The 123,925-nt window shown below is 37.6% G+C and overlaps 3 protein-coding genes across 5 annotated transcripts; 2 read left to right on the forward strand and 1 right to left on the reverse strand.

The window, feature by feature from the left end:
- The first annotated feature begins 44,713 nt into the window (after positions 1–44,713).
- Positions 44,714–67,242, forward strand: LOC105947355 (chitin synthase chs-2-like). 2 transcript variants are annotated; one of them, XM_031902944.1, is made up of 19 exons: positions 44,714–44,789; positions 48,808–48,949; positions 51,452–51,634; positions 53,372–54,414; positions 55,114–55,203; positions 55,550–55,714; positions 55,828–56,008; positions 56,237–56,347; positions 57,287–57,428; positions 57,941–58,141; positions 58,961–59,245; positions 60,402–60,581; positions 61,142–61,529; positions 62,812–62,864; positions 62,998–63,062; positions 63,879–63,989; positions 64,882–65,099; positions 65,821–65,881; positions 66,469–67,242. In XM_031902944.1, the coding sequence occupies exons 1-19, from the start codon at positions 44,749–44,751 to the stop codon at positions 66,559–66,561; spliced, it is 3,753 nt and encodes a 1,250-aa protein (XP_031758804.1). In that variant the 5' UTR covers positions 44,714–44,748; the 3' UTR covers positions 66,562–67,242. The 2 variants fall into 2 exon arrangements, with proteins under 2 accessions (XP_031758804.1, XP_031758805.1); XM_031902945.1 differs by lacking the exon at positions 44,714–44,789 and adding an exon at positions 46,609–46,698.
- Positions 67,243–82,342: 15,100 nt separating this feature from the next.
- Positions 82,343–92,327, reverse strand: mpc1 (mitochondrial pyruvate carrier 1). Of its 2 annotated transcripts, NM_001006892.2 has the most exons (5): positions 92,153–92,294; positions 88,633–88,636; positions 87,099–87,195; positions 85,256–85,388; positions 82,343–82,723 (listed from the first exon to the last, which is right to left on the reverse strand). In NM_001006892.2, the coding sequence occupies exons 1-5, from the start codon at positions 92,221–92,223 to the stop codon at positions 82,693–82,695; spliced, it is 336 nt and encodes a 111-aa protein (NP_001006893.1). In that variant the 5' UTR covers positions 92,224–92,294; the 3' UTR covers positions 82,343–82,692. The 2 variants fall into 2 exon arrangements, with proteins under 2 accessions (NP_001006893.1, XP_012818357.1); XM_012962903.3 differs by lacking the exon at positions 82,343–82,723 and having other exon boundaries at positions 85,252–85,388; positions 92,153–92,327.
- A 15,598-nt stretch (positions 92,328–107,925) lies between these two features.
- On the forward strand, positions 107,926–121,174 carry trim50 (tripartite motif containing 50). Its single transcript, XM_018094261.2, has 7 exons — positions 107,926–110,549; positions 113,766–114,179; positions 115,460–115,555; positions 118,390–118,620; positions 119,669–119,691; positions 119,779–119,903; positions 120,622–121,174. Exons 2-7 carry the CDS (start codon positions 113,781–113,783, stop codon positions 121,167–121,169), a joined length of 1,422 nt encoding a protein of 473 aa, XP_017949750.1. The 5' UTR covers positions 107,926–110,549; positions 113,766–113,780; the 3' UTR covers positions 121,170–121,174.
- Positions 121,175–123,925: the final 2,751 nt, after the last annotated feature.

Raw genomic sequence — 123,925 nt, forward strand, 5'->3', positions numbered from 1 at the left:
CACTAGCAGCTACAATCATAACCCTGGCATAAGCCAGCTCACTAGTATAACCACCCTAGCAACAGCTAGCAGACCAGAAAATCCTCAACAGAAAGTGACAACAACCTGGATACATTAACCTACTAGTGCTACAGCTATGTACCTATCTCTAAGCAGGGCCGGATTTGATAACCCGGCACCCCAAGGCTGCCCCCCTTTCTCCAACCCCCAACCTGACCATAAGCACCAGACTGTGGCCCTAGATATTAAAGTTTAGCACCTGCAAGCATCTACCCCAGCTCAATGGTAGCAGCTCTCAGCAGTGTAAACACGAAACAAACCATAACCAAGCCTGCTACAGTGCATGCCAAGCAGTGATCTTCGGCCTAACAGACTTTAACTACAGTCGTGCCCCTTTGCTTGCCAGAACTCCTCGCCTTGTTCCCCTCGTTAAGTCCAGGTGGCATCTGAGTAGCTGAGGGCTCCTCCCGAAGCCAAAGGCGGTCACAATACTGGTGAAGCCGAGACCAGGGAACTTGGCATCGGTTCTGGTTTAGGGTGCCGACCGTGACACTACTGATGGGCAAGCCAACTTCAGAGCACACAAAACCACCAGAGAGAAAGAAAGCTAGCACACAAGCCATAGCACCAAATCAACCATCCATTGCCGAATGCCAGTCCACATAGAAACCAGATACTATATACACAACTCAGGGCCAACCACCCACTGGCATGTGAACCAACTCTGCTGCATCCCAGCTGCAAAGCAGCCATGCGAACCAAAGGCTATAACAAAAAGCACAGTGTATACTGAGGAATCATACTCACCATATTCAGGCTTAACTGACACTAACCTATATCTATATCCATGGCCCTTTTGTCCAAATCATTTCACAGAGCCTGGATAAATCTGGGAGTGAGAATACAAAATGACATAATTAGAAGAGAACATATAACACAGCCTGACGCCACAAAATAATTCCTTAGTATTTTTTAATGTGCAAATTTATACTGATATACATGAGTCTATTAACAATCTATATTTAATATATTTAATGTTGGCACCTTATCTTTCACAGAACGATGGCTGTTACATACGATCAAAGCAGGTATACTTGCATTTAAGAAGCGCCATTCCATGGGTTCCCAGTGATGGGTGGTTGTTACTGACTGATGTTGATTTATAGATTACTCTGCCACTCTTCTGCTCTCAGGAATATAATATGACCTACTAAAGAAAGCATAGAATATATTCTTCCTTTGTTTACCATGAGGTATATGGTATAGTTAAATTTTTCATGATAATGACAGGTGAAATCAGATATGAAACTATGTATTCAACATTGCCTTAGCATTACTAAGAATAACTTGATTTCCTTCCCTATCCTGATTTACTTTAGTTAATTTGCTTTATTTCCTCTCTTTCAGAATTGGCTGTTTATTGCTCCCCATGACATGCAGTGTAGTTATAATTCTGCTTAGTATCTGCTAAGCTCTATCTGGTTAGTCTCTGCTATCTCTGTAACTTGCTAAGTACACTTGGCAGGCAGTAAGTACAGGGCCCCAATGCGGGCTGCGTCTCCTGTTGATGCGTACCTTGCGCCTCTGAATGACATGCAGGGTACGGGGCAGGAGAAAGTGACGCCTACATGCCTCCCCTGTCTGCCCTGCACTAATACAGCATTATCTAACAAAATCAGTGCTGTATAAATAAAAGGAGGTGCAGGTCTGTGGTCTAAGTGTGAAAAAATGGATGGCTTCTTTTGTACTTTGCTCACAGCATTTAGGTTCACTTTTTAAAGGTGTTATTCACCTTAAAAATAACTTTTAGTAAGATATAGAGAGTGATATTCTAAGGTAACTTTCAACTGGTCTTGATTATTTATTATTTGTGGTTATTGAATTTTTTAGCTTTTTGAGCAGCACTTTTTCAATTTGGAATTTTAGCACCTATCTGGTTGCTATGGTCTAAATTACCCTAGTAACCAGGCAGTGGTTTGAACGAGAGACTGGAATATGAATAGGAGAGGGCATGAATAGAAAGATAAGGAATAAAAAGTAACAATAACAATAAAACTGTAGCCTCACAGTGCAATAGTTTTGAAAGCTGAAAAAAAATTTGGCAAATAATTAAAAAACTATACATAATAAAAAATGAAGACCAAAGAAAAAGTTGCTAAGAATTGGACATTCTATAACATACGAAAAGTTAACTTAAAGATGAACTACCTCTTTGAGCTTTTTGAAAAGTAAACACAATTTCAAGCAACTCTGCAAAATACATCAATTAAAAAACATGCAGCCTTTTCATTATTTTTAATGTAATAATATGGTTTGGAACAGTTATCTAAGCCTAGCACCCTGTCCTCCTGCTGATCTGGCTAATTACTTTGAGGAAAATGTAACCATAATCAACTGTCCTCAGCCTGCCCTCAGCCTGCATCCTCTGCACACATGATATCAATAAGGAAAGGAACATCACAGTGCAGTGCATTGTGGGTTATGTCCTACATGCTGTCCGTAAGCTGTGGAGAAGTTGTTACAATTTGTAACATCAATGTTTTAGTCCCTCCTCCTTTGCCATGATTTCAAATGGTACAGAAAGAAAAGAACTGTTTTGCAGCTGGATTTCAGCATATAAAAATGGTATTTATTGCTTCTTTTTAAAGGAACAGATTGGAGTGATAGGTATAGTAGGAATTTCTGTGTTGTGTGGTACTCATTAACAAATTATGGTTTGGAAGCCGATATTCCCCTTTAATTATCCTGTTGACATTTTTCAATTTTTCAGTTTGCCACAGTTTACAAATGACTAGGCAACTTAACATGGAAATGATCCATAAGTTATATATAACCAGGGATATTAACTTTACTGTTACCATCATTTCTTCAATCCCTGGTTAGATTTTGACTTGTTGGGGGTAAACAAAATTCTCATTGATAGATAACAACTAGTAATATGTACACTCAGTATACAGTATACTCAGTATATACTCAGAATATACTCAGTGCTTTACTAATACATTACTAGCAGATTTGCATTCCTTGGCCAATGCTACTTTTAATGGCTCACTGGCACAAGTCAGTCAACATTTAGCAGTGACCCTATGTTTTGGAGGTACTTTAGAAGTAACAACTGATTTGCATATTTTTTCATATGACTTTGAGCGGAAGAGTTTTAACTGTTCTCAGCAAGTTACAGAGGTAACAGAGCCTTGGTTACACATTAAAGATAATAAAAAAAATTATAGCTGCACTGCATGTCATGGGCACAATAAACAGCTGATTCTGAAAGAGAGGAAACAAAGCAAATTAGTCACTAAAGTAAATCAGGAGAAGGAAGGAAACTAAGCTAAACATATAGTATCTGTAGCATTCTACCAAATTTTGGCAGGAAAAATATAAAAATAAAATGTTTGTAAAAAATATAAAAATAACTTTTTTCTAGGAAATTTACAGTGATGAACTCTAATTAAACACTTTAAACAAATCTGCCCCTCAGCATATCAACAAAACATGGGAAATTATTATTTTTTTTGGTTGGTGAGTTGTACTTGATGAAGTGCTTGCTGAACTATCTGCACTATCTTTCCTACAAATCTTTCCTAGCGTCTTGGCACTACTCGACAATTACTTATGTTATCTAAAATTGCATTTTGTTTTTCCAACAAAGAAATATGCTGTTCCTTGACCTTTAAGTCATGCTCATGCATCTTTAACAGAGCTGCCTCGTATGAGGCTTGTTGCCCCTGACTCTTGTTGTAAAATGTTGTGGCGATACACAGATCAAGGTGAAAAACATGCATTTTTTACATAAGAGATTTTTGATAATCTATAAGAGACTTATGGAAATTATTTTTTCTGGTTCAAGTATTTTTGGTGTAACAGTACTATTTGTAAATTTGACCTTACGTTTATGAAGTGCTTGTTGTGGGCATTCTGAGGGGTTAGCATTATTATTATTACCAGCCTCATTGGCATCATCAGAAAATATAGCATAATCACTTAAATTTTCAGGACACGGTCTTGCATTATCATCAACAATAAACCTTCTGTTTTCCATTTCAGGAGATTGTTGGGGTTCTCTAAGGAGCTGTCTTGCTGACTTTCCAATAGAGTCACCTCTTGGACCTTTATCTAAAAAAAGGATATATTTTTTTCAATGTTCTTCATGAACATGAAACATGATGGAGAATAATGTTATTCTGTTATTTTGAGCATTGCAAAGTTCATGTCAAAAATGCATTTGTGGACATCATTCAAAATAAGCAAAAAAGGTACAATCTTTAGTCATACACACTGCAAGGCAAAAAAAAAAAGGTTGAAAGATTGACCAATCCACTGCAGTTCTCTCATTTAAACAGCTGCATTATACATGGACACAACACTCATGCCGTTGAAGAAGCCTGACACAAACCACATCTCCTCAAACTTAGTAAACAATATTACCTGAAATGCCAGAAAGTGATGATTGTCTGCCTTTGCTTCTGATAGCTGGTAATGATGAATCTGTTTCGAAAAAAATTTGATTCAATTAATAATGATCTTATCTGCAAGTGAAAATGCACTTCTGTTAATGTCATTGGACCTACCTTTGCTGAAAAACACCAGTGACACCAGTCACACAGTCTGCATGAATAAGAGGCATCAACTTTCTTCAGAAACGGTGAAGAAAATCTTTTTAGAGGGCCCACCTCCAGTTCCAGACCTAAACAAAATATATTAATGCTTTTATTGTGTTGTCTACAATAAGCAATCCCATAACAATGTTGTCACTTTTTGTTACTCATTCTTGCCCAAATGAATCCCTTTCTTTCAACTATAACAAGTAAAATACTAAGGCATGCTCTGACACTAACCCTACTAAACTACTGTACCTTGCTACTAACTGGCCTCACTAACTCCCATGGCTCTCTCTTATATTCTGTATTAAACAATGCTTCCAGAATTATCCCCCTTCATAAAGGACAGAACAGGGTATTAACATTTTTTGGGAATTTTATTGTAATGACCCCCCTATTTACTGTATTAATTTGTTGTACTCAACAGCCTTTGGTACATAAGTAGCGCAGATAAAGATATGCATATGTACGTACGTACATAACTACATAAGACTAAAGAAAGCAGTAAAGAAGAAAAAGAAAGGAAGGCAAAAAGTAAAAGCAGATTCATCAGAAAAGCAGATGAGCTTGTGTTAAATAGAAATCTCTGTATGATGTGTACCTATATTTGGATTCAACAGAAAGTTTTTTCTTGAGGACCCTTTTTATGTCTTGGTATCTTTTCTTGCAATGCTGCACGCTTCTTGGACATACACCAATACTGTTCACATAGTCAGATATGTCCTTCGAGTATTTAGTTTTCAGGGCAGTAGCAGTTTTAGCAGAATATTTGCCAATTATTCTGTCAAACAATGGCACTAATGTTTTCTTGGTTTGTTTGGGCGAGGAGGGTGTGTCAATTTTCTCACTTTCACTAGTTCACTTTGATCCTCAGGAAGATAATCTTTATCTGTAAGTTCAATATCAGATAAATCTTCTGGGCTGTTGATGTAGTGTGGCCTCTCTTCCTCAATGTCATTGTTAGAAAAATCAGAATTTGCACAAGTTAGTTTCTGTTCTGTCATATCTGCTAACACCTGAACTCTCACTGCTCTCATTAAGGTGAATAGGTATTTAAATTTTTCCTTCAAATTAACTAAGACTTCCATATTTGGTGGTTTGGACCAAATCTCTGATATAGAAATTGCTTTCTTTCTTCATGCTTCCAATTCTGACTTTTCTGTATTCTGGCCTCTGCTGCTGTTTTCTACTCTCTTCTTTCCTTTTTGGCGTTGTGTTTGCTTTAGTGTTGTGTAAACACTCATGCCTCCATCTACTGTCACCTCTATCATGCCCCAGCATACCACGCCTACCTTGCTCATCTTTCATTTTTTTTTTAGTTTTTTATTGCCACCTCTGTGACCGGAATCGCTGTTGCCTCTCCTCTCCGGTATTTGGTTGGCAAACGGGTTCCTTTTAAGCGCTTCAGGTGGTGATAATTGCGCACCTGCATTATCCTTCATTGTCCTCCATCTTGCAACTCACAGCAGAAATGGCGATAATGGCGGATATGATATGTGACGCGTAACAGGTGGGTAATAGTGCACGATAATATTGTGTGCTATTAAATAACGCATAAACATATTGCATGCTTTAAAATATCGCTTAAAAATATATCATCGCAACATAAATAACGACGATAAAACCGCTTCTTAATTCAGACGTGTCCTTTTTGTGAATCGATCGTTAATTGTAAAAATATAAGAAGTGATAATTTTTTAGCATTTTTTGAATCAGCCCCTAAATCTCTTATTTCAGTGCAAGTGACCAGATGCCTTGTGTTAAAACAATCCAGTCAGTGAAATTGCAGTGCAAACACTCTGGGGAGATTGCCTACTCACCAGATGTAGAAAGTATTTGTGTCAAACATATACAGGAGCACTGGATATTAAAGTATAGTCACAACATAATATACTCACAAACATAAGATGACAAGCATGATTGCGCATGTGCCAGTGTGATGACGTATGCGCCAATGTGATGACGTCATCAACACACCAACACCACTATGTTAACAAGTAACAGAACACTAAGAATCTCCCTCACAGCCCAAGACCTAATCGAACAAATCAGCAGGCACAGACTCATAGATTCCTTTGTGTGCACACTGTTAATAAACACATTTATGGAAATATAAATGTGTATATAAAAAAAAACACTGAGGGCTTAAGACCTAATCACACGCATCACCGGCCAAATTAAAGATATAAATGGGCAACCAACACTTAAACAAAAAATGAGTACATGAGGGTGTGCATGATCAAAAACATAAATGCAGTCAGGAAGAAAGAAAGAGCAAAACACTACACCACCCACAGCTGTATCAATTTGTAGACTAGGACCAAATTAAAACTTAACCTTTGATTAACCATTAAAATATATAAAAAAAACTAAAAGTAAGGGGTACGGCTCGGTGACACACAATAGCACTATATGCCTGGTTTAAGGAGAGCAAGTGGGGAGAAAAGTAAGTGCGGGGTTAACTCTACCTGTGCTGGTTTGTATCACACATTATACCAACGACCAACATCGTACAGGACCACCACGCACCCTTTACCAAACCATATCCTCTTCTACCTCTCCCACACCATCAACACCCATGGCGCTTCAACAACTGCCTACCTAGCTAGGTTAAAATAAGTGCCAGACACATGTTTCGCACGGCAAGCCCGAGATTTTTTTTTAATGCCTTAAGGCATTAAGGTCAGGCAGATCATGGGGAAAATTAAATAGACAAAGGACCGCCCCCCCTAGTTCGAACAGACCAATCATGCATGCCACCGGGAACCAACCCCAGGAAGCATCATACCCAGTGCCACACCCCCTTTCCACTCTTCATGCGTATACTGAGAAGCATCTCCAGGGAGACGTTTAAAACAGGTGCAGCACTACAGGGTTTCCAGCCTCACGTCTCCCTAGCAACGCCTCTTCCAGCACGAGCACTAAGCCCTTCTCAAGCAAGAGCGCCGCTACAGGAGATCTAGCTTCGTGTCTCCATGGCAGCGCCTCTCCCTATGCAAGTGTTCTGCTCCCAATATACACTTGGGGGTATTTTATAAATACTTTAGATAAATCTGGAATGAAAAAGATGGTCTATATGGGATCATGGTATTGAGATAACCTTTCCTCTATTTTCAATATGAGTGTCATAAATTACAGGGAGTGCTATAGGGAAATATATCACAATGGGGTAGTGAGGCATAAGGGATTTAAATCTAAATCAAACGGATATAGTATTTCCTAGGCGCATTTCAGATAAAAACATTGAGGGTAAGGCTCTCATTTAAGCCCCCAGATCCACGTGTGTTCATGAGAAAGATCCACTCACTCTCCTTTCTCAACAAAGCTGTTTCTAAATCTCCGCCTCTAATCCCCATGGAAATATGTGATAAACCCATAGCTCCCAATTCTATACTGCGACCATGATGGCATTCGTAAAAGTGTCTACTGACAGGTGGTAGTTTTTATGTGCCTTTGCCAAATTAGAGGCATTGTCAATACTAGAAATATGTTCCATTACTCTCTGTTTAAAAGCCTGATATGTCTTTCCTATATATATATCTTATCACATGGGCACCTGAGCATATAAATGACTCCTTCAGTCCTACATATAAGGTGTTGTTTAATTTTATGTACGTACAGCACCAAATCTATCTGTTAACTGGCATAGATTAAACATGTATTTGCAGGCCCTACATTTGCCACAAGCATGTGTCCCATTCGGGGTCAAGTTAGTCGATGGCTTGTTCCTACCCAAATGACCCCTGACTAATTTGTCACGCAAATTGGGTGAACGTCGACAGCAATTTTTCGGGTATTGGCCAATGGCAGGAACTAGAGCTGGATCAGTCTGCAATACGTGCCAGTGTCGCCTGAGTATCTGTTGTATCGAATGCTATTGATTGTTGAAAGTTCCAATAAAGCATATTGTAGGAGTGGATTGACCTTTGTTCTTAGTCTGTAGCAGATAAGTACAGGGTGCACAGGAATATGCCCTATTGATCACATTATGGCTATAGCCTCTATCAACAACCAAGCTTTCAATTCACCTTCTCTCTGTTTGAATATATTGTGATCCGAGCCATTCTGGCGCAACTTTATAAATTCCCCAATAGGGATTCCTCTTTTTGTAGCTATGGGGTGGTAACAGTCAAAATTTAAAATCAAGTTGGTGGCTGTACTTTTACAAAAAAGATCTGTACTGATATATCCGTCAGAATTGGCAGAAATAGTGACATCCAAAAAATCAATCCTATGCTGACTTGCTACATGTGTTAGACGTATATTAAGATCATTGTCATTAAGTGCAGAAAAGAATTTGTTAAGTAGATCCATACTGCCTGTCCTAAAGAATATCAAATCGTCTATATAGCGATACCAAAATGGTATATATGATCTCCAAACACCCAGTTCGCCTCCCACCATCCCATAAAGAGATTGGCATATGTGGGTGCAAGGGCCGCACCAATCGCCAACCCCACCCCCCTTGTTGTAGGTAGAATTTATCATGAAATGTAAAGCATTGTGACTGAGATAGAATTCTGTAAGATCTGTTAGGAAATCAATATACTGCCCATCCCTGTCACTTTCCTATATATAGGAAAGACCTATCAGGCTTTTAAACAGAGAGTACTGGGGCATATTTCTAGTATTGACAATGCCTCTGATTTGGTAAAGGCACATAAAAACTACCACCTGTCAGTAGACACTTTTACGAATGCCATCATGGTCGCAGTATGGAATTGAGAGCTATGGGGTTATCACATATTTCCATGGGGATTAGAGGCAGAGATTTAGAAACAGCTTTGTTGAGAAAGGCGAGTGAGTGGATCTTTCTCATGAACGCACGTGGATCTGGGGCTTAAATGAGAGCATTACTCTCAATGTTTTTATCTGAAACGTGTGCCTAGGAAATACTATATCTGTTTGATTTTAATCCCTCATGCCTCACTACCCCATTGTGATATATTTTCCTATAGTACTCCCTGTAATTTATGATACTCATATTGAAATATAGAGTAATGGTTATCTCAATACCATGATCCCATATAGACCATCTTTTTAATTCCTATATCGAAGTAATGCCGTGTCCAGATTTATCTAAAGTATTTATAAAATACCCCCAAGTGTATATTGGGAGCAGAACACTTGTATGGGGAGAGGTGCTGCCATGGAGATGCGAAGCTAGATCTCCTGTAGCGGTGCGCTTGCTTGAGAGGGGCTTTGTGCTCGCGCTGGGAAGAGGCGTTGCTAGGGAGATGTGAGGTTGGAAACCCTGTAGTGCCGCACCTTTTTTAAACATCTCCCTGGAGATGCTTCTCATTATACGGATGCAGAGTGGAAAGGGGGTGGGGAGTGTGGCACTGGGTATGGTGCTTCCTGGGGTGGGTTCCCGGGGGCATGCATGATTGGTCTGTTCGAACTGGGGGGGCCTTTGAAAAATCTCAGGCCTTCCGAGCGAAACATGCGTCAGGCACTTATTTTAACCTACCTGGGTAGGCAGGTGTTGAAGCGTCGTGAGTGTTGATGGTGTGGTAGAGGGGAAGAGAAAATGGTTTAGTAAAGGGTGTGTGATACAAACCAGCACAGGTAGAGTTAACCCCGCACTTACTTTTCTCCCCACCTGCTCTCCTTAAACCAGGCATAGAGTACTATTGTGGACACCTCAGTGTGTCACCGAGCCGTACCCCTTACTTTTAGTTTTTTTGATATATTTTAATGTTTAATTAAAGGTTAAGTTTTAATTTGGTCCTAGTCTACAAATTGATACAGCCGTGGGTGGTGCAGTGTATTGATCTTTCTTTCTTCCTGATTGCATGCGCATCACTGATAGGAAACGAATCAACAGGCACAGACTCCTAGATTCCTCTGTGTGCAAACTGTTTACCCGTTACTATTGCAAAAAATAAGGCTAAGACTTTGCCCTCTATCTATTTATTACCACAAGATACATAATATACATAAAAATGCTAAATAAGAGTTTGGTGGAGAAATAAGGGGGAAGACACACAGAGCTACTTAGGAGCAGCTACTTGTCATAGCTACTAAACGCCAGAAACTACTCTGCCATAGACAATACTGAGAATTGCCTCTGCTAAAACACACGTAGAGACAATTATCAGTAAATGATCAGCATTGTCTATTTTTGTAGCCGTGACAAGTAGCTGCTACTAGTGGCTCCATGTGTCTTCACCCTAAGATAATTCAGAATCATTTTAACATCAGAGGCACCTATAAATGTGAGCGTAAAAAAATGTGGAGCCTGTCAATTTGTTCTTCCCAAAAAATAGGTGCATAGTGATATTTCTTTGTTTTACAAACTGTGCCTCCATTTATATCAGTTATTTGTTGATTTGCCCATGTAGCAAGTTTTATGTAGAGAGGACTAAAAGATCAGTTGGGTGTAGAGTTGTCAAACACATTTGACAACAGATCTCTTGTAGCGGTGCACTTGCTTTAGAGGGGCTTAGCGCTCGTGCTGGGAGAGGCATTGCTGGGGAGACGTGAGGCTGGAAACCCTGTAGTGCCGCACCTGTTTTAATCGTCTCCCTGGAGATGCTTCTCAGTATACGCATGCAGAGTGGGGAGTGTGGCACTGGGTATGATACTTCCTGGGGTGGGTTCCCGGGGGCATGCATGATTGGTCTGTTTGAACTGGGGGGGCGGTCCTTTAATTTTCCCCATGATCCACCTGATCTTAATGCCTTTAAAAAATCTCGGGCTTGCCGAGTAAACCGTGTGTCAGGCACTTTTTTTAACCTACCTGGGTAGGCAGGTGTTGAAGCGCCATGAGTGTTGATGGTGTGGGAAAGGGGAAGAGGGTATGGTTTGGTAAAGGGTGTGTGATACATACCAGCACAGGTAGAGTTAACCCTGCACTTACTTTTCTCTCCACCTGCTCTCCTTAAACCAGGCATAGAGTGCTATTGTGGACACCTCAGTGTGTCACCGAGCCGTACCCCTTAATTTTAGTTTTTTAATATATTTTAATGGTTAATTAAAGGTTACGTTTTAATTTGGTCCTAGACTACAAATTTATACAGCTGTAGGTGGTGCAGTGTATTGATCTTTCTTTCTTCCTGATTGCATGCGCATCACTGCTAGGAAACAAATCAGCAGGCACAGACTCATAGATTCCTCTGTGCTAAGACTTTGCCCTCTATCTATCAGACGCGGCGAGTCTTTTTCGACGATTTCCGGAAATCGCCCCGCCGCGTCTGTCATCCCGCCGGCGACTTACATGTTCGCCGGTGGGATGGCAGGGGTAGGCAACTCGGGGAGATTAGTCGCCCGCGAACAGGGAGTTTTATCGCGGGCGACTAATCTCCCCCGTGTGCCAGAGCCCTAAGAGAATTCAGAATCATTTTAACATCAGAGGCACCTATAAATGTGAGCGTAAAAAATGTGGAGCCTGTCAATTTGTTCTTCACAAAAAATAGGTGCATAGTGATATTTCTTTAGTAGAGTGTTTTACAAACTGTGCCTCCATTTATATCAGTTATTTGTTGATTTGTCCATGTAGCAAGTTTTATGTAGGGAGGACTAAAGGATCAGTTGGGTGTAGAGTTGCAAACACATTCGGAACAATAAAGCTAAGAAAACTAACCACAGTGTCCTATGTCATTATTGTGACCAACATAAAGGGGATCCAACGGGCACCACTTTTGTATGTCTGGAACATATACCAGCAACATAAAGAGGTGGTGTCTGTTTACTTAAGGTAAGACAGAGAGAAAAATACTGGGTCTTCAAACTGGACTAAATATTGACTTAAATCTTGCTGCATTTTAATTTTGTTGGACAATTTTATGGTATTTTTAAATCTAATATATAAGTATTTATTGAAATTTAGCATTTTTATGTATATTATGTATCTTGTGGTAATAGATAGATAGAGGGCATAGTCTTAGCCTTAACTGTTGCCATAGTAACAGTTAAACAGTTTGCACACAAAGGAATCTATGAGTCTGTGCCTGCTGATTTATTTCCTTGCAGTGATGCACATGATTGGGTCTTGCCCTGTGAGGTAGAAGCTTAGGAGCATATTTATTATGCTGTGTAAACAACGGCGAGAAAATTTGCCACACATTGCCCCTATGTGTTTTATATGTGCTTGATGTGCTTGATAATGTTGTGACGTCAGCACATACATGATCACGCTGGCATGCCTGCGATCACATATTATGTTTGTGCTCCTGTTTTATTCCAAAGGTTTTGATTCCACCAGGAAAATTATTTTGCAATTTCCCACAGAGTTTACATTTAAGTTCATGGATATCTTATTTTACTCAAATTAGCTTTAAAACGTTAGTGATTAAAATGAAACCTTTAAACTGTGGCCAAGAGCTACTGTATTTTCCGGCGTATAAGACAACTTTTTAACCCCGAAAAATCCATGCCAAAGTCAGGGGTCGTCTTATAAGCCGGGTACTTACCTGCACCTTGCTTCCTGGTGCGGCCTGCACAATCGCATTTTCGTTGCCACAGCAATGGGAGATGCGCTACGCCAGGAGACGCGCTACTGGAGACGTGGTGGGGGGCGGGGATACACTTTCTTCTGCAGCTCCGGGTATCTCCACAGGCCCGGATTTGTGGAAAGGCCACAAAGGCCCGGGCCTAGGGCGGCACAAGTTTAGGCACAAGTTTAGGGGCGGCATGCCGCCCTGCCGCAACAGAATTTTTAAATTTGGCTCCCATACGGAGCAATCGGGACCTCTCCCCACTGCTCCGTATGGGAGTTTAAATGTGCGATTGCGCATGCGCATTGATCGTGCATGCGCACTCGGGGGGAGAGGGCGCCGCGCGTTTGCGCATGCGCACTCGGGGCGGGGGCGGCCTCGGGGCGTCGAGAGCTTAAATCCGGCCCTGTATCTCCAGACAAGTACGTAGTAGAGATTGACCTAAAAATGCCTGCTTTTGCGTTTTTCTGGTCGATCCAGGTTCTGTGTTCCCGAACTCAGGCGGAAGCTGTACTCATCAGTGCAGAAACCAGGAGCTGGGGAAACGAGTGCATCCACTTTTCTCCAGCAGAGCCAACTCTTTGTGTGCCCATGCCATAAAGGGCTGGGGTGGCCTTGGGCTCGAAAAAAAGTTCAAGGTGGTATATTTCTAACCTAACTGACTGAGTTTAGTTCTCCTTTAATATCTATGAGCACTACAGTTCATGCTATTTGCAGAGAGCACCACATTTTCTTATCCCCTATAGAACAGTAATCAAACTGATATCCTACAAACTGCATTATACTAATGTCTGCGTGGATACCCAATGGTGTTATTGTCTTGAAAGTGTTGCGCATTCATCTAGCCAACAGAATTTACCAACGTTTGTAAAGGTCTGACCAGAAGCCATTGATTAATGCACCACTAAATGAACTGCACCCATCAGCTGAGAGTTACAGGGCTTGTGATTTAACAGAAAAGATACTCGGCACACTAACATCTACCGTATTTTCTGGCGTATAAGACGACTTTTTAACCCCAAAAAATCCGTGCCAAAGTCTGGGGTCGTCTTATACGCCCAGTCATCTTATACGCCGGAAAATACGGTATCTAATTTAATCTATTGGTCCAGGCCACCCCCAGACTAGCAATAGCATGTCATTATATATAATATGCAACTACAGGAAGCAGGAGAAAACATGCATTTTGTTAATAATTTTGTTGCAGGACAGAATTTTGATTCCTCTTAAACAAGTTGCATGGAAATGACTGGAGAAGAGGTGTTTTTTTCAGTCAGCCATTCTGACTAGTGATGGGCGAAATGTTTCGCCAGGTATGGATTCGCGGCGAATTTCCGCGTTTCGCCATTGGCGGATTGTTTCACGAAACGGATGAAAAAATTTGCCGCGGAAAAATTTGCCGCACGTAAAAAAAGAATTGTCGCGGGCGTCAAAAGAATAGCCGCGCGACGAAATAATAGCCGCGTGCGACGAAACAATAGCCGCGCGACAAAATAATAGCCGCGGGCGACGAAACAATAGCCGTGCGACAAAATAATAGCCGCGGGCGACGAAACAATAGCCGCGCGACGAAACAATAGCCGCGCAACAAAATAATAGCCGCGGGTGACGAAACAATAGCCGCGTGCGACGAAACAATAGCCGCGCGACAAAATAATAGCTGTGGGCGACGAAACAATAGCCGCGCGACAAAATAATAGCCGCGGGCGACAAATTTTTTTTGTCGCACAACATTTTCGGCGTTTCGCAAATTTTTCGCCGTTTCGCGGATCTTTTTAAAGATTCGCGAATTTTCCGGCGAAGCGAAACGGAATAGATTCGCTCATCACTAATTCTGACAATGCATACTCCCAAGTGCTACCATATTTACAAATAAGTAGCATCCAAATAGCATTTTGATGTGGACAGTTTCTTGAAAATATAAAAACAGAATGGTCCAAAACACTTGTCAAGAAATAACATTATGTAAATTGACTAAATCAGACTCTTCACCCACTGCTTAACTTATTAAAAGGCCAAGTCTACAGGGCTGATTCATCAAAGTACGAGTTCGAATCCCGAAATGGGTAAAATTCAGATACAATAATTTCTGACGATTGGAAATGTCCCGAAAATGCTGAAGAAAAAATCGTATCACGATAATATTCTGACTTTGATCCTTCTGTGCATGTTTTTGGAAGCCTACCATAGGACTCAATGGCACTCTGCAGCTCCAACCTGGCCCAAGGAAAGTCACGATACCGAAGCTTGAATGAATCGGAAACTTTTGTACTCGGCGCGACAAATACGATTTTGTCTCACAAATTGTCGTGCTTTTTGTTGCAAAGTACAAAAAAGTTGCGCAAATTGATGAAAAAGTCGCAAAAAATACGTGCAGTAAGAAAACTTCGAAAAAATAAGTTTTTTTTGTATTCGGATAAATGGGCCCCTATGTGTGTGCAGCTTCTACTGACAAACTGCATGGAGGAATGCAGGGAAGCTTCACCAGTACACACAGGTTGTATCTGTAACAGCATGAATGTTTGCTTGAGTATTTTAAACTTATCGTAACTCGCTCTGTTGCACAAAAAGTAGAGTGCAAGTGACCCTGCTGATTACCAACAGCAGTTGGCTCAAAACAATAGGCACTGAGCACCAGTAGTTACCTGTCTTGCGATTTAGCTGAAGTAATAAATATAGCATGTGTTAAGGGTCGCCAAAAAAGCATGATAAACAATAATTGAGGTGAGTTTGTGGGTATGATATGCATTAGACAAACATAATAAAATCACAAAACATGTGAAAATTGTTAATAAATAATTTATTGGCATATATTATATCACCTGTATGGTAAAATGGTTTTGTACAAATAAAAATCAGATTAAACTATTACTTACCTTAAAACGCTGTAAAAAAGAAAAAAGAAAAATAAATATACTTATGGAATCACAAAGTTGCGGCCCATCCTGAGTCACGATTCTTTCCCTCTGAGATGTTGCATAACTAACACTATGCTTTGACATGCAAGTCATGTATGCACCATTTCTTACAACCAGCCAGTTCACAGTAATGATTGCTACATATTTTTCTTACATGAGATATGAATCTAAGTAAACAAACAGTTGGTACAAATTACGAGTCAGCCCAGTATAATCTCAAAGTAGGCAATAGGGTGTTTACTAGATTTTTTAATAATTCTTTCTTTTCTTCTCTTTCCAAATTTTTAGCGATTTAGATTTTAATTTATAACAAATAAAGTTGATATTTTATGAGTTCAAGCAGGTGTGCCAGGATCTCATGTGTCTTTAAAACTTTAACCTATATTTCAATATACACATTGTGCCCCTGTAGTAAGGCTGTAGTGCGAGGTTCTTCCTACTTATATATTTTTTCCAGGAGGTCTGTCTATCACTGCCCCATGAGCATCAGAAAGGGAGTGTTTTATTCAATAACATTATGAGCAGAAAGAGGTGTTTTGACCACTGTTGTTCCCACTGGGTGGCAGGATTTATGGTATATTTATAAGGTATTAGTAAGTTTTACTGAGACACAGCTGGAATGAAAACAACTGTCCAAATACATTTTTTCCAGGGCCCTATTGCTGCCACTGACTCTCAGGAGAATGCTGCTTACAGTCAAGTGTTTTCCATGACATGTCCCTTTCATATAAAACATAATTTGCAACATTTTTTTTTTAAATATTTTACATATATAAATTTTAATCTTCAATGTTTTTATTTGGCTGACCTTAGTTCCTCATTGATTAATTTGATTGGACTTTGTGACTAAAATCTATGATCTTGACATTTAATGAGCTTGATCATTAGTCACTAACAACTACGTGTGCAAGTGCGTAAAAAGAATATAACTAATAGATAGTCATATTTAAGAAATGCAAAGGATCTAAAACTTGCCCACAGGGCTTTACCATCAGTGAGTGCTTTAGGGACATTCTCACAGGCTGAGGATGGGTTAAAAAAAAGTACAAAAGGTACAGTTATGAACAAGTACAACAAAAACAAAGTCCCACTGGGAGATTGATATTTAGGATTTAGTGGGACAGCACTGCCATAAGTACCTCTGATTCCCCCTTGGAGTTCGGTCCCTTTAATTAAATTATATACTGTTTTGTTTGCCAATCAAAATACACCTTTGTTCAAATTTTAATAAGTATCTAAATTATCTTCCCTTTCCTCCTACATATCATTGTTTCCCCGCAATAGCAGCCACCTTAGTGACCCCCCCACCCATGCATCTTCCTTTGGTGTTTATAGAGTGCTAAGCCTTTTTCTTGTTTAAGCAAGTGCCTGTTCAGATTAATCATCTTTTTTATTCTATTACTATCTCTAGTATATTCTAGTATACTGGAAACTTCACTATAATCATTCCCCTCTACTGTGTTTTTGGGAATCAACAGCTGTTATTTCTATCCTATTTTCCGCCCTATCCCTGGCTTTTCTAACTTGAACTGGTTTAAAGCAAGATTCAAGCTCAAAATTCCCCTTTAAATAAGTGAAGCTTCCTGCTATGCAGCTTTTATAATTGTGTGTATTTATTTTTATCATATGAGCAGAAGCATTCACTTTGGCAGATTTTCATGTAGAAATATAAATCAAGAAAGACTGATTGTGGCTTAGTGCCTATTGTGGCTTAGTGCTCATGCTTTTCATGGTGACTGCCTTATAAAACAAGTAAAATGATGAGTTAAACAAATCTGTGCCAGGGAAATTGAATGAAAACTTGTGGAATTTAAACAAAATTTTCGCAATAAATTCCGAAATGTTCTAAAATTCTAGAACAATTCTAATGTTCTAAATACAAATTTATCTCAAATTGTTTAGTAAATGGACCCCTTAGTGTTCTGTTGCATGGCAACATTTGTGATGTCAGCATGTACGTGATGACGCCGGCACGCCTGCGATCACATATTATGTTTGTGCTCCTGTTTTATTCCAAAGGTTTTGATTCACTGTTTTGTAAAATTCTGCACCAGGAAAATTATTTAGCAATTTCTCACAGAGTTTACATTTAAGTTCATGCATATCTTATTATTTGATTCAAATTAGTTCTCTGGGTTATACTATTACAGAAAACGTGCTTTCTTCAGGACACCTTCTTGAAAACGGTAGTGATTAAAACAAAACCTCTGTGCCCAAGAGCTATCAATTCAATCTATTGGTCCAGGCCACCCCCAGACTAGCAATAGCATGTCATTATACATAATAAGCAACTACAGGAAGCAGGAGAAAACATGCATTTTGTTAATAATTTTGTTGCAGGACAGAATTTTGTTCCCTCTTAAACAAGCTGTGTGTGAATGACTGGAAAAGAGGTGTTTTTTTTTAATTAGTCATTCTGACAATGCATATTCCAAGTTCTACCATATCTACAAATAAGCAGCATCCAAATAGCATTTTGATTAAAACAAAACCTTTAAACTGTACCCAAGAGCTATCAATTCAATCTATTGGTCCAGGCCACCCCTTGAGTAGCAATAGCATGTCATTATACATAATAAGCAACTACAGGAAGCAGGAGAAAACATGCATTTTGTTAATAATTTTGTTGCAGGACAGAATTTTGTTCCCTCTTAAACAAGCTGTGTCTGAATGACTGGAAAAAGAGGTGTTTTTTTCAATCAGTCATTCTGACAATGCATATTCCAAGTTCTACCATATCTACAAATAAGCAGAAAACAAATAGCATTTTGATTTGTACTGTTTCTTGAGAATATAAAAACGGAATGGCCCAAAACACTTGTCGAGAAATAACATTATGTAAATTGACTAAATCAGACTCTTCACTCACTACATAACTTAAAGGACCAAGTCTGTGTGTGTGCGGCTGTATGGGAAGCTTCACCAGTACACACAAATTGTATCTATAACAGTATGAATGTTTGCTTGAGTAGTTTTGCCAGGAGGTCTGTCTATCACAGCCCCATGATTATCATTCAATAACATTATGAGCAGAAAGGGGTGTTTTGACCACCGTTGTTCCCACTGGGTGGATGGATTTAATGCCAATATATAACCTGCCTAACTTCTAGTTGATCCAGAGGAAGGCAAAAAAAACCAAATGAAGCCTCTCTAATTTGCCGCAGAGGGGATAAAATTCCTTCCTGACTCCAAGATGGCAATCGGACCAGTCCCTGGATCAACTTGTACTAAGAGCTATCTCCCATAACCCTGTATTCCCTCACTTGCTAAGAATCCATCCAGCCCCTTCTTAAAGTTATATATATATCCTTTCCGAAAAACCTCCCTTCTTCTAAATGGAGTGGGTGCCCTTGTGTCCATTGGAAGGTCCTACTGGTAAATAAAGCATTTGAGAGGTTATTATATGATCCCTTTATATATTTATACATAGTTATCATGTCACCTCTTAAGCTCCTCTTCTCCAGTGTAAACAGACCCAACTTGGCCAGTCTTTCTTCATAACTGAGTCTTTCCATACCCTATCCAGCTTAGTTGCCCTTTTCTGGACCCTCTCTAACTCAATAATGTCCCGTTTCAGAACTGGAGACCAAAACTGAACAGCATATTCTAGATGGGGCCTTACCAGCGCTCTGTAAAGGGGAAGAATAACCCCCTCCTCCCGTGAATCTATACCCCTTTTAATACAGCTCAAAACCCTGTTTGCCCTTGCAGCTGCTGCCTGGCATTGCTTGCTACAGCCAAGTTTATTATCTACAAGGACTCCAAGTTCCTTCCCCTTTATGGATTTGCCTAGTGCAGTCCCATTAAGGGTATAAGTGGCTTGCATAGTTTTACATCCCAGGTGCATGACCTTACATTTATCCACATTAAATCTCACCTGCCACTTAGCTGCCCAGATTGCCAGGATGAGATCTTACTCCCTTTTTAAATATAGGAATGACATTCGCCTTCTTCCAATCTGTAGGTACCATACCTGATAAAAGTGAGTCTGAGAATATCAGAAACAAAGGCCACTGTAAATCTGACCCTAGCTCTCTCAGTACCCGAGGGTGTATTCCTTCTGGCCCAGGTGCCTTGTTCACATTTATCTTGTGTAACCCTTTAAGCGCCATATCCTGTGTCAACCACTGCGTAGTTGGAGCTGAGGCAACAGTTCAGCTATTGGGTGGGACTTGGCCCTCTGGCTCCTCTACTGTATACACAGAAGAAAAGAACTGGTTTAGCACATCTGCCTTTTCTGTATCTGCTGTAACCATATATTCATTAAATACAGCTACTGTCCCCTCTCACTTATATTTCTTAAAAGCTTTCCTTTTCCTCAGAGTTAAGCCACATAGGGTGATTCTTAACACTTCTACTTTTTCTTATTAATGGAATAAATCTAGAGCCGTAATGATTTAATATCATTTTAAATGACAACCATTTCTGCTCTGTGTTTTTATCAGAAAACATAATGCCCCAATCTATGCCCTGAAGCACTGCCCTTAAGGATATAAAATTTGCTTTTCTAAAATTCAGTAGGGTTGATTCACTAAAGTGCGATAAGCGTTATCGAACGTGTTGTTTTGCGTTAAAATTGACGCAAAAAAATGTGTGATTCGTTAAAGTATTATCGCATGCGCAAAGTCGCATATTGCGTGTGTTAAATAGCGTGCAACCGAATGCGTTAATTTTACAGCGCAGAAATAATACTAATGCATGATTCACAAACACTTAGACGCGCTAAATATCGCATTAGTCGATGCGAAAATTAACACCTACTTTGAGCAGGGGGTAATTATAGAAAAGTACAGTTCATGAGCTTTTGGCAACACAATAAGGACTTTGCAGTGGGATTTATTCAAGTATGTGTTGGCCCTAGAGTGATGTAGCCTCCAGTTTGCAGGGAAATGGTCATTTTCAAAACAGTAGTTTTCCGAAAGTAATGGCGTGTATGGCTAATATGGCATGCGTTTTTTTGCACGCGGCGACAATTAGTGCGTGCTGCATTAATTAGCGCGCGTTGCATCAAATACCGCACGAAAATTGTCTTAGCCACTTAAATAACGCAAACAGCATTGCTTTTAAATTAACGCAAGTATCCTTTTAGTGAATCGTGCGTTAAGACATGAAAAATAAGATGCATGCTATAAATGGCGCACGTTTTAACGCACCTTAGTGAATCAACCCTAGTGTCTTTGTTGCCCCAGTGTAAATTTGTTTCCTACACCAAACATCAAATGAAATAACATTATGGTCACTATTACCCAAGGGTTCAACCACTTGCACATTTGCTGTACGTTCTGGGTCATTAGAGATCACTAGATCCAATATAGCATGGTTCCTGGTTGGCTCCTCAACAACCTGTGACATAAAGTTGTCATGCAGTAAGTTTATAAACTTGTTCCCATTTACTGTCCTTGCAGTACTATGGCTCCAGTCAATATCAGGATAATTGAAATCCCCCATTATTATCACTTGCCCCAAACTAGGTGCCTTTTCTGTTTGTAACAGGAGCTGAGCCTCCTTCTCTTCGCTTACATTAGGGGGTCTATACTATTCATTTGGTAGATTCTTTACTATCTGTGAGAAGCTCAATCCATAAGGATTCAGCTTCCTCTGCTACCCCCATCACTTCCTCCTTAATATTTGCTTTTAATTCCTGCTTAACGAACAATCACACTCCTCCTCCTTTTCTATTGCCCCTGTCCCTCCGAAACAATTTGTAACCCCCAATATTAACTGCCCTCATGCAACTCATTCAACCACTGGGACCAGTGTGGGAATGTTGCGTAAACAACTTATGATCCTCCCTGCCATTATTAATAACCTGAAGCAAGTCTCCTCCCCCATTTTCCCTTACTATGCCCACTACCTCATCTATCCTGTCTACCACAGAATTACCCGCTGCACCCAATCTCCCCACTTCTAGTTTAAAATCTCCTCCAACCCTCTAGCCTCATTGAGGTGCAATGAGCCTGGCAAAGAGCCTGCAGCCGATTGAGAAATCAGACAGTTCTCCAGAAACCCAAAGCCTCCCTAAGCTCCCGCTGCCTTCTTAACGTTGCTCGTGGCACAGGTAATATCTCTGAGAAAATTGCCTTGGAAGTCCTCGCCCTCAACTTATTGCCTAGTTTTTTAAAATCGTTCTTGAGGACTTCCCCCCCTCCTCTAACTTTGTCATTGGTAACTATGTGTACCAAGACCGCTGGGTCTTCCCCAGCCCCTCCCAACAATTTGTCCACTCATTCCACCACATGCCGAACCCTAGCACCAGGCAAGCAACACACAGTTTGGCATGTAGGGTCCTTGCGACAAATTACCCTATGCACCTTTCTAATAATTGAATCCCCTACAACTATAGCCTGCCTTCCCTTCCTAGCACTACTCCCCCCACCTGTATTAGAGGTGCCGGCTCCCAGGGTGCTCTGAGAGTCAGCCTGCTCCATACATGCCAGCTCAGAGCTGCCTTCCCCAGCATCTTCACCTAAAGCAGCAAATCTGTTGGCTTGTACAAGCTGTGAACCAGCCCCCCTATGCTTCCGTCCCCTACTGCCCCTCTTAACTGTCACAAACTTGTCTCCCTCATTAACCTCCCTTCTCCACCCCCCACTACATCGGCCCCTGCCAGTGGTTGCTCAGTGAGCCTCCTGTTCTCCCCCATGTTTGCAGCTGCCCTCAGTGCTGCCAGTTCCTTACTTAGATTCTGCACCTCAGATTCCAAAAGGAAAACCCACCTGCATCTCTCACAAATAAATGCTGCATGGAACTGCTGCTCCAGGATCACATACATGCGGCAAGATCCACAATGAGTAACACTACTTGCCACCGGGTACTTACTGTACATTTTCCCACGTGCAATTCCTCGTATAGTGCCTTTTTAGATTTGAAATGCCTTTTTATTTTTAACGCAGGACTGCTGCACGGAGGACCCTATAAGCGATCCCTGCTTCCATCCTGCCTCAGAAGAGTGTCAATTGTTTGCACTTACACACACCTACATACATTTATATGCATTTATACATACATAAAGCACACAATTTAGCAGAATTTTGTTTTTTTTGCACACTTAAGAACACTAATAGACACTCATACACACACTCACACACCATCACACAACTTTTAGATATGTACGCACATGTATACACAAATACTCACAAACAATTTTTTTTTACTTATTTATTTTATCCCTTTGTCTTTTGTTTTTCCCATAAAAACTGTTAATTTTGATAATATTGGATCAGATATTCTGACTACTAGTTATACTGTCATGTGTTATTTCATTGATTTGCACACTTTTTGTGGTTTTATTGCATTTTTATCCCTGTATTAGTGTTCCTGATCTGATTTTTAGCATAGCTATGCCATGTGGTACTTTGCTGTAGAAAAATATCTTTATCTATATTGAATTAATCAGAATGTGTACTTTCCAAAAATATATGGTTTTATGGGGGTCTCTGTACTGTTATTACAGCACATAATACGCTGTCTGGGGGCTCTGTATACAAAAGCTGAGTAGGCAGGCGAGAAATCCATATGCGCTATTTTAATTTTGGGGTCATTTTATACCACAGACTTTGGGGTGATTTGCCTTTGTCTGCAAGAAATTGTGTGAGATAAATGTGGCAAATTACTACATTTACATTTTTGCAATTTTCAGAAATGTCATATAAACCACTAATTTTAGGAAAGCTCTGCAGATTGGTACTTTGGTGTAGAAAGGACTCTTTACCCATGTTGGATTTGTCAGAATGTGTACTTTCCAAAAATATATGGTTTTATGGGATCGCTGTACATTTACGGGGTCTTAAGACACATAATGCATAACATTATTTGCAGATGCTGAATTAGCAGCTGAGAAAATTCAAATGCACTTATTTTCATTTAGGGTCCATGTATATCACATACTTTGGTAAATCTTTGCATATTGGGCATCAATCTGATCAGTAGACCTCTGGCGTTCATATTTAAGGTGATGTATCATTGTATGTAAGAAATTTTGTAAGATAAATGTGGCAAATTGCAACAGAAAAAGTCATAAAGACTGGATTTGTCAGAATGTGTACTTTCCAAAAATATATGGATTTCAGGGGTCAGCCTACATTTCTGCAGCTTTTACCCCACATAAAACTGCCATTTGTTTACAAATTAGGTAAGGTAAGCAATTAAATTAGTGTGCACAGGGTATATTTTGGGGTCTCTGAGTCCCATGTGCTTTGATAAACCTATGTATAGTTGGCATCAAACTGTTCAGCAGAGCTCATGGGGTTCAAATTTATAGTGTTTTATATGGTTATCTAATGACCTGTAGAAAATAAGATGCTGCATAGTGGAAGTTTTGAGGTGATTTTTGGAATTTTCATTTTTTAGACATTTAGAACCCTTATCCAGAAATCAATTATCCAGAAAGTTCTGAATTACGGAAAGGGGATCTCCCTTAGACTCTTGCCTTTTAGCAGACTTAAGTTATGGAGATCCTAATTACGGAAAGATCCCTTATCTGGAAAACCCCTGGCCCCGAGCATTCTGGATAACAGGTCCCATACCTGTATTTTGTTACAGAATTGGAATTACACAAAAACCCTAGCATATTTTGAAAGCTTAGGTTGTCCTGAAAAAAAATTATATATTGATTTCCTGATTAAACTAAAAGTCCCCCCGAGGAAAGGCCCCTAAAGTAAAATGTTCAAAAACTGTCTGGCAGTACAAGTTCCGCTTTGACCAAAACGGCTGGCAGTGAAAGGGTTAATGAGTTTACTCATTTGTCACTAGCAACTACGTGTGCAAGTGCGTAATAAAGAATATAACTAGTACATAGTCATATTTAAGAAATGCAAAGGATCTAGAACCTGCTCACAGGGCTTTACCATAAGTGAGTGTTTTAGGGACATTCACACAGGCTGAGAATGGGTTGAAAAAACTACAAAAGGTACAATTATAAACAAGTACAACAAAAACAAAGTCCCACTGGGAGATTGATATTTAGGGTTTAGTGGGACAGCACTGCCATCTTACCTTTCCTCCTACATTCCTCATTTTTTCCCCGCAATGGCAGCCACCTTAGTGACCCCCCCATGCATCTTCCGATGGTGCTAAGCCTTTGTCTAAGTGCCAGTTCTTTTTTATTCTGTTACTATCTCTAGTATATTCTAGTATACTGGAAACTTCACTATAATCATCCTCCTCTTCTGTGTTTTTGGGAATCAACAGCTGTTATTTCTATCCTATTTTCTGCCCTATTGCTGGCTTTTCTAACTTGATCTGGTTTAAAGCAAGATTCAAGCTCACAATTCCTCTTTAAATAAATGAAACTTCCTGCTATGCAGCTTTTATAATTGTGTGTATTCATTTTTATCATATTATACATATTTTCATGTAGAATTATAAATCAGGAAAGACTGAAAGCCTATTGTGGTTTAGTGCTCATGCTTTTCATGGGGACTGCCTTATAAACCTGGTAAAATGATAACTTAAACAAATCTGTGCCAATTTCAGTTGTTGTACACCATGCACTGGTTCACAGAGTTTATAGCAGCATTCAGCACTACCATTTCACCCCAGTTGTCTTAGTGCCCGTTGGTAGCTGTAACAGAAACCCGTTATCCAGAAAGTTCTGAATTACAGAGAGATCAACTCCATTATAAGCAAATAATTCTAATTTTTAAAAATGATTTCCTTTTTTCTCTGTAATTATAAAACATAATCTTTTACTTGATCGCAACTAAGATGTAATTAATCCTTATTGGAGGCAAAACAAGCCTATTGGGTTTATTCAATATTTAAATGATTTTTAGCTTAAGTTATGGAGATCCAAATTACAGAAAGATCCCTTATCCGGAATACCCTAGGTCCCAAGCATTCTGGATAACAGGTCCCATACCTATATATAATAAAATCTCCTTTACCGATAATAAGGGCTATATCATGGAATTCACAGAAATGTTTCATGACTAATATGGCTCTTTACCAAGCCTTTAACACCACAATTAAATTGTCTTTCCCCACGGATAAACCTATCTTTTTGCCTTGGCCGTTGATAAGCTTATTTTCTTGTCCAACTGATGTACAGCTCATTTTAAAAGCTATAGCAAGTTGCAGGAATGTCACACAATCTACTGTTTGTAGATTATTTTGTGGGATTTAGCAGCCCTATGATAAGCCTCTCGCTGTACACCGTTTGTAACAATCGCTCCATCAGAGAGACAAAAATCTGAACAATTCCATTTCAAGCGTATGAATTCACCAAAGGGGATGGTTCTTTTGTGGAAATAAGGTGGTGGCTGCCATAATGAAGGAATGAATTGGTGGCAGTAGGTTTCCTATATATGTGACTGTGATCAGATTGCCCTTGGATGAAATGCAGAGATGATATCCAAGAAAATCAATCTTGTCTTTACTGAGAACAAGTTAGCCTGATATTAAGACCATTGCTATTGAGGACAGACAGAAACTCCTCCAATGACTTAGTGGTTATTATTAGTGATGAGCGAATTTTTTTACCAGGCATGGATTCGCATTGAATTTCCGCATTTTGCCATTGGTGAATAGTTTCAAAAAGCTTTGACGGAAATTCACAGCAGAAAAATTTGCGTGTGTCAAAAAAAAAGGTTGCAGTTGCATCAAAAATAGGCACAGTCGCATAAAAAAAGATACGTAACAAAAAAAGACGTGGTTGACAAAGTAATCATGCGACAAACGTGTTCTGTGGGTTTTTCGCCATTTCACAAATTTTCCTGTTGTTTTGCAAATTTTTCTGCGAAGTGAAACGGGACAGATTCACTCATTACTAGTTATTATGTATTTTGTGTACTGTACTGTTTCTTCAGTGAAAAACCAATTAGCCTCCCACCATCCCAGAGACAAGTTTGCATCTGTGGGAGCAAAGGCAGCCACCATGAAAACCTCTCTCTGTTGAAGCTAGAACTTATTGAATATAAAGAAATTATGTGTGAGACAAAATTGGATGATTGAAATAATGAAATTGATGCATTGAGGATCCTAATCACTCTCCGTTTACAGAAAGTATCCCACTGCTCTTAAACCATACTTGTGCTGAATACTGATGTAAAGAAATTCCATTTCACAGAAAATTAAAATTGTTCCAACTGAACTGGTAGTTTGATCTCAGAAATCTTTGACACAGGTCATCTGTATCACGTTCATAGGATGGTATGTTACAGACAAATGGGCGCAGCTTCCTATCAATGTAAATACTGGCTTTTTTACAAACGTTGCCATTTCCAGAGATGATTGGTCTTCCTGGAGGTTTGGCAATGATTTTGTGTACTTTGGGAAGCATATAGCATATTGAGGTTCTGGAATACACATTAATTAGAGCCCTACGTTTAGTTTTTATCAGTAGGCCAGTCTGATAGCCATCGTCATTGATTGTATTATATTCCTCCCAAAACACTCAGATTATGATGTAACTTGCTGTAACATCTCTCATCAGCAAGTTGTTTTAGTGCCTTAGTAATGTATGAAATCTTTGGCCATAGCACAACATTCCCTTCCTTATCAGAGGGTTTGATCACCACATTGTCCCAATTTTGAATCTGTTTGATGGCCAGATATTCATTATAACTCAAACTGGAGGGACCTCTATACGGTAATATGAGAAAATCCCTCATCACCAGTTCCCCAAAAATCATAACCGCCAAACTGGTGTTTTTTGGAGGCATAAAAGTACTTTTTGGTTTGGCAACAGAGGTTGCATCAGGATTTTTAATTAGTAATTCATTTAGATCACTGAGGGTCTGTTTAAAAGTAATATCTGTGTCTGAACACATAAGATCAAAAGGGTAACTCATCCGGAATTACCAACAAAGGATTACTAGTTTTGCTCAAAGGTTCCTCTATGTCTGTATCAAAATGTTTTTTAAGTAACAGCTTGCCACAAAAGAAAAATAAATCCTTGTATAGTTGAAACTTGGATACATTATGACTTGGATTAATGGATAAGCCATTCAGTAACACCTTTATTTGATCATCTGTGAGAACATAATCACTTAAATTTTTGCGACCTCCCCCACCCACTTATCCGCCATCTGGATCATTTGTTTAGCTGATCCTTGACTGGCTGTAATTTCTCCTCTATCGATTTAAAGGAGTGGTTCACTTTTAGTACTTTATAGAATGGCCAATTCTAAGCAACTTTTCAATAAGCCTTCATTATTTATTATTTATAGTTTTATCATTATTTGCTTTCTTCTTCTGACTCTTTCTGGCTTTAAAAAAGGGATCAGAGACCCCAGCAGCCAAAAACTATTGCTCTGTGAGGCAACAATTTAATTATTACGCTTTATACCTTATTCTTCAACTTCAGTCCTCTCCTGTTTATATAACAGTGTCTCATTCAAACCTTTTCCTGGTTGTTAAGGTAATTTGGTTCCTAGCAACTAGATAGCTGTTGAAACTCCAAACTGGAGTTTTTTTTCACAAAAAGTGAAATAACTAAAATACTACAAATAATAAAAAATAAAGACCAATTGCAAATTGTAGCAGAATATTACTCTCTATATCATACTAAAAGCTAACTGAAAGGTGGGCAACCCCCTCAATTTGATCAGTTAATTCTGGCACTTACTGCTTCTCATGTTCATCCAAGAGATGCATTAACTGTAGAGAGCATTGATGTAATACTTGCTCCCAGGGCTGAGCTGTGCTTCCTGATGCTGCTGTCTTCGTAAAGAGGTGATAGGTCTATATATGTATTCAAATAATTGAATGGGAGCCCCAGTCAATGGCTCCATGTAATATTTCTTTAGCATAAAATGACATGCTAATCTGCTTGTAATTTTCTGGCTAGGATACCAGAGCTCATAGTTTATATTTAATAAATCACATGAAATACTGTCATTTTATATACTACTTGAAAGATCAGGCAATTGACGATACATAGACAGTTGCATTTATGTTACAGTCCTCTTGTTAAGTTTGTGCACTAAACAGAAACTTCCCTGGCAACCAAAGCAACCTATGGGCAACATGTAAATAGTCAATCAGTGAAACTTTTTTATTTTTCTTCCTGAAGAACAACAATAATGCTACATGTATACACGTAATGTCCTTATCGGCAATGTTAGCACATTTTTACAATACACAGCATCACTACACAAGGAAATGTGTCTATATTTGCACATAGCAGAGCCTGTCTGTGCAAAAGAGTAATAAATGCAGTGTATATGAGTTCCTATGTGTTTATATATATAAACAGAGAGAGAGAAAGAAAATAACCAAAAGTAAATGGAGCACCCATGAGAAAAATAAACAAAGGTTTATTTAGTGGACGTATTAGTTCCTTGTGGAAATCTTTCTCTTTTGTTTGTCTTGAGGGACCAAAGCAAAATATTTTGCACACTGTGACCCAATTCCTTTATACCTTGCCCTTTTTTTGAAGCCATGTGAGTGCAGTACTTTATTCAGTATTTAGTAGAAAAGAAATTCAAATATTGTATTTTATATACATTTTTAGTCCCTTTATTTTTAAACAGTAAACCAATACATACTACCTGCTGATTGGTTTCTTGTTCTCAATTTTGCATCTTTTATAACATTACTTCCTAATCTGTTTTTCACACAATCGGTGATTTTTGCCTATTTTTTTTCCAGGATTGTTTACTCTAGTTGTTGTGCTTATTTAGCTAGGGGTTGTACACAATGGCATACAAATAAAGGTAGCAAACCTAGGAGGTTGCAGGGATGAGCAGGGGCGGGCCAAGCCGACCTAGGCAACCCGGTTGTTCACCTCGGCCCTTCCCCCTCCAACTTGTGTTTTGGCGTGCATGCGCATTCGGGGGGGGGGAGGGTGCGACGCGATAATTCATTGCCCCCACCATGTATTCACAAGCGGCGGGGGCAATGACAAAGGAACTAGGGGTAGGCAGGAGAGGTTCCTGTCTGGCACCCCCCAATCGTTGCACCCCAGGCAGCTGCCTCTTCTGCCTACCCCTAGTTCTGGCCCTGGGGATGAGATTAATAGTAAGGACCCAGAACAAAAACCTTAAATTGCAGTATTATTTTGCACCACCAATTTTCCTATCTGTTTTAACAAGATTCCCAATTCCTGCTAATGTAAAGTAACCCCACAGTATGATGATATTCCTATTATACTTTACTGTAGGTAGTCATACTTATACCAACACAGCCTTATCGAGAGCTTCAGTCTGTATAGGTGTACGGCCTAAAAGAGGATATATATATAAAAACACATCTGCAGTTTGCCAAAAAGGCACAAATCTAACACTACTCAACCCTGGTAACTTTAGTGGTTTGCACTAGCAAGGTGACCCTTTCTCACCCTCTAGGAGCGCAAAAAGGTAAAGAGTGGAGAATGAGGGAAGTGGCATCTGGAAGGCAATCTCAGGGCAGCACAGGGGTTACATTGACTAAACATTGTACAAGATTTTAGATGTGAGACTGACTCACAGATACAGAATCCAGTGACCTTATTGGGAAGAAAAAGGAGAGAAACCAATACATGTGAAAAATGAGGCAGGGCTGGACTAACCCACAGAGATACCTGTGGGCCCTGCCATCTGCCCACAACATCAGAAATTTCAGGAAGATTAAAGCAGAATTAAAGTAGAATGTGCGCCCATCTTTAAATATTTTCCCCTGGATGTGCGGCCTAATTGACTGAGCTCTCTGAAAAAGAGACACAAGCTACTGAGTTTCTGCCCCATCCTTTTAATACTGGCCTAAATAAATCAATGGGGTGAAGCACTAACCCTATTTGTCCCTCTTTAAGTCAAGTGAGGAAAGTGCGGGAGTGCTTCAGAGTCAGCAGAAGACCCAGAATACCCATTACATTTCAAGTACAAAAAACCAAACAGGCATAATGCAAAGGATTGTTTTTGGTAGCCTAAAGTAAAGTTGGGAGGAACACGGGTCAAAAAAATTTCATTACAGTAATGATGCTTCATTGTTATTTGTATATGACAATAAACTTGAAACTGAAACTAAACTAAAGTAGCCTTTGACATTTCAGATTGACTGTCTAGTTCTGATTACCTATTCTTTTACAACTTTTTATGTGAGGGTAATACAAAAGGTATGCAACAATAATGTTTATAGATACCTGCAATCTTGTTTGTTACTTTGGTTTGGTTAATGGACGAGGCCTGATGCTACGTTACTCATAGGGGAAAGAAACTGGACTTTCCTATCCAGTCACGTAGAACTCTTGGATATCTGCAAATCTGTTCTGGACTAAAGTTGTAAAAATCTTTGGCATTATTGGCATTCATTAGAAACAATCATTTGTGGACAGGGACTGACTCAGGCCCTATTAGTTTTGTCTCTTTAGACAGCCACTTCCTCAGAGGCCAGATCTGTGTCCAGAATCTGGACCTCCTGTCTGCTTAGCTAAAAATGGATTCTACTTTACCAAGAATTTTTACATAAACCCTAATAGGAAGAAGTGTAGGAGCAAAAGACACAGCTCTGTCCATTCCCTGGCTCATGTGACCTAGCATGTATGTGTGCCTTTGGTTTGTGTGTATAGTGCTATAGTATAGTAGAGTATAGTAGAGTATAGTGCTTCATGCAAGCCAGATGGACACTTTAGTACTTAAAAGGGATCTAAAATAAACTGATTTTGATTAGAGTGTTCCTTTTGCATTTCTACATTAACTTCCTGTTTTTAGTGGTTTCTGAGATATTACCAGTTTTGGACTGCTGATACTAGGGTTTTGGTTGAATAGATCAAACAGTAAACAACCCTAACTATGCACTTCCTGTATTCATTTTTGTGGGGTTTAGATCCCCTTAAAAATGTCAGTTTTGCAGTATGGGATTAACCAATGGGCCTTATTTTTAGAAAAATATATTATTTATGGATATGATTTATTTATAGTAAACAGTGTTCTACATACAAACTGTTTTATGCAATATATTTATGTTAAAGCTATATGATAGGGACCCTTAGCAAGTCTTTAAATTGTTTACATGTCTACTGAGCACCCTTATACCCTAATACCTTGACTGGTCCGTGGGTTACAGTTTATCTTCTCTCCCTGTAACCCACAAACCCAGTATCCAGGTACTTCTTGGCTGTACCTGACCCATCCCTCTCCTCGTCCAGCACAGGCTGTGCCCCCAATTGTCCTCCTACTCCAATGTTTCTATGATTTCAAGTTGTAAATCTGTGCTTTTCAATGTCATGGTTAAGTTTTTGCAGGTGAGTAGATGTAGTGTGGTTATAGTACAGCTTAAAGCAGTACAGTCTCTTCTTAGGTCTTTCCAGCATGAATTGGTATTATCATTATTTACATAAGTGTTACAAAATTGGTAAAAAGTGGCAAAAGCGGTAAATGTACAATTGATAAAATCTGTGCAAAGATTTTACATTCAAACATTTAATTGATTGTGTTACTATTAAAAATCATTTGGACATACCTTTGTCATTCACATTACACTGCACAATTTATTTCAGAGTATCAGCACCAGTTATAATTGGGTTTAGCTTGTTATTTTAGGTACAGGTACCTGTGACAGAAAAGTCAGAAAGGATTTTTCCTATCCTCTACAGACTGAAAACAGGGTTTTTGTTCACCTCATCCCTTACCTTTAGTGGCTTGGGGCTGGTGGATCAATGTGTCAGAGCATGAGTGCTGTGCTGATCTCTGTCCTCCATTGGTCACATGATCAGAGGCAGATTGTCTGTATAAATGCAGCCTATAGAACTCTTTCTGTACCTCGGCTGTTGCTCGTAAGGCTATACAGTAATAGAGTAATTTTAGTGGGGTGTAAAAATTACTGTTTTAAAACCCTGCTAACTGTATGTCTCATAAAATTGCCATTGAAAAGCATATCCTGATTTATCCTCACAAATTGATAAAGGAGTAATGACACATTATTGCATGTTTAAAAGCAAAGCAATTTACCCTAATCTCCATTGCATGTTTGAAGCTTCTGTTTTCACTGCCTTTGGGGTTAATTTGTGGCCCAATGTCAAACTGAGCAGCTTGATTCACTGATTTATAGTTTGGCATAGGGAACTACATAAGAAAATAATTACCTGGGCTACCTTCTTTTAGCTGTCCCATGTTTGGCAGCATGCCATTTGGCTTTATTTTTAACATGTATTTGTGTGAGCATGTGTTCTGCTGACTTTTGTATTTGTAATTAACCAGGATTAATAAATGTTTGCCCTTGAGTTGCCTAAGAGTTTACACTCTTCAGTGTCTGACTAAGGTGTTCAGTTTAAATCAGAGGCCTATAAAAAAAAGTCAATGGGGGTTATAAACAATGGGCTAACATGCACCTGGGCAGTTACCCATCAAGTGTTTGCTTTGATTTTTTTGTGTTTTGATTGTTCTAGCTGTCTGAAAAAGTGGTTGTTATGCGTTACTACCCAGATGCAAATTTGCCTTCTGTTTAAGTCATTTTCAAATGCTGATGCTGAGATGAAATACATGGGTAAAATTCCCTTTTTCTCTTAGTTATTGTTTTGTGAAAAAATTTGCAAAACCACTGAGAAGTTTGTGAAATTTTGCTAAAATGCATTGGAGGCAATGGGAAAGAGAAATTATATTGCATTTAAGGTGTTTTTTGTTGGGTGGTCTGGTGTGGCAGACAGCAATGAAATGCGCATGTTGGGTGTGCAGATCTTGCTGCAGGGATGTCAGGTGAGCCATCTTGAGACAGGAATGTGGCAGGGGATCAATCTTGATGCAGGATGTTTTTTTTCCAGCAAATAACCACATAGTAACACATCATAGCTCAAATTCACATAAAATCACAGCTGCCAATATGCCTAATTTCATTGCAAATCTGTACCAGGTAAAAAAGTTCACTCAAATGGTACCTAATTGGTAATAGAACAACTTACTTTACTTACTCAGCTATCTGATTGGCTTATGACACATGGTGCATTTTCACCATGACTGTCCTATCAGACAGGGTTGCGGCAAGATTTATTAAAAGTGTGAAATTAAAACTCACCATTGTAAAATTCAATCGCTCTCTATTTCTATGGGACTTTTAGAGGCATATTTATCAAATCCAACTTTCACCCATTGATAAAAAGAACTCTAAAAATCCTATAGAAATAATTAGAGAGCAGGAGAATTTTACTGTGGTGAGCTCTAATTGGCCAGTCACCATCTTCCAAAGACAGATTCTTTCCCATATATTTCTATAACAGTAATAGGGCTCCCTGAGAGCACTATGGTAGTCAAAAGAAACTCATCATATGCCACAGCCCTAAAATATGTGGCTAGCTATTTTTATGAACATGAAAGTTGTTTTTTCCCCATGGTTATATAATTGCTTTTCAGCCCAATCACTACAGCAACTGCACAACTAAAACCTTCATTTCCTTCTCAAGTGACTGGAAGGTTATAAGAACAATTTTGGTCACTTTTCTGCTATCTAAAATATGCTGGTGGAGAAAAGTACCCATGTGACATCAGTCTAAATCCCGTATATTAAGATGTTGTGGGGAAGATTATATAATCGCTGAGATTACTTGCTTTTCCTGTCTCTTGGTATTCTCTATGTTACAAAGGTATAAAAATTCTTACTGTTGCTTCCTCAATTATTCTTCTTTTTCTAAATTCCATAATTGTTACATAAATCACTGTGCCACAAAAATGCAAACTTTTGTCACAGAAAAAAACCCATAATTTTCTCTGGTATATGCACAGTATGCCAATCTCTACCACTTCCCCATAGAATGCCCTCTAAGCCTACTGTGCAATAGACGGTACACCTTCTGTCTATGCAAGCAAAACAGTTACAGTGGGGAATATATAAGCTATTGAGGCTACTCTAGTAACTAAATGTTTTCACAGTCTCATACCTGATATGATGTAGAATTCCCTAAATATATAATGAATCGATAACTTGAGAAATTCCCTGATAAAATGTGCAATAACTTTATTTATGATTATAAAAGAAAAACTTTAATGGCAAAAAACATATCCCTAAAAGATCCCAATGCAGTAATGTGATATGGTGGCTTGGCAACTTTGTGACCATAAACCTAACATTTTTTGAAAATATTTGCTCTTGGAAAGTATGTTTTTGTACAGTTATTTGGTTTTCTTCCAGGCTGTTATCCTTACCAAAGCCATAAAGTTTGGTTATCCTCTATTGGTAAATTCTGTGAGCAAGCAGACATTGATATACTTAAAGGACGATATACACTATCTGTCCAAATGTGTCTGGACACCTATCTGTGCAAATTCTTATTCTAAAACCAAGAGTATGAATATACTTTGCTGGGGATTTGTTTGCTGGGGATTTGTTTCCAATCAGCCATAGTTCAGCAGGGCTATATTCATGGGAGGCAGGCAACAGGAGGCATCTAGACATCACTAATTACACCCCCTAACTTTCACTTTATCCAAATTAGTAAGGGCATGCCAGAGGGCAGAGGCCTGAGACAGGCAGTAAGGACAGGGCTACCCTATGCCCACCTTGTGCACCTCGCCCCAAATTGGACAAAAACTGCTGTCAGAACAACTGACTTAAGCCGTGTCAATTTTTACAATTATTTTGCTTTGCATAATGGTGTTAACATGCTTCTGTACACATTTTTAACAGAATTTCATGGTTCAGCTGCTCTGAAAATAGCAATTCCTGGGATCTGCAAGGTAAAGGTATTTTCTGCCATATTGTCACTATTAGGAAGCATGATGTCCCTTGAGTAAAAAACACTACATGGGACTCACATTGTAACTAATTGTATCTAATCTATGTTGTAGGCTTAATGACACGTATAAGTTTAAGATGAATTTTAAGGTGCAACAAGTCAAAATTGACTCATACAGCACTGGAACTGTTCATGTGCCTCCAGGCACCTAAATAATGTTGAGTAAGCCCATTTCTATTGTACAAGTCTTGTACCACTACTGTAATAAACCTACATAAAACAAAGTCACAGATGCTATATAGCAGGAATGTCCAATTAGAGGCCCTTGGGTGAGATGTGACCTTTCAAAAGATTTTTATATCATTTTGCTAAAAGATGCCATAGACATCACTGTATAACATCATCATTTTAATTTAATCCAGCCCTTCAACATGCTATATAGCAAATAATCTACCCATTACATGTAACAAGTTGGACAGCACTGCTATACTGGATGTAAACATTTAGACAGTTACAAAAAACATTTACACAAAATCAAATAAATTGTTAAAAAAGCTGTATAAAATACCAAGTGGAACTAGAAAGGGAAGTTTGAGAACAAACTTCATGTTGGTTTGAAAAACATATGAAGTCACTGATATGAAATCTGATTGGCTGTTGTTGGCTTCACTCAGTTTTATTAACCTTGGACCACAGACATATAGGGGCCGATTCACTAAAGGTCGATAAAACGAGCGCTATTTATAGCATGTACTAAAAATTTTATCACTTCTTATTTTTTGCGATAATGCTCAATTCACTTAAAAGCCACTTGTCATAATTAAGAAGCGATGTTCTTTGCATTATTTATCTCGCGATGAGTGATTTTACGCAATATTTTAACACATACACGAAAATTTCCGCCACATGTGAAAAATTGCACGCCATATTAGCCATACATGTCATATTAGACCATGCTATTACGCATGTAGCAGTTACTTTCTGAAAACTACTGTTCAGAAAATGACCATTTCCCTGAAAACTGGAGGATACATCACTCTAGGGCCAACACATACTTGAAAAAATTCCACTGCAAAGTCCATACTGTGTTGCCAAAACCTCACGAACTGCAATTTTCTTTAAGTACCGCCTGCCTAAGTAGGTGTTAATATTCACACAGATTAATGTGATATTTTGCGTGTTTAATGCTTCATATGCTTTTGTGAATCATGCGTTAGTACTATTTCTATTCGCTAATTAATGCAATGCATCAGAAATAACACTTAGCGATGATGTGTTTTTTTGCGCATGCGATATGCGGATTAACACATGCGAAATGACTTTGATGAATTGGTACTTATTTATATGTTATCAACCTTTAGTGAATCGGCCCCATAGTAAGAAAACCCTGGTTTTAATAGTGTCAGAATGGCAGCAATTTAAATTTCTCCACTGAAAGTCAATAAGTGACATCTCATTGGTGGTTGGTGGCTCTGCCCACTTTTTCTGACCTTGAATTGCAGTTACCCAGTGACTAACTTTGCAAAGTTTAGGGACCCTGGCATAACGGAAAATTTTTACCATACTTACCGTAATTTTCGTTTCCTGGTTACTATGGGCAGCATTCACACCTCTGGGTAATTCCCCGCCCTCGCTTAATGATAGGACAGAAATTAATTAATTCAATTAACCACTCTATAAGGTTCCCCCCCCTACCTCAGCCCCTTGTCTTTATGTCCGAGCTAACTCAGGGGAGGGTTCGGTGTGAATGCTGCCCATAGTAACCAGGAAACGAAAATTACGGTAAGTATGGTAAAAATTTTCCGTTTTCCCCGGTTACTATGGCAGCCTTCACACCTCTGGGTTTGTACCCTAGCAATTAGAAGGGATGGGAATAATTAACCACAATCATGCTTAATATTTTTATTCTTTAGCGCATTGCACCGCTTCCAAAATTTTTCTCCCAAAATTAACGTCTTTTGAGGAGACAAGGTTAACATGATAATGTTTCAAAAATGTTTTAGCTGAGCTCCACGAAGCCGATTTGCACACCTGGTCTAGTGTGACATCTGCCTGAAACGCCCAAGAAGCACTCAACGCCCTTGTGGAATGTGCCTTAACCCCCTTTGGAATTTGGTGTCCTTCTGTCTTGTAAGCTATCTGGATGCATCTCACAATCCATCTGCTTATTGTGGATACTGAGGCTGCCTGGCCTCTCTTATTACCTTCTGGGATAATAAACAATCTGTCAGACTTTCTCCATTCTTTGGATCTTGCCAAATAGGTTGAGAGACACCTGACAAGATCTAGAGTATGCCAAGCCCTTTCTACCTCCGATGTAGGTTCAGGGAAAAAAGCTGGCAACACTGATTCATGATTCATGTGCAGAGCCGAGACCACCTTTGGAAGGTATCCTGGTACTGGCCTTAGTAAGACCTGATGCGGTTGGATAACCATAAACGGGGCCTCTGATGAGAGCGCCTGCAGATCACTGACTCGTCTGGAAGATGTGACGGCTGTCAGGAAAACCGCTTTTAATGATAACATCATATCTGAAATACTTTCAATAGGTTCAAAAGGTTTCTTTGTAAGCGCCTGCAAAACCACTGGCAAGTCCCATGTAGCTGAGAGTGCCCTCTCTGGAGGTTTGAGATGTAATACTCCTGTCATAAATTTTGACACATTCTGGTTTTCTGCCCAGCGTATGCCTGTTAGCGCTGAGATTGCTGAGACCTGGAGTTTTAAAGTTCTTAAACTTAGTCCTTTGTCCAGGCCTGCTTGCAAGAAATCTAAGACCTGAGCCACAGAGGGATGATCTACATTTATCTGCTTTGCAGCACACCATTCTGAAAAGATCTTTCCAATTCTAGTATATGTGTTATTCGTAGAATTCTTTCTGGCCGATAGCATAGTTTCAATTACTGCTTCCGACAATCCTTCCTTATTCAGTCTGTTCCTCTCAGCCTCCAAGCAAAGAGGCAAAATATTTGTGGACTGGGATGTTTCACCGGCCCCTGTTTCAACACATCTTCCCTGTAACTCAGGGCTAACGGTTTCTGAATGGTCATCCGCCTCAAAAGAGGATACCAACTTCTCCTTGGCCAATTCGGAATAATTGCTATGACGTTGGCCCTGTCCTTCTTGATTTTCCTCAGAACTCGAGGTATTAGGGGTATTGGAGGAAAGATGTAAAGGAGTCCCTGACTCCAATCCTGCTGAAGGGCATCCACTGCTAGTGCTTGGGAACAATAAAACTGGGAAAAGAATCTCTTCACCTTCCGATTGCTTGGGGTTGCCATTAGATCCACCTCTGGAAGACCCCATTTTCTCACAATTTCCGCAAATATTTCTGAATTCAGTTCCCACTCGTTTTTCCCTATCAAGGTTCGACTTAGAAAATCTGCCAGCACATTCTCCTTCCCTGGTAGATGCAGTGCGGAAATCCCCTGTAGATACTTCTCCGCCCAACTCAGAATTGGGTGTAACTCTGTCATTAAATTCTGACTGTGCGTTCCGCCCTGTTTCTTTATGTAGGCAATTGCTGCTTTGTTGTCCATCTTCACCAACAATGATGAACCTCTCAGATGATCTTTGAAAGCCTGAATCGCTTTCCAAACTGCTCTTAATTCCAATATATTGGCTGGAAGACTCTGTTCTTCCTCCGTCCACAGCCCCTGACAATACTGTCTTCTTAGATGGGCTCCCCATCCCATAGGACTTGAATCTGTCGTTAGAGTTACCCATGTTGTCTCCGTCAAGGAATGACCCTTCATCAGATTCTCCTCCAGAAACCACCACCTCAATTCTTTCCTGACATGTTCCTCCATGAATATCTTCTGATTCCAGTCTTGCACTGTTGGATTCCATTGCTGTAGAAACATTCTCTGCAAAGGCCTGGCATGCCACCTTGCCCATTTTAACATCGGAAAAGTTGAATTGAGGAGACCTAGTACACTGGCCACTTGTCTCGCTGTACTGTAAGTCCTGTTCCTCAAAGCTTTTAGAGCTAACTTTAACTTGTCTTTCTTTTCTTCTGGAAGAGTCACCAGGTTCTGATTCGTCATAAATCTGGCTCCCAGATAAATTAGATCCTGTGAAGGCACCATTTGACTCTTCTCTACGTTCAAAATCCATCCATGTTCTGAAAGGATCCGGATAACCCGATCTCTGTGCCGAATCAAAAGCTTCTGATCTTGCGCTATCAACAGGATATCGTCCAGATAATGATATATCTGAATCCCCAACTTCCTGATTTCTGCTATCAACGTCTGAAGAATCTTCGAAAATACTCGAGGTGACGTTGCTAATCCGAACGGAAGGCAGGTGAACTGAAAATGCAGATCTTGACTTATCGCAAACCTCAAAAATCTTTGATGAGATGGAGTTATAGGTACATGGAAATAGGCATCTTTTAAATCTAAAGACAGGAGCCAGTCTCCTTCCTGGACGATCTCTACTATTGAAAATATCGATTCCATCTTGAATCTTTTTATGTGCAGAAACGTGTTCACTGGCCTTAAGTCCAGGACTGGCCGGAAATCTCCTGACTTTTTCTTTAACATAAAGAGAATCGAATAAATTCCTAGTCTCCGAAATCTTTGAGGCACTGGTATAATCGCCCCATCCACCTAAAGCTGTTGGACGTAATTGACCACAATCTTCCTGTGTTCTATTCGATAAGGGATGTTTGAGATTACAAAATGATTGTGACTCGGAGTCTTCATGAACTCCAACGAGTAGCCTTGCCTTAATGTCTGCAATACCCACTGATCTGTAATTGACCTTGTCCAGACTTCTATGAAGTGTGTTAACCTCCCGGGTATCTTTGAAGTCTGAACTGCCCAGCATTCAGAACTTCCTAAATGGCCTTCCTGCCGCTCCTCTGCTTCTTGAGCTCTTGAATAGCGTATTCTGACCTCCTCTCCATTGAGTTGGCTGATTATATTGTCTCGAAGGTCTAAACTGTCTGTGCTCAGCAGATGTAGTTTTATTCCGAAAGGAAGATCTGTCTGTATTGGAACCCGATGCTCTAACTGGTTTCTTCTCTTGAGGCAGAAAAACACTTTTACCTCCCGTTACTCTTTTAATAATGTCGTCTAGCTTTTCTCCAAAGAGCATTCTACCTTCAAAAGGCAAATTACACAGATTCATCTTGGACGCTTTATCAGCATCCCATGCTCTCAGCCACAGGGCTCTTCTTGCTGCCACCGAAAGAGCCATTGCTCTAGAGGAAGAGCGAACCAAATCCACCGAGGCCTCTGTAACAAAATCCGTGGCTAACTTTAATTCCGCTAATGCATCAATGATGTTCCTCCTATCTACACCTTCTCTTAATGCTGTCTCCACATTTTGCATCCACATTTGCATAGCTCTGGAAATAGAGGTAAGTGCTAAAGCCGGCCTACACGTTGCTCCCAACGCTAAATGTGCCTTCTTCAATGACGCTTCCATTTTCCTATCCATAGGATTAAGAAACGAAACCACATCATCCACTGGCAAGAGAGTCTTTCTGGATAATCTGGAAACTGCCGCATCAACTTTCGGTGGCTTATCCCAAACTAATTCTTCTTCTTTCAGAAAAGGATAACATCTCTGCACCCTAGGAGGAATCGGATACTTAGCATCAGTTTTCTCCCATTCTCTAACCACAATCTCTTTAATCACTTCATGCAAGGGAAAAGTAGCTCTTTCCTTCTTTAAGTATTTAAATGGATTAGAAGACGATGTCTGTTGCTCTGATTTCTCTGGTAACTCCAACTGAGTTCTCACCGCCTTAATTAACGGTTCAATAAGTGTCTCGTCAAAAGATGAAGCAATCTCTTCCTGAAAGCCTTCTTCTTCCTCTGAATCTGCCATAGAATACGGTTCTGGTGACCTATTCCTATTAGCACTGAAGTCTTCAAATCTTTGAGTCTGTGCCGAACGCTTTGTCGCCAAGTTAACACCTTCTGCCACCGCATCTCTAATCCACCTCATAACATCAGCAGTATCCGCTGCAGCATCTCCTGCTAGTCTTCTAGTACATTTTCCACACAACTTTGAATGCTTTTGGGCTGGATTATCACAGGTCACACAATTCTTATGTTTTTCTTTAGAAGCAGACTTTTTCGGGGTAGGCACACTGAAACAACATACATAGAACTTTAATAATATTGCACTCTTTTGTAAGAACCCAACACAAACCTTACCTAACAGCGGCTCACCTCCTAACATCACTGGCAGCATTTTCTGGGCTACTAGGCACATCAAGATTAGAAGTCATCTAAAACAGAAAGAAAACCAATTGCAACCTATCCCTGCAAACACAAAAAACTTGCGTTTACCAAAACATCACTTAGCCTACCTTAGCAGAAGCGCAGAAAGTCAGGGGAGACACAGGCACTCCGTGCTCCAAGGGAAGCAGCAGGGGACACGAGTCTGGAGGCAGTCTAGTCAAGGCGCTACAGAGAGGGGACGCCACGGGCAATTCCCCTGTTTAAAAAGCCCGTGTTCGCGCCGTTCTCGGCGTTCCGCGGACCCGGAAGTGACGTCAGACCCGGAAGCGACTATGCATTCCAAGCTGGAACGCATCGCGTCCCGGCTCGGCACTTCCGGACCCGCAGAACGACGCTGCGCTGAAAAAAAGAGAGCAGGTAAGGCGAGGAGAAAGATTAAAAGTTTTAAAACTTTAAGAAACTAACAGTGCCGCCCAATAGCTTGGTCTGAGACACAAGCATATAAAATCGCTCCAACTGAGTGACTCAGACGCGGAGCTGCAAGGAAGAACCCCGGGCTGCCTAATAACGGGGTTGGCCAGCTGACCTCCTCTGAGAGGAAATACAAGTGCATGGCCCTACCAGGAAGAGAGGCTAACTCCCCGGGTATGGGATCCCAAAATTGGGTCCATGTGAGCCACAAAATAAAAATATTGTATCAAAAAAATCCTAAAGCGAGGACAGAAAAAAGACAAGGGGCTGAGGTAGGGGGGGGAACCTTATAGAGTGGTTAATTGAATTAATTAATTTCTGTCCTATCATTAAGCGAGGGCGGGGAATTACCCAGAGGTGTGAAGGCTGCCATAGTAACCGGGGAAAAATATTTAAAGAATGGCAGCAGGTTAAATTTAAACCAGTAACAAGTCAAGAGGTGAATTGTGATTGGCGGTTGGTGGGTGTGCCTACTTTTTCTAACCTTGAATTGTAGTCATCCAGGGATGAACTATGCAAAGTTTGGCGACACTGGCATTAATATTTAATCAAATTCAATAGGTGAAATCTAATTGGCAACTCCACCCACCTTGGCATAAATCATATGAGAATGGCAGCATTTTAAATTTTAACATTTGTAACATTGGCAGCAGTTTAAATTTCCCTCCTCACACTTTGGGTCATTCAACAAATGTCACTGTTTCATTCAGGGCGACCCCATGATTATGTTATTCAAGTTTAAGGAGTGTAGCTTCAAAGCTGTAAGAGTGGCAGCAGTTTGAAAAATTGGGGGGTTCGGAGTGGGGCCACAAAAAGACAGGGGGCGGGATCGCTTAGAAAAGCACAAGCAACCTGCTCCGCTATAGGGCGAAGAAGTGTGGGGAGTTTGGGTGTTGTACCCCTAAAACTGTAGTACAAGAAGTGTTTAGAAACTTGGGGGCACTAAGAATAAGAAGAAAAAAAAAAGAAAAAACAAAGCAGAAAGAATAAGCTGAAGTTGAAGAACAGTATGTTGGTTTTTCAAACCACCATAAATAATTTGAAGCACAAGATAAATTGAGCCCCTTCATGCCAAAGGCTACCTTTTCTCCACTCTTCTGCATACCATGTTATTGTGTGTGCGTGTAAGGGGCTGATTTACTAACCCACGAATCCGACCCGAATTGGAAAAGTTCCGACTTGAAAACGAACATTTTGCGACTTTTTCGTATGTTTTGCGATTTTTTCGGATTCTGTACGAATTTTTCGTTACCAATACGATTTTTGCGTAAAAACGCGAGTTTTTCGTATCCATTACGAAAGTTGCGTAAAAAGTTGCGCATTTTTCGTAGCGTTAAAACTTACGCGAAAAGTTGCGCATTTTTCGTAGCGTTAAAACTTAACGCTACGAAAAATGCGCAACTTTTCGCGTAAGTTTTAACGCTACGCAAAATGCGCAACTTTTTACGCAACTTTCGAAATGGATAGGAAAACTCGCGTTTTTACGCAAAAATCGTATTGGATCCGAAAAATTCGTAAAGAATCCGAAAAAATCGCAAAGTACCGATCATTACGAAAAAAACGCAATCGGACTCCATTCGACCCGTTCGTGGGTAAGTAAATCAGCCCCTAAGTGTGTAATATGAATATTAGACTGCAAGCTCCACTGGACTAGTGAATAATGAGCAATCTCAAAAGTTCTGCCGTGGATAACATGCTGCCTTGCATCAATGGGTTCCTAGCTTTGATTCAAGCCAAAGCACTAGCTGTTTGTATGTTTGGGGTAATCCATTTTCCTCCCATGGTCCAAAAAAATGCATATGATAGGGGCTTAGATTGTAAACTCTGTAGTGTTTCCTGCAGGATTTTTTTTAATTAATCAAATTAGCCTAACGGTTCATTTAAAGTGATATATTGATAGGTTAATTTAATCAAAATTATTATTATTATCTGTAATCTTTCATCCTACTTGTTATGGAAAAATTGTTTTCATAATAAGTAGTAAATTATTATTGTTATGGATAGATTAATCCGTGATAAAATTATCAACAAAATATATTGGCAAAGCTGCTTCTTATTTATTGATTGATTGGGTTCTTTATAACTTTAAGTATGGCCAGCATGGGGGACTATGCTGTTTCCATCTAGTACCGCTGCTACTGACTACAGTGACTATTAAAGAGCAATTAGCACAAGTAGTTGACACTGCCTGGGATAATCTGTATCTTGTTTCTGATATTTCCTTGAGGAGTGATTGAGAATCATGTTAGGTATCTTATGAAATGCATTATGTGCTCAATCTATTGGTACTGTAAATGTTCAGGGACTTATTTCTTCTCTTATTTCCTTATGCCTATTTATTCTAATCTTCTTCCTGCTTCTCAAGTCAAATATATTTATCCCAACAACAATTTCACTGGTTAAGGTATTTATACAACAAGATCATAAAGAAAGGGGTGTTCCCTTTAGTTCATAACTTGAGGCACATACAGTAGCAGTGACATTACTGCAACAGAAGCAGAGGAAAAATCATTTCTCATATGGACTGCATATTCTGCACATGCAAAAATGAATGGAAATTCTGAAACATCCCAGAATAAAAGACATAGGTATGGAATGGTGCAGTTTTTTTTATTCCAGCCAATCAAGAGAATGTATTTTACAATTTTGTTAAGTTTGTATAACTATATTATTTTGTGTTTTTTCTGCAATAGGAAGGGAAACTAACAAGATAACCATAGAGGATATCTGGTTTATTTCTCTAGCTTTAATGTTTGAATGAATGTTAATGCTTAAACATGTGGTATAGAACATACATGGTCACATTGTGTGAATTGTGATGATTTTATAATCTACAAAGTTTGCAGTAAGTGGTTTAGAAATATAGAAATAGGCATGATGTAAAAAAAAAGAAGAGCAATTTTTTTCGGGCTTAGTAAACCCAAGGCCCATACAGCTAGTAGGTAGAATTTACCTGAATCTCAGGCAGAGTAAGTGCTAAAAACCCTAACAGAGAATATTGAGACAGACACACTCCCCTGCACAGATCTTTAAAACAAGGTTAATAATACAACTTTCAAAATCAGCAGGCTCATTTCTTGGCTTCTTGAAGATGAGATATTTCAGGCATGTGCAAACTTTAGGTGGCATTACCTTTTATATAAATAGGTTATTACACTTTAAATATTTAAGGAATTGCTCACCTGAAGATGACAAATTACGTATATTACACTTTTTAAAGGACAAAATAAAAAAGGGAAGAAAGATGTTAAAATCTAAACATTTTCAAATCAGATTCTGTTCACATCGTGTGGGTTTTTAACTTGTGTTATAAGCAAATTTTATGTTGCTCTGTTGTTGGTATTATATGTTTACTATTATTTTATTTCTGTAAGCTGGGGAAGTTAGAATGCAGTTTGGTTTAAGGTGAATGGTGTGAAATACATTACCAATGATAATCAACAATATAACATCTCTTAGAAATGTTCCAGTGAGAAGGTCTCAATGGTGCAAAATTTATATTTTCACAAGCTACAGACAGAGCAGCTTCTATTACGCAATTCGGGTGTTACACTGTACTAATGACAAGACTGCAGTCAGCCAGTAAAAAAAATCACCACAACCTGCCCAATAACACCAGGTAGTGGTGGACATTGATTTGATTGTGGGGTCAAGGTAGCAGAGCTCTGTTAAAGAATAAATCTTTGAATAAAGATTTTGTTACTGATAAGTGAAGTTTTAACAACATTTATTAGGTGGGAGCGCAGTTACAAAGTATGATCAGAAATACTGTTCTGTTCTGATTCTGTTAATGCCTTTAAGAGGGGCCTGGATGAGTTCTTGAACAAGCAGAATATCCAAGGCTATTGTGATACTAATATCTACAGTTAGTATTAATGTTTGTATATATAGTTATGAATGTGTTGGTATAGATTGGTAAGTATAGTTTGTGTGTGTGCTGGGTTTTCTTGGAAGGGTTGAACTTGATGGACTCTGGTCTTTTTTCAACCCTATGTAACTATGTACTTTAAATAACCTAGGTAATAACTGTGTTTATTTTTGCTGAGTACAACAAGGGTATAGTAGCAAGGCTACCAGTGATGAGCAAGTCTGTCCTATTTCACTTTGCTGAAAGATTTGTGGATTAGCAGAAAAATGAATTGAAACAGCGAAAAATTTGCAAAATGTATTAAAGTAAATGAGGGTTTTTTTTCCACAGTTTTTTTCCCTACAAAATACAATACAAGTCAAATATATTTATTTCACTGGTCAATGTATTTAGGCAGCAAGATCATAAAGAAAGGGGTGGTCCCTTTATTTATGGCCTCGCTGTCTAAATACATTGACCAGAAAGGGGCGGTCCCTTTATTTCATAATCTATAAATGAGGCGCGTACAGTAGCAGTGACATTACTGGAATAAAAGAAGCAGAGGAAAAATCATTTCTCAGATGAACTGCATATTCTGCACATGCAAAAATGAATGGAAACTCTGAAACATCCCAGAATAAAAGATATAGGTATGGAATAGTTTTAAAATCTTTAAAGTAGATGCAGTTTTTTTATTCCAGCCAATCAAGAGAATGTATTTTACAATTTTGTTAAGTTTGTGTAACAATATTATTTTGTGTTTTTTCTGCAATAGGAAGGGAAACTAACAAGATAACCATAGAGGATATTTGGTGCATTGCTTTTGCTTTAATGTTTAAATGAATGTTTATGCTTAAACATGTAGTATAGAACATACATGGTTACATTATGTGAATTGTGATGATTTTATAATCTACAAAGTTTGCAGTAAGTGATTTAGAAATCTAGAAAGAGGCATGATGTAAAAAAGGAGAGCAATTTTTTTGGGCTCAGTAAACCCAAACAGCTAGAAGGTAGAATTTACTTGAATCTCAGGCAGAGTAAGTGCTGAAACATTAACTGAGACTACTGAGACTGACACACTCCCCTGCTAAGCCTCTTGTGAGAATAGAACAAGTGACTGTAATCCATCACAGATCTTTACAACAAGGTTAATAATACAACTCTCAAAATCAGCAGGCTCATTTCTTGGCATCTTGAAGATGAGATATTTCAGGCATGTGTATACATTTCTAGCGCTTATTTATGTAAATATTTTCCTTAGATGAATGTGTATGTGCCTTGTAAATGAATACAATACAATATATACAATTTTAATAGAAAAGGTGCAAACTTTAGCTGGCATTACCTTTTATATAAATAGGTTATTACACTTTAAATATTTAAGGAATTGCTCACCTGAAGATGACAAATTACATATATTACACATTTTCAAATCAGCTTCTGAATACATCCTGTGGGTATTTAACTTGTATTATAAGCAAATTTTATGTTGCTATGTTGTTGGTATTATATGTTTATTATTATTTTATTTCTGTAAGCTGCACGGGGGAAGTTAGAATGCAGTTTGGTTTAAGGTGAATGGTGTGAAATACATTACCAATGATAATCAACAATATAACATCTCTTAGAAATGTTCCAGTGAAATGGTCTCAATGGTGCAAAATTGATACTTGCATAAGATACAGACAGAGCAGCTTCTATTACGCAATTCGGGTGTTACACTGTACTAATGACAAGACTGCAGTCAGCCAGTTATAAAAAATCACCACAACCTGCCCAATAACCCCAGGTAGTGGTGGACATTGATTTGATTGTGGGGTCAAGGTAGCAGAGCTTTGTTAAAGAATAAATCATTGAATAAAGATTTTGTTACTGATAAGTGAAGTTTTAACAACATTAATTAGGTGGGAGCGCAGTTACAAAGTATGATCAGAAATACTGTTCTGTTCCTGTTAATGCCTTTAAGAGGGGCTTAGTAGCATAGTATCCAAGGCTATTGTGATACTAATATCTACAGTTAGTACTGATGTTGGTATATATAGTTATGTATGTGAGTGTATAGATTGGTAAGTATAGTTTGTGTGTGTGCTGGGTTTACTTGGAAGGGTTGAACTTGATGGACTCTGGTAATAACTGTTTATTTTTGCTGAGTACAACAAGGGTATAGTAGCAATGCTACCAGTGATGAGCAAGTCTGTCCTATTTCACTTTGCTGAAAGATTTGTGGATTAGCAGAAAAATTAATAAACAGCGAAAAATTAGCAAAATGTATTAAAGTAAATGAGGGTTTTGTTCACAGTTTTTTTTCCCTACAAAATACATGGCTTTTGTTTGCTGTGTTTTTTTTCACGCAAAATGCATTAAAGTGAATGTGCATTTTTCGCAGGCATTTTTTTTTCTTCATGTGAAAAATTTTACTGCGGTTCTGCTCTTCACTAAAGGTTACTACAGTTTTTTTATTCCAATGTAGTTTACCAAACATTTATAAAAATAAAGTATAAATTGTGTAACTGTAGCTTGTGTTGCCCTAGGTGGCTGTAAAATTGGGTTTTCCCTATGATATTTTCTGTCTTAATATTTTAACCCAGTCCAGCCCTGCAAGCCCAACTTGACCTTACAAGATTTACAATTATAAACTGGGTTAATAATAATCATCCATCAAAATGGATTTATTCTGCGAAAGAAAATATAAAAACTAAAATCCAGTCATAATGTCAGACATTATAAAAGTCATCACATTCTGAATGTTTAAACAGGTTAAAGAAAAGTTGGGATCCTTTCCTTGTAACACCAGTGTGCGAGGAAGAAGAGAAGACTGGGCGATGTGTTCTTATCTTCAGCATGGTCGTCTGGGCCTTGGCTGGACTTCTCGTTCTCGCATCGGGATTTTTTAGTAAAGTATGTTCCATTATTTTGTTTTCCTATAAATGATAATTCCTTGAAGATATTGATTAGTGATTTACTTACCTTACATGGCTCTTGGTGATCTTTTTCAATGATTTTCTCCTCCTGTGTAACAATAAAACAGTAGCTTGTACTTGACTGTAACAAAGCTGAATAATTGAATGTAGGTGGCAAAACAATCTTTTTTTTTTATTTTAAATGTTTTAAATAGCCTTGAGTTATGGCACTCTATATGACAGAGAGACCCCTTACCTAGAAACCCCTAGGTCTAAATCATTCCAAATAATAGATCCAATACATGCAATATTATTATCAGCAAAGTATTACACTATACTTCACAGGGAATATTTAACCACCTACCTGCCAGTGATGTTTAATTCTAAGGATCTGGCTGTCATAAAAGTGACTGCCAACACCATAAAATTTATTTACTTCTTTGATATATTTGTTAACTGACATTTGTCACCATAAGATCTAAGAACATCAGCTAAAATATGACTCTTTATTCACACCACCCCTTCCCCAATGCAGCATGCAATATAATTTGTCTACTGTGGGCACACAGACAGCTGTAAAAACATCTGTGACTAATGTTCAGTATTTGTGTACAAATACTGTACATAGGGAAACATAATATTCCATTCCAAAGCAAAAGCGTACAAAGGCATAACTAGTAACATTCAAAGTTTTATTCAACTACAAATTTTACACTGTGTAAACTACAGTACAAACAAACTTCATGCACTACAAGATATAAGTGTTCAGAAGCAGGAAAAGTGCTGCCATTCTAAGTAGTTGGAGCATAACAGAAAGAAATCAAGCAGAAATGACCTCTGGACACAAGGAAATCCTATTTTTCTATGTTTGTCATTGGTTAATCCTTCCACATAATTGCACATCTGAAATGTGATGACAAAAGTTTTACTCAAGGTACATTTCAGAAGTCTTTTTATATGTTTTTTATATGCTTTTAGAATATAAGCTCTTGTGAGCAGGGCCCTCCTCCTAGTGTCTCCAATCCTCATCCAATGTAACTGCAAACCATTTTTGTGTATTATTTATATGTACAGTACATGTTAACTGTTCTGTCTTTTGTACCCCTCTATTCTGTAAAGTGCTGCGTAAATTGATGGTGCTATATAAATAATAATAATAATATGTTAGCTAAAGTTTTTAAAGTTTTTAAACTTCATAAAGTTTTGTTCTGGAATGCGTTATTAAGACATGTAGCTCTAATACATTTAGGCAAAAGAAGCACAAACAAGTGTATTTGAACTGTCAATCAAAATCTGACTCCAACTCCTGATTTAGAATTTTGTTACATTTTAACATTACATGGAGGGCAAAGATGACTGTTGCATCATGTGTACAATAACCAAAACAGTTTCTTACAATTATATAAAAATGTTACATTTAGCTCCACTTTCCATTTACATCACGAATCAGGTGGAAGTATTTTTAAAAGCACTTGGCAATAACTAAAATAGTTTTTGTGCACATAAAATTTCTAAAGATGGTTTATGGCAGGTATAAAGCAAAATTTCCTTTTGTTATAAACTGTAATAAACTGTACATCACGTACCAGCTTTCTTTTCATTTCTGCTCCTTTGCCACTCCTCTACTCTTACATTTTATTTTCCCTTCCTTAGATTTTAAAAAAGAGACAAGGATACCCCAAATTGCACCACTATGCTGCAACTAAATGGGGTGGGCGGGAGAATAATTTTTTAACCTGCCTGGTAAATATCTGTCCATATTGCAATATCTGGTACTACATTGGAAAGGCCCCACTCATGGTCCGTTTTGTTCTAAATGAGCTGAGTCAGCCATTTATACTGACCTGTGTGTGTATTGGCAGCTTTAAGTATGTTTAGCATTACTTATCTGAATTACTAATTATTGTCTTAAAGTCTATGAAGTTAAAAAATAATTAAGAAATAATGTATTTATAAGCGATGGTTTGTTTTCTAATCTCCCCACTTTTCCTGCAAAAACAAATCATTAGCAAGACTAAATTTGTGGGAAGGCCTGGGCCTATAGTGGCGGAACTTTAGGCTGTATCTGAATTTGTTCTGGAGCAATGGGATACACAATAATTTTTATAGTTCTTTAAGTCCCCAGCACTCCCCAGTTAATGATCAGAAATATATGCATACAAACAGGGTTGTTCAAGGAGTGGGAACTGGGCTGTCTGAAAAAACAGACATCCGGGACTGATTATAAGGCTCCAGAGAGAGTTAGCTAGATTTACACGTATATGATTACCTCCTTTATCTATTTTATTGTAGAAATATGAACAATGATTCAGTCAGCACAATCACAGTCCAAACTGCAAATGTAATTGAAGCAGTGAAAGTTCAGTACATGTTTCAGGCTTAGCCCTTTCTTATGACACTTGAGAAAGATCTAGCTTGTGATTAGTACCTCTCTAATAGTAGAAATAATACCAGCTGTTCTGTGGAACTATTTTATATTTTTTAATTCATTTTTATCTAGGTATCTCTCTTGTTTGTGGTGGCCATGACAAATGAAGACTCACTGAATCTTTCAAACAAACCATTTGGCACCCTTATTATTGGTATTATGCTGGTGATACCAAGCATTCTCACGTTTATAAAGAGCATGTGGAAGTTGATCTTCACACATTCCCCCAGTCCCCATAAATGTGATGTGTTTACGGTAAGTATATAAAAACTGCAAATCTTTGCATAATTTAGTTTCAACAATTTGTTTTTTTTACTATTTATTACAACCCCAATGTTCACGTAGCAACACATGACAAGGATCAAAGAGCCAACTGCCAGCATAAACACACTTAAAATATACTGTTGTCACAATACAATGTGTTAACATTTGCTTGAAAAATTGTTTACTCTGCTGCTGGAAAAGTTACTGGCACTATTTAAGCTTGCTTACAGGACTTCATTAAAGACAATCATATTTACAACACAGTTGTTTGTGTTTACGTCTGTGGCTTATAAACAAAAAAGCTGGTTATACACTTACTGTGTCGCCAAATAAGTGGTTCTCTATTGATTTGCCCAATCATGTGCTGGGCCAAATCGTACTGATATGATCATTGGCCCCGGTGCCAAAGATTGGATCATACAGAAGGTCTACAGAGAAGGAGCATATCAATGCATACATGTTTGAATAGGTACTCACTGCACAGCCTGGGCAAGCTCAGTGCATCAACCCCAATCAATAGAGCCACACTCTTATGATACGTAAGTAATCACATCAGTTAGGATGAGCACCAACCACACACATTGCTTGTGAAATAGCTTTATTACAGGACATATAAACCCTCCTTAATAGTAAGGCTGCATCATCCCCTTAATCACTTGGGATGCCTTCTCCTCCTCTAACCCACTTAACCCCTCCCTTAGGAACTGACTTTGGCTCTTGGCTATATGAGCATGCTCGGTTCTTCAACTCAGGTTACCAAACACACCCTCCAGCCTAGCTGCCAATAAAGATATGGCACTGCTGGTTTCAATAGAAACTCTGCTCTAGCTGTGCACGCAGCTGGAGAAACATGTTTTTCTCCTAACTCCCTCTCATGAGCTCAGTTTAACCATTACAGGGCACAATCAAAGGAGAACTTTATCAAGTTCTGCCTGTGTAAGCCTGTATTCTTCCTTGCATGAACTTTAAAGCACACATATGCTGTTTGCAGAAGTAAATATCACTGAAGATGTGTGAAAGGGAAAATGGCCACAGGAAGAAAGCTGCTATTTGTATTAGGAAAATGTGAGGATGCTGATGAATGGAGGGGATATATGCAATACAAATAGTGTCCAACTTATATACATGGTTTACATGTGCTTTAAAGTGTTTTATCAAGCAGTATGTGCACTCTGTGCTGTGATGTGCACTCTGCTGGAGAAACATGTTTGTTCTATTAACCTTCCCTGCAGTTTAACTATTAAAGTGTAGGATTACAAGCAGCATTTTTTATTAAAGTAAGTTCTGCCTGTGTAAGCCTGCATTCTTCATTGCATGAACATTAAATGTGTGACAGGGAAAATGGCAGCCAGGTGAAAGCTGCTATTTGTTTTAGGAAAATGTGATGGTGCTGGCAAATGGAGGTGATATATGCAGTACAAATGGTGTGGTTGGGATGGGGGAGATGTATCCAACTTATAAACATGGTATAGAAAAAGAGAGCTTACATGTCCTTTAAAGTGCTTGATGAAGATGTTTGTGTTCCCCCTAACTGATGTAGATTAATGCAGCGATGTGGTCCTTTAGCAAGTTAGGAAGTCAGTCTATTACATTCTGTCACTTTCAGGTTGTCAAACAAGAATTTACCCATATAACACATAGTAATAATATTAACAGAATCATAGCTTTATTGCAGTTTTATAATTATACCAACAGATCTAAATAATGAGAGATTTTTTCTTTAAACAGGTTTGCATTATTGAAGCCCTTGTTGCACTTGGATCTGCAATGCTCGTTGTGGTGGCCATGCCTCATTTCAACATTATCAGCAATCTCATGATACTGAGCAGTGTTTACACAATACCCTCGGCAGTGCAAATTATTAATCGGGCTAGATCTCCAAATTGGAAAATGTCAATTCCGATAATTTCTCTTGTTTTACTCATAATCGGCCATATATTGTTCTGCATGGGGTACCTTTTGGAGACAGGTTACAGTTTACAAATATACGTCAGCATTGCCATAGTGGCAACCATTTTAGTGTCATTAACCTGGTTTGAAAATTTACTTCTCCTTCTTCAAAAAACAACATTTCATCATGTAGAACCAGAACATGATACAAGAAATGTCCTTTACATATGCAGTAGTGTTGTTAGAATTGCAGTGACAGCAGCTGTAGTAGGAAGTTGTGTTCCTCTGTCACGGCATGACTGGACTCAGCTAAAGTCCATTGCTCCTAAAGATCTGCAGTTGTTGCTGATCCTGCTAGCTATACAGGCTGTGACTTCTGCAACCTGCCACTGGTTTGGGGTTATTGCATGCAAAATGCATTATGTTAAACGAGGTTTTGCTGGGCCTTTAATTATGACCACACCTGCAGTTTGCATTGCCTTGTTTATTGTTTTTATAGATCAGTATAGGGTAGCTGCAGAGAACTTTGGAAACTCAGGGGATTTTAACATAACCATTTTTTGTCAGAATCTCAAACTTAGCGACAAGAACAGTATGGTCCAAAATCTACTTTTGGAGGTTGGCCAGAGTATGTGTAAAACATTAATGGAATTAAACACCCCAAATATTGTTATGTTATTCATATCTGGGATAGCCTGGTACTTGGGGTTTGTCCTGTGCACATTGTATGTTTGGAAATTGAAGGTGCAGCGGATAGAAAGAACAACCCAGCTGTTTGTTCGGCGCCTTTACGAAGCTGCTTATATTGATCAGTCAATGCTGCTAAATACACGATATAAGTTAGAGAGTAAAGAAAAGTTCGAGAGTAAAGAAAATCAAAGGTAAGAACTCATAATAGCAATGTATTGCATATACTTTTCCTATACTTTAAGGATCTCGCATACTTTAATAATTTTGCATTATTTATGTTAAATTTAGTAAAAGGGCATTGCAACAAAAAATGTAGTCTTTATTCTATACTTCTATTCTATAATCCATACTATATATGGAAACATAGCTATATTGATAGGACTCATTTTTTTCTGGCTTCCCAGGATACCTGTCTTATCATTCTCCTTCATGGCTGCCACAAATGTGCCCCTTAGTTGGGATCAAGTATAAGGCACTGTTTTATTATTACAGAGAAAAATGCAATTATTTTTAAAAATGAGAATTATTTGCTTATAATTGAGTCTATGGGATAAGGCCTTCCCGTAATTTGGAACTTTCTGGATAGCAGGTTTACCAATAACAGATCCCATACCTGTATAAGTAAAGATATGAATTAAAAGGACAACAGTTACAAATTTGGATCATTGTTAGTATAGTCTACAATAAATATTGCCATTTCTACAGTCTGGTGCTTTGACCACCAACACCTTTTAAGGCATTAAAAATATTATCTGCTGTCGGTCACTTTCTCACTGACATTAATAAGAAGGGTCACTGGCCTCTCTGGCATGAAAATGTGCAAAGTTGCTTAGAGTAAAGCTTTTAAATGGCATTTATTGCATCTCTCCTTTCTCTTTTATGTCTTACAGTTCAGCTGACAAGGTCATGGTGTATTTATGTGCTACAATGTGGCATGAGACCTTCGATGAAATGCTAAAAATTCTCACGTCGCTATTCAGGTAATGTGAGAATAATGCAAAAAATACATGTTAAAAATGTATCAATTGAATAATCATTTTACCAAATATATACAAATTATAGGACTTAATCTAAATTAAGTGTGAATTTTCTCTTAAATATTGTTACATAAACTTCTAATAACTTTATACTCAGTACAATATACTTTATACAAAATTTCTTTATTCATAAATTCCAACAAACTTTTATGTTGCCTGGCCCATATTTATCAAAATAAGTGGTTTTTTTTTAAAGGTTGCCCCTACATGTTTCTAAACAATTATTATCTTTGGCTTGTAGATTTCATCTTATTCTATTTCTATTCTTGTTTACACTTATTTACCTCAGATTAGACAAATACAAATCAAATAAGAAGGATACTCTGAACTTGGAAGCACATATTTTTTTTGATGATGCGTTTACTGAGGATATAGACACCCAAACTGGCAAAAAGAAAAGACATGTCAACGTGTATGTGGAATATTTAATCTCTGCATTTGAAGAAGTCCACAGGTAAGAAATGGTTAAGGACAGCTTTATGGCAACATAATTATTTCATGTTGCATGAATCATAATGTTTAACTCAGGATTGTGAGAATTTGCATCATATTCTTTTGAATCTTTAGGGTTTTTGCATGCAACAGGACAGACGTGTTTTCAGGAAATAATATCTCTGGCTGCACACAGCAAAAGATTATGATGACTCCTTATGGTGGAAGACTTTGCTACATCCTTCCACATGGGAATCTCCTTTATGTACATCTGAAGGATAAACAAAGAATTCGGCATAAGAAGAGATGGTCTCAGGTACAGTAAGGGTCATTTGAGACTCTATAAAAAGACTTTTAACACTAAAGTTGCAAAATTACGCAACAACATATTTTAGTTCCTTTGAAATGTATTTCAGGCTTTCCAATATAAAAGATTTTACCTTGCAAAGATTTTTAGCAAATAGTTCTACACCTATTGATTATTCTGAACAGAGTTTTGCCACTGTCAAAAAGAACAGTTATATGTTCATTTTTCTACTTTCAGATTATGTACATGTTCTATCTACTGGGATGGAAACTATATCGTAAATATGATAATTTAGCTGAGAAAGCCCTGAACCCCATTGAGAAAGAGCAAGTCTATAAGGAACTCGAGGTACAATTTTAAGCCAATGTTAACATTATTCCAGATGCACTCTATATATTTAAATTGTCTAACTAAAGTAAATTACTATCTACCATTTACTTGTTGTTTCACAACCTTTATCTAGCAGTAATCTATATGGGCTTCAGCTTTAATCCATCTAGCTTTCAAAGCAACTATCAAGTGATTACTTTCCTGTCAATTAATATAACGTAGAAAAGGTTTGACACAAAAATAGGACAACAGACTGAAGTGGCAAGTAGTGATGAGAGAATGTGTCCCGTTTTGGTTTGGCAAAAAATCACGCCGAAAATGTTGCGAGTCAAAAAAATGTCGTGCTCATAATTCTTTTTACGTGCGTGAAGCTCATCATTGTTTTTTTCCACTGCAAATTTTGTCCCCAATGCGGAAATTTGCGGCAAATCCATGCCTGGCGAAAAATTTCACCCATCACTAGTGGCAAGCAAATATGGCAGGTGAGAGAGGCAGGAGTGATGGTGTAAACAATGAACTAAGTAAGGGTTTTCAATATTAAAAACTGGCCCTGATATGATGGGGGAGTTCTGTTTCTTTTTGTTTGTATTTTGCATTAGGCAAGGTCAGAAGCTGTAATCAGGCAGTAATTAGCCATCGCCTTTTCTGCAGAGAGTACAATTGTGCTTTATTCTCTAGAAATGTTCCCCCTGGGTAGTTTACATGCAAGATTGTAAGAAGCTCCCTTAAACTAGTATCTCAAATGTAAAATGTATGCTATTCTTATACAGTCTAAATTATTCAGACACCCCTTTTAGGGGCCCCTAATTCCAGGCTTAAAACTACATTCCTGACAATTTCCTGCTTGGAAATTTGTGGAAGGTCCTGTGTAGTTTCAGCATAATAATGTCCCTGCACAAAGTATCTTTATTACAAATGTACCATAAGACTTTTATGTATATTACTTTTTAATTCTAGAAAGAGAAACATAATACTTATGTATTAGCTCTGGATGGAGACACTGATTTTCAACCATCATCCTTACTGTTACTTGTGGATCGTCTTAAAAGGTATCCTGGTGTTGGAGCTGCCTGTGGAAGAATACATCCAACTGGAATGGGTACAGCCAGAATCTCTCTCTTTCTCTCTCCATCCCTCTGCTATATATAAAGACAATGCAAATAACATATGGCAGTTTTTAGTGGTTTGAAAAAAAAAATATTACAGAGAACATGTTTTTTTGCTCCAAAGCCAGCAAAGGGATAATCACTTTCTTTTTATACCTATACTCATGTCAACTTGTCTTTGGCACCAATTTATTACAATTTATTACATTTTTAGGCACAGCTTCAGTGGCCCCTTTATGTCTTGTTTCAATCAGTGTTTGTATGTAATCTGTATGTTTGCTGTAGGCATCCTTATATTGTACAGCACTATGGAACACAGCTTAAAAATTAATAATAGCAGTAAAATGTATGGTCTATAGCAAATAAATTGTCTAATAAAGAAATATAAAACCATTAGCAAAGGTAGCATTATGTATAGAATTCATATGGTTTTTGATAACTACATAAGTACTTTAATTGGACCGGAGACATTAGTTGTCTAATCTTTGTCTTTCTTTCTTATTAGGACCTATGGTTTGGTACCAGAAATTTGAGTACGCTGTTGGACACTGGCTTCAAAAGTCCTCAGAACATGTCTTTGGTTGTGTCCTTTGTAGTCCAGGATGCTTTAGTTTATTCAGAGCATCTGCATTAATGGATGATAATGTACTAAAAAAGTACAGTACAAAAGCCGCAGAAGCTGCACATTATGTTCAATATGACCAAGGTACTTCTTCATGTCTATACCTCTTTTATAGAGGAACTTAATGTTAATCACCATAATCCTCTTGAGAGCCAAGTGTGTGTATGCCTTGAACCTGGTTCCTTAGCATTTGTGTAGTAGGGTGTGAAATTGATGAAAAACATCTGAGGACCTTAAGCTTTTATGGCTTGATGGATAATATTAATTCTAGCAAACTAATGGTATTCTGCCTCACATATTGTGAAGGTGCTGGTCCCACTGTCCATGAAGGGATCCATAGTCATAATTATTAAAAATTATCACAAATTGTAGTTGTTTTTAATAAAACAATCATTTTTAGTTTTTGATATTATAGGTTTCTAGTATTTGATATTTTATGGGGGCTTCAGAATCTTTGGTAAGATGTGATTTAAGGCATGAGCTTGCAAAATCACAATGTGTGTGTGCCAGACTTGTCACTCCCATACACAATAAAGCTTATGTTCTGATGTACGCTCTTGCACTTTAGCCTGTTTAGAAACAGCAGCTAACCTATATAAATTGTTTATCCAATTTCTTGTAAGCCTGGTGTTTGTGAGCTGGTCCTCTTGAATGTTTATATATTAATTTACCCTGCACCCATATTTGTATATTTGGGGTTGAGTGCCGACTCTTTGGTATATGTTATATATAAAATTAATCCAAATTGTTACCAAATTAGGCTATCACTCACACACAACAGATTTTTACTTTAAAATGTAAAAGTCTTCTTTGAAATTACTCCACTGTATTTATTAAGGACATACTGCTTTCTTGCTACTAATAAGCATCAATTCAGAAAACCCTTCATGTATTTTTTTAAAGGAGAGGATCGATGGCTCTGTACATTGCTCTTACAGCAAGGCTGGCGTGTGGAATATAATGCTGCGTCAGATGCTTACACAAATGCTCCACAAGAGTTTGTGGAATTCTACAATCAACGAAGAAGATGGGGACCCTCTACCATGGCAAATACCTTGGACCTACTACATACTGGAGTGCAAACAGCCAAGAAAAATCCATCTCTCTCACTCCTGTATATCCTGTACCAGACATTATTTATGGGAGCATCAATATTAAGTCCTGCAACAGTTTGTTTGATGATTGCAGGTATTTTTTTAATTTATTTCTATGATATGGCAATCTGACAATGCCTTTATGTTATACATCACAACAACCTATGCATACAAAGTAGCCTGTGCCAGTATAACTCTAGACAATATATTTTATTTGTTAATTAATTACATTTGAAAGGCCAATTATTGCATTTGATACTTAATTTATCAATTTTAAAGGGGCAGTATGCATCTTTTATTAGCATTAATGCAATAAATAGGGCTTGTGCCAAACATATTTTTTGGCAATTGTTTTAATTAGGAAATATGTATGGTCTGATAAATATAATAAAGTCACATTCGCTCTGCACTGATCGCTGTGTAAAAAATCGAGAGCTCAGTTCTAAGGGCAGTGTCAGGAGGCACTTTGGAAGCCTCTGTATAATGAGCCACTCCTTATCCGAGAGCCTAAAAGGCAGCTGGGGCAAAAGGTGGGCATGATTATACAGAGGGCTTCCCAGTGGACTGTGGTTTTGTTTTTGCTTGTAGAAACCGAAAGCAGTATGTGCAAGAAATAAAAAAATATATATATTTCTTATTTTACAAAATTAGGAAAAAAATATGTGTAGCACAAGCCCTATTCATTGATCTTATTGTAATAAGGGGAGTATATTTCCCCTATAAGCAGATATATCCAACCAAAATATAATGGCAAGTAATTTTATGAGAAATGACTGATTGTCAAGCCCAATTCTTTAGGATTTTTTTCTTTAATATTACAGCATTGCTGTTTGTAAGATTTAAACCTTACTCCCAGTTTGAAAATACAGACATTTATCCCCATGCTCCCAATATGTCTAGGCCTTAGCTCACTACAACCATGCATTTCTGATCTTTCCTTTCTTGACTCTTTTTATATATCATACTCCTATGCAAGATAAGCACAGGGACATTTCCAGGAATAAAAGTTCACTGGGACTCTCCCTGAAAGTTTTTTCTACATGGTTATGTCACTTCAGGAAATAGTTGATGTACCTAAGGTATATGAGCTGATATGGTATATGAGCTGATAAAGTGTCTATAGCACTATAATTAGCTGCCATATAATACATTAGTATTGGGATTTTATAATACATAACTTTGTCTAACAATTAACTGACCATGTGCTGCTTAATAAATTATACTAATAATGCATTGTTCATTCTTTTTAGGGGCATTCTCTTTTGTCTTTGGACTTGGTACAAACTTAAGTTTATTTTTAGCAGTTTTGCCACCGGCTATATATATTTTAATTTGTTTTGTGACGAAGCCCAATACACAAATAACAGTTGCTGCATTTCTCAGTGTTGGATATGCATTCTTAATGACAGCTACTTTCCTAAGCATTATAGGTAAGTATACCAAAGATGAATTTTGTTCATTTTAAAACAATGACTGGTTTGTTCAGCAAGGCTAATTAAAAGTTATGTTTGTAAAATGTGTGTCCATGTTTGCTTGAAAGAAAAGGCAATTAACCTCAAAATTCTTCAAAAAATAACCCCAAAACCTATCAAATTAAAACTTTAGGCCAATAAGTTTTTCTGTCTCTAAAGACATATATCAATAAGACAAAGGTTTTTCATATAATATCATACGGTAACTAATACATGTATAACCATTAATCTAATTTTATGATCTGCCTGCTGATCCCAAACACAGTGTAAGGAATTCTGGCCCAGGCCAGAATGAACTTTAACATAACAAACAAGTGCCACAAATTTTCCACTATTGCCTAATATACCTTAGTAAGTATCTGCAGTCCAAAAAGAATTCAACAATGTTAAAAATTGAAAAAACATATAATTACAGAATCTTGTAACTTTATTATTTTACAATAATTACATAGCCTTGCTATGTTTATGTTCATATTAATAGCTTGCATTAACAAATGAAATGTATGGTTTATTTGCAGGTGGAATAGTCGAAAACAATACAATCCTGACACCCACAGGCATATTCCTTGTATCCATGGGCCTAATATACATCATCACAGCTTTGCTGCATCCAAAAGAATTCTCCCTGCTCATCTATGGGCTTCTCTATATTATTTGTGTTCCTAGCGGCTACCTTTTGTTAACGATATACTCTCTCGTTAACATGCACATAGTGTCTTGGGGTACAAGAGAGTCAGCAGCCCCAAAAACTGAAAAGAAAGAAGACAATAAAAAGGTTAAATATCAAAAGACATGTAATTGCTTTTGTTGCGTTGTTGAAGTACAAGTCCATGAGAAGAAGAGTACAGATTCTGAAAAGACAGAGAATAAAGAAAGTGATGATTCGTCACTGATGGCTGCACAAAGGTAACTTATGTTCCACACCTCCAATTTTTTTTTACGTAATACACAGCTTTCAGTGAGCCATGTGACACAAATTATGGTATTAACAAACAATTACAACTGATGACATCACTATGCACGGTTTATAAGGATATAATATACTAAGCATATAATACACAAAAGCCATGAATAACTTAAAAATTATTTATAAACATTGCTTAGTGATATCATCACTTATAATCAGTGCTTAGTGGTGTTATTTGTGCTCTATTCTAAAAACAATGTACTCCTATTTGTAAAATATGAGGATATTAGAAGTCATTGAACTCCTCGGAAACTTCTAATACTCTTTATATTTTACAATAGAAGTACATTATCCTCTATATAATCTACAGTTTGGGCATTTATCTGTGGTGAAAGCTGTAAATTATTTTGCAGGTATGGGATCTGTTATCTGGAAGCCTGTTATCCAGAAAGCTCCAAATTATGTAAAGGCTGTCTCCCATAGAATCTTATTGGGTTTAATCAATGTTTAAGTATATTTTTAGCAGACAAAGTATGAAGATCCAAATTAGGAAAAGATCTTTTATCCGGAAAACACTAGGTCCCGAGGATTCTGGATAACAGGATAACATACCTGTATTATAAATGCTACGTTTTGATGTCATCATGCGCCATTTATAACTTAAAAACACACAGGCTATACTGCAGGTCTCTTTTAGTGTTCACACCAATCAGCCCAACTTTCTTTCTGTACTCCTGCTACTGGATAAACTGCTCCACACAACTGCAGCCAGACTGCCTACTGCCTCCTGCCATACCAAACATTCCATATATATTTTACAGGATATTTATGCCATTTGTTACATTCATTGTATTCACTGATACATTCTTTACATTCATTAATTTTGTTACATTCTTTATGTGATATTCATGCCTTTTTTTTAAAAACATTTTACAGAGCTTTATGAATCTTACCTATGTTCTTCCTTTGTAAGAAATAACATTGATAAAAAAAGATATTTAGCTATGTTTGGTATTACATAAAAATGATTACAAATGAATGAAAATAAACAGTCATTCTGGCTTACTGCTTTATGTATTGTTTACTCAAATACAATCCGCTTTTTACCAAAAATTCTGTCCTTTACTCGGTTTGGGAGTACTTTAACGCGTCCTGTTGTACCTCAATGATAAAAAGCAGTAGATATGTATTAATATCTGGTCAGGTGCTTTCATTTTTTCTGAGGTGCCTGTAAAATAAGATCATATTTACTTTATTTATAATTTATTTTTGTATTTGCAGTCAAGAAAATAAAAGTTTGATGACAAAGCAAGAAGAGTTTGTCTATGAAGAAGGTAAGTATTACAAGTGTTTTGTACAGGAGTCCCCTTGCCCATCATGTTTCTTACCTCTGTGTGTTTCTAGTCATCTAAGCTCATGTTTTTCAAAAATGCATGATTGTTTTCAACTAGATTTCTTTCCATTCAGGTTGGATTACACAACTGCAGGAGAAATCAAGCTACAATGTGCTGCAAAAAGAGGACCTACCAGAGGTAAGCACACTGTAACTACTAGAGAGTGATTGTTAACACAACAGTCAGCACTTCCAGCAAATAGCCCAAAACAAGATGTAATGATGATATATAATAAAAAATGGATAGCCTTCTAAACTTCAAAAGTCTGAGGCAGCATGATGGTGTCAGTAGTCACAACTACCATGTAGCTCTAGAACAACTCCAGAGTTATAAAATGTTTTTAAACCCCCTATGGTATGAAAATAAGTATAATGGATCTAATTTCTGCTTTATTTCTCAGCAATATTAAGCCTGGTTTATATACTCTTGTGTAGTTTTTACCCCTTCATTGCCCCCAAACTTATGTTGAGCTATCTAAAATCTAGATCAAAATGTATTAATGTAACTTGTGCTTTACTTTATATTTATACAATTAAAAGAAACATTAAGAAACTATGGAAGCTGCTTTTCTTATACACATAGAAATTCCCATGCACAGGTTCTACTTCACTTACACTTTTATAGATTTCACATTGTGTTGTGACTTCTAGGGCTAAACATAAATAAAATCTGTCCTGTCTGACTTTCAGTGTGATGGCCTCATCATACATTATACTTTTTGTGTGGGTGCCAGATTTTATCACAATTATTGTGTCTATGGAGTCTCTGAGAAATCTGGGGGCCATACAAATCTTAGGGGCCGATTTGATCAATGGGCCTCTTCCTGGCTCATTACACATGAATCAACAAGTTCTGTTTTAAAGTTGCAAACTATAGAAAATAATAGCATGACATAGCATAAAGCATAAAATACATTTAAATAATGCAAGCACATTCTGTAATGTTAACTTTTAGGAGGAAATTCCGTTTTGGGAAGATGTTATAAAAAGTTACTTGGAGCCACTCAAGGAAGACAAACACAAACAGGATGAAATCGAGAGAGACCTAAAATCATTGAGAAGCAAAGTAAGATTACAGCAATGCAATATGTATTTAATTTTGCATGTGCTTGTGTTTAAATGTGTTTCTCTGGTGTAAAGACTTTTGTGGATGAACATTCTCTGTAAAGTGGTAGGTAATGATGTAATATAAATGAAGACTAGGTATAGAATTACTTTGCCAGTGTAGGCAGAGGAGGCAGGGTGTTTCAGCTCAGACAGTGCTTCCTGTACAAAGTTCATTGAGCTGCATATAAGCACAGGCATATAAGCACAGGCATATAAGCACAGGCATATAAGCACAGGCTGACAATCCGCCCGTATGCTTGAAAAATCTTCTAATTCGAAGCACTGAATCCTACTGGGTGCAGGCACACTCAGCTAAAATCCACCACCAAACGCAAAACTTTTCTCTTGTTGGCGAATATCGGCAGAGTGTGCCTGCCCCCAAGCAGATTCAGTGCTTCCAATTAGAAGATTTTTCAAGTGTACGGGCGGATTGTCAGCCTGTGCTTATATGCCTTGTGGGGCCTTACCCTTAGATTTGATTCTGCATCTACTGGAGGCTAATAAGGATTTATAATGCATATTGCACTATTTATGAAGTACACTCTCAACTGCTTTGGCAATAAGAAGATAATCCTCAGAAAGTAAACACAGCAATAAAATCAGCCTAGCGGAGAACCAAACTTAGGGGCAGAAAAACTCACCCACTTTCTATTCTTTTCTGTGTGATTTTTAGAAATGTATTTTAAGAAGTTTCACCAACTGATAAATACATAGGAATGAATAGAAAGTGGGTGAATTTAATGGTGAGCTCTAATCTTACACTTTAATAAATCTGCCCCTTACTGTATGACATGTCCAAACAGATCTTGTGTATCTGACTACATTTCCTTTTTTATTGTTTTTTTTCCCAGGTTACATTTGTTTTCTTCATGATTAATTTGCTGTGGATTGTTGCAACATTCTTCCTTCAGCTCATTGGATCCACTGTCAGCATTCATTACCCAAAAGTTTATTACAATGGGACTGTTTCAACCACTGAATTCTTCATGGTGGAACCAGTTGGATTAATGTTTTTGCTGTCATTTGCCATGTTGCTTATACTACAGTTTCTGGGACTTATATACCACAGGTAAATAGGTATACAAGTTTTTGCTGTGATTCGGTAATAAAATGTTTGATAATTTTGAGATTTGTAAAAGTAATTGCTACTAAAAGCAGTTTCTCTCTATCACTTAGAATTCCTCAGACTCTTTTTCCTGACTACTACCATTGCAATATTGTATCAGTAATTAGCTCTCCTGTAATCAAGACTCAAATTCCCACAATGCATGGCATATTGTCTATGATCAAGAGACCTGCCAATAAGGAGAATAACATTATACGTTATTGTAGGAGGAGAGATGATTTCTGATATGTTGCTTCTGTAGTCTGGCAAACTAAGAAGGTGATAGCAAATGAGTAACAAATTCTCATGTAAACTTTTCATAACTAAAATAATTGAAAATGATTTAGTGGTTTAGTATTACATATTGTTTTTTATTCAAAGAAAAAACATAACATGCAATTTATTGCATGCTAACACCTCCTTAATGCAGAAATTAATTCCATGGATCCCTTGTATCCGTGCAGCCTGTACTTAATTCAGAAAAGGTGCATGTATAGAGGAGCCTCTCTAGATAAAAGTACAGTACCTTTACGAATAGCATTTAAATGTGAGCAACTGTGCAATTTATAGTTGCCGACTCGTTCCTAAATGAGCTCTAGATAAATATTATGCCAGCTAATAACTATATATGTGTTTTTGCAAACAGTTTATTGGCTTATTTCAATTATTATTTTTCATTTTGCAGGATCTACACCCTGATTCACTTCATTGCCTACACAGAAACAGAAAAGCATGTAAAACACAAGGTAAGTAAATCTATCTATTTATCTATCTATCTATCTATCTATCTATCTATCATCTATCTATCTATCTATCTATCAATTTCAATAAGCTATAATGGGAATAGCTGTATTGACAATAAAAGTTTCTTGATACTTGACATAAAGGGACTTTATATAAGATGTACAATCATAACAGTATGCTTATATTGATCCTCCTAGATAACTGTCCCAATCTGTGACAAACAGACCGATACCCTTTCACTGAATTTGTTATTCTGAACACACTTAGGGGAATGGCACACATGTTGTTATGTTGCCCATGTAAGACTACACTAGTGGGTGGACAACAAAAATCAACAAAAACCCTTTCCATTGAATAGTATTCTCTGCACCCCTGTTGGTGCACCAGCATCATCTATTGCAAATGTTCATTGCTTCATTTACAAGCAATTGCACAAGTGCACCGCCATGGATACAGCAATTACAATTCTAATTTTTGTACCTATATTCTATATCAATAATTATCTTATTAATTGACTTTCTGGTTATGTGGTGAACCTTTAATTGTATCACTAGATGTTCACTATAACCAACTCATTTTCCCTTTATAGATACAAGACCCTGCAGGACAAGATGAAATTAAAACCATGGAAACAGACTTAAACGTTTATGAAAACCCTGGTGCAATAAAAGAATTCGTATAGCGTATATATAGCGTATCATAGCTGTAGAGCTGAATTTTTGGATTAAAGGAAAACATGATATATGTACCTCATATAAACTTTATGTGTTTGAAAGGGAAAAGGGTTATTTAGGAAAATAGATTTCTGATATTTTAGGACAATGTTCTTTTGTTTTTACGGTGGCCTTACAACAATGGGTTAAGAACCAGTTTTTATGAGGGGAACTCTAACCGCTCCCACAAAAAAATTGTCTTCTTCTAATATAAACAATATATTTCAAAACATCATATATAGCTAATGTTTTCCTTAACATACACAGTGTATTTTGTATCAAAAATATGTATTATTTAAAATAAAAATGGGTTTACTAAAATATGACTTGCTCAGGTATAGATATAATATGGGGAGTGTACAATTAAACTGAGTGCACTATTAAACTATCTTGGTAGCTTTTTGTTTACTGATCTGTTTTGTTTAGTTTAGTCAGGAAAAAAATAAACATTAAGGAAAAAATGGAAAGTTGTGCAATAGTATTCAATTATTTGTATTTAAACTTTGGAGTGAATTACTTTATGAGAAATCGGTCAATTTAATGGTGTTCTGCTGTGTATTCTCTTGTTATTAACTATTTTGCCATACACTGGGTTATTTATTTAGAGTAATAGAGTAATAGTAGTAGAGTTTAATAAATTTGTAACATTCAACTGTTAATGTGTCTTTGCTTCATTATTTTTACTTATTTGAAGCTATATAATCTACAGCCTACAAACAAACAAATCATCAATAAAACATAACATGACAGCAACTTACGATGTAAGGAAGGCAATAGTGGCAGCTCACAAGATACTAGGCTGTAAAGACAGCTGGGAAGGGTGTCATGTGAGGCAGCTAATACTGAGGTGGTAATCAAAGAACCCTGGCCTGGTTTGTCATTCTCTGTATAACACCCAGCTTTTGCATTGGATCTGTCCCTTGGTTACTTGACTGAAGACTATATCCCAAATGCCCACAATTGAGTGTCAAACATAAAAAAACTGGAAGAGGCTGAAATTTTAGACCGGAAAATACAATAACAGTGATGTATAAAGAAGAGAATAGTTATACATAGGCAAAGGTCAGGAGCAGAAATAAAACAGCAATATCTGCAAGGCCAGAGTTCAAACAGAAATCCCAGTCACAATATGAACAAAGTGATATGGTAGTAAGCAAACTAGACAAGGAAATGGAGCTACAGAAGGTATTGGAGTACAAAGAGCACACCCAGGGACTTAAAAACATTTGATCTATAAAGTAAGGAGTTTAAGGTTTGTGCTCAGCAGAGGATACCACAAGGGCAAATCTGTGGTTTTCAGAGGGTCCAGTGTTGGGGGTTGGACAGAGGGACGGCACTGGTATGAACTGAGGAAGTGGTGGGGTCCTGCCTAAAACCTTTGCAGAACTTAATCTACCCCTATTGCAGCATTTAGTTACTAGAACCACAGACCATAGGTTTCAGAGAATTGCAGATTACACTTAATTTAGATTGGTACTTTCCAAATCAGTTGTATTTTTGTGTATATAAAATATGTAAATGATATATGTCTTATAGTAATAAAAATACTTTTTCAGTTTTTATGCATTTAAAGTCATACAGTATATCTTGAGAAAACCAAGTTGATAGTTTATATTAAATCTTAATTCACAAATATTGTTTGCTTTTATTCTAGCTATTTTCCTAAAATATTATCCAATCTATTATCCTAAAAATTGCTGAGAATCTAAGTTATGATAGCTATTAACATATTGCTCTTATACCAGTGTTGCTAAGTGCAATGGATGTAATGCGTGATGGTGACAAGAGGTGGCTCTACTCACACTGTGCAGTGATACTATATTGTGTCATTAATTTGTATCACTATTGCAGTCCTATATTGTTTTACAGAGGGGTACCATATCATCAGACAGGACATGTGGTTGATTAATATGCAACAGACCCATTGCTTGTCTTACCACCAAAATATTTAAAATATTTATTAATCATATTGACACTGTGCTAAATAAGCATTCTGATATTAGGGGTTTTTTTTCCAATGTTGTGGTGTCAAAATAGGGGGAAATGATTGGCAGCTTCAGCTTCAGACACTGTCTTTATGGCAAGGAAATAAAAAATGAAATTCTTTTTTAACTGGGCAAATGGGATTTCTAGGCATTTTTTTGAGTTCTCTAGCATTTCCTTAACTGTATCTTCCTGGTTAATAATAAAAACATATTTATAAAGTTATATATGTACATCTGTTAAGATTCTGCTTAGTCATTCTCAAGGTTAGTTTACCGTGACTTCATGATTTTCTGAGCTGCAAAAATGTGTGCTCTGAATGAACCTTCTTATTCCTTTGCTGTTTCCTGTTCCACACCAACATCATCTTATGTTATGTGTAACGTTCAGAAATATCCAGTCTGATTATCTTTTCTCAGTTACATCATAATCTAAAAGTTATCTTCATTCCAATAGCAACATTACAAAAGAGATTATGCATGTATGTATTTAAACTTTTTTTTTTTTACAATTTATTTATGCTAAAAATGTATGCATATATTCTATTAATTTAAAAAAAAAATCAACTCTCTTATATTTAATTATAAAATTATAAACTATTACTCTATAATAACTTTGTTTTAACCCTAGCTGAGTTAGTTTAAATAGAGACAAACTTATATAAACGTATATACAGTGTATATATGAAACCAAGGGTGGCACTCCGCTTCAGTCTTTGTCTCGGGTGCAAGGTAAATAGTTTTAGATACTGAGAAAAAGACCAGCAACACTGAGTTTATTACAAAAAAATTAATTCATGAACAGCCAACGTTACGTTTGGTCCCCATCGGGGACCTTTCTCAAGGCAACCATGCTTCTTTACCCCATGACCTATTTATATCCATAGTGAACAAGCAAGTAGGAACTGGCATCAGTGTAAACATGATATAAAGTGACTACTGCAATAAAGTGAACAATCCATGCTGCAGTGATCTGTGCAATAAATAATTATTAAAATCCCATAAGTACAGATATGTGCCTTAGTACAATTAATGTAATTTAGAATAACCATTAAAATTCAACAAAGTGATTCAGTGAAACAGCCAATTCCAATTCCATCTCTCCATGTTATGCTGCTTTAGACATAACAGTGTCCTAGTTTCTAGTGCATGCACAAAATTGCGAATAAACATTAAAAATACATCAATACAAAGTTAAAAACAACATACTATACCATTGTTATCAAATTTATGTACATACGCTGCACCAGCTGATCTAAACAAATTGTTATCCTTATTAATGGGGGCCCCCAATCATGCTTAGGACCTATCTACTGAAATTCCTTTGCACAATCACATATATATGCCACAACAAGATATAACAACCAATGGATCATAATTATCTGTATCATGATTATCTATATCACATAATATATATAAATAAAACATCATACAGGTATGGGATCCGTTATCCAGAAACCCATTATCCAGAAAGCTCCGTCTATAACGGAGTCTCCCATAGACTCCGTTATAATCAAATAATTCAACATTTTTGCATTCATTTCCTTTTTCTCTGCATTAATAAAACAGTACCTTGTATTTAATCCCAACAAAGAAATAATTAATCCTTATTGGATGCAAAACAATCCTATTGGGTTTATTAAAGTTTTACTGATTTTTTAGTAGATTTACGGTATTGAGATCCAAATTACGGAAAGACCCCTTATCCGGAATACCCTTGGTCCCGAGCATTCTGGATAATGGGTCCTATACCTGTAATTGAATTGTATATATATATATACACACATATACATATATCTCCTACCCCCATCTTCTATGCCTTGTATAATAGCTCACAGGACCAGGAAGTTGGAAAATTAAGGCAGTTTCATCTTTAGCCCAGTTCCGCTAAAGGTCTTAGCAAAAAACTGATTGTTTTTCAAAGACAAAATTCTGTATGATTTCCGAGATTCATTTCTGTTAGTTATGTCCCACTAAACAAACTTTCTCTCTACGGGGCCGATTCACTAAAAATATTATCACTTCTTATTTTTTGAGAATTGACGATCGATTCACTAAAAGGACACTTGTCTAAATTAAGAAGCAATGTTATTGTCATTATTTATCTGGCGATGACACATGTTTAAGCGATATTTTAAACCATGCAATATATTTATGTGTTATTTTGTAGCACGCATATGTCTGTGAATTCTGAAATATTATTTAACGTTTTTGTGTTAAAAAGTGTTCCATAATTAACTACCGATTTATCATTCATTTTGCATGCTACTCATATCGCATGCACAAAAAAACGAATTATCACAAAGCGTTATTTCCATCGCATTGAGGTGATTATCGATTAGAAATAATACTAATGCATAAATCACAGACATATTCTAAGCGTTAAAAGCATAAACTTAACATGAAACTTAACACCTCCCAGGAGTAGGCATCACTGAACAAATTTGCAGCTGGTGATTGTCTGTGGGGACAAGATGGAGTTTGCAGTTGGATTTTTTCAAGTATGTGTTGGCCCTAGAGTGATGCATCCTCCAGTTTTCAGGGAAATGGTAATTTTCAGAACAGTAGATTTCAGAAAGTAATGGTTACGTGCGTAATAGCGTGCGCTAATATCGTGTGCTATGAAATAACGCATAAATATATTGCAAGGTTTAAAATATCGCTTAAAAATATGTCATCGCCAGATAAATAACGACAATAACATCGCTTCTTAATTCAGACAAGTGTCCTTTAAGTGAATCGATTGTTAATTCTCAAAAAATAAGAAGCGATAATATTTTTAACGCATGCTATAAATATTACTTATTTTTTTGGCCTTTAGTGAATCAGCCTCATAGACTTTGTCAGGTACACACAGGGGAGTATTTATAAACACTGGAGACAAACATTACTGGTAATGTTGCCCATAGCAACCAATGAGATCTCTGCTTTAGTTTTCTAACTTGTAGGTTACCGATTAAATCAAATTGCTCATTAGTTGCTAATAAATACTCCTCATTGTGTATTTTTCTTGTTTAATACCATTTTGTCAGGTGAGCTTAAGACCAAGTAGTGTCTTAGTGCCAAGGAGCTTCAAAGGTGATTATTGAGTCAGTAAATCCAAAAAAAACCAAGAATAATACCTGTGGTAAGATGGTATTCAGTGGAAATACACTAACAGCATCTGCTATGCATTGAATTGCATTATTGCACCAGGATCTGCCTTCAGTATAGAAAAGACAGGCCCATTCATTTTGACCCTGACATGATAATTCTTTCTGATATGCTCTCTGCTTCCTAAAATATGAGGATCTTACTGTGATATTTTCTTGCAATAGGGATACATTCTTCTCTACTTTGTTAAAGGGGTGGTTCACTTTTAGTACAGGTCCTTTTCAAAAAATTAGCATCTTGTGATAAAGTTCATTATTTTCTGTAATGTACTGATAAACATTAGACTTTCATATATTTTAGATTCATTACACACAACTGAAGTAGTTCAAGCCTTTTCTTGTTTTAATATTGATGATTGTGGCATACAGCTCATAAAAACCCAAAATTCCTATCTCAAAAAATTAGCATATCATGAAAAGGTTCTCAAAACGAGCTATTAACCTAATCATCTGAATCAACTAATTAACTCTAAAAACCTGCAAAAGATTCCTGAGGCTTTTAAAAACTCCCAGCCTGGTTCATTACTCAAAACCGCAATCATGGGTAAGACTGCCGACCTGACTGCTGTCCAGAAGGCCTTCATTTACACCCTCAAGCAAGAGGATAAGACACAGAAAGAAATTTCTGAACGAATAGGCTGTTCCCAGAGTGCTGTTTCAAGGCACCTCAGTGGGAAGTCTGTGGGAAGGAAAAAGTGTGGCAGAAAATGCTGCACAACGAGAAGAGGTGACCATGCCCTGAGGAAGATTGTGGAGAAGGACCGATTCCTGACCTTGGGGGACCTGCGGAAGCAGTGGACTGAGTCTGGAGTAGAAACATCCAGAGCCGGCGTGTACAGGAAATGGGCTACAGGTGCCGCATTCCCCAGGTCAAGCCACTTTTGAACCAGAAACAGCGGCAGAAGCGCTTGACCTGGGCTACAGAGAAGCAGCACTGGACTGTTGCTCAGTGGTCCAAAGTATGTCATTCGGAAATCAAGGTGCCAGAGTCTGGAGGAAGACTGGGGAGAGGGAAATGCCAAAATGCCTGAAGTCCAGTGTCAAGCACCCACAGTCAGTGATGGTCTGGGGTGCCATGTCAGCTGCTGGTGTTGGTCCACTGTGTTTTATCAAGGGCAGGGTCAATGCAGCTAGCTATCAGGAGATTTTGGAGCACTTCATGCTTCCATCTGCTGAAAAGCTTTATGGAGATGAAGATTTCATTTTTCAGCACGACCTGGCACCTGCTCACAGTGCCAAAACCACTGGTAAATGGTTTACTGACCATGGTATTACTGTGCTCAATTGGCCTGCCAACTCTCCTGACCTGAACCCCATAGAGAATCTGTGGGATATTGTGAAGAGAAAGTTGAGAGACACAAGACCCAACACTCTGGATGAGCTTAAGGCCGCTATTGAAGCATCCTGGGCCTCCATAACACCTGAGCAGTGCCACAGGCTGATTGCCTCCATGCCACGCCACATTGAAGCAGTCATTTCTGCAAAAGGATTCCCGACCAAGTATTGAGTGCATAACTGAACATAATTATTTGAAGGTTGACTTTTTTTGTATTAAAAACACTTTTCTTTTATTGGTCGGATGAAATATGCTAATTTTTTGAGATAGGAATTTTGGGTTTTCATGAGCTGTATGCCACAATCATCAATATTAAAACAAGAAAAGGCTTGAACTACTTCAGTTGTGTGTAATGAATCTAAAATATATGAAAGTCTAATGTTTATCAGTACATTACAGAAAATAATGAACTTTATCACAATATGCTAATTTTTTTAAAAGGACCTGTATGTTGTAGAAAGGCCAATTTTGAGCAACTTTTAAATTGATCAACATTATTTATTTTGTACATTTTGAATTGTTTGCCTTCTTCTTTTAACTCTTTGCAGTTTTTCAATGGGGGTCACTGACCCTGGCAGCAAAAAAAAACTATTGCTCTGTGAATCTCCAGTTTTATTATTATTGTTACTTTTTATAACTTTTTTTTTCTGTTCAGACCCTCTTCTATTCATATTCCAGTCTCTCATTGCAACTCTGCCTTAGCAAGTCCCTGGTTGCTAAGATAATTTGGACCATGGAAACCAGATAACAGCTAAAATTTCAAACTGGAGACTTGCTGAACAAATTGCAAAATAATTAAAAACCCACAAATAATAACAAAAGGAGACCAATTGCAAATTGTATCAGTATATTACTCTATACATCACACTTATAGTTAACTCAAAGGTGAACTAACTAAAACTAATTTCCAAGAATGTCTGACATTTATAAAAAAAAAAGTCTGAACTAAAAAATATGTGCAGGGAAAAGTCACGAAAACTCAAATTTTTGATTGTCACACAAAAACCAGCCTCAAAAATCAAAAAAACCTCTAAAGTTTTGAAGCAAAGAAAGATCTTCCAGGGAAGGGAGGGTACATTTGCCACTGACTTCTACATGACAAGTTTTAGATGGAGAATTGTCGGATTTGGAATTGTCGCAATATTGTCGCATAGTAAAACTCAAAAAAGTCACCATTTTTTCTGCGTCAATTTTAGGCCACATCTCAGTCAGTTAGGCCCATAGAGGGTGCCCAACCCGAATCGACAGCTGAAATCTGCCTGTGTATGGCCACCTTACCATGTCTACTTATTTCAAACATCCTCTTAGCTCTGCTAAAGCTTTAGTACTGCTTCTTTTGCCCTTAAAGTCCTAGTACTACTGCAGTAGAATCAGGCTGGCTAGAGGGTTAACTATGAAAATCCTTCCAGCAAATCACAGCTGTGGGGATTAAGATTGCCTGGTGAGTGAACTTTGAACCTCTCTCTCCAGCAAATCCAGACTTTGTTTGCTGTCCAGGTTTGCTGTCCAGGTACAGCTGTGGGAAATCAGACTGGATGGAGGATAAACTTTGAAGCTCCCTCCACCCAATCCAACTTCCACTCCCTTTTATAGCTCCTATACTTTATAGGAGATTAAGAATCATGGAAGCTGTAGCAGATATGACCTATGGTTAGCAATGTTTAAAGTAGCTAGACATGCAGTCTGTCCAACCCCCAAGATGGTTTGACACCTGTGACTGCAGCTACCTAATGAATGCCATCAACACCCCCACCATCTTGAAAAAGCCTTTGCACTAGCAGGTCAGTATGGGAGCAGGGATTTTTTTTTTTGTTAGTAGTTTTTTATTTTTTTGTTAGCGTGGATAGAGTATATAAGTAAAAACTTCTATTCTCTTCTGTTTAACACTGTACAAACCAGTGTTAAACAGAAGAGAAAGAAATGGAAAATGGGAGAAGAAATGTGGATATATACAGAGTGTATTGTGGAATGGCAGTAATCCGGGCAACCCGAGGCCACCCCCATAGGTCACCCCCCGCGCATGCGCATTATGCTCTTCGCACATTCACGAACGCCCACAGGGCGCATGTGTGTCCATTTATACTCGCATACGGAGCAGTGGGGAGAGGTCCCCATTGCTCTGTATGGCAGCAAATTTCGGTGCAGCGGGGCAGCATGCCGCCCCTAAATTGTTGCCGCCCTAGGTCCAGGCCTTTGTGGCCTCACCACAAATCCGGGCCTGGATACACAGGCAGATGTGGGGTCAATGGGAAAAAGAAAAAATTTAAGAAAGAATAATAGAAGTTTAGGGGATGTGAGGAAGAAATAAAACAATCGCAAAAATACCAAATGTGTAAATGCTGTGTACCTATTGTCTCTCACTGTATAATATGTTGAGAGTGTAATGTGAGTGAAAATGGGTGTGTGTCCTCTTTAAAGGGACCTGTCAGCCTAAGAAATAATTGCAGATTGTTTTCATTTGTGTTTGTCAAGCAAAATAAACTTCACTTACACCATATAAATTAATTTAATCTTATTTTCTTCAGCCTTGGGATTCACGGTTGCAGCAAGAAGACAGTTGCCATTTTGTGGACACTTTTAATAAGGCAAGCTTTGTATCTTGCCAAAATCTTGTTTCTGTGCCAGAGCGATTTGACAAAATTAGAAAACTGGGCAGCAAACTGGAAAATGAGGTTCAGTGTTGATAAGTGCAAAGTTATGCATTTTGGTAGGAATAATATAAACGCGAACTATCTACTGAATGGTAGTGTGCTGGAGGTATCCTTAATGGAGAAGGATCTAGGGGTTTTTGTAGATAACAAGTTGTCTAATTCCAGGCAGTGTCATTCTGTGGCTACTAAAGCAAATAAAGTGCTGTCTTGTATAAAAAAGGGCATTGACTCAAGGGATGAGAACATAATTTTGCCTCTTTATAGGTCCCTGGTAAGGCCTTGAGAGGCACCTTGAGTATGCAGTGCAGTTTTGGGCTCCAGTCCTTAAGAAGGATATTAATGAGCTGGAGAGAGTACAGTGACGTGCAACTAAACTGGTTAAGGGGATGGAAGATTTAAACTATGAGGTTAGACTGTCGAGGTTGGGGTTGTTTTCTCTGGAAAAGAGGCGCTTGCGAGGGGACATGATTACTCTGTACAAGTACATTAGAGGGGATTATAGGTAGATAGGGGATGTTCTTTTTTCCCATAAAAACAATCAACGCACCAGAGGTCACACCTTTAGATTAGAGGAACGGAGCTTCCATTTGAAGCAGCGTAGGTGGTTTTTCACGGTGAGGGAAGTGAGGTTGTGGAATGCCCTTCCTAGAGATGTGGTAATGGCAGATTCTGTTAATGCCTTTAAGAGGGGCCTGGATGAGTTCTTGAACAAGCAGAATATCCAAGGCTATTGTGATACTAATATCTACAGTTAGTATTACTGGTTGTATATATAGTTTATGTAGGTGAGTGTATAGATTGGTAGGTGTGGGTTAAGTGTGCTGGGTTTACTTGGATGGGTTGAACTTGATGGACACTGGTCTTTTTTCAACCCTATGTAACTATGTAACCTGATGCTCATGCCTATGCATTGGTTATAAAATTACATGGTAAGGAGGGAGGGGGAATGTAAGGAGTGCAGCAACATCTGAGAAGTTCTGAATTGAAAGTGAAAGAACTGCCAGCCCTACCTCTATGCCTAAGGCATAGAGGCAGGGCAGTCAATATATGATTGACAGTTGGGATTTTTAAATGCTTTTATAATGGATATGAATGTGTTAATAAAAAAATTAGTTTTCGGTACATATTTAATTTGAAATGGGCTTTTATTAAACAGCTTTTTATGCCTGGGTGACAGGTTCACTTTAAGCCTTTGCAAAGAAAAAAAAAATCACCTCCGCCTATGACCTTTGGCCTGAGTGATATGGATGAGGGAATGGCCTGGAAAATGTGAAAGCAGATAGTTTCGGGCTTATCTCCCCTCAGTATTGCTGCACTCAGGCCGACGCTGCCTGGATCCACTTTTCTCCACCTGCCTACAAAATGCTTAATGAGACTTTGGCCTAAGGGACAACTAAATCTTAATTTTCTGATTTGACTTGAAATGTTTAGAAATAAGTGTTTAATAATTTTGCCTCATCTTGCAGTGGAAATCCTGCAGTTTCCTCTTTATGTAATGTGTCATTATTCACAGACTGGCAAAAGCCCTCCTCCACCTGTCAAAGTCATCTAGTGAGGGTCTAACTTCTGTACAAAGGGTTTAAATTAACTGTATTCAGTCATGCACAGACAGAAATAGAAACTCCAGGCAAAGTGTAAGCAGAAACAACACCCCTAAGTGTGCTAATCGTCTCTACAAAGATACAGGTATGGGATCCATTATCCAGAACCCCCTTATCCAAAAAGGTCCAAATATGGGAACTCCTATAGACTCCATTATAAGCAAATAATTCACATTTAATAATAATAGTAGTTCATTGTACACTGTACTTGATCCCAGCTGATATATTATTAATCCTTACTGGAGGCAAAACAATCCTATTAGGTTTAAAAAATGTTCAAATGATTTTTAATAGACTTAAGGTATGGAGATCTAAATTATGGAAAAATCCTTTATCCAGAAAACCCCAGGTCCCAAGATTCAGAAAAATAGATCTCATACTTGTACCAAAAATATATGCCAGCAGAGGTGGAGGGTGATTCTTTTTTGATTGGGGAGGTTAGTTAAATACATTACATTTACAGATTCCTTCATACTATCACAGGGCTAGTTTGATGTATAATATCCCAGATCACACAGCAGAATAAATGCAGAGGTAATTTCAAATAAGATACCCCCAAAAGCCCTTGCAGGATAAATATAGCACCAGTTTCATATATCCTCAGAACACAAGGCATGATAAATACTGTGCTGATTTCATACTTGGCATAAATATAGTGCCAATTCAATATATAATGCCCCAAGAACAAAAGGCAGTACAGGTATGCAACCTGTTATCCTAAATGCTCGGGACCTAGGGTTTTCCAGTTACGGGGTCATTCTGTAATTTGGATCTCCATACTTTAAGTCTACAAAAAATAATTTAAACATGAAATAAACCCAATAGGATTTTGCCACCATTAAGGATTAATTATATCTTATCTACTGTTTCATTAATACAGAGAAAAGAAAATCATTTTTAAAAATTAGAATTATTTGCTTATAATGAATTCTATAGGAGATGGCCTTCCTGTAATTTGGAACTTTCTACATAACGGGTTTCCAGATAACGGATCCCATACCTGAATATATACCATGTTGGTTTATTGTACAATAACACAGAACACATGGCAGGGTAAATTCAGAGTCAACTATATACATAATACCTCCATACTGTTTGTAAAACAGTAGATAAAAGCATTGATATTGGTTGGGGGCGCGGGGCTACGGCTCCCAGGCATTTATTAAAATCCACCTATATATGCCAGCATATGTATTTCCTTGTAATGACTATAATTAATAGTCAGTAATAGTAATTAATAATAATGAATAGTAGCCCTTTAATCTGTATTCATAAGGATATTTAGCTGTTATATTTAGTTTGTTTATAGGGAAACACTGAATTCAGGATTCGGTCCGGGATTCAGCCTTTTTCAGCAGGATTCAAATTCGTTCAAATTCATTTTCCTGGCCGAACCGAATTTGAATCCTTCAAATCACATGATTTTTTTGACTCATAAACATGGTAGTACATAGGGAAATTAGGATTGAGATTTGCTCGAATCTTTTACAAAAGTTTGTTTATTACTATAAGGCTCATAGTAGTTATTAATGATTCTTTCTGTGCATGAATATCACACAGTCACAGTTATATGGTGACATCTACTGGCCTTTTGTGGTATAAATAAACATTGCTTATTTGTCAGTGGCTGCTATTTGTTAAACAGCTTGTTAGATGCCAATTCTTGCTTGCTTTCAATTACATCAGTAAAATGTATATTATAATTATAAATGCTATATTAGGTGTGTCGGGATTACAGGGGACCCCCCAGCCCAGCCATTATAATTTTTTTACAGAAAGGAGGAAAAATCAAAACTTCATGAAGTCATATTTTTATTATTCAGCAATTTTGTATAATTTATTAGGAAAAAAAGAGACAGAAAAACCAATGCCAACCTAGGTTACCCACAAAATAACTGTGGCTGATTGCACTATCCTTCTAATTGCTTAACTTTTATCTTAGCTGATGGTTTAACACAAAGGTTAAAGGGACCTCTGCCCAAAACATATTGTACCATAATACCCAAATATAATCTTATTTTCAGTTTTCAAAATGCTGTCAGAGAGATGCTGCCAGGGTTATATAATAAAAAAAATGCAAGGATTGTTACAGGTCTTGTTACCTATAGCAACCATTAGCAGGTAGCATTTACTGGTAACCTGTTTATAAGCTATGGTTTACTGCAAAAAAAAGCTGCCACAGATATCTGTAATAGTGATATATTTCTCAAATACTATGGAATGCAGGACTGTACCTAGTCGGCTGTTCAAGGAAATGGGCCGCATAATCAAGATCAGCAACCTTAAAGTACATCTTTTGTCCTTTGCTACAATTGAGTAGTTCTTATACCATGAAAAATATTGCAAATATTTATTCACACACACAGGCACTTTAAGTTTGAGTTACGAAATAGGAAAAAACACACCCAAATAACCATACGTGAATAAATATGTGCTGAGCTACGTTGATACATAACCCCTTGCAAGTAGTACAGTAGATAGGCAGGGTAAACAGTAGGAAAACTGAAGGTATCCATCCTTAGGTGCATTTCACATTAATTAATGGCTCAGTTTCATTGGCTACATAGATAGGCCTATGATTTTGTGGAAAACAGATGGCAGATTAAAGCTCAACCCCTTGGTACAGGTTTTGCGACATTTGGTCATCTCCAAAAGCAAAGTTGTGAGGATGGTTGTTACATTTTTTTTGTTCCATGTCTAATTGTAGGATTGTGGTAATATGAAATAACACTGCAGATGGGAGCCTAAGATTTGCCATTGCACATGAGGCTCAATAATGTTTGCACAAAAATAAATTGTTGACTAGGGATGTAGCGAACCTCAAAAAAAAAGTTCGCGAACCTGTTCGCGAACTTCCGCCGAAAATTGCGAATATTCGCGAACTTTGCGAACCCCATAGACTTCAATGGGAAGGCGAACTTTAAAACCTAGAAAACCCATTTCTGCCCAGAAAAGTGATTTTAAAGTTGTTTAAAGGGTGCCACGACCTGGACAGTGGCATGCAGGAGGGGGATCAAGGGCAAAAACCTCTGAAAAATTGACACACGCCGTTTTTCGAAATGATCGGTAATTTTGCGACTTTTTCGTATTTTCCGGCGCTTTCGTAAAGTTATCGTAAGTTTTGCGACTTTTTCGGAGCTTTCGTACTGTTATCGTAAGTTTTGCGACTTTTTCGGATCTTTCGTAACGTTATCGTAAGTTTTGCGACTTTTTCGGAGCATTCGTACCGTTATCGTAAGATTTGCGACTTTTTCGGAGCATTCGTACCGTTATCGTAAGTTTTGCGACTTTTTCGGAGCTTTCGTAACGTTATCGTAAGTTTTGCGACTTTTTCGGAGCTTTCGTAACGTTATCGTAAGTTTTGCGACTTTTTCGGATCTTTCGTAACGTTATCGTAAGTTTTGCGACTTTTTCGGAGCATTCGTACCGTTATCGTAAGTTTTGCGACTTTTTCGGAGCATTCGTACCGTTATCGTAAGTTTTGCGACTTTTTCGGAGCTTTCGTAACGTTATCGTAAGTTTTGCGACTTTTTCGGAGCATTCGTACCGTTATCGGAAGTTTTGCGACTTTTTCGGAGCATTCGTACCGTTATCGTAAGTTTTGCGTTTTTTTCGGTGCCGGCGAACCCAAATTGCAAACATCACGAAAAGTTCGCGAATTTGCGGACTTGCGAACACCCGATGTTCGCGCGAATTAGTTCACCGGCGAACAGTTCGCTACATCTCTATTGTTGACCCTCTTCTTTGATGAGATTATTGCCCAGGAGAATTCTTGTTGCATAATAATATATTGTGCTCCACAGCATAAGCAACACAAAGCTACAAATGGAGAAACATTCAAGGATATATCTAACATTAGGTATAACCTGGCAAAGCAGTTTATCGTTGATAAAATACCATAATGCCTCATATTTATTGTACGCATCACTATATACCACATACCTATGGGGGGGGGGGCACAAAGATATTCTTTTTGGGGGTGGATTAGTAGGCACTACTGCCCAATCAACTATTTAGTTATTTCTGTCATGATTTTATGGTGTAGTTTTTATTACTAATTGACACTATTTACATAGCAAATAATTCATATGACCATTTAAAGTTTTATTCTTGGACATGTTTTTAGATAAGCTATTGTTACTCAATATTACTCGGAATAAGTCATGCCACAACTTGGTTGTCTCCTATTTCTTCTGCTTGGGTGCTATTCTCAAACTGACCAGCATTCTTAGCAATGCAAACAATTTCTGACTTCATTTTGACGTATACAGTGTTGAAACCTTTAGCAGGCTTTAGGAAACTTAAGTTCCCATTGCCTATTAATGTACATTATGTATTTAGGGTAAAGGTTCCCACTGCCTCTAACTGTATTTAATGTATTTGAGATCCCAGTACCTTTTGTCTCACATTGTATATTGTATTTATGATCTGAAGTCATTGTTTTTTTTTAAGTTAATGTACCATTATTTACAAGTGCATACTAAGGGTGTCCGTGTTTATAGCATTTACTGTTCAAGCTAATGCAGGCTAATGGCTCATGGGGCAGTTTTTCCAATATTTTTTGACAGGCAGAGAAATAGCTGAAGCCACTTTCAATTGTAAATAGATTCACACTGATACCAATGCACATTACATTTTGGGAGATTTGTTGTCCGTGGGTAGCACAGATTTCTTGTGGACTACAAATTTCCCTGTTTGCCATAATCCGGATAGGAGCCTAGCAAATATTAAGCATGGTGCACATGCAAAGTAGAGTGAACAGGAACACAATTGTGATTTTGACAGTGTTTATGGTAGAAGGTACAAGGAAAAAAAAACAAATACACACTCCTTTATAGTGTATAAGGGATGGCATACTTATGTAGAGAAATGTAATATACTCATACAATCCTCAGCCAACACAGGAAACCACATTAAGATCCATCACTACAATTGAGAAAAAAAACTTTAGAAATTAATGACTCAAAACTACTGGCTTGGGGGGAGTCTTTTTTTAGTGAAATCACTTAAGAAATACAACACCACAAATTGTTAGAAATGTTTTTTCTTTATTACATGGTTAAAAATCTATATCAGATATAAATGCCCCTGATTTATAACACTTTTTCACTGTTATTTCCAAGGATGCCAAAATTAAACTCCAAACTCTTATCTCTACCACAATATATCTAGTTGAATACATCTTCACAGGCAGCATGTTGCTAGTCTTCTTTTCCTGAACCACAGTTTTTAATAAAATTCATTAATTTCCATGTCTAAGAGAAGGGTTATTGATCTGAACTACAAATAATAAAATAAAAGTGCAAACAGTTGCTTGGCAAGATCCTAGTGTTATGAGGCATATATTCCAAAATGCAGAGGTTGAAGGCTTATTTTGTTCATTTATCTTTAGCTTCTTTTTGAGATAATCTGTTTAAAAAAAAAGTACATATAATGTTTATAAACCAGGTACAAATTCACACACACACAAAATATATAACCTAGAAACATATTATTCTGAATGCTCCAAAATACAGCAATGGCATAGCATCCTTCTTTTTCTGTTTTTTCTCTATAGTAACAGTACTTTATACATAATGTTGACTTAACTAAGCTAGCAAAACAACCATATGAGGTTTTTAATACAAAAATGTTTCTAGTAACCATAAAACATGATGCCCTACATTACAGTAGACACCACATTAGCAGTATATACTAGACACAAATGTTCACAGAACAAGGCATTTTGGGGTTAATGGTAGATAGATAAGTGTAATCTCAAACATCCTATAGATTTCGGAAGATGCTATTATACAGAGGTTCCCAAACTACTTGTGCTTGGGTTATTGTTACTATGTTTTGAGTAACCATAGCAGGTCCTATATGTCAAAATGCCCTGCACTGGTTGCAAGACTTGCTGTATCCAACATACACAACATTATTTTACTTTACAACAGGAGTAAACCAATATTCCAACAGAGAGTAAAAACAAAATAGAGGTATAGGATTCCTTATCCAGAAAGTTCCAAATTACAGGAAGGCCATCTCCCATAGACTCAATTTTAATTAAATAATTCTTATTTTAAAAATAATCCCCTTTTCCTCTGTTATAATAAATCAGTACCTTGTACTTGATCCTGACATTTAATGAATCCTTAATGGAGGCAAAACAATCCTATTGGGTTTAGTTAATGTTTAAAGGCGAAAGAAAGGTAAAAACTCAGTAAGCTTTATCAGAAAGGTGTAATACAGCCATAAGCACTCACAGAAACGCTGCACTGAGTTCTCTGTCCAAAGATTTCTTGGGTCAGTACTTCCTGTGCCAGAGACATGCAGCTCTCTTCTTTCTCCTCTCTCCTGCTCCCCCCTCCCTCAAGAATGCTAAGAACTCACTCCACCCTCCCCCTTAGGAATGTGGATCTGAGCCAATCAGCAGGAAGCTGACTCAGTGTTACAAACTGAGCATGTACGCTTGGTCTCGGTGCAGGAGTGAGGCATTATGGGAACTTTCTTTACACAGCTCAGCGTTTTTTCTTCCTGTTTGGCTTCTGATCATCTGAACAGGTGAAATATGGGGAGACTTAAAGGAACAGTAACGCCAAAAAATAAGAGCTTTAAAGTAATAAAAATATAATGCACTGTTGCCCTGCACTGGTAAAAATGGTGTGTTTGCTACAGTAACACTACTATATTTTATATAATAAGCTGCTGTGTAGCCATGGGGGAAAATGAGAAAAGGCACAGGTTACATAGCAGATAACAGATAAGTTCTGTAGAATACAATAGTGTTTTATCCGTTATCTGCTACGTGCCTGTGCCTTTTCTCCTTTGAATGGCTGCCCCCATGGCTACACAGCAGCTTATTTATATAAATTATAGTAGACTTTCTGAAGTAAACACACAACTATTACCAGTGCAGGGCAGTAGCACATTATATTTTAGTTACTTTTATTTTTTGGTGTTACTGTTCCTTTAAGGGCAATATTGAGAGAACTGAAGGTATGCCTGCAGCCTGAGATTAACTCTTTATTAACCTTTCCTTCTCCCTTAAATTATTTTTTTGCAGAATTACGGTATGGAGGTCCAAATTACAGAAAGATCCCTCATCCGAAAGCCCCAGGTCCTGAGCATTCTGGATAACAGGTCCAATACCTGTACCTACAACATAACAATAGTAATTTTGTTTAAAAAAAATCAATAGGCTTAACTCCATGGTCCTCATGAAACCTGCCTTACCTGCTAGTTAATCCAGAAGAAAGTGAAAAACCCCTTCAGAAACATTTGCAATTTGCTTCAAACAGGGAAAAAATCCTTTCTGACTCAAAGATGGCAATCAGACAAGACCCTGGGTAAACTTGGGTATGGTAAGCCATATTCTGTGACTAACTAAAAAGCCATCAAACACTTTCTTGAAGCTATATAATATTTCAAATGTTACATACTATAAACTCTGATATTATATCATATAACAAAACTTGTCTGAATATGCAGTTACAATCGACTCCCCTTTTTTAAAGTTCCATTAAGAACTTGGAGCACATTTGTGTTTGAAAAGGGGAATATAATTGATTCCATAGACGGCTTCACTGCAGTCACAGGATTCTAGCCTTGGGCGGAAGAATAACAGCATATGTTGCACCACCAATTCTTTTGAATTAAAAAAATAAGTTGCCAAGGAGACTCATGGAAGAAAAAGCACATTGTTATACATTTAGCCAAAAAGGAAAAAAAATGGCAGGAACATTTTTAGGACTTTTATTTACTAACTCTTGCTTTGCCACTGATTTTTACTCTTAAAAGTTGTTACAACAGAAAGAAGTGTGCGTTCCATTACAGTAGGGGCCAGGCTACCCAAAAAAATAAGTAGGATAACCCTAGTCCAACACACTGACTGCTCCAGAGAAGACTGCAGTATCAAAAAGGTTGTGTGCAATTTAAAGCTTGGAGAGTATAAATACTTACTTATGTTTTATCAGTCGTCCTCCCTGAATAAGTTGAGCACATTCATTTGTAAAATGGCAAGCAAAAAGTAGCCAATTTCTGGGTTGCACCTTATATGCAAACCTCATAAACATCAAGGAGTAACAGGTAAGGGCTGAAAGAGAGAAAAGTAGTTATTTCAACTTTTCGAACACAAAAAGCTGATCTAAAATACAACAGTTAATAAAAGAAACAACTATACCAAAGTACAGCTGGTTCTATGAGCAAAGTCTTGTGTTTATTCATATTTCTATTACAACAAATCCAGTAAAAATTAGAAAAATTAATAGCCAGTTTTTAAAGGGAAACTCCGGCTTCCGAACCAAAATTTGAGCCCCACAAGACACAGAAATTCGTAATACACCTATCACTGTAATCTGTTCCTTCAAAAAAGAATGAACAAATGCCATTTCATATACTAAAATCCATCTGCAAAACAGTTCTTTTCTTTCTGCATCATTTGAAATCCTGGCAGGGGAGGAGGGACTTAAACAAATTGCAACAACTTCTTAACAGCCTACAGACAGCATGCGGGAACAGGAACAACGTAACCCACAATGCATTGCAGTGCAATGTTCCTTTCTTTATTGACATTACGTGTGCAGGGAATTGTGTGATTTGGAGAATGCAGGCTGAGGACAGTTGACTACGGTTACATTTTTTGAGTCTCAAAAGTAGTCAGCCAGGAAAACAGGGGGCTAGGCTTAGGGCGAGGTCACACAAAGCGTATATCCATTTCTCTCAGCTGGGCTGAGAGAAGCGGATATGCTTGCCTATGCTCTTCTGCGTGCCTGCATTAAAAACTACAACAACCGCATACAGAGTGGAGTGGATCAAAGGTCGGCCTGAAAAAACGCGAAAGGGGACATTTTCCAGGCCGACCTTTGATCCACTCCACCGTGCCCACTCCAGCAGTTGCCATAGTTTTTAATGCAGGCACACAGAGGAGCGTAGGCAAGCTTCTCTCAGGACTGAGAGAATTGGATATACTCTTCGTGTGACCTCACCCTTAGGTAGCTGTTCCAAACTATATTATTACATTGTTTTACATAATAAACAACGTAGGATTACATTATGTTTACTTTTCAAACGTGTAAGTTGCGTTTAGGTGGAGTTCCCCTTTAATGATATATAAAGCAGTAAGCCAGACAAATCATAGGAACCAAAAATTAACTGCTAAAAATCTTAACGCTGGCCATACACCTACCGATAAAATCGTACAAACGATTTTCAGACGGTGTGTGGGCTAAGAATTGTTATCCGGATAATTTTCATACCATAACGATCGGTTGTTTAGTCAACCAGCCAGGATAAAAAATTTCAGTCACATAATGATAAAATCTGTCTATCCTTGGGGGCCTACAATGGAAGTCACTTTCATACGATTGGTGTCTGCCAACCTTTTAATTTTCAGAATATCCTTCGATTTGTTATTTTTAAGGCTTTACCTACAATTTCAGTCTGAATGTTAATTTTAGATCATTGCATTTAAACGTACAGCCGATATCTGATCGCTCGTCAGAAGATGACTAAAATCCAAATGTGTATGGCCAGCTTAACAGCATATGAACACAGTTTTCATTTATAAAAATAGACATTACCACTATAAGTTAATATACATCTTTGTTCTAAATTCTGGCAGCTTGGTTAAACTGGCATCATGCATGGTGATCCACACACAAAATTTTTTATTAGCAGATAATATAGATAATAGATTTGATCATGCCACAGCCCTCTACACTATACTACACTTTCCCCGAAATTGCGGAAGTTTCCTCTCAAGGCCCTTAGTTTCCAAACCTATTTCCCAATGATTTCACCTTACCAAAAGTCATGCGTCCACTTATGATGTCTGGTGATTTATTCATGTCATTGATAGCAGCAATAGGAAGTCCCCAGTTGGCCACAGGGCCCCAAAAATGCTGAACATGTTACATAGAATAAAAGAATAAATACCAAGAATTACAACAGTGTAGTTAAGAAATAATGTAAAAAACATGTTAACCAATGGTTTAACCAATGTAATTAGACTGTTTCCCTCATTTTATGTTACTTTGCATTGAACACAGTTCTGATAACAGTTTGATGGAGGCACAAATCTGTTTAGGCTAATGCCACAGTGGGCTCATAGTTCACCTGCATTTATCAGCCAATCTGTGGGCATCCACTCTTTTGTCTGTCAGTCACTGTGTTAGCCTGGGTGCAGACACATGAAGCAGATTTTAGCATGGAGTGCACAAATGTGCATTTACTCACTGAAATCCGCTGTGTGTGTCTGTACCAAGGCCGATTCACTGACACTTGGTGCAGACACAGGAGACTGTGGTTATGATCAGAGGGGCTGTTTCTCAGGCTGCGCGTATACACAGGACAAGAAAACAGCCTAGTGTGGCCTTACATCACCTGGGTGCAGATACAGAGAATTTTGAGAAATGCATACTCACGTGTTTCAGCACCGAAATGCGCTCTGTGTGTCTGCACCCAGACAAACACAGTGTCTCTACTTTTTGATTGTTCTACCAATCTGTTTTCACAGCTTCCAAAAAAACTAATCCTACACTGGTTGCTATACATTACTGCCAAGGAACAAATTTATTCAGTGTTTATGAGGCCCTGTCAAAACAAATGGAAGGCAGTGTGCCATAGGTCTTCAACTACACATTAACCATTACAGAAATCAACTTTATGATATGAATCAAGCCATATGCATCACACTGCACTCCATGTAAGTTAAATATTGCCAAATTAACGTTTTACCAGCTCTAGGCTACTTCAATAGTAAATATATGTGCATAGTTCAACAAAGCAAATATAGAAAACAAAAAATATATGTTATTAGGTAATGGGAGGTACCTAGCAAAGAACTACAAATTAGTGTTTTCACAGAAGGTTTGCGCTGGAGAAATTTTTAAAGACAACAATACTGTACAGTGTATATATGGATATAGTATGCTTTATGCCCAGCACACAGTCCTGCATAGGAAATGCATACTTTCTCGTTTTTCAGACCAAATTCCAATCAGTGTAACTGCACGCAGGCCAACCCTGGGCCTGTCTGTGGAGCTACACAAAGTTGTGCATGAGAGCAGATTCAGTATTGTCAACCTGTGTAGCTCTCTCAGCCTGCAGAAGCACCATTAAAAGCTATGCTGTTGCTGGCTATAAAGGATAACTATCCCAAGATAAACACAAACTTCCACTTAAGTTGAAGAAAATATATTTTGTGAACAAAATATACTATGTTCTTCCAGTAAAATATAAGCTTTATGTTATTTATAATCAGGTTAATTTCCCTTAACAGCACATACTGCTTAATAGGGTTAAAATGTCTGAATGAATGGGATCTACATTTTTCTTACCGTGCTGTAGTTTTGTTGCAGATTTTCAGCATACAATTCATAACAAGGCGGCAAGGAGAGAAAAAAAATAATGTTATTACAGTACAAAAAAAATTAATTCAGCAGAAAAAAAAACGTTTGCCATCAATGTATAACTGACAATATTTTGCACATGTGTAATCTATGCACTCTGCATTGCAAATTACATTGCACACAGGGAATACTTTAAGGAACAAATACAATGTATGTTGCCCTATAAGCCCAATAAAAAATAAGCTTTATAATGTGTGACTATGTTAAACAGGAACTTTGTTTTGCATAGAGGTACAGAAAAAATATTAAACAATTACAACTCTTCCCACACTATATAAAGCACAGCACCTTGCGCCCACCCTCCCCCATCCCATATATCTCTAGCAGAAAATTCTACTCTCTTCTTGTATTGGCTAGCCCCTCATGTTTGATATATAAGTATATGCCAAGAGTTCCCCTTAAGACACCTCAAATATTCATATTGCACATGTAAATATAGTAGAACCCAGATTTTTTTTATTTTTCCAGGGGAAGGAGTCAAAACTGCATAAATTCAAGTACAGTGTACAATGTAAAATCCAGGGGAAAGAAAGATAACGCTTACTTGTATAGAACTGCGAAAAAACAGTGTCAATTACAGGAAAACATTAAATCCGGGTATGTAAAATCAGGGTTCTACTGTAAACACAATTAGCATTCTCGACATACTTTAGTGTTAAATAGAAGGTTAATATAATAAAAATCCTATTTTAACTTGTACAGGCTTAACTACACTATTTTATTCATACATAAAAAATAATCACATTCATTCCTTCCATTACGAGGGAGGTATTAGTATTAGGGCACCCTTGGAAAAAAGTGAAGGGCAAAACAGGCATAATAGGAACCCATGTGACATTCTTACATTCTCATATCACAAGTGCATTTAGAAAACACTCCATTATTTAAAAATAAATAATCTAGCTGCAAACAGACTCTGCCCTATTTAACCATCATTCCATCTGTGTAACTATATGTTAATATATTTTCTAATGCAAACAGTATATAAACACCTTATAACTTTTGCTTGGCCCACCCAGAGAGACAAACTTGTAGTACAGGTTATACATTCTACCATCCACATTAGAACAGGTCAAACAACTTAATGACTAGCCTCTCCAGTTAGACACCAAGATTAAAGAACTTAGTTAGTTTAGCCCTAAAGAGAAAGTTTAAAAGTTTATTGATAAAAAGAAAGGAGCATTCATTGGTCAGTCAGTATTATGTGCATCTCTTATGTATATGCCCTAAAAATATTAACATCGGTATATACACTTCTGTTTTTCTGGGCTGTAATAGCAAAGGAATAATGTAGATTAATAATGAAGAATTTCTTTATTTTTAATGAGAATTAAATGAAGAGAAAATTATGATTTAGGAAAGCTTAGCCAAGTCCTATATATGCATGTGTAATTAGCTCTCCAATAAAAAGCCATCTGATAGTACACTTCCTAAACAGAAGTTTCACCCTCCTCCCATTGTTGGTGGATTATAATTAAGTGTTTATAATAATAACAGTTATGAAATACATTTTCTATCTGGACTCAGTATAAATGTTGCTGTTATAGGAGTTGTTGCAAGAATGTACCAAAGTGGGGTAATAACCAAGAATATTCAGTGGCCTTTCCTCCACACCAGAAAGCAATGAACAAAACCTGCAATAACACCTTAAATGTTGAATGGGGTGCTCCCAAGTTTACCGAGATGCTTTATGGATCCAATAAACCTAAAAGCCCCCTTTGCAACATATGGTATCATCTATTTTATTTTTGTTTTGTGCATAAGAGTGTAAGGACCAATTTCAAAATCTGCCCAAGGCAGAGACAAAATTGGATACTTTGCGACTTTAAACATTGCAAGATATTCATTGAAAATTCTTGGAAGGATTACTTTATTGGTGCAGTCTGCCTGCAGCCATACAAGCAAGTCTATCCAGAGAAACTTGCTAGTGAACTCTGTCCATGGCTGGACATAGACCAGTTCTGGAAGTTGGCCAGAATCAGCAAAAAAGGCTACTGGTATGTGTTGAGTATGATTTCCAGTACACTTTAGAGAATGATTTTGATGTCAGGTTGTTAATTTTTTCTGCCTGATGTTGCCATTAAGACAATAAGGAATGAAGCCAGTAAGCACATGAAATGCATCATGGCAAAGGACCACTGCCATATATTAAAAGGCTGTTCATTAGTTACATCTGCTAATCTATATGAAATAGTTGCAGTATTTTTATGAGCATACACAATAATAAGAACATCTATTCAATGCCTTTCAATTTAGCGATGTATAACTTCTGTAGAAATCCTTCATTATTTGTGTGCCAACGCAATAATGGACACCAACTGCATCAAAGCAAGATACATTTGGCGTATATATTTTTATATATAGCAAGAAGACAGGCACTCACGTATAAGTAGGTCCAAGGGAGCCTGGGTGCAGTCCCAAAATAATAGATGGAGTAGCTGTAGACAGAGTCCGCACATCTAACGTTTCGGCTGCATCCACAGCCTTTCTCAAAGACTTTGAGAAAGGCTGTGGATGCAGCCGAAACGTTAGATGTTGATTTCAATAAACACCTCTACATTTTCTGTAAGACCTGTGAGTGCGGACACTCTCTCTATATATTATATATATATATATATATATATATATATATATATATATTATATTCACCTCTTGGTATCTGGTAGTTTTTGTTAAATAAATACCAAAAAACACATATAAATGTATACTACTTTTGGTGTTATTACATAACTATGCAGACAGAATAACTTTATGCCAATATGTGGTGCTGTAAACTGAAAAATGGATAGAATTTTCAAACAAACCTTTACAGTGAGTACCAATATTGTATAACCAGAATAAGTATGTAATTAACTTTACAAACCAGATATTGGTTTAAAATTGCACTTCTACTTTTAATAACCACTACCTATTGTTGAAGGAAACTTAATTATATTAAAGGGAATGCCAGCGAGTGTTCATAGCCAATATTAAGTCCCAAGTTAGGCATCCCTAGAATATTAGGACTCTGCTTTGTGTCAGCTTCCTGTAACCCCTGCCCACTATCTGCCAGTAATACTAGAGGACATTGAGTTGCAAAACATGTTTGTATCAGGTGGGATTTAATAGGAACTGCCCTGCTATGCGACAAACATAGGCGTTTAGCAGAAGCCCTGCACTTGTTACCTACATAATTACCATCATACAGAAATAAAGCCCAGAGCCAATATAAACAACCCCATTCCCAACAAATGACATTTCTGACTAATACAAAGAAGATACTGCTGTAACGCAAGCTCCCCGCACTACAGGCAGTTGCACTGTTCCATGCTGCCATGGTATCACTGTTCCACCCCAGCACCTTGCCCCCCTCCCCATACAATATAACCCACTGTCACGCTCCTTATAAGAACAAGACGGCATTTCATTAATAATTTTCAATCCGCACAGTTAAACAAGGCCACATCACCTCATAAGATAGTCTCGAAAGTCTTTGCTCTTGACATAGTCGACAGCTTTTCGAGCCAGCACGCCTGCCATTTTACTGTTACTCCCAGCTGGGTCACACACACCAGGGACTGACTGCTTTAGAGGACGCCAGCCAGAGATATGCGCGCTCCCGATGAACAACAAACCATCCCTAAAGCCTATAACTGGGACACAGGCGCGAACTACTGGGAACAGCTAAGGTCATAGTGACGTCTGCAACGTTCACCCAATGAGGATAAAGCAAATGGGAGGAGAGAATCGTGTATTGTATCCGGATTCACCATGTAGCGTTCTGGCAAATATGATGTGTAATCCTCTATGGTAAAGTAAAAAAAAAAAATGTTGCGTGAATGACAGCGTAATAACAGTGTGCAAATTAGTTACTGAAGACCGTGTATATCGCAGGTTATGACACCGACAAGGTGTCCAGGAGACGGCTTTCATTCTGCCAGAATCAAATATGGCCGATGCGGCCAAGGTGACCTCAGTGACTTCTCACATGCACGCGCTTTCCAATTAGAAGGCAGTGGCCTCAATTCTGGTTTCTGATTGGTTCTTGCAATCACTTCTCATTGTGGCATGTTATATCTGTGGTATTGTAGCAGTTTTGGAATTCATAAGCGTATCAAATAGGTTTGAAGTCCTTATGTGTGTGTCCTGTAACTCCAATTGTATGACTGTATGCGTTTATATTTTTATTAATAAAGCACTACTTATGTGCTCATAGGGTTGCCACCTTTTTGTTAAAGATACCAGGCTTCCTATATTTGAGCAGTTTTTCCCCTATTAATATTAGCATAAAGCATCATTTTTACCAGCTAGGCTGTTAAAATAAAGGCAGGTGGCAATGCTATGCAGTCTGTATTTATTATTGTATTGACAAGGGTTAATCAGGGCCGCTGCTGGCCAAATGGGTGCTCTAAGCAGAAATTTACTTTTGTGCCCCCTCCCCCAAATATTACGGAAGTAAAAATAAAATAATAAAAAAAAACACCTACTATAGGGGCCAAAATAGAACTATATTCAAATAAAAGTAAATACATAAATAGAGAAAGAAAGTTCCCCCATACACAGTGCCCCAATTGCCCCCATAAACAGTGCCCCCAATAGAAAGTGCCCCCATACACAGTGCCCCAATTGCCCCAATAAACAGTGCCACTGCCCCCAATTGCCCCATAAACAGTACCCCCCATAGACAGTAACCCCCACACACAGTGCCCCCAATTGCCCCCATAGAAAGTACCCCCAACAGACCAAGTCATCATCGGCAGCTCCTTCTCTCTTATGCCGCGGCAACAGGCACTTCTATAAGGTTGCGCCTCGTCGCTGACGTGTGATGTCATATGCACGGACACAACCTTATAAAAGGGCCTGTCGCTGCCGCATAAGAGAGAAGGAGCCGCCGACGATGACTTGGTCTGTTGGTGCCCTACGCAGACTGCATACTCTGCTTATAGGGAGCAGCGGCACTGGGGTCAATATAATAATACAAATACATTTAAATTAAAGATTAAGTTCTATGGGGGAGATTTATTAAGACACGAATGCTTGGAGCGTTCATTTGAATGCTCCAAGCGTATTTTCGCCGTTTTTTTCGCGCTTGCACAACTTTTTCGTACCCCCACACGACTTTTTTGTGCACTTGCATGACTTTTTCATACGCTTGTGTGAAAAATTCGGAAAGGTTCTGCCGCTGTTTACAATCGTTCAGTACGAAAATTTTGTGACTTTCGCATTGCAATACGATATTATCATTGCTAATACGATTTTTTCGTAAGCATTTTCGTGATATTTGCGATCTTCAGAAATTATCGTATCCTATCCGAATTTTTCCCATTCGGGATTCAAACTCGTGTTTTAATGAATCGGCCCCTAAGTGTTAAAGAGATACGTGGAAGAGGTGCCTGCCCTGTAAAGTTTACAGTCTAAAGCTGTACATACATGTAAATATATAATCATTTGGTAAGGTCACTAAATAAGTGGATCTCTATCCCTGGCTGCTTTCCTGCTTGAGAGTGAGTGACTGGGGTGCGAGTAGGTGGGTGAGGAGCAGAAGAGTGAGCGAGTAGGGGTTGCAGTGTGTGCTGGGCCCCTTAAAAATTTTTCTTTTGGGGGGGAGGCCTGATGCCCTGTAGTTATGATGTTGGATCTGATTGTTTGGTCCAAGGGCTATTTGCATCACAATGCAGTACAGACAGGAAGTGGTTGAATAAGTATAATGTTTGCTTCCAACATAGACACTAGTGAATCTGTCCCGTTTTGCTTTGCCGAAAAATTTGCAAAACTTTGAAAAGATTTGCGAATCATTGAAAAATTAGAAAAAGTGAAAAATGTTGTGTGGCAAAAAAATTGAATTTTTTACACACGGGACCTTTTTTTGTCATGCTGCAAATTTTTGCACCCGTTTCATGAAACAATCCTACAATGGCAAAATGCAGAAATTCGCTGCAAATCCATGCCTGCTGAAAAATTTTGCACATCTCTAATAGAGACAGAGTACAGTTATGAGATCTTATATCCAAAAACACATTATCCAGAAAGCTCTAAATTACAGCATGACCTTCTCCCATAGGGGCACATTTACTTACTCACGAACGGGCCGAATGCGTCCAATTGCGTTTTTTTCGTAATGATCGGTATTTGGCGATTTTTCGGAAAATTGTTGCGACTTTTTCGTAGCCATTCCGAATGTTGCGCAAAATGTTGCGATTTTTTCGTAGCGTTACTACTTGCGCGAAAAGTCGCGACTTTTTTGCAGCTTTCGTGCAGAGTACGAAAGATTCGGATTCATTCAAGCTTCAGTATGGTGACTTTTCTTGGGCCAGGTTGGAGCTGCAGAGTGCCATTGAGTCCTATGGGAGGCTTCCAAAATCATGCTAAGTCTGAAAGTTTTGCCCGCCGCTTACGAGCGCTCAATACGAAAAAGTTGCGATAAGATACGAGCGAATCGTAATGGCTACGAAAAAGTCGCGTTTTTTCGCGCTAATTGTATTGGTAACGAAAAAGTCGCGACAATTTCCGAAAAGTCGTAAAGGCGACGAAAAAAATCGCAAAAAATACGAAAAAGTCGCAAAATGTTCGTTTTCCAATTCGGATTCGTGGGTTAGTAAATGTGCCCCATAGAGTCCATTTTAAGCAAATAACTTTATGTATGAAGTGGTTTCCTTTTTCTTGTTCATGACCCTAACTAATCTGCATGAATCCATATTAGCATCAAAACAATTCTGGTAAGTTAATTTAATGTTTAAATAACTTTCAGCAAAAATTACGGAAAGATCCCTTACTGGGAAAACAGGGAAAAATTGCAAAAGGTAAAAAGAAAAGCTCCAAAGCAGATCTAGCTTCAAAACTTGTACAGGTACGGGACCCGTTATCCAGAATACCCAGGACCTGGGGTTTTCTGGATAAGGGGTCTTTCTGTAATTCGGATCTCCTACCTTAAGTTTGCTAAATACAGTATTTAAACATTAAACATAATAGGATTATTTTGCCTCCAATAAGGATTCATTATACCTCAGTTGGGATCAAGTACAAGGTACTGTTTTATTATTACAGAGAAAAAGGAAACCATTTTTAAAAATGTGAATTATTTGATTAAAATGGAGTCTATGGGAGATGGCCTTTATGTAATTCGAAACATTCTGGATAATGGGTTTCCGGTTAAGGGGTCCGATACCTGTATGTGTTTTATTAGCACAACATGTTTTAGGTCTACTTAGACTTTTGTAAAGTATGCCAGAAATGTGTTTTGCTAATAAAACACATACGTTTTACAGCTAGTTCTGCTTTGGAGCTTTTCTTGCCTTTTTCCTGTTTTTTTCTGTTGGTTGTAACTGTGGTTGCTCAAGGTTTGTTTTGGGCCCCCTGAAAATTTGTTTCTCAGCCCAGACCAGTCTAGTTACTCTACTGAGTATAATCCCTATTTATCATTCTCCAAAAAGACTTAAGAAAAAATATAGGCAGTGGAATGGAGGTCATAGACCAAAAAAAACATGTTTGCAATTTGTCCTACTGTACAGTACATTTAGACTGACAAAACTGAGCCATGGCCATGCAGTGATACATAGCCATGTATAAGGGCTCTTCAAATGACAGGTTTGGGCAGTTGAAAGGTCACCTTTGAACTGGCTGAGTCATATTTTAATTAATCTCAAAAATGCTTTTTAACGCTTTGTATTGCATGTTTTTGTTACTGGCTGGCCCTGAAAGCACAAAACATCATACAGTGTTTGGTTTCTCCCTGGGCAAATCATTGATTTCTTTTGAAATGCAAACCCCTCTAAACAATAAATAATTGAGACTTTGCTTTGTCCTTTTCTTTGAAATCAAGTACTTTAACAGGATTTCCAAACAATGCAGAAATTAAAGCTAAGCACACATACTAAATAGTGTGTCTCCATTGTTTTTGTAATTAACATAACATTTACAATTACAATTTCTAGTTAGAGATTTTATTTATTTCTCATGTTTCTCTTTAGTGCCTATTTTTTGGAAAATAAAATAGAGAAAAATAAAACATTAACTGGTTAGTAGCTTAGCTACCAGGACAACACTTTAAAGGAGAAGGAAAGGCTAATAAAGAGTTAATCCCAAGCTGCAGGCATACCTTCAATTGTCTCAATAGTGCCCTTAAGTCTCCCCATACTTCCCGTTCAGAAGATCAGAAGCCAAACAGAAAAAAAAAAACCGCTGAGCTGGGTAGAGAAGATTCCCATAATGCATCGCTCCTTCAAGACTTGGCGACTTGTTACTGCAGGCGGCGCATGCGCACAGGGCAGGAGCGTCCAGTTGCCATGGCAACGCAGCGTCACCGAACTCTGTGACAAGCAGGTGGGGGAAGCGGGGGGCAGGTGCTGCGAGCGGCGGAGGGTTTGTGGCAGGAGCTGGGGGGTTTGTGGAGCTTGGGGGGTTTGTGGCAGGAGCGGGGAGCTGCAGAATCTTTGTGACAGGAGCGGGGAGCTGGCTTGTGCTTTTCAGCCCATACAGACACGCTGGACAAGATGGCGGCGCCGTTCACTGAAACAAGTATGTAAGTTCTAGTATGTGTATCTCTGTAAATCTTTCATTAGGCAAGCCAGGAATATAGCGTTTTTACACAGCAATAGTAGTAATATTTAATAGTGTGCTTAATAGATTTTGACTTTCTTTCTCCTTTAAGGAAACCTCCTATTGACTATAATGACAACAACCTAATTGCCAGGTTGTACTGCAATAAGTGGTACGTGCCAGGTGGCAGGTTTGGGTGCTTTTATTTTGGTTTACGTTCACTTGAGACCCTAGATTCTCTTGACTGACTCATAACAATATATTAAGGACATTTTGTGAGAAAATGATACTTAAATGCATTTTGTCAGGATTTTTATAGTATATGTACTTTAAATTACACTCTTTACATAGCAAATAATTTACTCTACCATTTAAAATTTTATTTCCGAACAAATGTATTTTTTTTTTAAGTTGTAATACTGTGTGTAGGCAGCCATCTCAGTGAATTGTGCCTGAGTCTGAGCTTTCAGAAGGAGCCAGTGCTACACATTATAACTGCTTTCAGGTGACCTATTGTTTCTCCTACTCCCAAATGGACCAACAGATGCAGAGATTTGCAGCTGACAATAGTGGATGCAAAAATAGGGTGAACAGTGCATGTATATTTGACAGAAACTCACATATACAATAGTTCCCTGATATTATATTTTTAAAGGAATACTGTCATGGGAAAACATGTTTTTTTTTTTTTTTTTTAAAAAATGCATCACTTAATAGAGCTTCCCCAGCAGAATCCTGCATTGAAAACAGATTTTTTAATACTTAATTTTGAATTTTGACTTTACTGCTGAGCTGCAAGTTGGAGTGATATCACCTCCCTCCCTCCCTCCCTCCCCCCCCCCCCCAGCAGCTGATCCCAGATATCAAAATAGCACTCAACTGTAAGAAATCCAAGTCTGGCTTGGGACTTCAGTTACATGGGAGTAGTAGAAACAATAGGTTACTGCAAAGATCTAATGTGTAGCACTGGCTCCTTCTGAAAGCTCAGACTCAGGCACAATGCATTGAGATGGCTGTAGACACACCAATATTACAACTAAAAAAATACATTTGTTGGTTCAAGAATACAATTTTAAATGGTAGAGCGTATTATTTACTATTTAAACAGTGTCATTTAGAAATAAAATGTTTTTTTTCCTTCATATGTTAAACATATTTTTGAAAATTACAACTGTATGGTTTTAATAAACTAAATTCATTATAATTTTAGAACACCTAGGGCATAGTGTATGTTGTTTATATGTGCTAAAAACAAATGAAATTCCTGTTCAAGTCACAGTGTTTTTCAAAGTAATTATATCACCAACCACATGGCTTTATTGTTCCAGCTCTCTGCAAGGACACACAGGAGAAAGTATTACTTAACCAAAGGTCATGATTGCCAACAAATAAAACGCAGTTGCTGTAGTGACAGTTTCTAAAAGTTTTACAAAGTGCATGCTACCTACAAAATGATCTTTACTTACTCTTTCACTACATGCCTAAAAATATAATGTTTATAATGATATAAACACTTCAGGAGAACATATTTTAAATATTCCTGTATTATTTTTACTTTTCTTTAAACTTTTTCTACTAGTTCTTAAAAATGTGTTGCACTAAATACATTATAGCAATAATGGGCCAAATGCAAAATTTAAGGGGCCCCATGTACTGTATGTCTAGACCTTCATCATGGGGACAGCTGGGACTGCTTTAGAGGCAAAGCATTTCAGACCAAGGAGCAAACAGCATTTTTATTATTTAGCAAGGGGTCTCTAAGGACCTCCTGCTTGCAGGCAAACAAATTAAAGGGTCCTTAGGGAGACCTGATGGTAGTTCTGAATGTGGCCCCTGACTACTCAAAAAGGTAATATTATATTTAATATTGTTAATAGATCCAGATAATACCTATTATTAAATAACAAATTACAAAAAATCCTATGCAATTTATAAAAGCAATTATAGGTATGGGACCAGTACCAGGGCAAAATGGAAGGGTGCCCTGTGCAAAGCGGCCTCGGATTCTGTCCCCCTCCCCATGCGGTGACAAGTTTGCAGGGGCCAGAGACCAGATCCTGTCTTTCTCCCAAGGCCCAGACTAGGGTTAGGCAGACAGAAGAGCAATGTACCTAGCACCATCCATCCCCACACAACCACCACCACAACAACCACTCTGCGCATGCCTCTTTTACCTAGTTCTGGCCCTGTATGAAATCTATTATCCAGAATGCTTGTTACCTGCAGATGACGGATCACTATATCTTAAGGGAAGTGGCAAACAGGGAGATTAGACGCCCACAATAAATCTTAACTATTGTGGGCGACTTATCTCCATGACATACCATCTATATCGATATTAAATTAAGCCTCATTGGCTTTGATAGTTTTAGTCAAAGGTGGCAGTGTGCAATATTTTGTATATGCATACATACAAGCATTTCTGAGCAATAACTAATATTTGCAGGTTTATGCAACCTTCCTTTTGGATCCCCTAGCACTGGGTCCCCAGCTAAGAATGGTCTGCATAAGGCCCCCAGCCAAGAAAGGTCTGCATATACCCTTATTGCAACAGACAGATGACAAGTTATTTAGGCTACTGATAAAAAATGTCAGAAAACATCAAGAAATAAATCAATCACATTACAAAACCATGTAAAACCATGAAGATATTTTACATGTACATAACTGCAATTATAAACTAGAAAGGGAAGTTTGAGAACAAACTTCATATTGGGTTGAAAAACATGAAGTCACTAAATGAAATCTGATCTGTTGTTGGCTGCGCCCACTTTTTCCTTGGACCACAGCTATATAGTAAAAGCCACTGTGCAAAGTTTGGGGACCCTGGTTTTTAGTGTCTGAATGGCAGCAATTTAAATTTCAGAGTGTCTTGAGATGTCAGAGTGACATCTTTTTGGCAGTTGGTGGTTCCACTCCCTTTTTCTAATCTGGAACTGCAGTTACCTAGTGACTAACTCTGCAAAGTTTGGGGACCTTAGTATTAATATTTAAAGAATGGCAGCAGTTTAAATTTAAATATATGAAGTCTATAGGTGAAATCTTATTGGCTGTTGTTGGCCCCACCAACTTCTCTAGACTTGGAACATAGTCACCCAGTGACAAGCTGTGCAAAGTTTGGGGACCCTGACATTGAACATGTGAGAATGGCAGCAGTTAAAATTTCCCCACTGAAATAAATGTGATTGGCTTTTTTCTAACCCAGTGACTGACTGTGCAAAGTTTGGGAACCCTGGCATCAAACCAATAAAATTCAATAGGTGAAAGCTGATTGGCTGTTGGTGGCTCTGCCCACTTTTTAAAACTTAAAAATGCAGTCTCCTAGTGACAAACTGTGAAAAGTTTGGGGACCCTGGTGTTAATTCTGTGAGAATGGCAGCAGGTTGAATTTCCCCATTGAAAATCAATAGTTACAATCTGATTGGCTGTTATTGGCTCCACCCACTTTTTCTAACTCTGAGCTGCAGTTACCTGGTGACTAGGTCTGCAAAGTTTGGGGACCTTAGAATTAATATTTAAAGAATGAAAGCAGTTTAAAAACTGCACATATGAAGTCTGTAGGTGAAATCTGATTGGCTATTGGTGGCTCCGCCCACTTTTCAAAACTAAAACTGCAGCTCCCTAGTGACCAACTGGGAAAAGTTTGGGGACCCTGGTGTTAATGCTGTGAGAATGGCAGCAGGTTGGATTTTCCTATTGAAAGTCAATAGGTAAAATCTGATTGGCGGTTAGTGGTTCTGCCCACATTTCTAAACTTAAACCGCAGTTACCTGGTGCATAACTCTGCAAAGTTTGGGGACCCTGGTGTTATTACTGTGAGAATAGCAGCAGGTTGAATTTCTGCCAAGTCAATAGGTAAAATCTGATTGGTTGTTCACAGCTCCGCTCACTTTTGGGCATCCAACAATCATCATATTTTGATTCAGGCTGACCCCATGACTGTGGGATCAGCCTGTTTGGGGAGTGTAGCCTCAAAGCTGTAAGATTGGCAGCAGTTTCAATTTCCCCATTAAAGTCAATGGGTGAAATTTGATTGGCTGTTGTTGGCCCCTCCCACTTTGGGTCATCCAAAAAATGTCTGTTGAATGGCTGTTTCATTCGGGGTGACCCCATGATTATGTTATTCAAGTCTGGGGGGTGTAGCTTCAAAGCTGTAAGTGTGGCAGCAGTTTGAAAATCTTCCCTGTCAAAGTCAATGGAAAAATTGGGGTGTTCGGAGTGGAGCCACAAAACGACGGGGGGCGGGATCGCTTAGAAAAGCACAAGCTCCACTATAGGGCGAAGAAGTGTGGAGAGTTTGGGTGTTGTACCCCTAAAACTGTAGGAGGAGTAGCTTTTAGAAAATGGGGGACGCTAAGGGGCTGATTTACTTACCCACGAACGGGTCGAATGGAGTCCGATTGCGTTTTTTTCGTAATGATCGGTACTTTGCGATTTTTTCGTATGTTTTGCGATTTTTTCGGATTCTTTACGAATTTTTCGTTACCAATACGATTTTTGCGTAAAAACGCGAGTTTTCCTATCCTTTACGAAAGTTGCGTAAAAAGTTGCGCATTTTGCGTAGCGTTAAAACTTACGCGAAAAGTTGCGCATTTTTCGTAGCGTTAAGTTTTAACGCTACGAAAAATGCGCAACTTTTCGCGTAAGTTTTAACGCTACGCAAAATGCGCAACTTTTTACGCAACTTTCGTAATGGATACGAAAAACTCGCGTTTTTACGCAAAAATCGTATTGGTAACGAAAAATTCGTACAGAATCCGAAAAAATCGCAAAACATACGAAAAAGTCGCAAAATGCTCGTTTTCAAGTCGGAACTTTTCCAATTCGGGTCGGATTCGTGGGTTAGTAAATCAGCCCCTAAGAATAAGAAGAAGTGGAAGAATAAGCTGAAGTCGGAAAACAGTATGTTGGGTTTTTCAACACAACATAATAAATAGTATTTTTTTGCAAGGTTATCAGATAGGAAATCATAAAGACTGAACCACGAAATAAAAATGTAGGATCAGGCTCACATTTGTGTAAAAATTTTTTAATTAGATTTAAAAACCAGAAACTTTAAAGTAGAAGGAAAAGGAAAAAGGTAATCACAGGGGTTGATTAAAATTTCTTGCCCAAGGCCCCAGGCAGATGCTCCTGTTACCTGAAAACGTTACCATCTTTCTCTGTCTCCCCCAAGGATCCCCTGAGGAAGATGTGGGCTGTGTGCATACACAGTGTGAGCGAAAGGCTGAACTTTGAAACTTTGAAGCTAAAAGCCAGATTTTTGCTATTCTGCACATTTGTAAAAGTGGTTCAGTATTACCCTGGGCTGGTGAAGTTTTTAGCAAACAGAAGTAGTGATAAGCGAATCTGTCTCATTTTGCTTCGCCGAAAAATTTGCAAATCTTTCAAAAGATTTGTGAAACGGTGGAAAATCCGTGAAACGGTGAAAATGTCGGGTGACAATTTTTTTTTAACGCAGGCGTCAATTTTCAGTTGTGCAGGGAATTTTGTTGCCTGTTTCGCGAAAAAAATCTGCCAATGGCAAAATGCGGAAATTCGCCGCAAATCTATGCCTGGTGAAAAATGTTGCCCAACACTAAACAGAAGCACTGGTGCAGAGGCTCAGCTAAGCGATTTTAATTGCAATTAGTCTTCATTTTTTACTTGTTTTACTTGACTGCCTGCCTCTTTCTAACCTGTAAATTAAAATGTCCTTCAATGGACTACCAGCAGGGCCGCCATCAGAAATCACGAGGCCCCTCACAATAAAGTTTTCTGGGTACCACGAATTGCGTCAAGCTTATGGTCTTTTTCTGTATGAGCACAATATGCTTTTAAAGAGACTGGATAAAAGAACAATGATTTTTTAAACAGCAGTGTGGGTATTGCTCCGTACAAAGTTTTTTGTTTGCATGGGATCTGGGGTTTTCTAGAGACAGGGTCCTTCAATAATGTGGAAAACCATACCTGAATGCTAATAAAAAGAATTAAGCAGTGGAACACAGCATTATCGTAATTGCTGTTCCATTAACGTAGATAATAATAGTCTGGAACCTGCCTGTGCCTGTGAGGGTCAGGCTATTATCTCTTTCACATGGAACAATAAGACAGTGCTTCTAGTGTTTCGGTGGAAACACATTTGCACTGGTAATTTTTGGAGTTGCAATTGCATAATTTCCAGTACACTGCATCAAAATGACATTGATATGTGATTCTTTAGAGCAGTGTTCCCCAAACCAGTGGCTCATGAGCAATATGTTGCTCCCCAACCCCTTTGATATTGCTCCCTGTTGCCTCAAAGCAGGTGCTCATTTTTGAAACAGAGACTTCTGTAGGCTGCCAGTCCAGAGGCAAGTCTTTTGTAAATATGTCTATTGACTCTGGCAGCTGTGGGAAGCCTGGTTTGTTTATACTTCAAGTCTTATGGTGGACATATACTTGCAGAGTTGCAAACTAACTGGTCCCTCAGGCAAGAAGGACAGATATCACACAGTACCCTGGACCCTTTGTTAATTGTTGGAGATGCACACTGGTCAAAAATTAGCCATTATACTAACTGGGGGGTTCATAACAACTTAACACCCACCATTGGGTTTAGTTTTTCTTGTCTTCAAAATATTCTGATATATTATAGATAAAAACTTTTTTTAACATGGCTCCATCTTCATGCAAAAGCCACCTCTAAAGAACTGCTTTACAACCTGCAACTGTCATTGTGGTTGTGCCAATATTGCCACAGTTATTGTTTAAATCAGCTCCATTTATTAATGTTCCTTGCATCCAAAGCTGCTTCCTTAACTTCTGCATAGTTGTGCACAGTGCCATTGGTACCTTTCCACCTTCTGCTTAGAATTGTGTTCTAGTATGCTTATTGATGCCTCAAATGTAGCATTAGCTCCAGGACAGCGGCCTGCATCAATAGATGCAGCATACTTGCATGTAAGAATTACACACAGACATAATAATAGCACCAAGCACCAGAAAATGTAATAATCCCAACTAAACAGCATTCTCAGCACAATAGTGTTTGATTTGCATCAAAGTGCAAAAGCAACTGCATGCATTTTGACGCATCAGACACAATCACATCAGGCACATCTTCTCCTCTGGGCCTTATTTAGGCTGGAATTATGAGAAACACTGCACTGTGGGTAAGAGACAACTTGGGTCTGCAGTTTCAGTTTGCACACTTTACTTGCAATCTTAAATGAGCTCTTAGGTCTTACAGGTCAAGAGAAGACCAGCATTTATTTTAAAAAGGCATTTTCAAAAAAAGCTTTACGAACCCTTTGTCATATAGTAATTGTAGGCATTTTTCTAATAGTTTTTTTCCTAATGTTTTAAGAAAAATTGTTATTAATATTAGCAATTGCATATAACAATGCAATATATAATGCATTGTGCTATGAGGCTGCTAACACAACCAGTGGGCAGAGAGTTAATTAAACCAATTTTCTACGTATCTGACATATTTATAAATACTTTTTAGCTTGTGAGAAATAATCAACAAAAATCACCACTCACTACCCACAAGATGGCACTCTAGTAATGGTAAATATATACATGAATTACTTGAATAACTTACTAATAGTATCAGAAAACTATTTTTTTGTGTGTGCAGGCAACCAATATAGTTCAAACCAGGCACTTCAAAATAGTACAATATACACATAGTACAGAATCCTGGACCCAGCGGACTTGCCAAAATATAATTTTATTGTAACAATTCTGAACTCTGGTTAAACACATATGTTCATATGTTCAAAAGTATTTTATAGGCAATAAACTTTAGCCCTAACAAGAGGGTTTTTTTTTTTCTATTTTGAGGGACAAGATGTTTAACAAGTTAGATTTCCCCTCAAATCTTTGGGCCTTATGCACTAATTATATTTTAATATAATTGAAGTAATTTAATTTAATCAATAATCATCAATAGTCATATTCATTTAATTTGAATGATTGATTGATTTGATTGATTGATTGATTAATCTAACTGAACATATCTCAGCTGAGCAATTAGAATTACAAAGCAAACAACGGAAACTTAAAATAAAACAGTGCTCATAGACTTATTTTGGCATTTAGTAGCCTTATTATTATTTAGGTTGTCCTGAAAGCTTTGACAATGATAAATAACAATTTTGCTTAGATGGGCCATCAAATGGATAAAATCCAACACCAGTTTTAAAGAAATACTCATATCGAATGTCCTGCCCACTCACCACCTCCTGCACACCCACTGCCTGCCACCCGCTGATCAGCGTCCTACCATAGGTAAGACTGCAGCTGGGGAGGAGGGAGAGTGCAGAGGCCTGTGGCAACTTCCGCAATGCAGTCTGCAGTGTGCAAAAAAAATGGTGATTACAATCTTTTTTTGCACTTTGCACACTGCATCCTAAATATCAGAGGGGGCAGTCCTATAAATACACAGAAACAAAGAAGTTAAACATTGAAAATGAATAACTAATTGCTTCATTTGTAAAGGCTAAACCCCCAGGACCATCTTTGTAAAAGTATAGCACAACCTTAAGTATGTACATGAATGTAATTAAATTCTTCATCCTTTAAAATGATATTTTTTAAATTGATTTTTTTTTTGCTGTGTTTTAGTCCTAATATTTTGTTCATCAGCATGCCTCCCAACATTTGAAAAATGTAAAGAGGGACAAAAGCGCAGCAAATATTTTGACCACGCCCATTTTTGTGACCATACTCCTAACTACCACTCCCATTATACAACATTTGGCAGGTTATGTAAAGTTTGAACACATTTCTGGGGCCTTGGTTTATGTGTTATTATAGTTTTGCTAATGAAGGTGAAATTGCCCTTTAAGATGCAAGTCTCAGTTCCCCAAGGAAACCTGTTTATCTTATTAGTTACAATTGTATCTAAGTGCAGGTGTTGAGTATTCTGGGCTCCCTTTTAAAAGCCTACTTATCTAATTAAGTTTGAGAAACGTTGTATCTTTTTTTTGGCCTTTAGTGAAGGAGATCAAAGGGAAATAAAGGACTTTTCAATAAGAATCCGGTATTGCGGGCTGAGCTGTTAAAATCGGTACTGTCGCGCGAAAATCAAGACAGTTTGAAGATATGCATCATGCTCATTTTCCAGTTCTCATCCAACATGGAATTCACATCAGTAAAAAAAAATTTAAATTGATTGATGTGTGTGTGCTGTTGACATTTGGTCCTGAATTTCTAGAAGCTGAATGTAGTATAATCCTGATAACAGCTTGGATTGGCACATGAATCAGAATGTACGCTCCAAATCATAGGTAGGAAAGGGGGATATAAATAATTGTCATTATCACATTTATGCAATAATTTTTATGTAATGATAGTATCTCTGTATAGAGGGTTTTGCTTGATGTCCAAATTGTATTTTTTCCATGGTTTATGGAGACATTTTAATACATTTAACACTTTCTTATGAGGACAAATCTCAGTTGAAAGATTTGTATATTTATTTGCCAATCTCTGAAAAATAAGCAAAAATAGCTAATCAACAAAATATCTCGAAAGAGCAGCAAGATAAAATGATCAGGAATATTAAGTCCCCCCAAATTTTTAGGCTGTTTCAATTTTGAGTTCAATTCAAGTGAATGGCAAGTGAAGAAGGTGATAAATTTGTGAAATATAAGCATTTTATAAAAGGCTGCAATATTAAAAAGGGAAATTTATCCATTTGGAGCACATGGACTTAATGGTTTTAATAAGAGGAGGATCATTGAGATAATACATTCTAAATAAATCAACTAGGAGTATAACTCCAAATATTTAATGCTATATTTTGTCCAAGTTATATTAACTTCCTTAAGAATGTCTTGGGATATTTCCAAAAATATTCATAACTTTTCTGGGTTTATTACAAACCCCAAAAATGTTGTAAAATATTAAGTATTTGCAAAACTGATTTTGTTTCTTTTTAATGATTAGAAGCATATCATCAGCAAACACAGAGAACTTTATTTTTTTACCCTGAATTGGTATGCCATGGAATATTGTAGAATTGTTCAAAAATCTAAGCAAAGGTTCAACAGAGAGGTCAAATAAGAGAGGTGAAAGGGAGCACCGTTGTCCGGTACCTCTTTGTAGAAAAAAAAGGGGCTTGAGATCTCTCCTGCTGCCAGGACCTGAGCTTTGGGTAATGAATAGATAGTTTTTTTTAAGAGTTCAATACAATTCCCAATGAAACCAAAATAATTTAATGTATGAAATAGATTAGAAAATTAAGTCTAGGGGCTAATTTTATGGGGAACCTCCAAGGGATACAAGAATTTACTATTTTAGAACTTACTGACATTAACCCAAACAGGGGTATGATCTGATTATGTAAATTGACCTAGTTTAGATTCTGCTACCTTATTTAGCAGATCCTAAATCCTTAGATGACAAAAAGGGGTTAAAAAATCTCCATGTACCAGTCAGGTTAGTGGAATCGAAAAATTCAGTTCAAATTTTTGGTTTTCTATGGGTTGGTTTTAATAGATGCATATACTGTCTAGATACCATCTATGGGCCTCATTTAGGTCTCCCCCTTCTATTAGTTTTTTTTAAGTAATGTAATTACTCTTTCTGTTAATCATTTGAAATGATGAAATCGGATTTCTTCTCATTTGGACTGTATATTGAACAAAGATTCCAAGTTGCTCAGAAGAAAAGAACGTCTGGGGTATATCTACCCCAATTATCTTAATTAGATCTAAGTTTGTATTTAATAATATTGCAAATCCTGCAATCTTTTGGATAGTTGGAGAATACATCACCTCACCTACCCACTGTCTCCTCAACTTTTTTTCTTAATTTATCTGACAAATGGATCTCCTAAATTAAAACTATATTAATGGGGATAGTATTCTCGTTCCAAGAAATCATTTGTCTATTTTTGTATATTTATATGTGCACATATAAGCAGTAGAAGTGCATGTAGAAGTACATTTGTGGTCAAATTAAGTACATAACTGGTTAATGTAAATAGATACAAGAGTTAAAAAATAGAATAGTTATAGTCATGGCAGTTTGAATATAAAAGAGAAACAATAGTGAACAATAAGTAAGATAATAATTGATTATAAAATAATTCATTAAGCAAGTGAAGAGCAAGCAAAAAGCAAAACACAAATATTAAATGTATACTACCTCCTTTTTCCTTAACCTAAGAGAGTAAAATTTATCTCTGAAAGATAAACCTCACTTATAATGACTAGAAACTCACTTAATCACTGATGTAATCAAGTGGGATATTTAAAACGTTAAATTAGGCAGGAAAAACATTAAGAACATAGATTCTTCCTCTGAATTTTGGATATGGCTGTTGTAAGAAGATAGTTTCAATGGAGAATAAGATCTAGATTATTGTTTCTTGTCTATTTGGGTTTCCTAAAAGTGGAATTAGTGAAGGTTCCTGAGGAACATGTTGAAATTGAACTGAAATTTTCTTTTCTTGTAGACGTAGTTGACTGAGGCTGTTGTTTAAGTTCCAGTTTCATAATAAAATGAAAATTTATTTCATAATAAAGTGTTTAAATTAACTAGGGAATTTATAGTAAATGTAATTCCTTACTGGTGTAATGTTTGGCAGAACTTGGTAAAAGCCTTTTTTTTGTTTGACAAGAGGAAAATTTTAATTGTCTGACCTTCTAATTCCAAATGATTCAGTTTCTTGTATTCTTGTAGAATCTTTGCTTTCTCCAAATAGTCTAAAAACTTTGCAATCACTGTTCTAGGCTAGAGTGGTTTTTCTTTGGAAAGGTCATATTCTGTGTATTCTTTCAATTTTAATAGACTGTACTTCATTCAATAATCTAAGCCTGTTCACCAACCAGATGGTGATTAATTCTGCCAAAATGTTTGTATGTTTCAGGTATTTCCACAAAGCTCAGGTTATTTCTGCAGGACCTATCCTCACATTTTCAGATTTGTTTTGCAATTCTTTGACTTGAATTGCTTTTGTTTTGTTGTATTATTGAGATTTTCAAGTGGAAGGAAATCATCTTGTATCGCTGTTACCCTTTCCCCTAATATCTTTGTCATGTGATGTACAGTAATTTGGTTGGTTAACATCTCCAATTTGGACTGTAGCTTATTTATAGCTTTATTAATTGTGAGTTCAGTTGTAGATGTTATAAGATTGGCTACTACATTAGCCATTATCTGTTCCGACATGGGACATTATTGATGTGTTAAAGGCATATTAGATTAACTTTTTAAAACCATCGATATAGTTTGTCAGAGTTCATTTTATTCTGTTTCCCTTTTCCGTTTTCCATTCATTTTTGGCTTTAAGTTTAACTATTCTCCTTTTATTTTATAATATAACTGTTCGAGACCATTTGCCCTCTGTTTAATTAGTTAGAGTGTGAGCAGCAATTTAAAATGGTGGGCGCTAAAGCAAGGCTCCTCACGTCTCCCACTGTCAGCTGTGTGTATAAGGCTCAAATGATAGGAGTATCTGTGCCGCTCCAAAATATATTCTATTAATTTGATAAGCCAACAAGCAGTCTAAATAGCTATTGGGTTTTATAAAGTGCATAGCAAAAGTGTTGTCCTGCTATGCAATGTCGAGTCACCCTTTGAATGAATTAGGATGCCATATGGACAGCTTGAAAAGAGAGGTTTGCGGAGCCCAGTTCTACCTTAAGTCTAGGCACAATAACCGGAAGAGTCTTTACACATAGAATCCATCACTTCGAAAAGCAACAAGGGTTGCACGAAACTGTGACACTAAGGAGGTATGTATGTATAACTTTATTTATAAAGTACTGCAAGAATACGCAGAGCCATACAGTCTTACAATATACAAAATTATAAATACACAGAGAGCCATGTGATATGAGACACAGTAAAAAAAGGGGGTCCCTGCCCTGTAAAGCTTACAGTCTTTACAAAGTTGGGTTGGGAAATAGTTCCTATGAGCATTATGCTTCCTTTCAATCTGTGGAATAAGGTATGTCTGTGCAAAAAAAAACCATTTATATTTACTTTTGGAAGTTCAGGTGTTTATGCACCTTTTTTACATAAGCTCAACTGAATTAGCTTAAAGTGGGGTTATGTTTTCCCTCTAATCTCTGCTTTGTTGCTAGTGGAATGTCCTAGATTGTTTTTCCATGTGGAAGGTATGATAAATATTATAAAATACATATTTTATGTTTAGTTAGCCCTTAACGTCAGGGTATGAGTTGCATGTTGTTTTTAATTAAATGAACCATTGATGTCCTTTGTATTTCTAGTGTAAGTAAACTAAACACAGCAGTCACATGACTGACAGATAAGAAAGCAGCCGAGACAGCACAGAGTAGAACACAGCTTTTTCCACGAGAACACATTGGCAGCTCAGAAGAAGCCATCAGGTATGTACCTTAGAGCAGTAAATATAAAGATGTTAGAAGGGCAAAAGAATGTATCAAGAATAGCCTGTATACTTTTATGTTTTTTACCTACCGCTGTCTCACCTTTGGATATAAGCAAGTTGAAAGAATCGCAGGTGAAACCCAAACATTTATATCCAATCTTGTAGGCAATGGCCCTCACAGCAAATTTAAACACTACATTTTGAAGAAACACATTTATACATTTAAATAAGCTAACACTGCTTTTTGAAGAAACACATAAATAACTTAAATTTCACTAAATCGAATCACTTTGGTACTTAGCTGCTCACTGTATTCATTTAAACGTACAGTAGCCCTATAATAGACCAAGTATTATGTCTTAAACTACTGATGAAAGCTTGATGCTGCTTATCCATCTGTAAATTCACCTTTAAATGGCTGTGTGCGGGCTGCACTCAAACATGCTAACATTCAGCCTCGTAGTATCTATTGCTTGCATTGCTGTATCATTAAGATGCATAGGTAGCTGATCTATGAAAAAGATACAAATACATACATTTTTCTTGAACCTTAGATATTGATTACTATAAAATAGTTCTTTGGCAGTTGCCTGTATGTTGTGTTGTTAGTTTTTTCTGTTTGTGGCATGATGGGGAGGTCAGGGTTTTAGTAAAAGTAATTGGGAAAAATATAGTTTGTCTTGAAGCTACATGCAGTTTGGGTGTAGGCAGGGTTTTAAGAGCAATGATTTAGCTGCTATAATACTAGCAGTATTGTGAGCTTTGCAAAGTAAGCAGTTCTTTTGGTAAAGTTTTTAATATCATAAACAGTTTCTAGTGATATCACCACAGAAAAGAAACCATTTTGGGCTATTCACATAGCTTCTGTCTCAAATGACTTTTCCATTAAAAGACTTTGTACAAAAAAGAGCACAACAAAAAACAAATTTTTAAGTGATAAATATCTTATTTATTTAAAACTTTCTATAGTGTTGCTGTAAGATATAATGGTTTATGCTACCTCCGTGCAGGTGACAAAAAAAATGCTTTAGCTTTAGGAAAAAATATGCAAATAATTGTTTTCCACTCCAACATTTATCAGTAAATGTGTTAATCTGCATATAAAGAAAACAAGTTTTTGGAAAAGATTTCAGCCAAATGCTCACATTTTGAGAAGCCACTCAATTCTTTCTTATTAAGTCAATAAACAAACTTAATAAACATATCCAGTTAGAATAGATAAGGAGATTAACACTGAATGCGTATTCACACCGGTTATATTTTTGTATACATTTTAGCAATAAATTTCCAGATTGCCTAATAGAGCATGATGTCTGAAGTGTCCAAAATTCAAATGTGCTCCATTTTCTATTAAATGTACAAAAATAAAACAATTGTGACAGAGGGTATTTTAGTTGAGAATCTGAAAATGACAACTAAATTAACTTCTCAGTTCTCTCTGCTGGATATACAACAAACAAAAGGAAATCTAGATAAAGGTCTAACGGCTCAAGTTCTGACAGTATTAATACTAGCTTTATTTAATTACTGCAGCTGCTAGAATAGTTATTTTCTTAAATTGAAAAAATCCTCCACAATTTAAACAAATACTAAAACATTTAAAAGATCAATGTATATACATTTAAATTTACACATAAATTTGAATTCCAAAGCAAGAAAAATCAGAATCTACAACCTATAGCCCAAAGAGGGCAAATTTTCTGTTTCAAATGTAATAATTAAGATAAAAATGTAATAAAATAAAAATGATGCTATTGCTGAAAAGCACAAGCCAGCCCCCCCTCCGATCCCCACTCCTGCCACAAACCCTCCGCCGCTCCCCGCACCTGCCACAAACCCCCCAGCTCCCCGCACCTGCCACAAACCCCCCCGGCTCCCCGCACCTGCCATAAACCTCCCCGGCTCCCCGCTCCTGCCACAAACCCCCCCAGCTCCCCGCTTTTGCCACAAACCCTCCACCGCTCCCCGCACCTGCCGGGTCTGCATGTCACAGAGTTCTCCGGTCGCTGCATCGCCAAGGCAACCAGGCGCTCCTGCTGTATGCACATGTGCCGCCTACAGTCCCAAGTCGCCAAGTCTGGGTAGGAGCGTTGCATTATGGGAATCTTCTCTACCCTGCTCAGCGTTTTTTTTCCTGTTTAGCTTCTGATCATCTGAACAGGTGAAGTATGGGGAGACTTAAGGGCACTATTGAGAGAACTGAAGGTATGCCTGCAGCTTGAGATTAACTCTTTACTAGCCTTTCCTTCTCCTTTAAAGACATTAACAGAATCTGCCATCACAACATCACTAGGAAGGGCATTCCATGGGCAAAAGGACAATTGCTCAGGGCCCACCAGGACTGGGGGGTCCACCATCAGACTTTCATTTGCTATAATTTTTGAATGAAGCATCCCCAAAAATGGCAGACCCTTAATTTTAATTAGCTGGAAGAGTTCAACATTAACATTTATTTTACTTTCTATTAGAACAAATGTTGGGATATATTTTTAATAAAAAGCTGGACTTTGTTTATCTTTCCCACACGGTTGGTACAGGCTGGTATAATACCTGGACTTCATGTTTATTTCAGTATGCACAGACTTTTGTTCTATATTTCCTGCCTTGCTGTACTCAAATTCCCCTGCTTGAGGGTAGTCCTATAGAAAATTTATTGGAACACTGCTGTGGGCCCACTGGTACCTTAAAGCAGTTTTTTGTGCTTTTTTGGTTATTTAGCTTTTTGTTCAGCAGCTCTCCAGTTTGGAATTTCAGCAGCTGGTTGCTAGGGTCTTCTTTACTTTAACAACTATAAAAAGGTTTAAAGGAGAAACTGGAATACAAATAGTAAAGGGTCTAAATAGTAGCCTCACAGGGCACAAGTTTTTTTGCTTTTGGGATCAGTGGCCCCTTTTTGAAAGCTGAAAAGATGTAGAAGAGAATGGTGAAAAATCTATAAAAAATAAATAATGAGGACTAGGTTGCTAGAAATAGAGCATTCAATAACAAACAAAAAGTTAACTGAAAGCTTTACCACCCCTTTAAAAGATTGTAAGACATTTATTATCTTCTATTTATATCTTCTTCTTTTTTCTAAGTTGAAATATTAGAAATAACTTTTAAAAACAATTTTAGTATGCTGTACAGCAGTGTTTTGTTCAAGGATAGCAGAAGACACATTTACAATTAACTTTCACCATTGTTAACCTGAAATTTGTTGTGTGTTGCATTACAGGTCTGGGGAGCGGCGATGGCTAGTAACATTAGACATTTGGAGAACCAGTTGACATGCCCCATTTGCCTAGAAGTGTTTAAGGAACCTTTGATGTTACAGTGTGGACATTCCTTCTGCAAGGAGTGTTTGTGGGGTCTTATGGCAGAATCCAGAATTCACCTGCTATGCCCTGTGTGCCGACAGGCAGTGGACTGTAGTTCCTCTCCACCCAATGTGACTGTTAAGCATCTTATTGAGACTCTGCAGAAGCTGAATGAGGAACAAACTGCAGCCGAATCCTGCCAAAGTCACCATAATCCTTTGAGTTTGTACTGTGAACAAGATCAGAAAATTATTTGTGGCCTCTGTGGCACTATTGGTGAGCATCGTCAGCACCAAATCACACCACTCACCAGTGTATACAGCAGAATGAAGGTAAATATATATAGATCTTCCTATTAGATTAGAAAGTAAAATGCATTCTTCAAAATAATGTTATTTCTGTTTAATTTAAACTCATCAGAGCAAGACTTAAAGGGGATGAATTTTGCAGAGAATAAGATTTTGCCATTGTACTATCCACAAAAATATGATTTGGGCTGGCACAAATAGTACCCCACTATTTGCAAAAATAGAAAGAATATTGTTCCCATAAACACAGCTTATGTGCCCTAACATGTCCTTAGAACAACATTCTGTAATATATTTTTATAAATCCATTTGTGGAGGGATCTTGTTTGTGCCAACCAAGAAGTTTAGTTTTTTTTTAAGGACAATTTTGCCCCCTCTGCTGAAGGCTTAGGGAATGATTCAGTTAGATGAGAAAGACTCATTTCCTTATTCAACTCAATGAGAAAAACTTTTTTCAGTTAAAAATTAAAAAAATTAAAGTCCATAAGTTTTCATGAGAAACCATAAAATGAAGTTGGCTGTGGGTGCCCACTGATGGATCTTTGCCCTTTTCCTACCAGTACCTTAGAGGATAAGTAAGCCTTTTATTTTAAAACCCCCCAGAAAAACATACCTTTCTCCCGGCATGCAGATTTATTAATTTTTTTATTGCAAGCAGCTAAACAGCAGCTCTTTTACAGACTTTCTTGTCTAGCATGACGTTCTGCCCCTTTTGCTTTGTAAGTACTCATTCTCTCTCCAACGAGGTGCCTTCTGGGCATGCTCACCGCCTCTGTTCCAACTAAAATTAATCAGACATGCGCAGTAGGCACCTTTTTGATGTCATCATAATTGGAGAGGAGTGCCCAAAAAACAAGAGGGGGCGGAGCTTCATGATAGACAATGAACTCAGTAAAAGAGCTTTAGTTGAACTGGCTGTAATAAAGAAATGACATAAATCTGGATGCAGGGAGAAAAGTATGCTATTCTGTGGGCTGTACAGAGTAATTTTAAAGATTTTAAAACAAAGGTTTACTTATTCCTTAAAGCAGCCCTGCAAGAGACAAAAAAAGCAAGGAGTCTTACAATTTGCCATAGCTGTACAATTGGGAAAAAAAGGTTTACTACCTTAGTATTAGGTCTTAAAGATTGCATTAAGTCTTTTACTGTTTTTACTAATTAGGGTAAGGGTTCCCAGGATTTAACGATAGTATCATAGTTTGAAGCTGATATTGCAATTTAGTTTTGTTAGTAAGCAACAACACCTTAAATAAGAACATTTAAATATTTTTTCAAAGCTTACACTCTGACATACCATTTTACAGGAGGAGGTGTCTGCCTTGATTACAGAGGTGCAAAAAGAGAGGAAAAGCTTGGAGGAACATATCAGCAAACTCATTAACAACAAGACTCGCATTATAGTGAGTTACGGTTTTGTTATATTATCTTTTGGGAAACCTCTACAACCCTTACGGAAACGTCACATGAAACATTTTGTCAGCCATGTGAAATAGCCATATTTTTTTATTTGAGTGATTTGGCACCAAAAATGATATACACCTACACTTTCCAGTGTTTCCCATTTAAGTGAATGGGGGCAATTGGCATCAGTTATGGGTGCTTGTAAGCCAGTTGAAATACAGTAGACTAAAAAGTACCCTTTTTGACATTTGTCTTTGACTGCTGCTGCCATCAAGTAGAAAATACACCTCTCTGCTGTTTATCAGTGAAAGTCTGTCTGTTATTTTGGCTGCTGCTGTTTTTTGCTGATTACCATTGCCTACTATTACATTACCCTACACTCGTTAAGGGAATTAAGGGAGAGTTAAAGGAACAGTAACACAAAAAAATAAAAATGTTTTAAAATAATTAAAATATAATGTAATGTTGCCCTGCACTGGTAAAAGTTGTGTGTTTGCTTTAGAAAGACTACTGTAGTTAATAGAAATAGCTGTTGTGTAGCCATGGGGGCAGCCATTTAAATTGAAAAAAGGAGAAAAGGCACAGGTTACATAAGAAGATAACAGATAAACTGTGTAGAATACAATGGGAATCTATGCTACTTATCTGTTATCTGCTTAGTAACCTGTGCCTTTTCTCCTTTTTTCAATTTAAATGGCTGCCCCCATGGCTACACAGCAGGGTATTTATATAAACTGTAGTAGTGTTTATGAAGCAAACACACAACTTTTACCAGTGCAGGGCAATAGTACATAATATATAAATTATTTTTATACACCTTAATTTTTTGGTGTTACTGTTCCTTTAAGGGAATTTATAATGACATATACATACTGTGAATTAAAACTGATAATGCCACGTTGTTAATGTGCTCACCAGTATCCCCATGAGGTTCAAACGTTCAGCTAGTGGAAGAAGAATACCACAGAAATTTAGATGGGCAGATACAAGGCAAACTGACCAGAATAAAAAATGACTAAATTTATTATGGAAAAGGTGCTTTATTAAAGTCAACCACCTACAGTTTGCAGTGCTGTCTGCCAACAATGTTTCCTTTCTGCAACAATGTTGCCAAGTCACTGCAAAAAAGAGAAACTTACTCTCAGATTAGTGGAAGGGTTAATTAGCCTGTGTTAGAATATGAAGAGATGTTTCTGATATATATATATATATATACTGTATATATACATGAGTAACTAACTAATTATGCTTAATGAATTAAGTAAAAGTAGATATGCTTAAATGAATTCCATTCTTTTGTTCTGCTGGATACGACTTGCGTAGGGTGAGATCATTCTGTATTTTTTATTTATTGACACAAATACACACCCACCTACACACACCTTTGCACACAATGATTATACAGCTAGTCACACAGACAGACGTCCTTGGAGTGTGTCCTTCACAGGGGATAAGAGAGATATTTGTGACCATGCGGTTTGGAATAGATTGTTTATCCACTCTACTAACCTTAAAAGCTGAATTGTCAAATGCAGGTAAAAACAAAGGAATTTTTCAACCTCATCTGATGACAGCAATAATGTTATGATGTTCGATCAAAATTTTCAGTCCTGCAAAATCGATAAGACAACAGATATCCAAGAATTTTACCGATATTGGCCACCTCACCATGGGTCTCTCACCATTATCTTATGAAATGAATAATATTGGTGCGTGTATGGCTACCTTAATTGTTTGTGACCATGACCATGTAACCAAGCCCAAAACTTACAAATATTAATAGGTAATAATAATTCTGACGCTCTTTATTCACATTTGAATTTAGCAAATAATTAGAGCCATTCATTTTAATGAATATATACACGAGTAACTGCCACCTACTAATAAATAAAGTAGATATGCTTAAATCAGTTCAATTCTTTTTGTTCTGCTGGATAAGTGGGGTGAGAGTAGGGTGAGATCATTCTGTATTTTTTATTTATTGACACAAATACACACCCATCTACACACAGCTTTGCACACAATGATTATACAGCTAGTCACACTGACAGACATACGTCCTTGGAGAATGTCCTTTACAGAGGCTGAGATAAGATTTCATTAAATATTTGTGACCATGGACTATTTAACAAAAGTCTCAAACCCATGTTGTCTTTAACTTCCAGGTATAGTTCCTGTGTTTGGTTCCCTGCACCAAAAAAAATGCTTGTCATGGAAAAATCCCTGTCTCCCTGCTTTTTAAAACTACCCATCTGCACTAAAGGATGTTAAAGATTTGATATATATATTTCTTAAAATATAGATGTTATTGATATAAGAACGGTATTCTATTAGCTTCTCCTCTGCTTATCAGAACCAGAAAGTATAAAAATGAAACCAGTTTCATTTTTTGTTAAGTGCAAGAAATAAAAAATATAGACATTTATTTATTTAAAAAATAGGCAAAATGTATGTTTAGCTCAAGCCGCAATCATTAAGCTCATTGAAAAATGGTATATACTACCCTTTAAATTTCCCATTTTGTGCTGAAGATATTATTGCAGCTAATAACTGATGACTTGTGAACTTGAACAAAAAAAATGAATTAGTCAAACTTATTGTGCATGGAAAGCAGAGTAAACAGTTTTCATATTAAATCAAATACAAATAGATTATGCTAATTAATTGTTGCATAATGGATTTGAACATTAGCATATTTTTTTGTCAACATTCTGTGTACTGGGACTAAGTTTAGTTTTTTTTTGGGGTACAGGGCATAGATGATAGACATACTGCCATATTGACTAAAGTGAAAGATGTATGTTTATGCTGCATCTGTTTTCTCACCTAACAGAATGAGTCAGATGTCTTCCAACGCCTGATACGCAAAGAATTCCGAGAGCTGCAAAAATATATTGCAGAAGAAGAGGCTCATTTCCTACAGTCAGTAGCCAAGAAGGCTGCAGATATCAACAGCTCCATTGAAGCACAGCTTCAGAACAAAAATGAGATACTAAACATGGTGCAAGCAAGGGAGAGGGAGCTTGAAAGTCTTGGAAACGAGAACCACCTGCAGTTCATTCGAGTAAGGGATATAAATCATTGCCACTGATGTATGGAAACGAGTGATAAAAAGTAGTTCACTCAAATACAATGGAGCAGAGTATAGGTTGTCCCAAAAATGGGTGCGCTCACATTTTCCAGGCAGACCTACACTCTTCTGCGTGTACCTGCACTGAGGCTGATACTGTTGTTTTCAGTTATTCTTCGTAAGCATTGGAGTGCGTTTTTAATTTTCAATATTTTATGACTACTATTTGATCAGTCTTGAAAAGCCACGAAGAAGAAAAAGTCATCCTCGGCCTATAGTTGAGTCGGGTGCCATGGGTCCCTCCAGATGAAAATTCATCTTCATCTACCATCCTCACATTTCCCATTCTGCACTACACACTGCACTGCATATTCTATATTCTTTGTGGTTTAGCTTGGTTGCTGATTGAGCTAAGGGGGTAGTACTCTTATGGTATTATTGTTGATACCATATTGTTTTTGTTGACCCTCTTCTCCACTTACAGAGCTAGTTTACTGTTTTTCTTTGAAATAAATATTTAAAAACATATACCCCACTGATACCTCATGTAATTTTATTGGTAATTATTTTGATTATTGAAACTTAGCAGTAGCTGCTGCATTTCCCACCCTAGGCTTATACTCAAGTCAATAAGTTTTTCCAGTTTTCCTAGGTAAAATTAGGTACCTCAGCTTATATTGGGATCGGCTTATACTCGAGTATATACGGTTTGTTTCTTTGTCTCAGTTTTCCTGAATCATCGCAAAATGATGGCAATTTTTCCATTAACCATGCAAGTGTGTCCAGTGTTTTGTAACTTTTTGTAACTCACATGTCATACTTCAACTGTGTATACAGTAATTTTTACTTTATAATCCAGATTAATAAGCAAATCCCATATGCTAAGTCACACCCTGATAAACCTACCATAGAGCAAAATAAGAATACTTATTTTCATGTGATGAAAAGTAATGTTAATCTTTAGTTGATAAGACTTATTCTGTGCTCTAAAACTATTTCATATCATTCCACTTAAAATTATCTTATTTACTTTTGATTACAGAACTATGCCGTTGTGACTTCCAGGTAAGGGCTTTACAGTAAACTTTCTTAATGAGGATAATGGTAATGATAGTGTTTTTTGCAAGCATAATAAATCTTTATCGACTTAAGTTCCCAGGTCCCTCCTCCTGGTAGTAGTGATGCATCTTACAATGCAGTCTCTTTCAAGCCTGGGTTCCGACAAGACGACATCAAGCTCACAGTATGGAAGAGGCTACAAAGAAGGATTTTACCTGGTGAGGAACATCATGAGAATTAAATAATATTAAATAATTATTAGTAACTATGCGGTGCCACTATCATTTTGTGCTCCTAAAGCTACAAAATGTACCAACCACTCTTAAGATTCAGATTAACCCAATTTACCATTCTTAAAGATTCTCCTCAACAAATCTTCAGCCTCAAGCCCCCTTTAAGGCACTTCTTTAATTGCTTAGGGACAATTTTAAGAATTGCTTTAATACATTCAAACAATTTTATGTATGCCATTCTTATGTACAGAAGCATAGCTCTAACCTGAGCTGGGGAAGCCTTCCTGTGATGGTTTTGAGTTATTAAAATCTAGTGCCCATTGATCAGCAGCTATATATTGAACGGGGCGACACTTTTATAGTGACACACTAATTTGATCCACAGGCTTTATGCTGGCTTAATAATATAGGTTAGCTGTGGGGATATCTAACAAAACAACTTTAGGGCTGGATTTTATCCAATATATTATGTGGAAGGTCACATTGCACCTAATGCAACTGGGAAAGCCATACATATATGTACTAATTGTTTTTTTGGTTCAGTTTACTAATTTGGTGCCTCTTCACATGGGCTGCAGTCTTTTATGCTGTCCAAAAAGATAATAAACAATGTATCTGGGAGGTTCATATATTACAAGGCTAAAACTTCAGATTTTTCATTATGTTCTATATTTCAGCTGTCTATTACTTCTCATTTTCATAGCTCCAGAGATCTTAAAGCTGGACCCTCTTACTGCACATCCCTTTCTGCAGTTGTCTAAGGGAGACACTGTAGTGCAGTGCCGTTCACTCGCCAGTCGTCGAGGCAGCAGCCCTGAAAGCTTTGACTATAGCAGTTGTGTTCTTGCAACACGTGGATTCTCCACAGGCAAACATTACTGGGAAGTGATTGTTGGGACCAAACCAAAATGGAGAATTGGTGTTGTTAAGGGCACAGTTAGTCGTAAAGGTAAACTGATTCGAACACCTGAGGCAGGAGCGTGGTTAATTGGGCTCAAAGAGGGTCGAATTTATGAAGCATTCACAACCCCAAGTGTGTGTTTGCCCGTTACCAACCGGCCCCAGCGAATTGGTATTTTCTTGGATTATGAAAAAGGAGAACTAATCTTCTACAATGCTGACAGCCAAGATGAGCTCATACCATTATATGCCTTTCAAACAGAGTTCCAAGGGAAGCTATATCCTGTCCTTGATGTATGTTGGCAAGAAAGGGGATCCCACCCACAACCTCTTATATTGCCCCAAGTTTAAAGGGACAGTAACACCAAAAAATTAAAGTGTATAAAAGTAATTACTATATAATGTAATGCTGCCCTGTACTGGTACAACTGGTGTGTTTTTCTTAGAAAGACTACTATAGTTTATATAATAAAGCTTCTGTGTAGCCACGGGGGCAGCCATTTACAGGAGAATAGGCACAGGTTACTTAGCAGATAACAGATAAAACCCCATGATATTCTACAAAGCTTATCTGTTATCTGCTATGTGCCTGTGCCTTTTCTCCTTTTCCCAGCTTCAATGGCTGCCCCCGTGTTGACATAGCAGCTCATTTATATAAATTATAGTAGCGTTTCTGTTGCAAACTTACCAGTTTTACCAGCGCAGGGCAACTGTACATTATATTTTAATTACTTTAAAACACTTTCATTTTTTGGTGTTACTGTTCCTTTAACACAGGAAGAATTATAATTGTAAATATCACATTAAGTCACAATTACATGCAACATGCCCCAATAGCAACCTGGACCTTATCAATAAAAGAGACCAATATGCATATGAAGGTTTTCATCAATATAAGTTATAATATATGTAGTACATGAAAACTGGAATGGCTGAGTAAACTTCAAAATGCCGCACTTCTCATCGAAACAGCTTCTTAAGTTAAATTTCCCGGCATTTAAAAACTTCATGATATACATTGCCAGCATTGCTATGTGATCAGTTGGTGACGGCTGGAATATTGCCAATACATAAAAACTTGGGGCAATTCAAGCAACTAAGTCACCCATTGTAAACCTTTCTGATGAAGGTTACTTGTGGCAAGTGAACCTTGTTAAGGCTTAATTTTACATGCTGCATAGGACCTATCAGGTCATAATAGCTCTCTTATCTAGCAAATTTCCATCATTGATATGTGGAAAAAATAACAGGCTGGGGTTCTAATTTACTCTGGTTGCAGCTACTGTGGACTTGTGAATTACAAAAGGCAGTTAATGAGGCAAAACTATGTGGAGAGAACAAATAAAAGGGAAACAGACACAAAAGCCATCCCTTTTGTTTTCTATTTACTATAAGCACAGTGATATCCACAAGAGGGTAAAAATCACATAAGATTTAGAATACTGTATGCTTGTATATGCTCTAGCATGAAAATGATGAAAATGCTGATATCCACAATGCAGAGAACAGTAGAAATAGGATATAAAACAGGTGCCACTATACAGTCGGCTGTATGGACATTCATAGATTTAGAAAGTTTAATATTTGTGTCTATTTAATGTTTGATATTTTTATGAGCTAATTACAAATGCATGCTCAGTTTTGTTTTTGTTCTTGTGGGAATATAATCCAATAGAAGTATATATTTTCTGAAAGAAAGCTTACCAGTAAAATATGATTGACTAGCTTTTTTTAATTGTATTTCTATAAACAGTCACAAATAAAGTCCCATATGCAGAAAGTATATCTCTCATGATACAGGTGGGAGACTCCGTGTTGTTGACCAGTCTCCTGCATCCTGTGTGCTCTCAGTATCCTTTGCATATAAAATGCTAATTTGAATTTTTGTGCAGATGTGCATTAGAAGTGTAGATACATATCGTAGTCATTTATATTCAGTATAACCAGTTAAATAAAACTTTTACTGCACTGTATTTGAGCTGGCAAAGTAGAGCAAATTTCCTTTCCCCCATACATAATAAAAGGTACAAAGTCTGCCCATGAGCAAAAACCTATAGAAATCAATAAAATGTTTGCTTTTAAACACAGGACTAGTAAATGCCACCTTCTGACTGGTTGCTGTAGGTAACTGGACCTGTAGCAATCTATGTATCTTTTATTACATAATAAATTTCAGAGTAAACCTTCAGTCATGAAAAATCAGGACACTAAATGTATTGCTGCAGAGAAACTCACCTTTACAATAAATACAATAGGGCTCATTTATTGCTGCCCCTACAGCAAATGCAGGAGCATTTAGTGGTACAAAAGCACACAACTTAGTGCTCTTGCTCTTCTAGCTTGCAGCAGGGTGGTGCAGCACTCTGCATTTCATGCAAAAAGGCTCAAAGCACAGTGTTGGCTTACCACCTGTAAGCAGTATATACAGGGTACTAGTGCATCCTGTGTCACTAACTTTTGTGTCTGAATAATCCTGTCCCTCATGAATGCAGTGCTGACAAACACAGAAACTGTATTCATTAGGGGGATGCAGCTCTCTGCAGTCCATTTTAAAAGGAAGGATAAATAAACCCCAATGAATCAGGCAGTTTAAATTACTATCTGAAAATCTGATATTTAGAGCGCTAAAAAATAGAGGTAGTCAATCTCCAATAGACTCCACTGTAAGCAAATAATTCATTTTTTTCAGATTATATCCCTTTTCTCTGTAATAATTAAGCAGTACCTTTTACTTGATCCTAGCTAATTTGCATATTCCATATTGGCAGGAAAACAATTCTATTTGGTTTATTTCATGTTTAAATAATAGATCCCATACTACTAAATATTTATGCACAGACACCCACTTAAAGAGAGTATGCACCTTACTTGTACTTAATTGTACTGCTATTGCTTGGGTCACCACAAACACCTCAAACACAAATATTGCCAGAGGAGGGGCCTGGATAGTTGTTACCTTGTGATTATCTTGTTAAACAAGTACCATGAACTGCTCACAGTATTTAAAATAGCACCTGATAACAAGAGCTGATATAAATCTACTATAAGAATACATATGCACAAGAAAGTCATTGAATACTACCTAAAATCATACACTAACATTTATT

Source organism: Xenopus tropicalis, chromosome 5 (assembly GCF_000004195.4).
Source record: "Xenopus tropicalis strain Nigerian chromosome 5, UCB_Xtro_10.0, whole genome shotgun sequence".
In the NCBI taxonomy this organism is placed as follows: domain Eukaryota; kingdom Metazoa; phylum Chordata; class Amphibia; order Anura; family Pipidae; genus Xenopus; species Xenopus tropicalis.

Coding starts and splice junctions, on each gene's coding strand:
- trim50 (XM_018094261.2), top strand. CDS start 113,781: ATGGCTAGTAACATTAGACATTTGGAGAACCAGTTGACATGCCCCATT. Junction 114,180..115,459: donor GTGTATACAGCAGAATGAAG/GTAAATATATAT, acceptor ACCATTTTACAG/GAGGAGGTGTCTGCCTTGAT. Junction 115,556..118,389: donor ACAACAAGACTCGCATTATA/GTGAGTTACGGT, acceptor CTCACCTAACAG/AATGAGTCAGATGTCTTCCA.
- LOC105947355 (XM_031902944.1), top strand. CDS start 44,749: ATGAATGGAAATTCTGAAACATCCCAGAATAAAAGACATAG. Junction 48,950..51,451: donor CATCGGGATTTTTTAGTAAA/GTATGTTCCATT, acceptor ATTTTTATCTAG/GTATCTCTCTTGTTTGTGGT. Junction 65,100..65,820: donor CTGGGACTTATATACCACAG/GTAAATAGGTAT, acceptor TTCATTTTGCAG/GATCTACACCCTGATTCACT.
- mpc1 (NM_001006892.2), bottom strand. CDS start 92,223: ATGGCAGGCGTGCTGGCTCGAAAAGCTGTCGACTATGTCAAGAGCAAA. Junction 85,389..87,098: donor AAGTGGACGCATGACTTTTG/GTAAGGTGAAAT, acceptor TCTCTCTTTCAG/CCCTTACCTGTTACTCCTTG. Junction 82,724..85,255: donor GGACGACTGATAAAACATAA/GTAAGTATTTAT, acceptor TTTTTTAAACAG/ATTATCTCAAAAAGAAGCTA.